Source organism: Lycium barbarum, chromosome 1 (genome assembly GCF_019175385.1).
Source record: "Lycium barbarum isolate Lr01 chromosome 1, ASM1917538v2, whole genome shotgun sequence".
In the NCBI taxonomy this organism is placed as follows: Eukaryota; Viridiplantae; Streptophyta; class Magnoliopsida; order Solanales; family Solanaceae; genus Lycium; species Lycium barbarum.
In genome coordinates, this window is record NC_083337.1 from 160,305,440 (window position 1) to 160,445,574 (window position 140,135).

Below are 140,135 nucleotides of genomic sequence, written 5' to 3' on the forward strand. Positions count from 1 at the left end.
ATATACAAACAGGTACAAGTTTCCTTGAAGACTAACAAAAAATGGTATCTAGAGTGGAAGAAGCAATGAAGATAAGGCAACAGGAGGTGAAAAATTACCAAGTACAGAAGCAGCTGATGCAATGCAACAAAGGAAAAATGAACAAGTTCAAGAGGAGCAGTTCCAATGTTGGAGACGATGGTGCTTCTTCTGCTATTCTCTGGCTTGCTTGTATTGCTTGTGCCTCCTCCCCTCACCTGTAGAATTAATATAGATTATCACCTTGTTAACCAAATATTAACTATATGCAGCCATTAGTTATTATCCTCTCTGTTCCATTTTAATGACACTCTTTCTTTTTTAAATTTTCCGGTCTGCTGAATGTATGTTCCTTTTAGTCATATAATATATAGAACATACACACTTTTGGATAAGTTGTTGCTAGCTCTTTGGATAGGGGCAGATTCAAAATTTGAACATTATTTCAGGTACTGAAACAAATTAGTGCCAAAAAGGAGTTAACTAGCAAATTAGACTAACATAGGAAGCATTAGTGACTCAATTGCAGGAAGGAAGAGTTCTATTTCTGAAGAAGTTTTATTTTGGACTTGTCGCACTGCCTCATGTGTTAGAGCCCGTTTGGATTGGCTTATAAGTTGCTTATAAGCAACTTATAAGCTGTTTTCAGTTTTTTTGAGTGTTTGACTGGTCAGCTTAAAGTCATTTTGTGTTTAAAATAAGCTCAAAAAAATAATTGGGTCCATTTGACTTAACTTATCTAAAGCAGCTTATAAGTTGAAAACAGCTTATAAGCCAAAAAAAATAAAGTTAGACTACCCAACTTATTTTTTTTAGCTTATAAGCTGCAAACAGCTTATAGACATAAGCCCATCCAAACAGGCTCTTAGTCTCTTTCCAGTTTCCTCAATAAATTCTACTTTTACTGTTTCTTTACCTCTTGTCGCAGAGTCTCCAAAGGCACAAGCATGAAAAAAAGGAAGAAACTTAAGAAGTGAAGCGCATATAAATTTTGGAAGACATTAAATTATATGCATTGACAATGTATTTACACAATCAGGTTAATAACAACTAAAATTCTGTGATAATTATTGATTGGCAATCTAATAAAAATAATATCTAATCTTTTTTTCAAATGTTAAATTAAATTACACTAATAATAGGAAAAAAAATATATATATCGTCACTGCAATAATTTAAAATCATTCGAAAAATGGAAATTGCAGAAACACGACAAATAACAGAGGCAGCAGAAAGCAAGGGTACAATTTGTAGAACAATCTGCTCATTGGATCATGCAGTATGGTCGATCTCTTGTTACACACATCAACATATGGGTTTATCCTATTTAACAACTCCAACAATTAAGTGCATCAGCATTACACTCGGTCATTATTTATTTTTTATTGAACAACTGAACAAGTTGATATTGCTTGCTTCACGACCACAGAAACGAAACTTAAAATTTTAAATGCTCCTGTTATTGGCGGAATTTAACATTTTCTCATAGATTCAAATATATGGAAGGATGGAGATGGATTTAAATGAAGCCATATGAATATATGGCTATGATTCTATAGCCGACCTCAGCTAAATTACGATTGAGGCATAGTTATTGTTATGGCTATTCACGAAGTCTTTTAGATGACAAAAGTTTTTAAATGCTAGAGATAAATTATGGACAATATTAATAATAACAAATACAATAGTCATAAGAATTCAAAATCCAAGTCTCTTTGAAACATAGATTCTTGAATCATGGGCAATAAGCAAAAGAAAGTATCTCAGGATCATTTTCAAACAGGGGCATGTCCTCTTCCAACAAATTAACAGATGCCTCAATGCCATCTCCATCTTTAGTTCCCATTAATATCACCAAATTCTTGAAAGATCTAATTGGACTGCAAACCCATTCAGGCTTACCCCATCCAAAATCCACTTCATACACTGGAAATCTACACCAACTTGTAAAATTACATACTTCTAAATCCCCCTTCGAAAAATCTCTCACTGTTGTTTCTACTGAATCACCATCCAATCTTGATTTTTGTTGCTCAGACTCTTCAAAAATATTATCGGGTGCATCAGCATTTTTGGAGGGTCCACGCAAGACGTTCATATTTTTTCGTCCCTTGATAACATTATCCACATAATCTGCATTGATATCCCTAATTGATTTGTTCAGTTTTTCCACCAGTATTGTCATGTTAATGTTACTATTGTCCCCTGCATTTTGCTCTGTTTGTAGCACTGCAGGGGCTATTGCAACTGTCCAGTAATTTCCAAAAGTGTGATTTGGCACTGGTGGTTCCATCCTTTGCCTTATGTTCACTGCATGAACTGCCACACATATTTTCGCGCATTTTGGCTTCGATCTATAAAGGGAGAGGACACGTCTCCATATGAGAGCTGAAACGGCTTCAACTCGAGTTGGAAACTTGGAATTTTCGTCTAATGAACCAATAATTCCTTTTGATGCTTTAATTTTCAGGGCTAGTATAGAAGATGAATCGAAAATAAATCTTTTTGTGACGATTGTTTTGTTAGTTATTCCAGTGTCATGAGAATAACGGGGTATTTCTCTAGGAGGGAAATTTTTTGCTGAATCAAAAATTGGAGGAGGGACAATGTTAGTATTTTCACTATTGGTATTTAAAGATTTGGAAGCCCATGAATTCAAGAAAGCAACTACTGAAGTTCCATCAGCAATCTTGTGCGAAACGCACACACCTATGGCAAAGCCACCACACCTGAAGAGAAGATACAAAAAAAAAATGTTTAGGAAGCACGCTTTTAATTAGCACTTAATTATATTAGGTCTCAGCTCACCCTCTTACATTATGGGCTTATGGCGGCCTCATGATTCCTTTTTAATGGGTAAAACACGTGGAAATATTTTTGTCATGACCTCTTTGTTTTAATATACCATATCAAAGTGCAACCATCTCATGTAAATGTTTAATATACTAGAGAGACTACACTTTTAATTAATGTACTTAATCATTGTTACTATGTCTCAACATATCAAAGTACAGAAAAAATAAGGTTTTCTCCTTTCTCCCAAACTTGATCGGCCGTAGCTAGAGAACGCAAGGGATTCATTCAAACTCATTCTGTCAAAAAATTATACTGCATATACAAAGTCAAAATTATGTTTATGTATATACTATTATTGATGTTACTTCTTGGTTTCTACGTGTGTTTACTTATTTACATTTTAGATTATCGTAGCTAAAATCCCGATTCCACCATTGTCTATAAAGATTTTGGTCTAGTCCCTCTATGTTTTTTACTTTGTTAGAAAAAAAGAATAAAATAGAAACCAGACCTGAATAAATTGGCTTGAGCAGCTACAAGCACTTCCCTCTCATCTCCTTTTTGCTTCAGCTGCTTACCCCAATTGCCAGTGGGCTCAAAGGGCAGCAACTGATTCAATAACTTCACATTTGAAGTTCCAATGATTTGGGAAATATTACAATTAACTCTAGCTTCAACGAACTCTGCCCCCTCATCACTGCACTCAACAACAGAATAGTCATCTCTGAGTGTGCCAGCCAATGGATAGTACTCGCTTAGGCACTCAGCTAGGGATTTCTTCAGCATGCATAGCTTTTGATCTCTGGTAATAATATTTGTAGTACTAGTAAGGTAGAAAAGTAGAACAGGGATGTAAATAGGAGGTGAATTTTGGTCAATAGAAGAGAGAATGTAGTTTCTAAGGTGATTAGGTGTTGGACACAATGGTTTGATTGTTTCCCTACATACAACTTCAACATTAGTACTTACCATAACCATTGTGGCTTATTAGCTAATTTTATTGCTATAAACTAGAAAGTATGTTTCTATGAGAGAATTTGGTGTTGAGTCTTGAAATTCACGAGCTCATGTATATAGTACATAGGGACTGCAAGAGAAAATACCACAATAATGTCAATTCAAATTCATGATCATGTCAAACTGAGTAATCTATATGTATACAAACTTTGACTTATTTATTTGGCTATTAGAGATTCTTGTCACTTTTTTCGTCTAGTAGTTTTGATAAGCTATTGCAGCGAAGCGGCAAGTACAGCATTGCTTAAAAAAGTTGGACTGCTTAGTATATTTCTCTAGCCTCTCTTTTTTATTTTTTTATTTTAGAAAAGCTCCAGCCTTTCTTGATTCTTAGCTAGTAGTAATAATATATATTTACTTTTGGATTTCGAATAAATCTTATTAGAGAATCTTTAGACTAAGCAGCTTTGCCATTGTCGGGTAGGAGATATTCTTTTCGGGGCTGGAATCACTAGTGAAAGATCAGTATAGGAGATGCATGCTTCAAATGCAAAAGATAAAGATTAAGGAATATTTTCATCATTTAAATAAGAATAAAATCACTACCAAGATGCATGGTCCAAATGCAAAACATAAATTGAGGAAGTTTTTTAAAAAATCATTACATAGTGGTGTCATGGAAGGAGAAGGGCAAATGGGAAAATGAGAATGGAACCGACTTCTATTGTGTAAGAGACTCTCACTGATACTACTAAACTATAAGTCTTGATGTTAAAAAATATTTTCCAACATTCAAATAAATGTGGATTAAGATAATGAAGATTAGGGCTACAAATTGGAGCATGTTGCGTTGTTGCCGGCCTTGACTAAATTGAATTATTATATTGTAATTAGCAAATAAACTGATTCCTGAGCTCAATGCTAGCTAATTACTCCTAGCTGTTAAACGTGAGGGTTTTGTTTGCTATTTTGAATAACTTGAGGAATCATTTTTGACATTTAGAAAAAGTTCTAAGGTCTAGTAACGATTCTGCTCACTTTCATTTCCACCTCCACAGAACCACAGCTTTCTCTCTCAAACACGCACTCTTTGGTCTACGCGCCACCGACGCGCCGTCGGATCGTCGCCGGCAACCGTCCTTCTCCAATTTCTCGATATTTATTTGTTCGTTCCTCCTTCCAGAAGTGGATCTAAATTTTAATGTGGAATATTACTTAAATTGATAAAATTAAAAGCTTTTCGACTATATTTTGTTAATTTCTTCTAAAGTAGGCTATTTTTATGCAGACCGTTGCTTCTGGGACTGCAAGTGATTTTGAAATATTTGAGAGCAGCTTCTGCTTAAGGTATGCATCTGAACTTCTGAAGCATTAGGGGACTATTGGCGATTATTTCTCAAATACGATATGATATGTTTTCCCTGTTTTTTTAATCTCTTCATAGAGAAATATGTTAGTATGAGTAATGAATGAGTACTTTTATGTAAATTCAGTATACCAGATGAGTTGATAGATCTTAGAAGAAAAGAGTACTATTAAAATTGGACCCTCAAATCAAATTTCTCGAAATGTAAATAATGTTAAAACATACTATTGACAGCATGCATTTTCGATAGACATGAAGATGTAATAAATCAGTGGTTTGGGAGTTAGGAATATCTTGGACTTCCTGTAAATGACAGAAATTTGAAGTTTTCTTTTTATATGAAGAGTAATGCATTGAAGTAGCATTGAAAGGGAAGCTGATGTTTTAGATCGTTCCATGTTGTGAGCTGATCGATTAACTTCTCTAGGCCTTAAAGGTTTAGAGCAATTGACCCTTCCAATGTTATCACAGCTAAAACAAATGAAATGTCACGGAAGGGGGGGAAGAATCAGTGAAATTCATTAGTTTTCGGTTAGAGATAGACAAATCAGCTTAAATGGATGTTTTGTTAATCGATTGACTTCTCTAGGCATTAGAGGTTTACAGCAATTGACGCTTCCAATGTTCTCACTATGCAATGTCACGAAAAAGGGGGAAGAATCAGTGAATTTTAGTTTAGCTGCTTAGGAAATAGACAAAAGTAGCTTAAATGGGGTAAAGTTTTAGCTCATTTCATTAGTGAACTGTAAATACCGAGATTATTAATGAAATTAGCTAGTAGGCAGCATTCCTATTAGCCTATTAAACTTTTGAAAAAAGAATTGGAAAAGAAAATAGAGCCCCTTTGTCTTTAATCGATCTTTAATTGAGACTCAAGAGGTCTCTTTGCCTCTTCCTCCGACAGAAAGCATTACTCAGAAAGTGCAGTCATTTGGCAAGAAAGCATGTGTATAGCCGTATTCATATGGAAAATGCATCCTCTCTATCCTTTCCTCCTATTCCTCAACAGAGATGAATACCACAATCGTCCGACGAAACCATTGGCATGGTGGGAAGATAGTGATATACTTGGTGGAAGGGATGAAGTTGCTGGTGGGACTTGGCTGGCTTGTACTCGCTCCGGAAGAGTTGCTTTCCTTACTAATGTTCGTGAAATCAAATCAAATTCAGATGCCAAGAGTAGAGGAGACCTTCCTGTTCGATACTTGAAGAGTGATAAGAGTCCTCGTGATTTTTCAGAGCAACTTTTGAGAGAAGCGGGTGAATATAATGGGTTTAACTTGATAGTTGCTGATCTTTGTTCAATGACCATGGTTTATATAACCAACCGACCAAAAGACAGTGGTATGTCCGTGACTGAGGTTTCACCCGGTATTCATGTTTTATCAAACGCAACACTAGACTCTCCATGGCCTAAGTGTCAACGGCTGGAATGCAGTTTCAAGCAATTATTAGATGAATCTGGCGAATCTGAAATTCCAATAGGCCAGGCAGCTGAAAGAATAATGAGAGACTTGGCTAAAGAAGATAGCAACCTGCCAGGCATATACTCCCCTGAGTGGGAGTACCAGTTGAGCTCCATATTCGTTGACATTGAAACGTCCATGGGGCGTTATGGCACAAGAAGCACTTCTTCACTGGCAGTGAGAAGTTCTAGTGAGGCAACTTTTTATGAAATGTATCTTGAGAAGGATGTATGGAAGGAGCAGCAAATGACCTTTGTGATTGAGAAGATGATAGAAGGTGTTGTTTCTACATCCTAAGACGTTCTTCAAACATGAACTACCAAGATCCAGACAAGCCAATGTTTGTGATCTTTCCCATGGATAAAGCGCAGAGTTATCTTCCTCTCCTAAATCTGCATAATCAAATAATATTTCAATTGTACTACTGTTGAATAATCATTCATTTATCTTGCTCCAGAACCTCCTTGCACAATCCACTATGGATGATGGCATGATGCGGTGGTTCTGCTTATTAAGAGTATCCTATTAGTGTATATCTAAATCTTAGCTGCTGTCATTAGAATAAGTGTTGCAGCTAGTGTTGTAATATGAATGTACTAGTAAATGTGCACTTACCAAGCACTGATACTGATTTACTAAAGGCATGATTAAAAAAAAAAATACTCCAAATACCAAAAGAAATGCTACTTCTGGATTCATCAGACATAATGGAATATGAGCTCCATTTTCTGAAGCTAAGAAGCACAGAGATAAAGTGATTGACAAAATTATTGTTTCTGGATATTGTTGGAAATAAATTTGGCTTCATAAACTTGATAAAATATTATAATATTTGGCTTCATAAATTTGATGATGTTTTGAGGGGAAGGAAGAGAACATTTTGTTGCTGAAGAATAGAGATGTATCCAAGGTTAAAAAATTTGGTGTAATGCTGAACTTTCTAATGATGCTTGATTTAATGCTGGATTTTCTGGAATCCTTACAGCTTTAGAGGATTCCTATCTAGCTTTGCTCTACGTTGTCTCAGTATCAGCTTGGTACTAAGTTTATATTAATAACTTTACTTATCAAAAAAAAAAAAAAAAAAAAGGGCTCGCTTCTGCAGAGTGCTTGCATGAAGGGTAAAATATTTTAGTTGTTAATGGTTGATTGAAACTCATAGAATCTGTTTTCCCTGTTCGTTTATTAGATTAAATGTCAAATGATGTGGAAGATCCTAAAGGTGGAGATGCCAGAACGTCTTTGGATGCTTCTTCACCGTCTCCTAGTCACCAATCAAGTTGGTATAGTGGCTTACTTGAGCAGGCATCGGTTTATGGTATAGCTGCAGGGTACTGTCTTTCAGCATCGTTGCTCTCCATCATTAACAAGTGGGCCATAATGAAATTTCCTTACCCCGGAGCTCTAACTGCATTGCAGTACTTCACAAGTGCAGCTGGAGTTCTCATGTGCGGATGGCTCAAGCTTATAGAACACGATAAACTTGATCTTCTAACAATGTGGCGATTCCTACCTGCAGCAATTATATTCTACTTATCTCTTTTCACGAACAGTGAGCTTCTCCTCCATGCCAATGTTGATACTTTTATTGTCTTCAGATCAGCAGTCCCCATCTTTGTTGCAATAGGAGAGACACTCTACCTGCACCAGCCGTGGCCCGCAATGAAAACCTGGTTGTCACTTGGTACAATATTTGCTGGTAGCGTGCTCTATGTCAGTACAGATTATCAGTTCACGCTTACAGCTTACAGCTGGGCAGTGGCCTATTTAGTGAGCATGTCTATTGATTTTGTTTACATCAAGCACGTGGTTATGACGATTGGTCTAAACACATGGGGTCTTGTGCTGTACAACAATCTTGAGGCTTTGCTGCTTTTTCCTATAGAGCTGCTTATCATGGGTGAATTAAAGAAGATTAAGCATGAAATTGAGGACGAGGCTGATTGGCACAGCTTTCAAGTGGTGTTACCAGTAGCCCTCTCATGTTTGTTTGGTTTAGCCATCTCTTTCTTTGGATTTTCTTGCCGTAGAGCAATCTCTGCCACGGGATTTACTGTTCTTGGCATAGTTAATAAACTTTTGACAGTGGTGATAAATCTAGTTATATGGGATAAACATTCCAAACTTATTGGAACAGTGGGGCTGTTGATCTGCATGTCTGGTGGCGTTATGTACCAGCAGTCTACAAGTAACAAGCCCAAGGCTGTGAAAGATGTAAATCCACAAGAAGCTGATGAGGAGGAGCAACAGAAGCTGATTGAAATGCAGAGCAGTGACAATCAGAAGCAAGGTACAGAATCCGGAGATGGGAAACAGTAACTCATTCTTGGATTTTCTTTCTTCATTCTTGTGTTGAATATTCAATTTTACGCTTCAAGGAAACCATCCTCTTAATTTAAGTGCCAGATGGGGTAACTTCCAGATCATTGTAATAGGAAGCAGCTTTTGCGAATGGAAAAGCAATTGTAGAGATGTGATTTGTTGTTTGTTTTCACGGCTACAAACTCAACAGCCTACCCCAACTGACCAAAACTGCATACTGCGTCTATTCAACATAGTTTACATTCCTCTTCAAACAACTGAGTTACTTTCGTCATTCCAAAGGTGGGAGATGGCAGATGAATATTTGAACTATTCTAATATGCCGACACATTTTCGTCCGTAAGACATGTTTGGAAGGGACCAAGGACTGCTCTTCTAACTAATGTGTCCTCGTTAAGATAAACTCCATCACAATGTTCTAGATAGGAAAATACAGCAAGAGAGGAAGTTGGGACCAGGGTGGAGGGAGTTATCTCGCTATTATGTTCAAATCGGGCAACTTTGTGTAAGCTGCTGTATCTTTTTGTCATATTATTTTTTGTCCTTTGTATATCCTTGGGACTTACTCTAGGAAATGAATTGGAAAAATGGTATTTCAATCAAGCAGCATGGGGAGAAAGTTCACTTTGCTATAAGCAAGTCTTACACAACTAGTGTGGATTGTGTGAAACACATTGTAAAATTTTTCAAAAGAACAGAGAGAATGTGTGCAAGTAAAATGTAGAGTACCTTGAGAACTACAATGAATTAACGACCAACATAACAATTATAAATTTTATTCTGTAACTTGACACCAATTTGGAAAAATCAAAATCCAGTAGTGAACCTCTCTATAAACAGGCCAACCATGCCGAAAATGATACAATTACACAGCTTGTATTTTTTTCAGTATAGATGCCGAATAAGTGATATTATTCTCCATCTCTTACAGTTAAGCTCAAACCTCCAAAACTTCAATGAAGAATCATATAACGCTAAGGTATTATTCCACCAACCAAGGTTCTTGAACTGGTGCCCATGCACTTAATTCACCTTCTTTAAACCAAAGAGCTGCACAAAGGAAAATAAAAACACCAATTAAATGAGAATCAAGGCTAACTTATTTTTATCTAGAAGAACAAACTAAACTACTCCGCTAAAGACTTCAGTTTCATTTGTGAGAGAACGAATTTCCAAGAACTACCACTCACTACTCACTATATGTAAGTCGACAAATCGAATTAGAGGGCAAAACAACTTGTCAGCCATCTTACTGAATACACATCCTAGTTGTAGGTGGTCTTTTACTTCTAGCCACCACAAATCATAAAACTACAAGCATGTAAGATATGAACAAGCAAGTGTATGCCTGCATGCACATATTTTTAGAAACCTTTTTCTCATTTGCTGTTTAAAAGCCGAAATTCTGAGGCAAAGCATAGGCCTCGAGATGTGACATAATTCTTCGAATTCTACTTTTACTATGAAACCTTATCAGAAAAGATGATTAGCTTTTACTTTAAAATTATAGAACTAGACCATAAAAGGAGCAACAAGTACAACGTCATCATGCACTTAACTTCATGTTGGGTCTTTCCTCGGACTTCTTATCTACTAATAGATTCAGTTGTCAGCACTCGAGAAAGTATGAAAAAGAAAAAAGTGAACAGGCACAAAAAGAGGAGTGACGATGGTGAGAGAGACTGAAGCAGTGAATTGGAGGACCTAATTACTGAAACTTCTTTTCCTCCATATACACAATTGCAGAGTGAATACGCATGAAATCAATAAATCGACAATTCCTCAATGGCTAAATCACTATGGTGCAAAAAATGAACATTAGTTTTTTCTTATTGGAGAAAAACCAATCTGGCGAAGGCACTCAAAGCAAGACCCTCAACCTTGAGGTAGGATGCCCGAGGGTGAAGGTTGTACTGTGCCATTATCTTCTTTAGACCATAATATAAGCTCATTTTTTGTTCAATTAAAGATATATTCGACAGCAGTAAAATTTCTAAACCTTATTATTAGGTGGCTATCCGCACAATTTGATATCATATCAGAGTCCTTTGTGAGTAAAATTTTAGATCTTTCCTTTGCTTAATTATCAAATAGAAGACTCTAGAGGATCATTTTAATGACTTTTTGCTGTAATTTGAAGTACGTTGTTGGTGCTAACTTTATAAATATTACCTTATTTATCAAAAAAAAATATATCAAAGAGGTCTTTGCTTTCTCTCATGATATTAAAACTGAAGTCACCACTGTTCAATCTGTAAGATTTTGCTATAAGTCCAATTCATGTTGAACTAACAGCTCAAAGCAGGTGACCACATTTAGTGACATGTGGGGGAAGCCACATTAAGTTAATTCTACATGCTACTCAATACTTGTGCCAAACTAGGGAAAAACTTACCTATTTCACGCTTGCCATTGTCGGGGCTATCACTTCCATGTACCACATTTCTGCACATAGATTGCCATCAAAATATTCTTAATTAAACAACATTAAAAGCTTCATAAAAAATTAAACAACATTAAAAGCTTCTATCCATGACTTGGTACTTGCTGAACATAAACAAATAAACAACATAATAAATATCTATGGCTCTACCTTCCAGTTTGAACAGCAAGGTCTCCTCTAATTGTGCCTGGCTCAGCATTCAGAGGATTAGTTGCTCCTATTAGCTTACGTGCTGAAGCAACAACACCAACACCCTCCCAAGCCTTGCCAAAAATAAATACAATTTAAAAGATTGGGAAAATAAAAATATTGTTAGGAGACAATATACAGTCTAAAACTCTTGCAATTTTCAGATTGCTGAGGTAGTTGATTGGTTTGACTTAGTGAATGAAAGCAACAATCTAAATGAAAAGAAATTCTACCATACAGACAACAGGACCAGATGTAATGTAGTCAATCAGCTTGGGGAAGAACGGCTTGGACTGTAGGTCCTTGTAATGCTCCTGTAACAATTGAAAACTTCTAAGCAACTTTACCCAACAGCACAATTAATAGGGATGAATTGACTTAGCAATTTCAACTCTCTTTTGGTTGATAAAGCAAAGATAATCATAGTACTGTTCAAGAAAATACAAAAGAATTCTCAATAGTGTAAACGGAAGCAATTGGATCGTAAGAAGCTACCTTAGCACCCAACCCCAGCCTTAAAGATTTCTTCTGGCAAGTAAACTGCCACTCCTTAATCATTACAGAATTACTTGTTTTTCCTATTATTTTCATGTCTTGCGGTCCAAACAACATACAATTTTGAAATTCCAACTTTATAATTCCAATCTTCATGTCGAGGTGCGCGCAAGCTGGCCCCGACACCACGGTTATCAAAAAAAAAAAAAATCCAATCTTCATATATTACAAATATAATTTATGGTGTCAACTGGAACTAAGCATTCACTTGCAGTTTTAGAAAGTGTAAATTGTGAATTAAATGAACCTCAATAGATAAGATGAAAACTTTGGGACATGTAAAAGGAAACATCGCCTTTATTTTTAACTAGAGGTTTCGGGTTCGAGCCTGGGAATGGAGTTGCCTTTGGTAAGGAGCGCTAGCTCGCAAAGTGGGACTTTCTGGAGTGAATAAGGCTTAGTCGGACTCCAAAGGTACTGGATACCTGGCGCAAAACCAAATAAAACCCGTGGAGAGGGATTATTGACACCCAAGTAAAGGTCAAGAAGTCAAACCTCTGCCAATTCTTTGGGGCACTGGAAAAGCTTTAATCCAGTAAGCTTAAATCCTTTCCTCTCAAATCTGGATATAATTTCTCCAACCTATAACAATATTAAGGTAACATATTTTCAACATTCAAAAGCAATTCAAAAACATAAAGTTAAGTTTTTCCAATAATCCGAACTCAAAGAAAGAAGAATATAGTGAAGCGTACAAGGACTCTTTGAACACCATCGGGCTTGATCATGATATAAGTCTGCTCCACTTCTTCCTGAACACAAAATCCCAAAATAAAACAAAAAACATCAAACAATCAACAAACCTTACAACAACAACAACATACTCAGTGTAATCCCACAAGTGGTGTCAGGGAGGGTAGGATATACGTAGACCTTACCTCTATACCCATTTGGAAAATTTAACAAAATTACACTTTTTTGTTGCACCAAGTTGTCAATTTACGGGCACATTTCTATAGGGGCAGAAGAAAAAGGAAGTGGGCGGCAAAAATCTTTAATGGGTAGTCAATAATCATAGTTGTTATTGCATCTATGTAGTGAGAGTAAGAGGATAAAAAGAATTTAGTGTACCATGGAAGCAACCAAATGGGGTAGGAAAATACGTCTACGGACATTCCTTTTGGGGGCATATGATGTGAAAAGATGAAATGCTGATTGCAATGCGGCTAAGGGGCTATGCTTCTGGACTGCTTTTGGGGTAAACCTGAAAGAGGAGAAAATGGTGGTTTTGGAAGAGAGTGAAGAAGAAACACAAGGAGCAATGGTGAGACACTCCATTTCTGCTCTTCCTCTTCAATTACCTCTAAGTCTACTCTCTCTTTCCCTTATCTACTTTTGGTTTTTCAGCTTTTTTTTGAGTGTTTGGCTAGCCAGCTTAATGTCATTTTGTGTTTAAAATAAGCTCAAAAAAATAATTAGGCTCATTTAATTTAGGTTATCTAAAGCAGTTTATAAGCTAAAAAGCCAAAAAAAAATATAAGTTAGACTACCCCCAACTTAATTCTTTTAGCAACAGCTTATAGGTATAAGCCCATCCAAACAGGCTCATACTTGTTTGCGCACAAAAATGGTACACCTTCGCTGTGTGACAATTAAAGTAATTTCTTTTTTTATATTTTAATAAATATTACTCCCGCCATCGCAGAGATTGTTTTAGTTTGAATTGACGCAGAGATTAATAAAGAATACTTTTAAAGCAAGTTTTAAATATTTTTGCGGCATTGAATCAATTTGATAAATTTAAATTGTTTCTAAATATAAGGAAAAAAAAAACGAAAAAGGGTCAAATATACCCCTGGACTATCGGATAAGGGCCAAATATACCCCTTGTTATATTTTGGGTCTAAATATACCCCTACCGTTATACTTGGGTACAAATTTATCCCATCGTTAAAGTTCGATCAAAGTGGACATGTGGCATTGACATTTTGATGAGGTGGAAGCCACGTGGCATGCCACCTCATGCCCTCAATCCACATCTTCACTGCCACTGCCATTGTCACTACCCCCTCGAACTATCTTCACCGTCTCTGCCAGTGCTACCACCCATCTCAGCCATGCAACAACAACCGTCGCCGCTGCTATGAACCCATCCAATCGTCTGGGATGTGGAGCTCAGTGCCAACCATACCGAAAGGGCAATCCCAGAGCAAGTTGACATTGATCTCAGTTAAACATAGACTATTCCTGCTCTTTCACATATTTATGCATTGGTAGAGTATTGGATGGGTTAACTACCATTTCTACCCTTGCTGATTTCGACATCAGACATTAATCAACTAATTCTTTGTTCTTCTCAAAAAAGAATTAATGGGTTAAGTTCAGGATTCATACACAAATGAATTTGTTTCATGCCCTATTTTCAAAATTATTTTGGTTAGGCTTGTAAAGTTTTTCGGTTTTGAAAATGAAAATATCAAAGTTCAATACGTTTTGTGATGGTATCAGGAGTTTGCTACTCAAATGTTTCATAGTATGTTACAATCCACCAGAAAGCAACGTCAAAGATCAAAGCTTGATTCATAGGTTTGCTAGTTATTAATAAGTTTTTTTTTATAGTAATTCATAATTATGGGTGTTCCAGGCTTGATATGCCATTTCTATCAACAAGTTGTTGTGCCATTCTCCGTGCTGCATATGTAATCCTTTTCTTTAGGTTTCAGTAGCATGTACAACTGCGGCAGCGACTATGGTCATTGTATGGCGGAGATGGGTGGTAGCACCAGCGAAGCTGGTGAAGATAGTTTGAAGGGCATAATGACAGTGGTAGTGAAGATATGGGTTGGGGGTGTGAGGTGACATGTCACATGACGTCCACCACACCAAAATGTCAATATTACATGTCCACTTTGGTCAACTTATCGGTGGAGGGCTATATTTGGACCCAAAGTATAATGAGGGATATATTAGGCCCTTTTCCGATAGTACAGGGATATATTTGACCCTTTTCCGTATAAAAAATGGGTAATGCTAAATGGGCAGAATCATATAGGCAGAAAATGGATAGAAAAGTTAAAAAGTTTATATTGTCCTTGTTGTTTGCTCCAATTACTCCTATTTCCCTCCAAAAAAGTCATAATTACTATCTTCCCAATACATTAGATATTTAAATTAAATTTATACTTACAAAAACTTTAGGATTAAACTATATAAATTGAATTTGAATAAATATTAAATTCAAAGAAAATTCTTACTTGTAAGAATTTCTAACAGAAATGTTGAATTTTATTTTTAGTTAATTTAATTAAAAATGAACCACCATCAAAATATTTTTTTATTTTAAAATTTATTACTAATTCAAACTATGATAATTTAATTTATTATGTTATAAATATATATAATACATATCATATATCTATATTTTAAACTAACTCTTCTACATTTTACATACTCATCATGTGTACATTCTAAAAGTACGCAATTAACTTATAACTCACAATTTTGCATATACTTTCTTATATATTTTAAATTTGTATAATTGGCTCTCTTGCATTATGATATATGATGCTATACTTTAAAAGTAAATAATTGACTCCCTTAATATACACGTTTGCATTATGAATACACACACACATACTTAAAATACTAGATGATTTACCATCTCATGTTTGAAGTTTTATTTTCTTATATTAAGAATTATGTTAATTGACTTAAATAAATACTAATTTAATTAAAAATAGTATATTCAAATTGTATTATTCTTAACCTTATATTACATCTATGGCCGATTTTAATTACCATTTCTATTCTACATTATCCTATCTACCTTTTAATAATCTAATAAATTGATATACATATATATATATATATGTATGCAATTTTATTAGCATGTTCTTTTATGTTATCGGACTTAATATTTCATTATATTTTTTATTTAATTATATGTGTTTTTATTTTAATGCATATTAAATTAATTAAAAATACAATTTTTGTGGGATTTTTATTAAGTACTGAAATTCAAATGTGATAAATCACTTTACATAAATGAAAAAGATCAGTCTACATAAGATAATGTTAAGTAATAAATAAATGATTTAAATCAATCGATAATATACAATAACATAACGTTGGATGATTTGGTCAAATATATTGTTACTACATTATCGCACAGGACATTAACTACTATATAACAACAAGTTTGTATGCATAGTTTAGCTATGTGAGTGAGTAAATGTGAGTAAGTAATTAATTTGTTGTTATAATTAAATCGAAACAAGTAATTATACATGTTAACAAATGTATTACTTTGTGTCATAGTTCTATCACAAAAAACAAAAAACAACAACAACAAAAGTATTATAGTCTTAATTCTTTAAAAACAAAAATCTAAGTCTTATAGTTGATCATCAGATGATTGCATTCGACAGATTAACCAAGTTAAATCTTTGGTTAGCATTCAACAAACACAATGAAATTATACACGTATTTAAATCTACTGTCTTAGGCTATATTTCTAGCACGAAATTAGTTTCTACACATATAACTCTTTTTATGATGTATAGGTAGTCGACCAAGACCTATTTCTTCTATTTTTTAAGGAACAACCGACATTTAATACAATTGTTAATTAATGAAATGTAAGAAAAACTATTTTTTTAAAATAAAAAAATCATTAGTTTCACATTTTTAGACGAATGTGCGTGATTTAAAAATTAAATATATTTAAGACTTTAGTTGCAAAATTTAATTTAACTCGTTATATTATCCTTTAATGATGTACATTTAAATTGTTTAAAAAGAATTGACACGAGTCAAACTTGAACCCAGACTCGAACTCGTGAACAGTCAATCGCAAGGTTGGACTACTTACCGCTGGGCTGAAATAGCTTCAATGCTTCATATGTCAAGTGAGATTAATTAAATTGTATTTATACATTTGAATAATCAGAGCGGTATACTAACAGGATTAAGTTTATAAAAAATGGTTTAAATCAATCGATAATATAGGACAACATATGACATTGGACGATTTACACAAGTGTATATGAAAAAATTAATGATTATTATAACTACATTATCGCACGAGACGTTAGCTACTACACCTCAATAAGTTCGTGTGTAGAAGTTAGCCACGTACGTGAATAATGTGGGTAAGTAGTGAATTTGTTGTTATAATTCAATCAAACAGTGCAATTATACATGTTATCAAATGTGTTATCTTGAGTCCTAGTTCTACCACAAAAAGTTAGTATTATAGTCTAAATTCTTTATTTTTCTAATTTCTATAGTTAACTTTGCTGACCATCAGATGACTGCATTCGACAGATCAAGCAAGTTAAATTATTTGTTAGCGTTGAACTAAAAGCATTCAAATTTGCTATCGTAGGCTATAGTTCTACCATAAAATAATTTTCTACATACATAACTCTTATGTATAGGTAGTAAACCAAAATTTGTTTCTTTCATTTTTTAAGAACCTAAATTTAATACAATTTTTAATTAATGGAATTAGAAAAAAATATAAAAAGATATTAATTTTACATATTTAGACAAATTTATTGATTTTAAAAGTAAATATGTTTAAAACATTAATTACAAAATTTTGTTTAATTTGTTATATTATTCTTTACCGATATATGTTCAAACTGATAAAGGACAAAATTTTGTGACACGGACCAAACTTGAAATCAACCGATAATATATAACAACATAGGACATTGCATGATCTACAAAAGTGTATGTGGAAAAAAATATGATTTAGCTAAATATATTGTAACTACATTATTGCACGAGGCACTAGCTACTATACGACACCAAGTTCGTGTGTAGGAGTTAGCTACATGAGTGAGAAAATGTGGGTAAGTAATGAAGTTGTTATAATTCAACCAAAATAATGCGATTGTGCATTTTATCAAATGTATTATCTTGTGTCGTAGTTCTATCAGCAAAAAAGTTAGTTTTATAATCTTAATTCTTTATTTTTTGTTCCTATTGTAGTTGACTCAGTTGCTCATCAGATGATTGCATGCGTCAAATCAACCACGTCAAATTTCTTATTAGCATTCAACAAAAATAATGTACTTATACAAGTAATTAGATATAGCATCTTGTGCTGCATTTATATCACAAAATTATTTTCTACATATCGAAGCAACACATATATAACTCTTATTATAGTATAGGTAGTAAGTCAAATCTTATTTCTTTAATTTTCTTAGAAGAAACGAAAAAATATTAGTTAACGGAATGTGAGAAAAATATATAAAAAAATATAAATTTCACAATTTTTAGACAAATTTATCAGATTTTAAAAATTAAATATGAATAAAATCGTAGTTATAAAATTTAATTTAACCTATTATATTATTCTTTTATGATGTATGTTTAGCCAAGTCAATTTTTTTAAGCATTTAACAAAAGCAATTTAATTATAGAAGTAATCAAATGTGTTATCTTATGCTATAGTTTTGTCGCAAAATTATTTTCTCCATATATAATTCTTATTACAAATAGATAGTAAACCAAATCTTATATCTTTCATTTTCTTAGAAAAAATCACAATTTAATATAATTATTAATTGGTGGATTGTGAGAAAAATATCAAAGCTTAATTCTTAAATATTTAGACAAACTTATCCGATTTAAAAAAATTAAATATGTTTAAACATACATCATTGAAGGTAATATAAAATGTTATTAAATATAGAAAAATATCTAAACACACAATCAAGCTAGGATGGTGTGGAAGATACTGGGAGCAAAGGACACAATGAACCAGCGCTCAACATGACAGGTAACAGAAGCTTCATCAGACAAATTTGTGGGGTCCAGTCCCCTATCCCATATTTTTAGGAAGGAAGATTTTCTTCCTTTGTCAAAATGTACATGAAATCACATTGGCAGCTATTTTTGAAATGGGATAATCAGCTATTGAATGTGATCACAGTGAACACCTTGACTTGCTACATTCAAGTAATGTCACTGATGACATCAATAGGTCCATTTCATCCTTATAAATAGGGAAGCTTTCTATCATTTGTAATACACCAGAAAGAGAAAAAATTATAGAGAGCAAGGTATTCCATAGACTGTAAGAAAATAGTCTGTGAAGAAAATTAGAGTGTGAGGGATATTGTAGTGAGGTGGGAAAAAGAAAAGAATGTTTGTTATTTCTTTTTGAGTGTGTAGTGGTCTTTGGAGTATTTATACTCGTGACTACACAGTGTAAAATTCCTTACTATAGTGATATCAGCTGCTCTTCTTGGCCGTGATTTTTCCCTTATTCAGAAGGGTTTCCACGTAAAATCTTGGTGTTGTTATTGCTGTAATTTTATTCTTGCTGATTTAATCATAACTTAGTGTTCCGCGTTTATCACTAATACCGGGAATATTATTTTTGCAAGTCTATTTTATTCTTAACAAGTGGTATCAGAGCCAAGGTTCTGTCTGAGGATGATCTGTGGTTGCAGCATAGTCTGAACTTCCACATCAGAAAAGAATTACTTTAGGCTCTTGATAAATAGTATTTGTATTTGTGATAAATGATGGAAGCCAACACTAGTAGAATGGTTATTTCGAGTGGCGTAAATTATGCCATTTGGAAGGGCAAAATGGAAGATTTGCTCTATGTCAAGAATTTTCATCAACCTGTCTTCGCCACTAAAAAGCCTGATAATAAAACAGATGAAGAGTGGAATTTGTTAATAGGCAGGTTTGCGGCTTTATTAGACAGTGGGTTGACGATAATGTGTTGAACCATATTTATGGAGAGACGTATACTCGGACCCTATGGGAGTATCTTAAAAGTTTGTATGCTTGAAAAACTGGAAACAACAAGATGTTTTTGATAAAGCAGATGTTAGGTTTAAAATACCACGATGGTTCCGCAATGACAGATCATCTGAATATTTTTCAGGGGATCATGAACCTATTATGGGCATTAATTTTGATGAAGAAATTCAAGGCTTGTTTCTACTTGGTTCCCTACCAGATTCTTAGGAAATTATTAGAAGTTCATTATCAAATTCTGCTCCGGATGGTGTGATCTCTATGGATCTTACTAAGAGCAGTCTTTTAAATGAAGAGATGAGAAGAAAATCTCAAGGTTCCTCCTCATCAGATGTCTTGGTGACTGACACTAGGGGGAGAGGCAAGAATCGTGGTTCTCAAAATAGAAGCAAATCCAAAAGCATACTTAAAGATATTGAGTGCTATCATTGCGGGAAAAAAGGGCACACGAAGAAGTTCTGCCGGATTTTGAAAAAGGAGAATAGAGATAAGGAGGAAAAGAAAGAAGATGGAAATCGTGTAGCCACCGTCACTACAGAAGATCTTGTTACTGTCCTTGATTTGAATTTGATAAATATTGCCTGTGATTAGTCAATCTGGGTTGTGGACAGTGGTGCCGCATCTCATGTGACATCAAGGAAGGAATTTTTCTCATCCTATACTCCGGGTGACTTTGGAACTTTGAGTATGGGTAATGAGACTGTATCTAGGGTGGCTGGTGTTGGAACGATTTGTCTGGAAACTAGTATTAGAACTAAACTAGTTTTAAACAATTTAAAGCATGCACCCGATGTTCGTTTGCACTTGATCTCTGTTGGTGTTTTGAATGATGAGGGATATGTCAGTACCAATGGTGCTGGAAAGTGGAAGCTTACTAAAGTTTCCATGATTGTGGCTCGTGGCAAAACGCGTCGTGGTCTATATTGGACTACGGCCTCTACCTGTGTTGATATGGTGAATGCAGTTGAGAGCAATAACTCTTCAATATTATGGCATAAGAGGCTTAGCCATATTAGCTAGAAAGGACTAAATGTTCTGGCCAAAAAGAAATTATTGTCAAATTTCGAAAGTGCTAAATTAGAAAAGTGTGAGCACTGCTTGGCTGGAAAACAGAATAGAGTTTCTTTCAAGTCTCATACTCCTTCAATAAAGACAGAGTTCTTGACTTGGTGCATTCAGATTTGTGTGGTCCAATTAAGACAAGGATTTTGGGTGGTGCACTTTAATTTGCTACTTTTATTGATGATTGCTCAAGGAAACTTTGGGTCTACGTCTTGAATACTAAAGACCAAGTGTTGGGTGTCTTTAAGCAGTTTCAGGCTTCAGTTGAAAGAGAAACTGGAAAGAAGCTGAAGTGTACTCGTGCTGATAACGGTGGTGAATATTGTGGACCGTTTGACGAATACTGCAAGCAACAGGGTATCAGACATCAGAAGACTCCTCAGCTTAATGGTTTAGCAGAGAGGATGAATAGGACCTTGATGGAAAGAGTCAGATGTTTGCTCTCTGAAGCAAAGTTGCTGAATTCCTTTTGGGGTAAGGCTTTGTTGACCGTCGCACGTGTTATTAATCTATCCTCTGCGGTTGCTTTGCAAAGTGATGTTCCAAACAGAGTTTGGTATGGCAAGGATGTTTCCTATGACCATTTGAAAGTGTTTGGTTGTAAAGCTTTTGTACATGTACCTAAAGATGAGACGTCAAAATTAACTTCCAAGACAAAGCAGTGCATCTTCATTGGTTATGACCTTGATGAGTTTGGTTACAGGCTATATGATCCAATTGAGAAGAAGGTCGTGAGAAGCTGTGATGTTATCTTCGTGGAGGATCAAACTATTGAAGATATTAACAAAGCGGAGAAGATAAAATCTTCAAGTTCTGAAGGTTTAGTTAATCTTGATCAAGTCCCTCATACAAATGTTGATGACGTTGGTGGGCTCGATGATGATGGTGTTGCCCAGAATCATGTTCCAGATCAGCATGTTGATGATGATAACGATGCTGCTATTGATGAGGTAGATGCTCCTACTCATGAAGTCGTAGATGAGTCAGATATTTCACTTAGAAGGTCTACTAGACAACATGTTCCTTCTTCCCGTTATTCACCCAATGAGTATGTATTACTCATTGATGGGGGGAGAACTTGAATGTTATGGGGAGGCCATGGAAGATGAGCACAAGGATCAATGGATTGAAGCCATGCAAGATGAGATGAAATCTCTGCATAAGAATTATACTTATGAGTTGGTGAAATTGCCTAAGGGCATAAGAGCTTTGAAGAACAAGTGGGTGTTCAAAGTTACAGCCGAAGAACACAGCTTGAAGCCCAGATACAAAGTTAGATTGGTTGTTAAGGGATTTGGTCAAAGGAAAGGTATTGACTTTGACGAAATATTTTCTCTTGTAGTGAAAATGTCCTCCATTCAGACAGTTCTTGGTTTGAATGCTAGTCTTGATTTGGAGATTGAGCAGATGGATGTGAAGACTGCTTTTCTTCACGGTGACTTAGAAGAGGAGGTTTATATGGAACAACCCGAGGGCTTCAAGGCAAAAGGTAAAGAAAATCTTGTATGCAAACTTAAGAAGAGTCTATATGGATTGAAGCAATCTCCCAGACAGTGGTACAAGAAGTTTGAATCTGTTATGGGGGAGCAAGGCTACAAGAAGACTTCTTCAGATCACTGTGTGTTTGTACAACGATTCTCTGATGATGACTTTATCATCCTTCTGCTATATGCGGATGATATGTTGATTATAGGCAGGAATGCTTCCAAGATTGATGAGTTGAAGAAACAATTGAGTAAGTCTTTTGCAATGAAAGACTTGGGTCATGCTAAGCAGATTTTGGGCATGAGAATTACTTGTTCGAGAGACGAAAGGAAGCTTTACTTGTCACAGAAAAAGTACATAGAACGTGTACTAGAGCGCTTCAATATGAAGAATGCTAAGTGGGTTAGCACACCTCTTCCTGGTCATCTGAAATTGAGCAAGAAGATGTGTCCTGCAACAATGGAGGAAAAAGAGAGAATGGCCAAGATCCCTTATTCCTCTACCGTCGGAAGTGTGATATATGCAATGGTATGCACTCGACCAGATATTTCTCATGCAGTCGGTATTGTTAGCAGATTTCTCGAAAATACAGGGAAAGAGCATTAGGAAGTTGTGAAGTGGATACTCAGGTATCTAAGAGGAAGCTTAGATGAATGCTTGTGTTTTGGAGGATCAAATCCAATCTTGAAGGGCTATACAGATTCTGATATGGCAGGTGACCTTGATAACAGAAAATCCACTACTGGATATTTGTTTACTTTTTCAGGGGGAGCTATATCATGGCAGTCAAAGTTGCAGAAGTGTGTTGCACTGTCTACAACTGAAGCGGAGTATATTGTGGCTACTGAAGCTGGCAAGGAGATGATATGGCTTAAGAGATTTCTTCAAGAACTTGGATTGCAGCAAATGGAGTATGTTGTCTATTGCGACAGTTAGAGTGAAATAGACATGAGTAAGAATTCTATGTACCATGCGAAAACAAAACACGTCGATGTCAAATATCATTGGATTCGTGAGCAATTGGAGAGCGAATTGTTCCAAGTCAAGAAGGTTCAGAGGAATGAAAATCTTGCAGATATGCTGACCAAGGTGGTATCGAGAGACAAGTTCGAACTGTGCAAAGAACTTGTCGGCATGCACTCAAACTAGAAGCTAGTGTACCCTCATTCAGGTGAATGGAACCGGAGGGGGAGATTTGTGGGGTCCAGCCCCCTATCCCATATTTTAAGGAAGGAAGATTATCTTTCTTTGACAAAATGTACATGAAATCACATTGGCAGCTATTTTTGAAATGGGATAATCGGCTATTGAATGTGTTCACAGTGAACACCTTGACTTGCTACATTCAAGTAATGTCACTGATGACATCAATAGGTCTATTTCATCCTTATAAATAGGGAAACTTTCTGTCATTTGTAATACACCAGAAAAGAGAAAAAATTATAGAGAGCAAGGTATTCCATAGACTGTAAGAAAATAATTTGTGAAGAAAATTAGAGTGTGAGGGATATTGTAGTGAGGTGGGAAAAAGAAAAGAGTGTTTGTTATTTCTTTTTGAGTGAGTGGTGATCTTTGGAGTATTTATACTCGTGGCTACACAGTGTAAAAACACAATGTAAAATTCCTTACTATAGTGATATCAGCTGCTCCTCTTGGCCGTGGTTTTTCCCTTATTTAGAAGGGTTTCCACGTAAAATCTTGGTGTCATTATTGCTGCAATATTATTCTTGCTGATTTAATCATAACTTAGTGTTCCGCGTTTATCACTAATACCGGGTATATTATTTTGTGGGTCTATTTTATTCCCAACAAAACTTACTTGCAATTGGTAGGTGATTATCCAAAGATGGTCTGGAGATGCCTAACGTTTCAGAATGAAGTCAGACCTAAAGTTGTGTTCACAATGTGGTTGCAATGCCATGGTAAATTATTAACTGTTGACCGATTAGCTAAATGGGGAGTTGGTGTTGACTTGATACTTAGTGCATTATGTGTAAAAGCAGTGAGGAAAGGACCATTTGTTCTATGAATGCAGATTCTCTTTAGAGCTGTGGGATAAACTCATGAAGTGGATGCAGATACAGGCTAATTCAAGCACAACCCGGACCCAATTCTTTACTTGGATTGTTCACCACTCGAAAGGGAAATCAAAGCTGGCAAGAATGATGAAGATGGTCTATGCAGAGTGTATACATGCGGTATGGAAGGAAAGGAACAATCAAATTTTTGAAGGGGTTACAAGGGATAGATTATAGCTAGAGAAATTGCATATGTTTGTGATGTTAGAGCCACTGGTGTTTTGCGGGTTATGGTACAAAAGTTACAATTTTAAACCATAAGATAGGTAGCAGGAATAAGAGGAATAGAGATTGTTTATTTTCTGATATAGCTGGTTGTGTTTAGCTAAGCTGCATTTTTGTGAAGACTCTACTTGGTGATTAATGGAAAGTTTAATTATCAAAAAAAAAATCAAAAATAGCCTTTCATTGTTTTTCTACATTTACAGGTTTTTGTATAAAATTAGTAATAAGGTGCATATGCTTTAACACATTTTTTATTCTACATCAAGTACAAGTTATTTTCTACATTTAACACAAGTAATCAAGCTAGCCTTCATTATTTTCTCCTTTCAGAAAAAAACTTATACGACAGTCAAATTTTTTAGTTAAGAGTTTTTTTTTTTAAATTGTAGGTATGAATAAGAAAAATAATTGTCAATGTTTTGGAAAGACAACTCATTAAATGTATGTCAGTAGAGAGAGAAAGTTTTACTGCATTTGAAACATAAGTAAAAAGTGGGAAGTGCCCATAATACCGTTATAACTCAGGTGAAATGTCTTAAATGTCCCCATTTTGCTCACAAATTATTTTCCTAAAAAACGTGTCAAATTTTTTGGGATAAAATAATAAGGAAAGTAACATAATTTTTTTGGGACGGAGAGATTAAATAATTACAGTTATCTTGTTTTTTTCCCTTTTTTTTGAGGGGGGGGGGGGGGGGGGGGAATAACCATGGTATTATCCTAATACTGATGACTTCACATAATTCAAGGGCTATTTTGACCATTTTCCTTTATACAAAACGCTCACACGTTAAAAACTCGCATCGATAGCCAATAAACGCAAGTTTAGCTCATTTCATAACAACAATTGACCCAAATATTAACAAGTAGATTATTTTACAAAGTTTAGAAGAAATTTATAATTAATTGTTACTAATTTCTTTAAAAAATTTACGTAAAACCAACTAAAATGCTAGATTATGGATGTTTCCTGGTGTCCATGTTTTCCTAAAAAATCAGTATAGATTGAATCTTAATTGTAATCGATGATTAGTTTTCTTTTGAATCGTATATTTTAATATGAATCTATAATATATCGAATAACTAAGATGAGTTTTAAACTTATTAAAAGACTCAAAAAATATTGAATAATATATTACGTATATATTAAGTTTAAAAATATCAATACACTATAATTTTTATTTTGGGGCTTATGTGGATTTTGAGTGAAAATTTCACGGATATCCTAGTTGGAAGCTGCAATTTAATTTATATTCATTTTGTTAGAATTTTAATACGTCTAGTCATTTCAAACATTGACGGCTCATGTCTAAAGTTACATATCTTGGAATTCGGGCATTTCGGCCAGAAGTTTATACAAAAATGACTAAATTTCTATTATATATCCACGAACTTCACTTAAAAATGCCTAAACTTTCGACAAAAGATACTGAAGTTCAGGCAAAAAAAGATCCAATTCAGCCACATATGTTTGAAATTCAGTCAAAATAGGATGCTTCAGACACAACTGTTTGAAGTGGTTCGAAATGCTAAAATTTTGGCAAAAGTGGATGAACTTGATACACACCACATTTTAAGTGGTTTGAAATAAGTAGATTTACAAATTTTAAGAACTTTAAGTAGGACTTAAATGGTGGTCTCAATCGATTGAACATGAACTTTTGTCCGATTTAGATGTAAATAGCTGCGATTCACACTTAAGACTATAGTATATTACTACAACAACATACCCAGTATAATCCACAAGTGGAAACTATAATATATTACTATTGAAACTAAATTGATTTCAACATTTAGTAGCAAGCCACCAAAGTATGCTTTTCTTAAGTTTTTCTTTCTATCTTTGTTACTTGACTTAAATATCATGTCTATACCTTACTTTTTGGGAAAATAACACTCTATGGCATCTTGGGTAAAATATTTACCCGAAATGGCCATAGTTTTTTTCCTTACATTTTTAAGCCTTCACCCCACTTTTAAAAAAAAGTTATTAACCGAGATAGCCAACCCCCCCCCCCCCCCCCTCCATATCAAACTCCAAGATGCTATTTTTCCTTCAAAATCTCTTTCTAATGTTGGTGTTTTTTTAAGGGTAAAGTGTATACAAAACACATACACTATGTTACACTTTTAACACTGTATAAACATTGTATAACACTGCATAACACTGTAGAAGTGTGTATAAACACCTCTTATACGTTATTATACATTTTTATACAAGGTTTATACATTGTCTACAGTAGGTGTATAAAGTTGTATAAAGTTGTACATTGTTGTATAATGCTGTATATACAAGCTGCGGCCATAATTTGTTGGGTCATAGGTTTGTAATTTAAAAATATGGCTACCCAGATGTAATTTTGTGTGCTAAATTGTACATTACTGAAATTTCCCCTTATTTTTTCCCAAAAAAATCTAGTGATATACATTAACAACAATAACAACATGCCCAATGTAATCTCACAAATAGGGTTTCGGGAGAGTAGGATGTATGTAAACCTTACCCTTATCTTTGTAGGGCGTAGAGAGGTTGTTTTCGAAATATCATGCCACACCCTCAGCTCAAAAGAAAAGAAATTGAAGCATATTTGCAAGAAAAAAAATATAACAATACAATAGCAAGGTACAAAACAACTAAAACAAGACCACATGATAGGCTATAAAGCAAAAAATAACAATAGCAAAGTGGCAAGATGGACACAGCTAAAGAAGCAACATGTAACAATCAAAACGAAATAGAAGATACTATGCAAGTACTATATATGAATGTTGCTGAGGAGGAAAGGGGAAGTGAAGACTAGCCCCTATCTCCTTCCGATAAAGTGCTATAGTGCTCGGCTGGGGGCTACCTACTAACCTTCTACTCTAATTTTTGACCTCCAGACCTTTATATTTAGTTTCAATGTCCTCAGTAAGCCGGAGGTGTGCCATGTCCTGCCGAATCAACCCCCCCTCCCCCCAGTTCTTCTTCGGCCTACCTCTATTTCTCCTAACATCCACTATAACGGACCTCCCTCACCTCCTCACTAGTGCATCTGCACACCTCCTCCTCACGCCCAAACCATCTTAGCCTCACTTCCCTTATCTTGTCCTCCACAGAGGCCACTCGCACCTTGCCCCCAATAGCTTCATTCCTAATAATATCTCTCCTAGTATACCAACACATCCACCTGAGCATCCTCATCTCTGCCACCTTCACCTTGTGAACAAGCCTAGGTGACACATTCTTATCACCTAGGACACCAAAAGCAAGATTCCATTTCATCCACCTCACTCCAATACGGTGCGCGACATCCTCGTCAATTTTTTTGCTACCTTGTATTATAGACCTAATCTAGTGATATACATAATTTATTCAAATTTTATGTCTTTTGAACTATAGTTTTCTCGATCAATAACTCCATAATTAATTGAATCGTACTGATATTGATGAGAAATTAAAATAAGGGAAAACGGTCAAAATTACTCCTCCATTTTGTGAAAAGGGCTAAATATCCTCCTTTATGAATTTGGATAAAAATACCCCTCCCATCATTAAAGTTTTCAAATATGTCCTTGTCTTAATGGAAATCCCCAAATTTCCCCAAAAAAAAATCCGATTTCATTTTTTAAACCCGACCCAACTAAATAAAAACCCATACGATCATAGAGCCAACGATTTGATTTTTTCGTTCTGATTGGCTTGACATGAATCAAGAAACGAAAACCACAATTTAAATATCTCAAATTATTCATTGATTTGATACACGAAGTTGTACTTATGGCTTATTTTCTAGTATGAATTTAGCGATCCAAGTATATTCTAGACAGGTTTAAAAAATAAAATCGGGTTATATTTTTGGGAATTGCTGTTAAGACAGGGATATATTTGAAAACTTTAATGACGGAAAGAGTATTTTTAATCCAAATTCATAACATAGGATATTTTTAGCCATTTTTCCCAAAGTAAAAGGACATTTTCACCCTTTTCCCTTAAAATAATTAAGATGATTTCAAAAAGGATATAAAATGGGACGGAGGGAGTAGTATGCAAAAGTCGTCTTCTTAAAATTTCAATATGGGATAGATCTTGACCGTTTAATTTTGTTATAAGAACGAATAATCCTCCCAAGATTACACGTCTACCCATCTTTTTTGTGTTATTTTGCCCTCTCTCTCTCAATATTTGGCGTTCATGCATGGAATTCCTCCAACTATAACACACAAACAAAGTGAAAGAGAAAAAGAGAGAGGAAAAAGGAAAGAGTCTTTAGCTTTCAGTTATGGTCATTTGTTTCTTTCTTTAGTCTCAAAACAATTTTGGCTTGTTCTATGGCTACTTCAGTAGCACCCCTCTGTTCAAAGTTTGATTTTTCTTCTTTTAGGTTGCTTTTTTTCATTTTGAATTCTTGAAATACTGAACATTTAATCAAAAGGGTAATAGAGATTACATCCTTTCGAGCTAAGGATCTTTCAGAAACTGCTTCTTTGCCCCATAAAAAATAAAAGTAAGGTCTGAGTACATCCTACTCTCTTCAGATCCACTTGTAAAATACACTGAGTATGTTATTGTTGTTAAAATGATTTCAAAAAGTCTAATTTAATTATATCTAGTAAAATAACTCAAAAAGTTAATAAGATATAAATTTTTAAAAATAACCTACCTAATCAAAGCATTAACACTTTGATAGGATGATTATTACTATAATCGCATTAGAGATTCTGTGAATAACTAATTATTGAATTTGAAGCCGAAATTAAAAATTAAAAAGTCATAAATTTTTTGTTCACACTTTACACCCAACAACGTCCACCGGTCTACCCCTTTAAAAAATAATAAAATATCATTACAAACACTTTAAACTAAACTACAACAAGAACCGAAAAACAATAAAATATCATTACTACCAACACTTAACTAAACAAAACTACAACAACAACCGAAAAACCCAAACTATTCCTCTCTATCACTCTCTCACTCTTTCTCTACTGGTGCTCTCAAGAAAATGGTATCAACAAGACGAAGTGCTGGATCTCTATCATCAAATGTAAACAAGAAATCATCATCGCCGTCCGATGATAAACCTTCTTCTTCTAAACGTCAAAAGGTTCACACAAAAATCTCCACTTCATTCCTTTTTTTTTTTTTGTTCGATGAGTCAGTTGATTCTTTTTTTTCTTTTGATTATTTTAGGTAGATGATGATAATGTGGATTCATTGGAAAAATCGAAACCACCAACGGAGAATCCGAAAGAGTTGTCTTCCACTGAAGGCAAGACTGGCGGAAAAGTTGACGGTGCACCTGAAGTATCAGTTGTGAAACCTGTCACAGAAGGCAAGCGTTTTTTTTTTTTTTTTTTAAACTTTATTTACCCTTTTCCTTTTCTTGCAAGCTTACTGCTACTGGTGTAATTTGATCATATCCAAAAACATATAAGAGAGATATCTGACAGCTTCCTTAATCAAAGAACTGAAGTTTAAAAAACATGAATCATACGATCACACTTAACATGTGTGCCAATTGAAAACTCTGTTTATCAGCCTCTACATCAAACCCGTTTGTCCATGAGAATTATTTACCTTTTTTCGGATTTTTTTTGTTTTTTTTTTCACTTTATGGTGTTTGGCTATAAAAATTCCAAAAGAATTTGAAAAACAACCAAAACCTTGTTTTTCACTTTTTTCATTTTCTGTTTTGGACCATTACTTTTGTTTTTCTATTTTCAAATTTTACCTTAAAAGTTTTTATGTTGCTCAATTTTTACCCTAAAAGTTCATACAACTTTTTTCACTGGTCAGAGACAACTTATGTTGCTCAGTTGCTGTCCACTCCAACAACATACAACATCATGTGCTAAAAAAACTATAAAAAAAAAAGAAGCATTTGAGAATTTGGTAACAAAATCATTTAGAGATGCTATATTTTCTGTGTACACCAGTAACCTGTTGCAGCCTTTTGATGAAAAGAAACCATTAGTTTTGAGCACTCCATAATCTGATCTCGAGTATAGCTGTTATATTTCTCGCACTGATTATGTTTATTAATTGTGTTTGGGTGATTTTGTTAATTTTTAGAAATTAGGGGTATAAATCATATTTCATGTTTTTTTTTAATAAAAAGTACATTTGAACGACCAAATATTATTTTCAAAAATTATGGCCAAACACAACTCCAGCTTCAAAAATTCCAAAACAAAAATGGATTTTTTTTCCTATGGCCAAACGCCTACTTAATCATTCATGCAACTATAAAAGGGTCATACGTGACTCGTATGTTCTGACATAATAGATAGCGGATTCAAACTGACGTAGAAGACGTTTATTTCTTATGAACAACGCAGTTGAAACACAAGAGAAAGAGGCAAAACTGGTGGTTTTAGAAGAAAGTGAAGAAGAAACACGAGGAGCTATGGTGAGACACTTCATTTCTGCTCTTCCTTTTGGATTACCTGTAACTAATTAATGTCTTGCCCCTATCTAGTTTTGGACTTGCCTTTAATGCGTCGTTTGGTATGGTGTTAGTGTATATTCTACTCAGTATATTCTATCAAATGAAAATATTATAAGAAGTTGATTATAACAAAATATTAATTAGAATATTTGCATCTATAAGGCTAAAGAAAAAAATTTAAAAAATATAATTTTAAGGTCTCAAATAAAGATTTCGCTTTAGGCCTCCTAATTCGTCAAGACAGCCCCGTGTATTAACACTTGTATTAGTTATACATAAGTTGAAGAAATGTACCAAACCAGGGATTAGTAATACACAAAGCTAATGCATACTTATTTTCTCTAATACCTACCAAACTACCCCTTGGTCTGCACACTACATAAATATACTAAATAAATGATGTTACTCGGAGTGTGATGACGGTAGTGAAATAATTTTTTCGATAAATATTACTCCATTCGTCAAAAAATATTGTCATGTTTCTGATTACAAGGGTCAAACTGACTAATGTTCTGCTTGGATTCGCACATAAACTTTTTAATTTTTTTAAATAAAAATTACATATTTAGAAACTATATAAAAAGTAGTACAAGTCACGATAGTTAATAATTAAAAAAAATATTTAGAAGGTATTTGAAAAAATTATGACCACACAAAATGTTTTTTGACTGTCCAAATAGTAACTATGACAACTTTTTTGGTACAGAGAGAGTAATAATTAGTTATGATTATTCTGTTTTTTTTTATAAATGTGTATCCTAGTATGGATAATTTCACATAATTCAAGGGCTATTTTGACCATTTTCCTTTATATAAAACGCTCACGTGTTGAAAACTCGCATGGATAGCAAACAAAGGCAAATTTACTCCATTTCATAACAACGATTTGGCCCTAACTATTGTACTAACAAATAACATTCTAGATCATTTTGCAAAGTTTAAAGGCAATTTATAATTAATTTTAATTTCTTTCAAAAGTTCAAAACCAGCTAAAGTGCTAGATTATGAATGTTTAGGGGTGTCAATGATTATTTTTAAGAATCGATATGGATTGACTCTTAACTTTAATCGATTATTAGTTTTCTTCGAAATTGTATATTTCAATATGAATTTATACACCGAATAACTAAGATTAGTTTTAAATTCTATAAAAGATTCAAACCATATATTGAATACTATATAAGTTTAAAACAGTGCATTATAATTTTGACTTTGGGGTTTATGACTTTACGTGGAACAAGTTGTATCTTATTTGGACACTAATATTTACTTTGTATTCATTCTGTTAGAATTTTTACATGTCTAGTCATAAGACCGAGGTTCAGACATTTCTGCAAGAAGTTTAAGTGAAAATGATTAAACTGCCTCAACTTTAGGCAAAAAACAACGAAAAAAAATCATCAAATTTAGCCATATATGATTGAAATTCAGGATTGTTTTTTTAGCTTCAAGCAAAAATAACTTAAGTTCAGGCAAAAATCATTGGAGCCACATATGGCTGTAATTCGGGCTAAAAATGGATGAACTTCAGATCTGTACAATATATTTGAAGTGGTTTGAAATGGGGAGATTTGCAAACTTTTACGCAATGGCAAGTACTCCCTTCGTTCACTTTTAATTGTCCACTATACTATAAATAAATTTTTACTTTCACTTGTCCACTTTAGCATATCAAGAGAAAAGACAATTTTTTTTTCTTGTTTTAACTATTATTAATTACTCATTTTGAAATAACTTTTCGAGTTTATTAAGACTATATGTACCAATTACTATGAGTATTATAGTGAAATACATACTTCATTTAATAATTTTACCGTGCAAAGTCAATAGAAGATAAGTAAAAGTGTATGACTTAAGTGGTGGGCCCATAATCAATGACATATGAACCTTTTTCCCATTTATATGTATATAGCCACAATTAATTAGTACTCAAGATTATAGTAATAAAATACCTCAAAAAGTTAATACGATGTAAATTTTTAAAAATAACCTACCTAATCAAAACATTGACACTTTTATAGTATGCTTATTACTGTAATCGAATTCAAAAATAAAGCTTCATAAATTATATGCTATTTTTACCTGAAAAGGAAGCATTAGAGATTCTGTGAGTTGAAATGAAAATTTAAGTCATAAATTCTTGGTTTACATTATTCTCGCACATCCAACAGCGCCTACCGCTCTACCCCTTCAAAAAACAGTAAAATATCATTACTACCAACACTATAAAAGTAAACAAAACTACAAGTCTACAACAACAACTGAAAAACCTAAACTATTCATCTCTCTCATGCTTACTCTCTACTGGTGGTCTTAAAAAAATGAGAGTAACAAGATGAAGTGCTGGATTTCTACCGTCGAATGTAAACAAGAAATATGATTATAAACCTTCTTCTTCTTCTAAATGTCAAAAGGTTCGTAAAAAATTTCCACTTCGTTTGATATTTATTTTTTTGGTTCGGTAAGTCAGTTGATTCTTTTTTTCTTTTGATTGTTTTAGGTAGATAATGATAAAGTGGAGTCAACGGAAAAATCGACACCGTTAATGGAGAAACCAAAAGAGCTAATTGACGGAAAAGTTGACGGTGCACCTGAAGTATCAGTTGTGACACCTGTCACAGAAGGCAAGCGTTTTTATTACAATTTTATTTATTTATCTTTTTTATTTTCTTGTAAGTTCACTGTTTTTTTTCTACTGCTAGTGTACTTTGATAAGTTGATCATATCAAATGCGGGTTAAATTTCATATATGTTCTCGTAACTATTACATTTTTTTCATATCAAAGTCACTTAATTATGTTTTTCTAACACAAATATCACAAAACTTTGAGCCTACTAACACAAAAACAATAAAATATCATTATACTAAAACTAAACTAAACAACAAGAAGAAGGCAAGCGTTTTTATTACTACTTTATTTATTTATCTTTTTCATTTTCTTGAGAAGTTTATTGTTACTAGTGTAATTTGATCATATCCAAGAACAAATAAGAGAGATATCTAACAACTTCCTTAATCAAAGAACTGAATTTTAAACAAAGTTGAATGATAACGATCACACTTAACACGTGTGCCAATTGAAAACTCTGTTTATTTATCTTTTTAATTTTCTTGAGAAGTTCACTATTACTAGTGTAATTTGATCATATCCAAGAACATATTAGAGAGATATCTGACAACTTCCTTAATCAAAGAACTGAAGTTCAAACAAAATTGAATGATAACGATCACACTTAAAATGTGCGCCAATTGATAACTCTGTTTAGTTATTTTTTTCATTTTCTTGAGAAGTTTATTGTTACTAGTGTACTTTGATCATATTCAAGAAGATATATAAGAGAGATTAATAACTTTCTTAATTAAAGAACTGAAGTTCAAACCGAATTCAATGATAACGATCACTCTTAACATGTGTGCCAATTAAAAACTCTATTTATTTATCCTTTTCATTTCTTGAGAAGTTCATTGTTACTCGTGTAATTTGATCATATCCAAGAACAGATATAAGAGAGATATCTAACAACTTCCTTAATTAAAGAACTAAAGTTCAAACAAAATTCAATGATAATGGTCACACTTAACATGTGTGCCAATTTAAAACTCTGTTTATTTATCTTTTTCATTTTCTTGAGAAGTTCACTGTTACTAGTGTAATTAATCATATCTCGAAAGTTTAACCCATCTCATCTACTCTCTGCAAGATTGTAATTTTGCTAAATAATTTTTTTATCCAATCTATCTGTTGATTTTTTTTTTATTTGGTTTTAACTACAAATCCTATGTATTTTTCTACGAGGTAGCAGTTGGTTTCATTAGGGGTGGGCATAAATACCGAAAACCAAAAAACCGAACCGAACTGAATGAATTCGGTTTTTCGGCTTTCGGTGTTTCGGTTAGGTTCCGGTTTTTTTAAATAGCAAATTTGGTGTTCGGTTTCGGATTTTCGATTTAACCGAAGTTTTTTTTTTTTTTTTTTTGAAAAATTACTACATGAATACAATCTTTTTGGGGAAAAACACATAGTAGACAATAATATTATAATATTTACATACTCTTAGCAACTAAATGTTATTAAACATTACATGGCAGATTAAGTGTTTTATAGTAAATCAAATTGTTGTATATAAGGAAACCCTTCAGACGTGAATAACTCCAATACCTATTTGTTGTTCATAGTATAATTGCTTTTATACAATTTCATACTTCCTCCTTATTCTGCAAGATTTTTTTCCAGTGTTTTTTCTTACCTTTTCTGCTTCCTCCTTATTCTCAACTTCTTTCATTGTTCCATAAAAAATAAAATCTCAGTTTTCATTTAACACTACAGGATATTGAACACAAGTATAATAATAATTTGAGTGTTAATTTTTATTATATATAGTATAATAAAAATGTTATACATAGAATAATATTCATATAATTTATTTCACCTATTTTAATAAATTAGATATAACTCACATAATTTGATTGTACACTATATAAATTTTTATATACCTTGTATGATTTTATTATACGTTGTATAATACATTATATTTTGTATATAGAAGATATTATCTTGTATGTGTGGATGATCACTATGGTTAGATTCTAAACTCATCAAACCTTCAAACATTTAGTCTAGCGTAAACCTCTGTAACTCGAAGTAATCAAGAAGGAAAAATGGAAATAAATGGAGAGATGTGTAATTGCTAAAAAAAACTGAATTAGAAAAAACCGAAATCGAACCGAATCGAACTTCAAAAACCGAACCGAACTAATTCGGTGCGATGTTCGGTGTCCACTTTCAAAAAACCGAAATCAAAAAACCGAACCGAAAAATCGAACGCCCACCCCTAGGTTTCATCACCCTCCTAAATAAATATTCATCAAGTTTTATTACAGATTGAAAGTCCATCTTTAGCAAATTGCAATAAGTTGCTTTATGCTTGGGGTCTAGTAATGGATTCGTTAGGACGACTTGAAAGAAAAGAAGAGGGGCTGGGTTATTGTGACTTGTGAGTGAAATAATATTGTCCATTGGATTTAGCTACTGCCACGTGTCAAAAAATCAAGAGGGGTACTGGCGAAACACAACAGAAAGAGGCACAATTGTATTAATATTATTCTATAAAAAGCCAGACAGACACATAAGACACGCTCAACACAACTATCGCACCCGAATAATCTGACATACATAGCCAAAGAGGGAAACCTCGTCCTCTTTTTAGTGAAAAAGATAAATGAAGTTGTAAAAACGAAGAGGCAATTGGTGCCTACTGGTGTACTTAAATAATATCCAAATTGCGCATCTCATTCAGTTTTCTTTTCATTGTCTGTTATTTTAGGAGCGGCGCCTGTTATAGTAGATAAACCTGGGAGTTTGTCTCCTTCGAGGAAACATAATCAAGGTTCTGAAAAGAACAGGCCATGGTGCAGGCTTATATCAGAGTATCCACAGGTTTTCTACTAGTATTTATTTTTATTTACTATTTGCTGTTGAATTCTGTTTTATCGGGCTGATATCTAATAGAATGTGAATATACTGCAGACCCAAACAGTACAGGTTTCTGCGGAAATTTTCTTGGTTGGTTCGAACAAATACGGTTCATATAATATAAACAATCAAGCAACTAGTGAAATCCTGTGTTCGATAAGGCTTACACAGGTATTTCTCTAATTTGGAATACCTTGAGTTTCCTCACTATTTAATGTTGCTTTGTTCAACTGTTAAAGTCTGTGTGCAGTAATTCAAAGACTTCGGCGTCTAGTAGTGAAAATTTTAGTATGAAGATGCTTTTGGGAAAAAAAAGAAAGAAGATTCTTTTGTACACTACATTGTTTCCAATTCTGATGCATGGATCTTTTCTTGGTCAGAAATATCTGTACGATCTTCGAAAATTCTCTTTGGGTACTGCAATATTCCCTGGAACCTCTTCAGGCATTAGGAGTAAACTGTCTTTAGGCGCTTCCTGAGAGGTTCCCGTAGCAAGTTTTGAATATGAACATGTGAAGGAAATTAGTTGTCATTGTTTGATTACTTTCTCTGATGAACTTCATATTGTATATACAATATTATTACTCATTGTTTGTTGAAATGATCAGTACAAAAGAAACTGGGTGCCTGTGCTTGAGACCAAGGGAAGCAAAGGACCTGTGCAAGTTAATGGAAACACCATTAGGAGGGATTCTAGTTGCTTTCTCCATTCAGGCGATCAGATTGTCTTTGGTCAAGAGGGAATTTATGCTTATGTATCCTTTACATGAAGTTGTAGCAACTATTGTGATTTCATTTATATCTGCTCAACCCTTATTGTTTTTGTGATTCTTTTACTATTTCTCATCTTTATGATTGCATATCCTTGACGGTGTTCTATATAGATATTTCAGCTACTGTCATATGAGTCTACATCTAAGTCGGCTTCAGATGTTAGGACCAGTGACAGAAAATTGTTGGATACCGGAAGACGGCCAGGAAATGAGCTGCCTCCTTCCCCTGTTATTCATGAAGACGAGCTTGACGGCCTCAAATTAGATTCAGCAGCAAATGTTGGCAGTAGCAATGCTGCTGATGTTGGATTGATTAGCGAGATCCTCCCTCTTGATGTAAACCTGGACTCTGGACTAAAGGCAGGCAACGTAAAGTCACTGGCTGAATTATTTCTTTTGGCCTTCTTGATATGAGCTCACAGACTGATCCATGGCATAACGAAAGAAAGTACTTATTGACAGATGTTGGAGGAAAGACGGTGGACTAGCAAATCAATGCCTGCTTCAACATCAGGGATGCCTTCAAGATCTGCTGTATTTAAGGAAGCAATTCATGCTGCAATCATTGATGGACAAGATGTAGAAGTTTCATTTAATGACTTCCCTTATTACTTAAGGTATGCCCCATGACCACATAGCATAATCCAATTACTATGGTATATCTGGAGTTCTACTTAGTTTCCTTTAATTTTTTTAGTCAGTTTTTGCTTGTGAGATTTTTGATCTTTTGGGCATTTCCTGCTTGTTACTTGATGTTTCTTATATATATCACTTGAGAATGTGAAAGGCCTTTAATCCTTGTCCAACGGAGTACTTCTATGTTTGTATCAAAGTCAATCTTGGTTCTTGTTTCTATATGATATTTACGTAATTCTCAAAAAAGCAAAGAGACTGGTTTTAAGGTACTTATTTTTTCTATACTTCGAAAAGCTGGAAGGTAGTGGTATAAAAATTGGAAGGAGCCAATTATTATGTCTATATCTGTGATTTGCAGTGAGAACACAAAAAATGTGCTGATTGCCGCTTCATATATACACCTAAAGCATAGAGAGCAAGTTAAATATACCTCTGAGCTTCCTGCTCTCAACTCAAGAATTTTGCTTTCTGGTCCTGCAGGTTTGCTGCTTATTTTGTCTTGATATTATTTCATTTCTCTTACTGGAGTGCTTGGTAGATATTAATCTAAGGGTACTGACCAGTCATGCTTTTAGGATCTGAAATATATCAGGAGAAGCTGGTGAAGGCACTTGCTCATTATTATGGAGCTAAATTGCTTATCTTTGATAGCCATGATTTTTGGGGTGTAAGATCCAATTACTCATTATGTTTTGAGGAACATTGCAAGTTACACCTTAATTACTTTTTCTTTTCTGCTGTTCTTGATGTCCCTTGAAATACCACTAGTAGCCACCTAGCATTTAAGTAGGGGTGGCAAAATTAGCCCAATCTATTTGACCCGCCTAATCCGCCCAGGTTTTAATGGGTTTGGGCTAGAGTGTGTTCGAAGATAGGTTGATTTGGGCTATAGCCCAAGTTGACCCATCACAAATCATCAGCCCAAGCTGATCCATCAACTGCCCTCTGTTCAGGAGTGCAAAAGCTACAAAATACGATTAACTCTTTCTTTTAATTTTTTGTATTTTTATTTTAATTTCTTTAATTATTTATTATATTAGTTTTTTTTAATTTAAATTTTTGTAATAATTTTTATATTTTAAATTTTTTTAATAATTTTTTGTATTAAATTTTAATTTTAACAAAAAAATTAATTGAATTTTTTTATATTTTTAGTTTCTCAAAATGTTTGAAACGTGGGTTAAGTTGAGCTGATTGGGTTATGACCCATCATCGGGGAGGGTTGGGTATTGGTTGGTTCAACCGATCTTGACCTGCCCAAATTCAACCCAAACGACCCATTTGCCACCCCTGGATTTAAGACCTTGGTGCGCACTTCTGTAAAAGTGCTCTTTGGTTGTTACTAAAGGGGGTAATTTGCGGGGTCTTTTGAGCTTTAAAGGGGCTATAGGCATATTGATGGATGTAGGGGGGTAGCATGCACCTTGTGAAAGCTTCTTTTCTTGTTTTGGGTGGTTTGGTTGGGGGGGAAGGACTGGGGCATGATTTTGGATGTCATCTTATTTCTAGGAGTTGGGGTTCTTTTCATTCTTTTTTTTTTTTTTTGTTTCTAATTAAATTTATCATCATAAGCCAAATTTCTTTTCAATTAAATCTAGAAATCATTGGACTATTAAAATCCTTCATGTCAGTTCTTGGACTTTCTTATTCTCTTGGTCATGTGCTGCTCTTGCATTTTTACTGATGTGGTCACATACAATCATGGATATATTTCCATATCATTCAGAGGCTACCTGTGAAGGAAGCTGGGCCAATGAAAGAGGGATATAGTGCACATAAAATCTCAAGCAGGTTGAACCAAATTCCTGGAGAAGCTGACTGGACCAAAGGCACTGAGCCATCATCTAGCCAAACAGCTAATACTGACTCTTTTGCTGATCCTTTGTGTTTGGAGGCACAACCAAAGTCAAGGAATGATAGTATATCCTCTGTAGCGGGGACAGTCTTTAGGACAGGTATTGACTGTCCTTTGGTTAGTCCAGTATTTTTCAATATTAAGGAATTAATTTTTCTTCCCAGATAATTTTGCTAATAACTGATGTTTAGGTGATAGAGTCATGTTTCTTGGCTCTGCTTCTGGTGCTGCACTATACTCGACTCCCATCAGGTAAAATTCTAAAGTCATTTTTCTAGAAACCTCAATACCAACTCTTTTGTACTCAAAATGATCTTTATCTTCTTATATTTGAACAAATTTCTGATGTTATTTTGTGATGGTCTGTTTGTCAACTTTTCCCTTGCAGATTTGGTCTTTCCCGTTTCTCATAAATGAAAATAATCATTCTTGATGCGTATCTCTTAATGTCATCAATGAAACTACTTTATCCAAAAGAAGAAAAAGAATTATTCTTTATGCATATGCAAGTAACTATATGATTTTACGATAAATGTGTTCCTCTACCTTTTGGTACACTTCTTGTATACTGGCATTTATGCCCTTTGTTAATGAAATTTATTACCTTGTAAAAAAAAAAAAAAAGAGGAAAAAAGAAAAAGAAATGGAGTATTTTCGTATCATCCCCTCTCGGGGGGGGGGGGGGGGGAGATGTAAAAGTTGGCTTGTATTACATAATTAGTGTGAGATATTTAGAGAGATGAGGAGAAGATTAAGGGAATACGTGAATACTGTCACTCTGTGTAATATATATAGGCTATATCTGCGTGATGTGGGACACTACTACATCAAGTAATGCTATTCACTCAACTATCTAAGACTCCTCAAATTGGTTTATACATGTCGTATGTACCAAGCTTGTTTTTATGTATTTAGTTTGGACCGGCAAAGAACTTGGCGGATATTGATAACTGTAGGATCAGAACAACAGCATGAGCAAAGCCCTAGAGCACGCAGCCTTGTCGGACTCTCAATGTGCTCTCACATGCCCCTATGAACTTAAACTTTTCTGGCGAGTCAGAGTGCGAACTCATATGTGTTGCATGGATTTGGTTAGAGAGGTTGGGGGCTCTTTTTTGTGGCCGTCTCTTGGTCCTGTAGGTGTTAGCTCATGAAGGTCCTTTGCAGTTCCAATGGTTAATTTCATTTTGCTATGTAACATAGAGAAAAAAAATTCTCCTGAGTTCTGTTGAATATCAAACAAACACCTGCAACTGGGTTTCTTGGCTGGACAGCAAAGAACCTCAGTGATGAGTTTTGATGTTGTTGGAATTTTCTCCATTTAAAAAGAAGTTGTTGGTCTTCTCGACAAGCCAGATGAGAAATCATTTTTGTTCATGCAGTTATTTATGGTTCTATGATTCTTTCTAGCATTTAGAAAGAGGTTACCTTATGCTACCTTAAAGCTTACTATGGGTGAATGAGGGTCTTAAATTTTTCTTGAAATAGGAATTCTGTGCGCCAGGTGAGATCACGTGTATTTCCTAATTCGAGATGACATGACATGCCAAAAGATGGGGAGGAGAGGAGTTGAAGAGAATTACCCTTGGTCTATCCTTGTAGATTCTGGGAAACCAGAGAGTGACATATGACCACTGAAATCCAAGTGAAAATGGATGGTGAAGCCTTTTATTGGAACAGTGTCTTAGGCTCTTTGTGGACCTAATAGTTTTCTCTCATTTTACTGTCTTTGTTTCATGTTTGTTTGAATCATATATTTACTTCATAGTTACCTCCTAGACTTCTGTTGTGTAGTATTTGTTGTTTTTCTCATGTATTCTGAGTTCTGACATAGGAGATAATATTATTTGTTGCTTCCTTCTTTATTTGTTTAATTTATAAAGTTAGGACATAATCTTTACTTTTCTGCATTTTCTAGATAGGAGTTTTTTTTTTTTAATATTTTTTTTAAGAATTATTCTTTATCTCCTGTACTACGTGTTGTCCTGCAACTGCCAATTAATAAGTTTTAGTACAATCTGAGGCTGTCAATTTTAACCTTATCCGTCTTGTTCCAATGTTCCAGGGGACCAACATTTGGGATTAGCGGGAAGGTTGTATTGTCTTTTGAAGATAATCCATTGGCAAAAGTTGGTGTAAGATTTGATAAACGTATCCCTTATGGCGTTAACTTAGGTGGTCTTTGTGATGATGCTCATGGATTCTTCTGCAATGGTATTTTGGAAATGCCATTTAACTATTTTCCTTTAGTTTATTAAGTTAACAACATTCCTAAGTACTGCAGTCTTAGTTTATTTTTAATGCCTTTTATCATCTCTTCCTCTCAGTCAGTGAACTGCTGCCCCTAGAAGCCACTGGTGTGGATGATCTGGACAAGTTACTCGCTAACACATTGTTTGAGGTGTGATTTCTTCTCTGAATATGAATAAGTTCGATTGAAAACTAATAGTGCTATGTGGAATTTCTGTTCCTTTCTTTTTCTATTTGGGGGTAAACTTTACTCTTTACATTTGATTCTGCCTTTTCAGGTTGTATTCAATGAAAGCAGAAATTCCCCATTCATTTTGTTCATGAAAGATGCTGAGAAATCTATGGCAGGAAATTCAGAATTATATTCAGCATTTAAAAGTCGGCTGGAGAAGCTTCCTGATAATGTAGTTATTATTGGTTCTCATGCTCATACAGATAATCATAAGGAGAAGGTACTTTTGCATTTGAGATGATAATGCCCTAGAATAGATGCATGTAATTATATCTTTTCCTGTTATAATGTGTATACAGTGTACCTTATAAAAAAAATGTGAATACAGTGTATTAAGAGGCCTGTTATGGAAATTTCTTGGCTGTAGTACTTATCAAGGAAAAAAAAAAATCTTGGCTGTAGTAGTTATCGCTGCCAAAACTTTGTGACACCAAGGCTTGATCAGGAGAATGAGAGGTGATTCTTATTACAGCAAATAGTTTAGAGACCATCTTCGAAGCACAAAAGAGACATTAGTCTAGCTATATATATATCAATGCGCACATGCACATGCAGCTATACACACTCTCTCTCTCTCTCTCTCTCTTTCATATACATATATACACACAGTACAATATACACACACACTCTCTCTCTCTCTCACACACACACACACACACACACACTCTTTCATACACACACACACACAACAACAACATACCCAGTTTAATCCCACAAGTGGGGTCTGGGGAGGGTAGAGTATACGCAGACCTTACCCCTAACTTGGTAGGTAGAGAGGCTGATTCTGATAGACCCTCGGCTCAAGTAAAGCAGAAATACGGGAATATGGAAACATAAGCAGCAACAACGTCAGGATAATAAGAAAATGAAAGTAGAAGTGACACCAAGCGGTAATAGAAAACTACGAATAAGAAATACGAGAAATTAAAATAAAAATGGCGAAAATAATACTGATCCTACTGGAAAGGAAAATAAGACTCATCCTACTGCTAGCCTTCTATCCTAATCCTCGATCTCCACACCCTTCTATCTAAGCTCATGTCCTCGGTAAGCTGAAGACTTGCCATGTCCTGCCGAATCACCTCACTGTAATACTGCTTTGGCCTACCTCTACTTCTCTTTCAGCCCTCCATTGACAGCCTCTCACATCTCCTCATCGGGGCGTCTGTGTTTCTCCGCTGGAAATGTCCGAAAAATCTCAGTCTTGCCTCCCGCATCTTGTCTGCCACGGAGGCTACTCCCACCTTGTCCCGAATATCTTCATTTATGACCATATCCCTCCTAGTAAGCCCACACATGCATGTATATGTATGTGTGTGTGTATACCTTTAAATGTTTTTTGCATTACACGCTTTTTGTCATTAAAGCACATTCTTCGGTTGTGCTTTGCGCTTGGAACCCAATCATGTTTGCTAATACTACTTGAAAGATTGGAGATAATCATGACTTTATTTTACCTAATAATTTCCTCGTGGTTTCGAAAAGAAGAAAGGTTATGGATACCATGACCGATCACCATCGATAAAGAAGAATCTTTGTAAATCACTTCGTGTCACTGGGGCCTTCAAGCATCCGAGATACGCCGGGATTGAAAATGAATAGCGTTCCTATCGAAAATGACGACTCCTTTAGAAAAATAAACTTATTCAAGTTCTTTTTCACAAAGAAGTCCCACTCCGACCGCCCTCTTTTTCGCCTACCTCTACCTCTCCTTCAGCCCTACATCGACAACCTCTCACATCTCCTTACCGGGGCGTCTTGTGTCTCGCTGGACATGTCCGAAAAATCTCAGTTTCGCCTCCCGCATCTTGTCTGCCACGGAGGCTACTCCCATCTTGTCTCGAATATCTTCATTTATGACCATATCTCTCCTAATAAGCCCACACATGCATGTATATGTATGTGTGTGTGTATACCTTTAAATTATTTTTTGCATTACACACTTTTTGTCATTAAACATGTTTGCTAATACTACTTGAAAGATTAGAGATAATCATGACTTTATTTTACCTAATAATTTCCTCGTGGTTTCGAAAAGAAGAAAGGTTATGGATACCATAACCGATCACCATCGACAAAGAAGAATCTTTCACTTCGTGTCACTGGAGCCTTCAAACATCCGAAATATGCCGGGATTGAAAATGACATAGGGTTCCTATCGAAAATGGCAACTCCTTTAGAAAAATAAACTTATTCAAGTTCTTTTTCACAAAGAAGTCCCACTGCGACCGCCCTCTTTTTCACCTACCTCTACCTCTCCTTCAGCCCTCCATCGACAACCTCTCACATCTCCTCACCGGGGCGTCTGTGTCTCCGCTAGACATGTCCGAAAAATCTCAGTCTCGCCTCCCGCATCTTGTTTGCCACGGAAGCTACTCCCACCTTATCCCGAATATCTTCATTTATGACCATATCCCTCCTAGTAAGCCCACACATGTATATAAATACGTATATGTATGTGTGTATTTATACCTTTAAATTCTTTTTTGCATTACACGCTTTTTGTCATTAAAGCACATTCTTCAGTTGTGCTTCGCGCTTGGAACCCAATCATGTTTGCTAATACTACTTGAAAGATTAGAGATATTCATGATTTCATTTTACCTAATAATTTCCTCGTGGTTTTGAAAAGAAGAAAGGTTATGGATACCATGACCGATCACCATCGATAAAGCAGAATCTTTCTAAATCACGTCGTGTCACTGGGGCCTTCAAGCATCCGAAATATGCTGGGATTGAAAATGGCCTTTTTCACCTACCTCTACCTCTCCTTCAGCCCTCCATCGACAACCTCTCACATCTCCTCACCGGGGCGTCTGTGTCTCCGCTAGACATGTCCGAAAAATCTCAGTCTCGCCTCCCGCATCTTGTTTGCCACGGAAGCTACTCCCACCTTATCCCGAATATCTTCATTTATGACCATATCCCTCCTAGTAAGCCCACACATGTATATAAATACGTATATGTATGTGTGTATTTATACCTTTAAATTCTTTTTTGCATTACACGCTTTTTGTCATTAAAGCACATTCTTCAGTTGTGCTTCGCGCTTGGAACCCAATCATGTTTGCTAATACTACTTGAAAGATTAGAGATATTCATGATTTCATTTTACCTAATAATTTCCTCGTGGTTTTGAAAAGAAGAAAGGTTATGGATACCATGACCGATCACCATCGATAAAGCAGAATCTTTCTAAATCACGTCGTGTCACTGGGGCCTTCAAGCATCCGAAATATGCTGGGATTGAAAATGGCACAGCGTTCCTATAGAAAATGACGACTCCTTCAGAAAAAAAAACTTACTCAAGTTCTTTTTTGCAAAGAAGTCCTGCTCCGACCGCCCTCTTGATTTTGGCTCAATATGTTAGACCATTAATCTAGTTCATTCCCGGACAACACAGTTATCCAAAAACAAAAAACAACTAATCTAGTTCATTAGTTTCTCAGTGTTTCAAAAAGCTGCTCCCAGTAGATATTTTGGAGATTGGATGATTTAGGAAGAGTTGGATGGATTAAGTTTGTCATTTGCCTTAATATGTAAAATAAGTACCTCCTCTTGATATTTGCTCTCGTTGGCTATCTTAAAGCGAGCTTAAGCCTTGAAGCTTGATGAAGTCGAGGGTAAGATAAAGATCTGTGCTTCCGTTTTACAACATAGGAGAGAGGGGCCTCATTCCTAAAAAGCCTTTCCGATTGCCTCCGCCCCTGGTGTGCTTCGAATAGCTTAGTTGGTGTTTAGCGTAGGCACCAAGATGCTAAGGCATCCATCTCTTCCCCTAGGGTTTTATCTTTAAGATCACAATACTAGACCATAAATATAGTCGGCAAAGTCATGCATTAATTGTTAAGAAAACGTTATAACTGAACTTTCAGTGATGAGGAATAAGAAATTAGAAATCTAGTATAAAATTTGCCACGGAAAACTTAAAATTACATCTTTCCATATAAATCAGAAATTTGAAATGAACTTTGAATTTGATTGGCGTCAATGTTGCTTCATATATAGGCTTAATCATAGTTTCCATTTTTATCCAAATAATTATGGTTTATGTCTAACGTCTATTGATACCTTTCTATTTTTATTTCGTCATTAGCGTTATTCTTCACTAAAGCCTAGTCTGTAATTGCATCATGCACTTAATACAACAGTAATATGGTTTTTTCTTGCGCCTTTCGCTTTTGACTACTCTGAGTTTGTCCAAACTGACCCCATAGCAAACCATATTTTGTAATTTTTCTCAATCTTCCACTGTGGGGTTAATATGTTTGGAGAGTTTTCTGACTGTTCTTATATTTCTATGTCCGAAACTGGAGTTAAGGCTCCTGAACACCATCCTCCTTCCTTTTCTCAATGCTGCAGTAATGAATTTTCATCATCTCCCTTCGTCGGAGTTGAACCTCCATAGCCATTTTGCAAAAAGACTATTATTGTGTAGTTTCACGTCTCCTACTCCCAATTCTCCATTGCTGACTGGTTTAATCACATTTTCCTATTTTACTTGGTGATACTTAAAGTCTTCCTTTACCACCCCAATGGAAGTCTTGCTCAATGTTGGCTGGTTTGTATCGATCCTGGGTCCTTTATAAGCATAGGTAGTGGCTGATAATCCTGCTCAAAATATTGTGTATCAGTGCTGTCCTGCCTGCTGAAAATACTGCCTCTTCTATCAATCATGTCCCACACCAAGATTGAAATACTTACCATTCTCAAAAAAGAAAAAAGAAGAAAAATCCCACTACAAGATCGGCTTATGACTTGTTTCAAGAGGTACCCTAGGTAAGTCGTCAAAGAAAGAGCCAATCTTGTACCCAAGAGATTTTTTTTTTTTAAAATAACCATGGTGTCCGGGCCGGCTTGCACACACCTAGACTAATTCCTCAGGATACATGCCACCTCCCTGCAGCAACAGGTACCAGGTAACTCTGTCCACCAAGGCTAGAACAAATGGGAAGAAATCGCGTGGTGTTTTGTCTCTATTGGGAATTGAACCTGAGATCTGATGGTGCTCAATTCACTTCATTGACCACTAGGCCACACCCTTGGGTGCTCTTGTAACCAAGAGTATTAATTAGCAATTGTAGTCATTACCTCTCCTGTTGTTTACTAAGTTGATGTGCAAACCTATGCTGCTTGAAAATGTAGCAGAATCATCCTCAATTTAGTTTAAGAAGTCTTTCCTCTAATACCAAACTGTAACAAGTTTTTTTTCCCCAATAAGGAGCAAGAATACCAAACTGTAATTATAAGTGGTGTTATAAAGTGATCCAAATCATATATCTCTTTCTCTACTCCTCCTGAGAGATAGAAAGAGACGGATTGGGGGAGAGTAAGAGTGTTCATTAACTCTTTGCTAAAGTATTAAGTCATCCTTTCAATTGCTTGACAATAATTCCATTTTAGTCTTTGCAGTTACATCCTGGAGGATCTCTGTTCACCAAATTCTGCAGCAATCAAACTGCTTGGCTTGATCTGGCGTTGGTATGAACTCAATTTTTTAATCAGTTCTTTTAATAATTTTCAATTAATTGTGAAAATATCTTGTAAATGAGGATGTTGAATTATCATTCTCAAAAAAAATGAGGATGTCGAATTATCATTCTCAAAAAATGAGGATGTCGAATTATAAACAATGGGAAAAGAACCCTTCGTTACGTTTAGGCCTGTCTTCGTTTTCTTCTTCTTTTCTATTTTTTGGTCCTTTTGGGCATTGGGAAGGGGGAAATTAATTTGAGAAGCACACAATGTCTTCTATATTAAGCTAAGGCCTTTGGATATGAATAACTACCTTGTTCGATTTGAAAACTAGGCTTATTTTTGAAAAACAATCTAAAAGGATTCTCAGAAACCATCAACATGATCTTGTTTTCCAAAAACAGCTTTGATAAATATTGCAAACATTATTTTATTAAACCAAACCACAAAATTATCCTAATGCTACCTAAGATCCTTTTGCTTCTGGTCGTGAATTAAGCCTTTATGCGTCCTCATCTTTTTTGAAATAAGTTTGCTAATTCTTCGTTGTCTTTCAGTTCCTTTCCTCTTCATTTTTGGTGCTTTTTTCGCTTCACCAATTTTAGTATTGTTTACTCGGATCCTGCACTGTTCCCTTTCCCCCTGCTGAATTTTCCCTTGGGCTGTATTACACTTGAATAAACACTGCCATGTCGTAACTTGATTGTCTTTTTTAACTTTCGGTGGCTTATAGTACTGAATTTTGATGACTTCAGGATAGTCTTGGGAAGACGCATGACAAGGGGAAGGAGGCTTCAAAGACAGCTAAATATCTGACAAAACTTTTCCCAAATAAAGTGGCTATTTACGTGCCACAGGTCTGTTGTTTAAATTTTATAGAATTTTTGTAAGATCTTATTCTTGCTTCATCAAATTACTGAGTGGCTTTGAGTATTGCAGGCTGAAGCACTTTTATCTAATTGGAAGCAACAATTGGATCAACATGCTGATACCCTCAAAATGAAAGGAAATTTAAATAGCTTACAAACAGTAAGGCTTTCTGACCTTTAAAGTTATGAGTGACCAATCTTTTACCTCTTCATCTGATGATGTTCTTGTCGCTCATCCTTGGTCGTAGTTTTAACCCCACATTTGTGATGCCCCTCAGATGTTTATTGACTTCTCTTGCATTATGAAGTGTACAATTGAGATAGAAGATTTGAAATGAACACTTCTTTTGATTCAACTGCCAAATCTTAACATACCTAGGTGTCGGTTAAGAGATCTTAGGAGCTATAAACTTAGATTAATGTCAGATTTTTTAAAAGTTTTATTTCAAAAATATCGAGTGACATGAATAATCAATGATGATGTTCCATATAGCTGCCTGCCAAGTTACTTTGGATTTAGGTGTAATTGTTATAAATTTTGTATGAACCATAATCACAAACGGCCAGGAAAAAAAAGAGGAAATGAAAAAGGGTAGATATCTGAATTATTTGCTTTTAGGGTAATTGTTATTAGATACCTTCCTATTTCACACTGGTTTTACATCACTCTTCTATTTCAGTTCCTATGTTGCTTCCATATGTCAGAAACTAGAGGGTAGATATCTGAATTATTTGCTTTTAGGCACCACAATCTCGTCTAACCTTCACATTTATTCTGCATATCGAGGTTAAATTGCAATGGGCAATTCAGTCTTACTTTCGCTTATCCTAAAAGCCTGTTCTCAAGAGCAAACTTTTTTTTTTTTCCTTTTCTTAGAATGGTAACATTTTCATATATCAACAGCACCAAGGGTAATGCTGAAGAAACCGCTGTACATATTCCAAAAACTAAAGAAACAAAAAACCAACTACTAAACATGCCCTGTCATCTTACAATAATAATATACTGTCTGGTATGGAATCATCATTTATAACTCTCTTTGCACCAAAAATGTGAAAGGAGTATGCAGTTCACTTTTATCTTCTGAATGGAACTGCTTTTCCTCAAAACACCTAGCATTCCCCTCCTTCCAGGCTCCCACCAGATGCAAGATGGAATCAAATTCTGCCATTCTTCTGCCTGACACTGCATCCCACATTATTCCAACACCTCAACAGATCTGCTGTTGATTGTGGCAGTCCAACCATGCTAAGAAACAAATGCCAGAGCTGCACAGTTATTTTGCAATGCAAAAATTAGTGACTATTGCTCTATGTTGCTTTATGATACAAGTAGCACCTAGAACTCAGTTGATATTCCCTTGTAATTCTCATTAGTTCTCCTGGGTTAAGAAAGATTGCCTTGCCACCAGCCAGGCAAAACAAACAACTTTAAATGGAGCCTTGACTTTCCAAATATGTTTCCAAGGCGAGTTGGACCCTACCTGACTGTCCCATGTATAAACAGTAAGCTGACCTTACTGTCAAAATCTTCTTACTGTAGCCTTTCCATGTTATTAATCTTCACTGTTTGAGCAACTCTCTGTCAATTTCTCAGTCGTTAGCCTCATGAAACTAACTCAATACATCTGCTATTTAGTCCTGTTTTCCCCAAAAATGTTGTCAATCAATGAATTTCCAACATTCTAAGACTAGGGTTGGTGCTCCCGGATATTCTTTTTATTTGTTATTGTGTGAACAATTGGTTTTGATTTGCTTGTCCGTATTTGACTCTTTTCCCTTGTTTTCCTTGTTTTCTTTTGAGCCGAGGGTCTTTCGGAAATTGAGTGCTTGATTCTGAAGTCAATAGGTTAATCATATGACGTCTGTCTTTAACTACTTATTCTATATGATGGTTGCTCTTATATAGGTTCTGAGTCGGATTGGATTAAAATGTAATGGACTCGAGACATTGTCCATCAAAGACCGAAATTTCTCTGTTGAAAGTAAGCTGCTTCTTTCAGTGTTTTCCTTTTCTCCTTTGTTTTCCTTTTTCTTCCCGTAGTTGTGGGGATGGGGGTAGAGGGTGCGTTGGCTACTGTGGATTCTCACTATTATATCGTCACTATGTCGTTTAGATCCTTCAAAATCCTACCACATCTGTGTCGATCCGATACAATTTGGGCGTGGGAGTAGGATAGATTTGGTCAACCTAACTTGAGTGCTTTGACTATACCAATGGCTAAGAACTGTAGGTTGACCGGATATTTGCTTTGATTTTGGGATTTTAGGATTTTATTTATGTGTGTGTGTGTATTCACATAAAGACATAAAGTATTAGAATACTTTGCTATTATAGGAGATAACTTGTGAAAAAGTATACTTTGCTTATAGGAGATAAGTTTTAACCAAGAATTTAATCACTTATATTAATTGTCAAAAAAATGTACTTCTGTATTTGTCGCAATATATATTTATTGGTTGTATCTTTATACTCGTACCCATACTCCTATCCATATCCCCGAATCCTAAGATTTAGGTGTTGAATCCGACTTCTAGATCAATTTCAGCAACAAAAATATCATTTCTATCCTTCATCCCAAAAAAGAAACAGATAATTAGGTCATCCAGATATTTTTTTGTAAAAAGAGCTGAATTTATCATTGTTTTTGGGTGCTTAAAGGCGCAGAGAAGGTTGTTGGATGGGCGGTGAGCCATCACTTGATGCAGAACACTCAAGCAGATCTTGACATGAGGCCTGTTTTATCTCCTGTGAGGTAATAGATAGAAGCAGTTGATATTCTCCTATCCATGGTTTGTTTGACTGTAATAATTGTTGAGGTTAATTATTGCGGGAATCTTTTCCGATTTAACAGCATTCAGTATGGTTTGGAACTATTACAAGCTATGCAAAATGACACCAAGAGCTTGAAGAAGTCACTTAAGGTGATTACGATATCCCTTATCTGATGCTTTGCTAAATTTGTCATTCATAAGAAGCTCCTTAGTTTGATATGGCAGATATTGACTCACGAACAAATTTGTGTCCAACCCAGGATGCCACGACAGAAAATGAATTTGAGAAGAGTCTTCTGGCTGATATTATCCCCCCCGGTGATATTGGGGTGACATTTGATGATATTGGTGCACTTGAAAATGTCAAGGATACACTAAAAGAGTTGGTCATGCTTCCCTTACAAAGACCTGAACTTTTCTGCAAGAGTCAACTAACCAAGGTTTACAGCTACATTTTATCCATATTTTGGTTGTCTAATTGTATTAGCTTGATAAAAGCTGGAAGTACTTGACCTTTTGTTCAAGGATCTACCTCTTAGGCAAGAGATTGCTATGTTTTTATCCATTTGTTTTCCCACTAAAATGTTTAAAATAAAGCCAGACTATGACCTTGTAGTATTGTTGTGATATCCGTATTTTGTAGGAAAACAGAGTATTATCAAACTATCATATTACTTTCACGTTGGTTCTTTAAGGATTGGATTAAGTTTGACCAAATTATTTTCACAGTTTACTTGAAGATAAAGACAGTCACTTTATATTTCTTGCTCTTTGCTTTGCTTCTTGAGTTCCTTGGTACTTGAAGTTTATTTTAGAATTGCTTGTTTACTCAGTCCAGTCACCCTTTGCGTGGTCATATCAATATGGTACATGTCAAATGTTATCGTTGATTCAATGAGATCCCCAAAGAAGGAGGTTGAAATTCTCCAACTACAAAAAACATTATGGCTGGATGTCAAAATTTCCTTGTAATATGTCTCTCCTTTTCTGCGTTTAATTTTCTTCTCAATGTCATGTGGGCGGTTTGATAGGAAGTTTGTACTTGATGAGAAAAGTTACCTCAACTGTTGTCTCTCCTTTTTTGGACTTGAATTTTCAAGCATCATCTAGAGACTTGTGGTTAATTAAGAAAATTATCGCTCTTGAATGTCATGCGCAGCCCTGTAAGGGAATACTTTTGTTTGGTCCTCCTGGAACTGGGAAAACCATGCTGGCAAAGGCTGTTGCCACTGAAGCGGGTGCAAATTTTATCAATATCTCAATGTCAAGTATCACTTCAAAGGTTTGTTCCCTTGGTGCTTATTTGTTCTCTATTGAGTTATTGGATGATATTGTTGATCGTAGCTTCTTCGCATTATAACAGCCTTAATCTTCTTATTTTACCATGCTGCAGTGGGTTGGTGAGGCTGAGAAATACGTAAAAGCTGTCTTCTCGCTGGCTAGTAAAATTGCTCCCAGTGTTGTTTTTATTGATGAAGTATGCTTCCTTAAACATTAGCATATTGTTTCCTGCTTTAATTTTTCTATCCTTCTGCTGATCTCTCTTGTCTCCTGTTTCTTTATGCGGCCTTCCCAAGGTTGATAGTATGCTGGGAAGAAGGGAAAATCCAGGAGAGCATGAGGCGATGCGCAAACTGAAAAATGAATTCATGGTGAATTGGGATGGGTTGCTCACAAAGGATACTGAACGGGTTTTGGTACTCGCAGCAACAAACAGGCCATATGACCTTGATGAGGCTGTTATAAGGCGACTGCCGCGCAGGTAAAACAGGAACGACTAATTTGCAGATATTATTGAAGTTTTTTTTTCTTTTTTTTTTTAATACTTGCTTAATGCCCTTTATATGTTTATCTGTACAGGTTGATGGTCAGTTTACCAGATGCTCCGAACAGAGCAAAAATTCTCAAAGTGATACTCGCAAAAGAAGACTTGGGTCAGGATGTTGATCTGGATTCTGTTGCAAGTATGACAGATGGATATTCCGGAAGTGACCTGAAGGTGACTTTGCTATTCATGTTTGCTTGGATAAATGACTAGTTTTGTGAAGTTTGAAGCCGCTGTATTTTCTAATTTAACTCCTTTATTATGTAGAATCTCTGTGTAGCAGCTGCATATCGACCCATCAGAGATATCCTAGAAAAGGAAAAAAAGGTACAATTTTTCTATTGTTTGATGTTTGTTCATTGATTGCTTAACTGAGGCAGAAAACAACATTTTCCAATAGATGTTCTCGGTGGTTCTTTTATGTATGTCACTCCACTTTCTATAGATAATTTTTCATGGGCTTTAGAGGATCGTTTTGAAGCATCTTAACTCAACAATCAGAGATTCTGATGTGGTTCTGCCAACAAGTAAGGGTCTGGGGTTGATGTGTACATTGCGTTTAAAGTTTAAATCGTTGGTGCCTTTGGTCCTGGATTTGGTGGAATCTTGCTTTCTTCTCAAAATTGTGGAGTTTAAATCTTACAACCTGGGTTTGAGAAAGAAAAAAACAGTCTAGTGCTCTAAGCATCCCACGTTCACCGGGGTCCGGGAAAGGGCGCACCCCAATGTGGCATGATGTAGGGAGCCTACACTGATGCAAGCATCAGTGGCTGATTTCATGGCTCGTAAAAAACTTGAGTTTGAGGGCCAGCTCATCCCTTTCTCTTTTCTCCCTCCCCTGACGTAACAAAAAATTATCTAATGACCTAGAAGGAAGAGAGTATAGATTCCTCACTGGCTAATTTGGCTATTCTGTTCATCTGATTTGAGTTGTGTGTATATATGTGTGTGTGTCTCCTAGTACTGGGTATGTTGTTGTTGTTGTTTCCTTAGTAGATTCGCTAAAACAGTTATCTAATGCTAAGAGTTGAATATAGGAACATGCTGCAGCTAGTGCAGATGGTAGACCACCTCCAGCACCATACAGCAGTGCAGACTTACGACCACTGAATATGGAGGACTTTAGATGTTCTCATCAGCAGGTGAGTTCAAATTTTTTGGCTGTCTTTTCAAACTTTCTAATTATTTAACTGCATAAGCATGCTGACGATTGGTGTCCATTTGGCTGTTCTTATAGGTTTGCGCAAGTGTTTCATCTGAATCCGGAAATATGACTGAGCTTCTTCAGTGGAATGATTTGTATGGAGAAGGGGGCTCTAGAAAGAAGCAGTCCTTAAGTTACATCATGTAAAGGCCGTCTATATGTGTAAATGGTTGTCTTTCCTCCGACTTTGCTCGTTTGTAAAATGAGTATATAGGTCTCTTATAGACTGAGTTTTGACATGTTACAATGGGGAGTAAGCTTATAAAAAATAGACAGTTTATCTGCCTTCGTTTTGCTTTCGCCCTTGCTCACTAACTGCAGAGGGTGTTCAGTTCCTGTCTTTAAATTTAGTTTAGATGTCTACCTTCCCAAAAATATTAACTAGATGTCTAGGTTTTTTAGATGCCGTTGCAATTGTTGCCATTATTCATTATGGTTATCGGATCAAATAATATCCAAGCATCTGATTTGAACTTGTTTTAGTTGCTCTAGGTTTGCTTGGTGATGCTCCTACCGGAAACATTTGAACCGTGAACTCCATATTGTTGCAAGTCAATGATGTGTTGGAGTTGCATTCAGAGTATTGCATTTACTGTTAAAAAAAAATTCTTCTATAAATGCCTTATACTTGTTGCTTTGGGAAAAATAAAACTTAATTTCTTAAACGTTAAAAAGGAAAAGAAAATCTGTTACTTTTCCACGGAGCGTTATTGGCTATTACGGGAATTTCAGCAGTTTAAAAAATCAGTAAGCTTCGTCAACGATGGTTGGATGATGCTGATCAAATGATTGAGAAACTAAGCCACCATATTCTGCCCTAGATAATTAAGCATACTATGACTGTTTGCTGTCAATTTTTCTTGTTATTAGAAGCATTGGCGGAACTAGCATTTTCATTAAGGGGGGTCAAAAATATAAATAAGTAAATACATGTAGAAGCTAAGGGGTTTAACATCTACTATATAAACATAAAAATAATTTTAACTTTGTATATACAATGTTCGCCAAAGGGAGTTTGGATGAACTCCTCAACCCTACCTAGCTCTGCCCTTGACGAGAAGTCTGAGCAATTGTATCCTGAAGACATATCATGCGCTTCATCTAATTGAAGTTCATAATATTAGCGTATGTAAGATGCATATACACAATATAGTCATATAGACATGTCTGAAAGGGAAGTTAAAGCAAGGAAGTACGACCAGTAGCACTTAACCAAGAGTACAAGTATCTCGTTAGATAGTTAGATCACAAGTTCGTGAACTAACTCTGGTATTTAAGTAATAAAGGGTAGAGGAGCAAGTCTATCATTCTCGAGTTTCGACTATTGCGGTTGGCTCAAAAGGTCTGCTCCAGATGAATTTCTCGATCATAAAAAAAAAAATATATATTCAGATTTCGAGGCATGTAACTTATACTTGGTTAGGTATTAAGGCTTGTAACTGATAATACTAATAGTAGAATTTGATGGATAAGGGTTTGAATGGCATTTTAGTGATAAGTTTACGCACTAAAAATGTTTTCAATGTTGGTTTCACATATTAATTAAAATAAGATACGAAAAAACAAGATATTGAAGACAACTACCGACGATAAAAAATTTCAAACGATATATGATGCAAGTCATTATCCAACTTGGTGTTAGATATTTCCTTTAGTACACTTTTTTATTCTACTATAAGATAAATTATCAACGAAAAACTCTTATATTATTATTGCATGCAAACAATACACATGCAAAGGGTTGTTGAAAAAGAAAGTGATAAAGCTTCGAAAATTTGGACAAAAAAAAAAAAAAGAAAGTCAAAAAGATGGAGATGACAAGTGTGAGGGGTAGTTTAGACATTTCATCTAACGTCACTGGGCTTTGACCACCAATCGCTATCCCTTTCTCCGTGTTAAGTAACAACTCTCTCAAGTCTCAACCATATTTCATTTGTAACCATATTTCAATTTCCCCCAAATTCAGAGAAACCCTAATTTCATTTCTTCTTTGAGATCAGATCAGATCCAAAAATGGACGCTCTTGATACTGTTTTCGATCCTCTTAGAGATTTCGCTAAAGACAGTGTTAGGCTTGTCAAAAGGTGTCACAAACCTGATCGCAAAGGTAGTTTTTTTTTTTCTTTGTGTGTTTTTCGATGTGTAGATCTAGGGTTTATTGTTTTTTTTTTTGTTAGTAACTGTGAAATATTACCATAGAACAATCAAAATTTACAAGTAATGAGCACCTGAGTAAATCAACCATTTTCTAGGAAGGTTGCTAATTGTTGTTTAACTTGAATGTTTGTGGTACAGAATTCACCAAGGTTGCAACCCGTACGGCGATCGGTTTTGTTGTGATGGGATTTGTTGGATTTTTCGTCAAGTTGATTTTCATTCCTATCAACAACATCATCGTTGGTGCTTCTTAATTGGTAATTTTCGACCTGTATCTTATATCATGGTGAAAATTTGTTTATGGCTAATTGTTTATATATGATTGGTTATTGGATGTCTTAATTTTTGTGGGATCTCGAGACTTGCTTGGTTAATTGCTGGTTATATGTTGTAGTATAGTGTGGAGAATCTTACATTGTAATATCATATGGAATTAGAGTTGTGCTATGTGTTAATGTAGGGATAAGATATATGTACATGCAAATTTCTATTTATACGGAAACATATTTACAAATCGTACTCGGGTTCAATTATGTTAGGATATGTCCACAGCAGCTTGCATATAATTATTAAAGTGCTGGACGGAGTTGAGTCGAAAGAGCAAAATTTAGGACTTTTAGCCTTTAAAAGGAGGTGGCCCATGTTTTACCGTAGTTTTGTAAGGAATATTGGTGTTTCTACACATAATTGGAGTTTGGGTTCTGTGTGGCAGGTCCAAGTTGATAATTTTATCTTACAAGGAATCTGTTATAGATATTGAAAAGTTGGTTCATCAATGTTAATAGAATTTTGAGATAGAAACAGTTTTTCCAATAATATCAGCATTTCATAATGTTGTGTGTTTTCCTTAATTTTCACTAGTTAAGACAAACACTATTTAGCTCACATAAAATCAAGAGAAGGGATAAGAAATATGATTCCTCGAAGTTGATTGTTTGATTGATATATATATATATATATATATATATATATATCTTTTACCTGTAAAAAAGCTCAAGATATAATTACGTACATATTTTCCCGGTGGATTCAGATTGGTAATAACACCATCCTTGATGTGAGTAGACGTTACTTTTTGTCCCTCTTTTCTTGTTAATGTTCTGTTTTGTCTGTGGGCATTCTTGTTTTCACTTTAATTCTCTTGGTGCCAATTCCAAACAGACTCCAGCTCCTGAAAGAGAAACGAAAAAATAAACAAACTCTTGTCCTATGTTGCTCGGACTCTCGAAAATGCTGCCAAATCTGTGTCGGATCCTCCAAAAGAAATACCGCCGGATGCGTGTTGGATCCTCCATAAGGAGTGCATTTTGGAGGATCCGACACAGGTTTGGCAGCATTTTGGAGAGTCCGAGCAACATAGCTCTTGTCCTTCCCTCCTTTGTTTTCTCTGTTCAGATTTTATCAGGAATTGGTAATCGTAATAGTGGTCACTACCCAGTGTAATCCCACAATAGTGGGGTCTGGGGAGGGTAAGATGTACGCAGCCTTACCCCTACCTGGGTAGGGAGGCTGTTTCCGATTGACCCTCGGCAACCCTCCTCCTTTATCCGGGCTTGGGACCGGTAATCGTAATAGTGCCATCAAGAAAAGATATATAATCACATGAAGAAAAGAAATAAAAGGAGAAGTTGAGTAGTAATATAAGTGAATAACATTACCATTCTCAAAAAAAATATCAGCGTAAGTGAGTATGGATTATAGCATGGTGTCTTTGCTGTTTCTCCAATTTCATGTTTTTTCAAGTTTATCACATCTAAATGTTCTTATAAAGCCGATCTTGCTGATTTGGGATTGAGACTAAGTTGATTGATATATATGAATATTTTATGAGACTTCTGTCTCCCATACCTGCATGACGGGTAGACACAATAGGATAAATAGAATAAGAGGCTTGACCTAGAGCTCCTCTTTCGCCCCGGAAAAAACCGATGTTCATTTGGCATGAGTAGTCTACGAGTCCTTACTTGATATCTGCGTTAACTGCCCTATTGCTGGTGAATCATTTCATACTTGTTGTCTGCTCTTTAACCTTGCTAAGTGTTTTATGATATTGATCCTTTATCTTTTTGTTGACTTGCTGATGGTGTATGAAATATGTTGAGTTTCTGATACTTCGCTTTTTTCTAGAGTTCCTTTTCAATTCCCTTGCCAGTAATACTACCAGTTAATATATTGTTGATATATGTAATGATCCTCTGCAACGGAGATACTGAACTCTATATGTGAAACTGCAGGAATTGCGAAGGAGAAATATGCAACTGGAGATGTAGAGCAAGAGATAAAAAGTGTTGCAAAATTTTAGTTTCATATTGTAATCCGTAGCAGTTGGTATACCATGTAGTCTTATTTCTGAACCGTCTAGTTTAATGGGACTTTGTCATCCGAATTGGCTCCCTCAGCTCCCAATTCCCTTACCCAACCGGTTTTCGAATTTTGTACACTTTCCTGTTGATCAAGACATCCATTTTCTTCATTTTACCTGTTGTCCTCCTTTAAGCCTTGATAAATACAGTTCTGAGCGATGCTTAAATGTGACTGAAACAGTGAGGGTGAAACCGTTCCTTAGGTTTATGGGAGAGAGATACCTGATTTGCAGGAAGAAATTATTAAATGAGTTTGTAAAGGATGGTGGGGGAAAGGGGATAGTTAATTTTCTTGATCGTTTATGCTTACAGGAAAATGACACTCCTGTCTTCTAAATACTGCTCCTGCGGAGTGACGCGACTAAGAAAAGACTATGTTTATTAATCTACCAACCGCTTTGTATATTTAAATGCTTTGAACGGGTTGATCCAATCATGTCAGGAAAGATGTTTTATCCATCTTGGTCCCAATCAGGGCCAATACTAGGTCGAATTAGGCTGCAGTGGAAAGACATTCCTGAGAATAAGGGCTCTGAACTTTAGGAAAAATGGAGAAGACAAAGTTCGAAATCAGGTTTCTTCCCGATAATATGGTTTTGGCGGGGGTGTGATTATCTCTTTCCTATAGAGAGACAGCTAACTTCGTAGCAGAGAAACCAAATTCCATTTTAGGTGTGAAGATGATAACGAACTCTTTAAAAATCAAATTCGATGGTATATCCAAAGAAAGAAAAGAAGTGTTAAAACCTTAATGTTTTTATTAGGGGTGTCAAATGGGCGGATCGGGCTGAAATTCGCTCAATAAAAATGGGCTGAGGTAATAAATGAATTGGGCTAATATTGGCTCAAAAGTTATTTAGACTGAATTGGGTTGAGCTGAAATGGACTAAAAATGGGCTGGGTCATGAGCCGCTCAATTTGACCCAATTTTTGTGAAGGGTCTATTTTCTAGAAAAATATTTTTTTGGAAAATATTTTCTAGAAATACATTTTTGGCGAAAATTATTTTCCTAAAAATTATTTTTACGGTTTTTTCGTGGAAAATATTTTTTAAGAAAATAATTTTCATGGTAAATATTTTTCGAGAATAATATTTTTCGTGAAAAATATTTCCCTTCATATTGAACACACCACAAACTTATAAGATACATGATACGAGAAAAGTGTATATATTAAACAAATAAATTAAATCTCAAGCAATAAACCCAAATTTAAGTAATCTTAAAAATGAGTTAGTATTGGGCTAAGTTGAAGATTACTTTAAAATGAGCTATGTTGAGTTGAGCTGAAATCAACCCAATATAAAATTATTTTGAACCCAACCTGTAAAAATTTGAACGGATCATCACCTTTTGGGCCAAATTTGACAGCCTTGAAGCAACATATTTTGGGACTTGGGAACATCGCTCAAGTACACTATTAAAGTTGACAAATGGTGTTCAAGGATTATATGAAGGCGCATTTGTTAATATCCTGCCTTCTAAAGTATTGCAGCTTAAATTATACAGGCTTCTCATTTTTGTTTTGGAAAAAGGCCAAAATTATCCCTGAACTTTAGGAAATAGTTCATTCATACCCTTCGTTATACTTTAGGGCCAATTATACCCAAAATTATTTCAAAATTATTTTCCCCTCAAATAATTTTTTACCCACTAAAATAACCCAATCCAACCCGAATTTTTTTTTCCAGCCAAACTGATACGAACCCAACCCATTACCCCTTGGCTGGAAAAAAAATCGGGTTGAGTTGAGTTATTTAAGTGGGTATTTGAGGGGAAATTTTGAAGGGTTGGAATGATGCCACGTGACATCTGCTAGACATAAGTATATAATTGACCCCATAGGATAACGATAAAGGATATAACTGGCCCTAAAGTATAACGAAAGGTATGAATGAACTATTTCCCAAAGTTAAAGGGGTAATTTTGACCCTTTTCCGTTTTTGTTTTGACGTTTTAGCAGCAACATAAAAGTAAATAATGTTGATGAATTGGAGCGTATGACATGCACAATCTCCAATATACCTAGACCGTCTTCTATATTCCATGTTTTCCACAGATTATGAACAGTCTAGCTGTACCTACCGTCTTTTTTGGGGGATCAATATTAGCAATGCAGTTCATCCAAGGATAAACTTAGACTCTCCTGCACCTACCTACTATGAGTGGCCATCATTGGGGGCCGCAAATAAGTCGTATGAACTTACTGATTAGAAAGAACAAAAACTTTGACATATGTAGGCATATCACCAGCTTTTGCTATCTTCACGAAAATAAGAAAACTGCAGACACTATTCAAGAACTAAAAGTTCCGAAAGAAACAAAGTAATTAGGAACCAATACAGCTACATGTGAACGCAGCTATATCAGCATATGGCACTGGACAAAACAAAGAGTCAAGTTTTATACAGACAAAAAGATTCAAGTCATTACAGTTAAAACCGGTATGCATGGCTAGCAATAAGGTGAATTCACATTTGAGAGAAGAAACTACATTTCCCTTATGTAACCATTAGTTGCACTTGTGCTGTTAAGCCTCCACATCAGCAGCAAACGAGATCTTTTAACTGCAGGAAAGGAACACGGAGAAATTTAGTACTAAGGTTTAATGGTTGAACAATATGGATAAGAGCGTCTTTAGATCCTGAAGTTGGAATCTTATTAAGAAACCATAAATGATGAATACCCAAGACATTAAATTTGTTGCTATCCCAATAAATTCAAATCATATTGAGAAACTACATCTACAACGGAGAGAATTGTGGGAACTGAAAGCCAATTCTGCGACCACATCAACCTTGGTGTTCACCTGCAGGTACCCCTTAAAGTGTAGGCAACATGTCATTAAAACTAAAAGATGCCACCATGAAATGAAACTAAGTTATGCCAAGAATAAATGAAGTCATTTGATTTATGAATAAGAGTTATACAACAACAACATACCCAGTATAATCCCACAAAATAGTATACGCAGACCTTGCCCCTACCTCATGGAGGTAGAGTGGTTGTTACCGAAAGACCTTCGGCTCAAGTATCACAAATCAAAGTAGTTATGGAAATGGAAATGCGGCAGTGAAGAAGACAAGGCAACTAATAAGGAACGCAGGACAGAGCATTCAGATAAGAGAATAGTAACAGCAGCAAAATAGTGCAATAACCAACACACATTAGACAACAGACGGTAACAGACATCAAAAGCAAGAAACTACATGAATAAGGCTAATATCACGACACACACGGTGCACCAGACTACCACCAGGCCTAACCCTGCCAAAAAAAAAACACTAGACAACGCTCAACTTCCTACTAACCTTTTACCTCAATATACGACCTCCATTCCCTCCTATCTAAGGTCATGTCCTCGAAAAGCTGAAGCTACGCCATATCCTATCTAATCATCTCCCCCCAATATTTCTTCAGCCTACCTTTCCTCGTACCAATATCCAACCTCTCACACCTAAGTGGGGCATCTAGGCCTCTTCTCTTCACATGCCCATTATGTCCCGGATATCCCCATTAATCAAATTAGAGGCAAGGTGTGGATACATGGAAAAATGACCAGTTTTTTTTTTTTTTTTTTGAAAACAAAAAAAAAAAAGACCAGTTTTGGTAAAAAGCAAATGTATTCAACCACGGATTACCAAAGACAGAAGAATAGAAGCTGTTATATTTCACGAAGAAAAGTATATTGGCTCAAGTTTAATAACGGAGTTTTTAAATTCTAGTTTAATAAAGGTGTTTTCAATTGAACACTAGTGTGATTCGAAATTTGGACTGATAGGAAAAGGAGGGAATAGACAATTTTAGATTTGGATCCCCAGTTCATCAAATCTAATCTTAATCTAAAATAGATTCTAGGAAATCTACACTTTCTATTGACCGTCCAAAGTTTCTGAACTTTCCAAATCCATGTGAAAATGACCAAGTCCCAAGTAAAAACTTACAAGTCATGGGCCTAACTAAACAAGAGATATACAAGAAAGACCTGCTCTAGATCTTCATGGTGATCTTTTTACTTATACATTGGTTAATCTTTTTAACCTCCTTTTTCTCAGAACAAAAAATAGATAGTTACTTACAAATCTTAACAAAATAAGCTTAACTTGCTTTGAGAAACTGTTTTGTTTCTAACCTTCACTGTCAAAAAATATCAAAAGAATTATTCCTTGGCCAGCTTTTCACTTCCTCGTGTCATTATTACTTATCACAGCACGTGTAATCTCTTTTCTTGGTGTGTAAACAACGACTAAACGATTTGATCATAAATTAGAACTGGACATAAGGTCGTTGTTGAAGGTAATTAATGTGATGCATCTAAGCCTGAGAAGTTAGAACATTTAATAATTTCTCAAATGGTGATATCAACATGGTCTACATGCATATTGACTGTTACAAAATGTTACAAGTGAGCCTTCATTTAAGCGAAATTGGCTAATCCGAGTAAATGGTAGGGCTGTAAGCAATAACACAAATTCAAAATACCTTCAGTCTGAACAGAAAAAAAGATCAATTGTCGATCTTAACAATCAGACCACAGCCTGTCCAATCTGGACCAGTTTTCAAAGATGATCTATAATAATCATACTTGCTGCCTTTTAAAATTTTAGATTTAAGTTTTTTCTGGCTTTAGTTAAGAGAGCAGCTGATTTTGAAAGGGAATGCAAATTCAGATTTTAAACACCCTTAAATTATCCAAAACAGGGGTGAGTTTTTCTTTTTTGTTCCACTTTCCTTTGAAATGCTAGGATCCTACTGACAGGTTTTGAGGAAATAGGGATGGCCCACATCCTAGAAGAAAAGTTGTTGATCAGCAAATATTGTCTGTTAATACAAGTATGGTTCTTCTGATTTCTCATTTTGCATATACATTTATAAAAAAGGACATTTACAACCTTTCATCACCTGAACTTCTCAAACAAAACCACATTGAACTCTCTTAGGTCCTAAAATTTGGTTTTAAAATCTTCTATTATAAAAGTTAGGAAGCCTCTAATGAGATTTACTGAACTAACTTTAATGCCATTTAACCTTATGGCCATGTGTTCAATATGCATTAACAACTTAACCGACTATTACATCCTTGCAAACAACCACATAAAGGGCTGTGAGAGAAGTACAAAGGTTTATTATACTCTTTCAACTCAGACCAGTCAATCAGATATTAGTTTTTCAGAATTATGAGACCTTGATGGAGGTAGGCATAGCACGGACAAGACAGATCACTGTTGAACACTATTCCCAACCAGAAGATAACGACAAAAGGAAAAGGAAAAATAGTTGTACATGGAAAATATCGAACATGTAAATCTCGTGCTTCATCAATTTGATTGGAAGAACATCTGTCACGCATGCAATTTGGTTCCAGAAAACATTTACCGCAAACCAGATGTCTTCATCATGACAATCAATCATGACTGTTTTACATAGCCAAGAGTATCAAAGGAAATGTGTGAGATAATATCTGTTAATCTTAATACGGATAGTACAATTTATGTCTTTTACTTACGAAGTTACCTACAATTAATATGTCAAATCATTTCCCAAAATATGCAAAGAAAAAGCACATGATTAAGGAAGCTATGGGTAACTATTTAAACATCTACCACCACATCACAAGCACAACAACAACTAGAGATTGCATGAATTTCATCAGACAGTCGCTTGAATTTGGTACTGATTGCCCTAAATTTATTCTTTCTGAAAATAAAAGAAAGCAACAACAACTGCACTCAATCCCAAACGAATTGTGTTCAGCATCATTTTAAGAAAAACAACTAGTTGGGTTCAGCTCTATATCCATTCCGCTTCGTTTGGGCTAATTTCACTCCAATATTTAGTACTTCCAGTTTGAATAAGAAAAACTAATATCCCAGACTAATACTCATGAAGAAGCAAAGTAAAGGAAGATTACCACCTTTCAGGATACAAAATAAAGCATTTTCATTTCCCAAACTTCCAATGGATAATTTTCACTTTTTTTTCCAGATTTTTATACCAGAAAACTGTTTAAACATAGAATTGTTACAATTTTCTAGAATTCAACTTCAGTTAGAATCCGGAATTTTCAGGAATTCGAAAACTCCAAAAAGTTTGTTTTCACAAATTCCACTCCAAATCACTCACAAAAATTCAAAAACAATTCCAATTTTTATTCATATCCAAACACAACTCCAATTTCCCAAAAAAAAAAAAAAACTGAAAAACTCCATACAGTTGTTTTCACAATTACCACTCCAAATCACTCATAAAAATTCAAAAACAATTCCAATTTTTATTCATATCCAAACACAACTCCAATTTCCAAATTATACCATTTTCAACTTAACACACAAATACTACTACTACTCCAATTTTTAATGTCCAAACAAACAAACACCCACTTATGTTTCAAACCCTAACTTATCCAGATCTGAAGGTAGTAACAAACAACATAAACACAAAATGACAAACTTACCCTTGACCATCAAGGTTACCCTGCTGTCCACTGTTACCACCACCACTAGCATATGAATTATCCTCTGTGGTCTGCCATACAGATTGCCACGCCTGTGACGGCGCATACATTGACGGATCTACCCCTGGCACCACACCTGCAGGCCTACCCATCATCATCCCACCTGGTGGGCCCAATGGTGGATAATAATACGGCACACCACTAGCAGTATTTGGGCCTACCATTCCAGGCCCAAGCCCAACAACACCAACACCAACACCTTCATCCTTAATCTCATCCCTAGGTACAATATCAACAAGAAAATCGAATATATCAGTACGAGTAATCGCAGCAGCGATATCGTTCTTCTGTAAAGTTCGACGTTTGTTTTCCTCAGCGTGTAACCAAGAGCGAATCGTGAGTTCGAGAATGAAAAGCTCACATGCTTTAGCGAAGAGAATTGGTGCTTCAGCAGAAATCATACGTACATCTTCATCAGCTTTCATGATTTTTTTTATACGGGCTAAAGGGAGTTGGTGGTTCTTGAAATCGTTGACTTGTTCGATTTCTTGACGTTGGTAATTCCAGAACATGTGGAGTTGTTGTTGTTGTTGTTGAAGGAGATGGTGAAATGGTGTTTGCGGTGGGTATGTGGCGGTTTGTGCGGCGGCGGGGTCAGTCGGAGATTGGTTGTGAGGGTTGTTGTTGCTGTTGTTGTTGTTATCCATGGTGTTTTTTTTTTTTTTAGCGGAAAATGGAAGCTATCTCTGTGTAGAGAAAATGGGGAGGTGTGATAGTGCTGTGTTGTAAGCTGTAACGTTTTATACAGTTATATACTGTATTTGTTTTTTCTATAGATTAAAATGTATTAAACTATTTAATTTTAAATTTTTATTTTGTCTTATCAAACTAAAGTCCAAGCATAGCTTTAATATTTTATACTTTTTCTGGTCACAATTGATGTATGACACTTTTTAACTTTCTGGAATGTTCTAAACTATTTCCGTTTTAAAATAAGTGTTAGCTTTAGTTTAAAAATTTGTCTCAAGATATTTTAATTTATGTGATATAGTTTGATTAGGCATGAGTTTAAAAAAGAAATGAGGGCTTTGGAAACTTGTGATTTAAAATAATTCATAGATATTTGTATAGCTGTGAATTATTTCATTAAGTTAAAAGAAAAATGTTTTGAGTTAGATTTTTTCTAAATATAAAAAAAATCATTTTTTTTTTTACAAACTAAAAAGAAAAGTTTATCACATAACTTGGACAGAGCATAGTAGTTTTTAAATAATTTTTAAATATGTAAATTTTATTTCAAAAAAACTTTAAATTCAATGCTCGTACTTACTAATTTAAAATTTGAACGATGCCACATAAAGGGACTTGAGATTTATAAATATAGTTACATTTATTTCTATAAAATTTTATAACAATGTAGAATTATTTGAAATTACAATTTTTTGTTTGCTTTCTCAAACTAAAATCTAAGCATTACTTTAATATTTTATACTTTTTTCTAATCACATTTTATGTATGACACTTTTTTCTTTTTAGAAATATTCTAAATATCTAATTACCACTTTATTTTCATACAACTTTTAGAAATTTCAAATTTTAAAATTCTACCCTATCTTAGATACCTAGAAAATATTATATACAAGTTTTGCGTTTTATAAAAAATAAAAAAATAAAAAAAAGTCATATATAGAGAGAGAATAAAACATTGGAGCATGAACATCTTAAATGTTGTGTGTTCATATAACTTAGAAGCATCATATATGAAAAGTATGTGTGCACAAAGGTGTTACTGATATTTGCATTATGCTTAAAAGGAGCAGAGCTATAAGTTTAAAGTGCAAACATGTGAATGGAACTGTTTATTTCGTTGTTAGTATTAGAAATCTATTGTTAAGAGACAAGTTATGTAGGAATTATAATGCGTATGTTATTTTTTATCGCGTGATCGGTTCTTTGTACTAGAAATGAGATACAACACTATATAGATTTATTTATTAAACTAATAAAATTGGAAGTGTAATTGATGAATTCGACTACTAGTAAGAATGAATTCACAGGGCACGCTCAACTACCTACTAACCTTCCATCTTAATTTGTGTCCTCCATAACGTTTTATCTAAGATCATGTCTTCGGTAAGCTGGACCTACACCATATCTTGTCTAATAACCTCTCTTCAATACTTCTCCGGTCTACCTCTACCTCTCGTGAAACTGTCTATAGCCAACCTCTCACACCTCCTCACGGAAACACCCTTGCATCTCTTCTGTACATGTCCAAATTATCTCAGTCTCACTGCTGGCATCTTATCCTCCACTGAGGCCACTCTCACCTTGACTCGAATCTTCATAACTAATTATATTTCTCCTAGTATGCCCACACATTCACCACGACATTTTTATTTCTTCAACTTTCATCTTTTGAATATGAGCGTTCTTGACTGGCTAACACTTCGCCCCATACAACAATACTGGTCTAATCACCGCTCTGTGAAATTTGGCTTTTAAGTTTTTTGTGGCACTTTAACAGTTATAGTGAAACATTGTTACAGGATAGCATCATTGTAATAGTACTCCCTCAGTTTCAATTTGTTTGAACTTATTTTTTTTTTAATTCATGTCAAAATGAATGATCCTTTTCCTAATTTGAAAACAAATTCACTTTAAGAATGATTTACAGCCACACAAATTTTCAAGGCTTATTTTAAATCATAAATTTCAAAAGTCTTCCCTCTTTCTTAAATGTCGTGCCCAGGTTACAGAATAATATGTCCTATCTACTACTCCGTCTTTGCAATTTTCAGAGAAGCAAAAAGGTACACTGTGGGTCCACACGCTACGATTAATGTTTATTGGCTTATCATTCGCGTCTTTTTGCTTAGTTGTCGTTGCTCGAAGAGGCCATAATCACTATCTTGGCCAATCAGAAGGCGACACGTTAACAGGACTTTTAATTTCGAGCCCATACTGCACTATCTTGGCCAATAAGAAGGCGACACGTTAATATGACTTTTAATTTTAAAATTGAAATAACACATCACTGACAGCAACCTCGGTACTTTTGAATAAAATAGTACTCCAACTAGTCATGTCGTTTCAATTTGTTAGATATTTTTGCTTGACGAATTAGGATAATTTATTCAGATTTTGGAAAACCATACAAAAAGCTAAAATAAGTTGTACTTCGTAAAGTGATGAAAAATATATTTTTAAAAAACTGATTAAGTTCACTTAGTTTGAATTTGAAAAACAAAAAGTATCAAACGTTTTAGGAAAGCAGAAATACTAAATACTATACTTTAGTACTCCTATTACTTTGGTGTAAAAGGGAAAATATACAAGAATCCAATCTCGAGCTTGTATTAGGGAGAGATGATTAGACGAGAAATGACGCAATTACAGCTTATCTAGGACATGACTTTAGGTAAGAAGTTGCACATGACAGATATTAGAGTAGAAAGTTAGTAGGTAGTAAAGCGTTGTCACGCTTTTCCTTCCTTAATAGTAGTCGTAGTATTTCTCATGTAATTTCTTATCATTTGATTTTGTTATTATCTACCGTCTTTTGTTATTTGCTTAACTATTTTGTTGTAGTTACTATTTTTTTCTTTTTTTGACCTGTTTTGTTTTTGCTTTGTCATGATGTTACACCCCGTAATTTCTGTACGTCGAGATTTGTAAGGTAGTAGCTACTCAATTGCAAACATCGGAGTTATTGTCGAGAAGATACAAGATTATAGGTGCTCGTGTTACGATTATAAGAGTCCGAGTTCGCGTAATAGGTTATAGGAGGATTGGAAAACCAGTGAATTAAGGAGATTAAGCTTCCGAGGCTTTGAAGGAAAGTTGGGCTGGCAGACCAGGAAAATGGCCTGCGCGAACACGCAGGGAGTGGCGCGAACGCGCAGAAGGCCAAGGGCCAACACAGCGCGAATGCGCTGAACAAAATTTGATGCCCAGATTCGGGATGAAGGTTATATTATAAGAATGTAATAATAACCTATATGTGACATTTGGAGACTATATGGGGTGAATTGGTTCATATGGCACTTGATGAAAAGCCCTCGTTGCTGCAAGCTAAGTGGGGCCCACACACCGAAGTTTTATAAAGGACATATGAAGAGACATGAGTAGTACATGGAAAGTTGAACAAGTCCTAAGAAGGACCCTTAAGCCAAATATGAGCATAAGCCCTCCAAAAGGGCGATTTAAGGAAACGTTTTCGGATGATCTGACTTGGAGGGGACAAAACGATATTATAAGTTTGTAATTTGGAAAAACACAAATAATGAAAGTTGTAGATAATTGAATTAGATTTCCAACCATATGTCGTGGGCCATCACACGATATCGGGATCAAGAGTTATGACTTTTTTACTGAACGAAGGTGCAGTCAGAAAAAATAAGCCAGCGCGAACGCGCTGAAGGAAAAATAAGTCGGTCCAGGCAGAACCTGGACCGCTATTTAAAGGGGGAGACCCCCTCATTTTCGTCCCAAACACACCAAGAACCCCTCAAATATTCCAGAAAATTCCCCAACTTTCCACCACCAACGTTTTAGCCCAAAACCAGGTATAATTTCCAAATTCCGGTCTAGACGGCGTATAGTTGCAACTACAAAATTATGTATTAGTGCGATGTGGCTTAAGCTCAAGGTGGAGGAGTAAAGATATAGCATTCTTATCGAAATAAAGGTATGAATCTCTTGCTATTAACGTTAATCTTAGTTTATTTACGGAGAAGGAGCTGTAAGATTGTTATAAAATGATTTTGTCATGGAAATATGGAACAAACACCATATGGGGTGTTTATGAAGTATTTTGGAGTTGGAAATATTATGGTTAATGTTGGTATTGTTGTTGGTTGTTGAATTGAGAATTCGGGCTAGGCATATAAACAGGGGAGATGCTGCCTGATTTTCGACAGAATATAGAATAATTTGGTTTGAAACTTGGAATAAGTGTACGATGAAGAGGCTAACGTTAGTATAAATCCTCTTAAATGTAGACTTACGAGCTCAGACACATAAGTGTAGCTAGTAAGAGGTCGAACAGGTATGTTAAGGCTCGCCCCTTTCTTTCAAAGGCATGATTCCGATGATTATAATTCCATAAATGTTTTCATAGCCTCCTTACTTCCAAAAGTTAGATGTTTATGATTCCAAGGCATGATTTCTTTTCCTGATGACCCGTAAATGTTTTCCAAAATGTCTGTATTTTTCCAAAACAGAGGTTTATGATTTTGTAAACTCTTATGACAACAATGATAAACATGTTTTTATCATGATGACAATGACGCCAAAGGTGATAATAGTTTTCTATGATGACTATGATGAGAATGATTTCATGTTTAAAGGTTCCAAGCTATGATTTCAATGACGATATTGAGCTATCTTTTGACTCCCTTAATTTATTCATCGTTGTTAGTCTCGCCTTATAATAATTGTTCCTTCAAGGTGAGACATGACGATCATGATTATTCCATAATGTAATCGGAGGTTACCGACCTTACGTTACTCCGATAGAGACATAACTTTCTTTGGGCTCTCCTGCATGCTGCTTATATGATATATGTATATGTACATGGGGAATATGGGAAAAGGGGTGAGCGTTATATACACGTAACCACCTGATCAGTTGGCGTAACCTATCATCCCGGACGCGGGATGCCTGGACGCGGGCTATATGGGTTGAATGGAGCGGAGCCGACGCCTCGGCAATATGAAATGTTCTGTTTTCTGTATACATGAACAAGAAATGTTTTTCAAAGAAAAAATTACTATGGATATATGTATATATGTATATATGTGGATCGGGTTGCACGTTCCGCAGCACTAAGCATGCATGGTACCCGCCAAAAAGGCACTCATATGTACAGGTTACTCTTTTATCTTACGATATGCTCTATACTTCCTTTGTGTTAGTATTCATGCTATATATTCCTCATATGTTATTATTCATGCCTTACATCCTCGGTACATTACTCGTACTGACGGCCCTTCCTGTGGACGCTGCGTTCATGCCCGTAGGACCAGGTAGCCAGACGGACGATTCGCAGCAATAGGACCTCTCCTCAGCGACGAGCAGTACGCTCCGTTGATCCGGATCTGCAGTCCTTCGGCATACTATTCTGTTGTGTACGCATACGGGTATGGCAGGGCTTTGTCCTGTCCTTTCTACAGTCTGTTATCCATAGTGGTCTGTAGACAGTGATAAGTAGTCGTGTTGTTATGCAGCCTCGTCGGCATGTATTTTTGTTGTACAGTATATATATGTGGCGGCCAAATCGGCTCACGCTGTTATTCTCATTGTTTATGTTTATATGTATGTGTTGGCCGTGGATTCCCGATACGGTGTCGTTTATGTTGATTGTTCGGGAGACAGTATAGTACAGTTACAGATTGTATATGGGCCCAGGACAGTCAGTGAGAAGTAAATGCAAGCACAGGGGTGCTTGGCCAGTAGTGGTCGGGCACTTGTTACGGCCCATCGGTTTGGGTCGTGACACATGAGCCGAGTGTCTATAGGAAACAGTCTCTCTACCTCCCTATATAGGGATATGGTCTGCGTACACTCTACCCTCTCCAGATCCCACTTATGCTATTATACTAAATATGTTGTAATCCCAATCTCGAGTCTTAACCTTATCTTTGAATTTGGTTTTTGTTTAGTTTTTCTCTAATTATGTTTTTTTAATATTAATATTCCAAGAAAATAATCTCACATAAAAGCTGTATGCTTAGATAAGCTTTAACATTTTACTTTTTGATATATTTTGTGTAAAACTCACTTTTTCCTTGTTTGTATTCCACTATTTTGAGTGGATTTTCCGGAAAAGAAAATTTGTAAACACAGATGCATTTACCATTTCTTTCTACTTATGCAGAATCATAATGTTAAAAACATTAACGTCTAAAGATTTCTGCTAGCACGTTTTAGATGTGTAGTCGATATGTCCGAGTGGTTAAGGAGACAGACTTGAAATCTGTTGGGCTTCGCCCGCGCAGGTTCGAACCCTGCTGTCGACGCTTTTGCAAATTCCCCCTTTCTCCTACCTTTTTCTTTTTCTATGGGCTTTGTTTGTATTATTTGCTCCCTCTCCATTCTCTACTCGATCGATTCTCATGGCTACAAGCCTCCTACGCAAATTCACGGCAGGAAGCTGCATCCTCTGTCTTCCAAAACATTGAGCAAATGTCAATTCATCTGTCCTGATCCGAATTGGTTAGGGGCTTCAGCCGTGACTTTGGTTTGCTTGTTTGCTTATGTACTTTAGATTCAATTTCTTGTAGTTTCATACTTCATTTAGAGAGTCATTGCAATTTTATTTTGAGTTGAAATCAATGGAATACTCTTTTGCTTATGAAATGATCCTTGAGATAAGAATTGTTACAATATCCCACTGAATGACAACGAAGAATAACAGAGTCAGGTGCGGTCACAGCCTTTTAGCGGACATCACTTAACTGTAATTGCCATCCGAACTCAACGTTGTGAATATACATACTCAACTAAAAGTCTATGCTGTTCATGGTATTAAGAGCCATTGGCTTGTAATCCTAGATCCCGTCTGAACAGAAACCACAGCCTTAAACCATTGAAAACTATAATAGCACCAAAAAAATATCCGGCAAATATTACACACAAATTCAATAGCTTAGCTTGGCTTGATTTTTGCAGAATAACATTAGAGCAATAGTTATCTAACGTAGTTGTGCATCTTCTTGTGCAAATGATGCAAAAGCACCTTGTCAAACCACCAATTGCAAAGGATGGAAACAGATATTAAAGGGTCTTGCCTTGCAGATAGTTGGAAATGTGTTCGGAGAGAGAGACCGAGCAGGAAGGAGCAGTGCATTCCATATGTTCGGAAATGTGTTCGGAGATAGAGACACTCTTGGCACTAAAATTTTGCGTACTGTTGCCAGTTCACTTTTGAAGACAACTTGAAATGAAATTATTGGGCGCAATTTACATCACTATAAACCAAAAACTACAAATCTGGATAGCAGGCAAAAGGAAAAAGTAAAACGGTTCCAATATAGAGCAACCATCCAATTCTATAGCACCAATACTCATTGAAATCCAATCCACTCATTGAGCTTAAATGAGTTGATGTGCTACTCCCATTCTTCAGTCTATCAAGTGGTAACCTTCTTTCGAACAATTAGTTACTGGATCTCCGTAAGAACGCCAATACGCCTAAACCCGCAACTAATGCAGCACCAGCTGCTACAGAGCTGTAGGCTGAGGCCCAAGCAGATTCAGTATGAGCATAATCCAAACTACCGCCGGTTGTTCCTGAATAGTCTAAATGCAATTTTAGCCCCTGTTCAGGTTGATTTTTGTCATCAGGCCTCATTTCGTAATCAAGCAAAACAAAATTAATAACTAGTCATAAGTAAATCTTCTTTCCTGTTACTAGGGTTTATGTTCATTCACATTAACTAAATCATGCGTCAAAACCCACGGCCAGAGGAAAGCTAATCATACCTTCCAACCCGCAGATCCTGCATGGTCAACAGCTGCTGTAAGATCACTATCTGATGCCAGTACAACTTTGTCATGATCCTCATCTTCGTACTGCAAAAGAGTAATTGTTCTTGAATATAATAGTCAACTTGCTCAAACAGGGAAAACCAAGGCGAGGAGAATCATTCAAATGTACAAGGAAATTTTAGTGCATTCCAACCAGAATCTGAGGAAGATTGTTTCGGTCAATGTCATCCCCCACTCTTTGAATTATTGCAGCTATTAGATCTGTCATGTTCCGAATATCTGAAATATAAAAATATTATGGCCATCATGGGAGTCATAATTATCATAATTGTTGAATACTGAAGGAGAACAAAGCACAGACATCATATCAATTTCCTAGAGTTGGTTTCAAGAGGCAAAATAAACAAACAAGTGTAAAATTTTCCCAATAATGGGTAAACCACAGAGTTCAATGTCTCTCTAATAATAATAAAAATTAGCAAACAACAGACACTGCTGAATATACAATGCCTGATGAGGAAATTCAAGAGCACCAACACAAAGAACAAAAGAGAAACACAAGTGATATGGAAACAATTGAAAGGACAGAACTTCCATAAATATGATGGGAGTAAGGAGCCCAGGGAAAAGTATGACAGTTTGGAAGGTAAGTCTCAGGATGCCTGAAAGAGACAAAATAGAGGTGCACATTTTTTGTTTTGTTCACGCATATCAATGGTACTGCATGATTCAGCATCCTGAATGGATATAGAAACAAATGGGCCAATGGAAACAAGAATTTCTAGGTACTGTACTAGGTACAAGGTCATATAGGATTATTAAATCAAGTAAAGATCTTAAACAAAGAGCATAAATCACCCGCATACAAGAAGTATACCAAAAAGTAGAAAATCTTACAAAAAGATATGATTTTCTATGAACAACCAATTTTCTATACCTACAGGGACCTCATGGTAGGCTTGTCAACCGGTTCCAACCGGAACCGGACCGGGAACCGGTTAGGAAACCGGCCGGTTCCGGTTAACCGGTTTTAAAGTCCAAACCGGAACCGGTCCGGTTTGGATTGGTTAAAATATTTTTTTTTTTGTTTTTTGTATTATATATATATATTATAGTATTTATTTGTATATTGTAGGTATATTTACATATGTTATACAACTTTATAATTAAAGTGTAAATATTTACTGACTAACAGCCTAACAGCAAGTCAGCAATACAGAATAGTGCTTTTCGTACACATATATATGTATAACTTACATATACTTATATATATGTATAACTTAATATATATACTATATGTACTTATATATATGTACTATATACTCTATATACTTATATATATGTATATTTATATACATATCTACTATATATACAATATATACTTAATATATATACTATATATATTTATATAATATATATACTTATATATGTGTATAACTTAATATATATAGTATATATACTATATATACTTATATATATGTACTATATACTATATATACTTATATTCCTAACTTAATAAAAGTAAAAATATGAACACAAGTAAATAGAAGAAAGCTCAATGAGCTATATATTTTATTCATTCTTGGATAACATTTATTTGCAAGTTGTATTTTTTTTTAACTTGCAAATAATACATGAGTTATACAAAAATAGTAGAATAATAAAATTATTGAAAGTTGAAACTATAATAAGACTTTGTGGCTAATTATTGCAAAGTAACTATAATTGAGAGATTGAGATTTGAGAGAAAGATGAAGAAGAGTGAATTGAAATGAAAATGAAGAAGGGTTTATATAGGGGTGGGGGAGGGGTTAAAGTGTTAAAAAAAAAAATTTGGGGGCCAAAAATTAAGAAAATGACCGTTTGGCAACGGCCATTTTTGCAAATGGACCGTTGCCAACGGTCCATTACCGAGGCCCAACGGCTCTTTCCTTTTTTTTTTTTTTTTTTTTAAATTTTAACCGGTTCCGGTTAAAAAAAATTTGGAACCGGACCGGTAAACTAATATCCGGTTAACCGGAACCGGTTCCGGTTCCGGTTTAACCGGTCCGGTTACCGGTTAAAACCGGTTACAATGAACCGGTTGACACCTTTACCTCATGGATGCACCAAAAGGAAACAAGGGATTAAAGGCTATTCCTTAGGTGGACATAAAAAGATACACAAGGTCATATGTGATAACATTAACAAGTGCCTAATTTCTTTTGTTAACTAAAAACATACTGTATTATTTAAACATACCACAGTTGAATCTGTGCATCCTCCCCTTTTTGTCTTGAATCTTGAATGAAAAACTATTTGGCTGGCTAGATGAAGGATAGGGAATAGATCTTCCTGTTTCTGTCCCTTCGGAAGCCAATTTCAAGGAATTTTCACTGAAATGTCAAATAAAAAATGTGAGAGATAATACAACAAAAGGAAGAGAAATTATGAGTTCACAGATAGGAGATTAAGGGCTTAACCTCCGCGTCTCATCGTCATCATCCGGAGTCAATGCCAGGGCTGAATCCCAAAATCTTTGCATCATAGAGTTTGCAGCTTCATTATTTACTCCAGCAGTATTTCCCACCTGGTTAGTGAGTAACAGTTAATAAATTTCCACAATCTTTGCGAAAAAAGAGGACTTAACAAATTAGATCTAGAAACTAAGATTAAAATACTATGCGACAAAAATTTTCAACATCCCACAAGATTGTTTGCTACTTTTAACAATAATGACATCATAGAATAGCTTGAATTTGACATGATATTAATAGTTGAAAAGGTGCCAATATCTAACCCTCATGTTAAGTTTCTAATCAATTAATGAAAGAAGAAGTGTTGTCAAAAAATCACAGATGTAAATAAATTGAGCAGCTTCCAACTAAACGTGAATATGACAACTTACAAATTAACCAATTAATATTTAAATGTCAGTATGATATACAAAGACTCAGGAACATAAACATACTTGCCAGGAAACACATTGTAAGAAAGCACAAACAGCAGCACGGCTAAAGGATTGGTTGAAATATTCACTGATCCAAAATTAAGAAAAAGTTGAATACTAATACTAGAAGTGGAGGTCATAATCAAATGCAAGAATCTTTGGAACATCATCCAGCAGATTGCTTTTGCGGATTGCGACCAAAGTTAATTCTAATATGCAACAATATATAGATAAACCTCCTTCAGTATTCTGTTCACGCATTCAACAAAGTTGGAATTTCTTTTACATTGGTAAACTGACAGCATGTTTTACTTTCGGTAACGAGTCAGTCTTAACAAAGTGGTCCGCAGGATTTCAACTGAAAGATCCAAACAAGAGTTTATATGTCTTTGAATATACATGCGTACATGGCAAACTCATCAAAGTAGTCAAGACTTGAATGAGGTAATTACATACAAGGCCTTATTCAGAAGGTGATTTGACCACCAAAATGATAGCCCAAAAGATAATACTCCCTCCGTTCACTTTTACTTTTCCTCTGTTCCAAAAATAAATTTTCACTTTTACTTGTCCACTTTCGCATATCAAGAGAAAAATAATTTATTTTTCCTGTTTTAGCCTTAGCATTAATTACTCATTCCAAATCCATTATGACTATACACCAATTAATACGGATATCATGGTAAATTATGCACTTCATTTATTATTTCTCAAGGGGTGTGCAAAGTCCATAGTGGACAAGTAAAAGTGAACAGAGGGAGTAGTTGCTTATGGTGAGTTGAGAAGGGAAAAATTGACATGTTCATGTGTACTGCCTTACCGTGGCTACAGCTGCATGAGTGATATGAAGCACATCAAGAACAGAAACAACAGCTCCCTCTGCCACAAAGAAGAAGTACAAATTTAAAGAAATCTGGAAAAAGAAGATAACCGGACTCGAAGTGTAACTGGAGGTGAATGGTACCTTTATCAACAACAGGAAGGTGTAAAAATTTCCCGTCATGCATTGTATGTAAAGCATCAACAATAGGCATATCTATTGAAGCACATTCTGGATTGGGGGTCATTACCTGGATGTTAGATGCAAAACAAAATGAAAGTTATAGAGATCAGATAACTTGTCTCTCAAATTCAAGAAAAGAAGGGAAACAATAAAGAATGAAAAATTCTAAGTTAATTTAAAGAACTAATATTTTTTTAAACCTTTACTTTGATAATAAACAGAGAGCTATCGCAAAAAAAAGGTATCCCCTCAGTTACCAAGAGAGATAGACAGAGAGAGAGAGAGAGATTACCCTCTCGACGAGAGTGGACTCAGGGGAAAGATCTTGTGCTATGACTCGCATCAATAAGTCTTTTGAACTGCAGAGTCCATGACAATCTTCTCATGAGATGATGAATATGCCATTACACTATAGCTCAGAATCGATAAATGTAAACATGTGGGTACAAGGGGAAAATTACTAACGTTAAAATCCCTCGTGGTTTGTTGTCAACTGTTACGATTGCAGAGCTTGTTCGACATTCGAGCATCTTTTTGGCTGTGGCTAATACAGTATCATTTGGTTCAACTGTAACAACCCTAGAAACACCACACATACACAACAGATAGTGAGTCGCCTGCAGATTACTTAGAAAGTTAAACTATTGTAAAAAATGAAGGTATTACCTACTTTGAATTTTCAGAAATGATGGTAGACAGTGAAGGCCTGAACATTTTCTCTCGAAGTGCTTCTATAAATGTATTGGAACTTGCTAAAAACAAAAACAAAAAAATGGGAAGGTTAATATATGTACTTCAAGACCAATAAAAACATCATCCAATCACATGAACTTGACAAACACAGCCAGTAGATAGACACTCCTACACTATATGCAATAGTAACAACACAGAATTCTAAACTAACCAGAACCAGATGTCCCCCAGTGTTTTTCAACTCCCTCAACAGCAGCTGCAATGGCCTTTCCTTTCTCAGCTGCCCTTTCGAGGCGAGCAATCGCATCATAAAGGCATTTTGCTATATCAAGCAAAGCAATGACCTCTCCTTTTTCTACAACTGGCAAATGTCTAAATTTTCCTGTTGTCAGGACATACATAAGATGTTGGAAAGGCGTTCAAAAAAGTTAACAGCTTGAATTATTTCAGATAAACCAACCTAGCACCATTTTCTGCAAAGCTTCCACAGCAAGTGTGTCAGAAAGCACAAAAACGGGATTTTTCGTCATAATCTTTGAAACTGGTGTTTCCTGTATATTAACTTCTGGAGCAATAACCCTTGTTGCTATATCCTTCAATTTGCCCAAAGGAAATAAAAGAAAAGGATGCATGAAGAATTAGTTAACGATATCACCTTAGTGAGTAAAGAAAAAGCATCAGTGAAATAGGCATTACAGACTTCTATTTACTAAATTTTTAACAGCATTTTTGCACGATTCAAGTCAAACCTTATCTGTCAGGATACCACACAGCAACGCATTTGAATCAGTCAACAACAAAGCATCAAGTCTACGAGCAGCCATCCTGCGGCAAGCTTCATATATACTTGTAGTATCAGGTACTGTTAGGGCTTTTGACAGCCGCAATCTCTTCACTGTGCGCTCTCCAGTCAGTCCGCTGTTACAAATTCGTGAGGAAAAACTACCAAAACTCAAAATAAGCATAATGATGATTTTAAGTCAGAGTTACTTATGATCCCAACTCGAAACCTGAACATGTTTTTTAAATATTGGTTATCCTCACCAGCAAAAGAATCTCTTAGCTATGCTTTATCACTAAATCAAATTTCACGGCATGTGTCAAGAACATAACAAACAACCAAAGCAGTAAATTGCTGTTCAATCTCCAGCAGTTCCATCAGAGACCCAAAAAAGCCCAACCAACCTAAAGGGGAGTGAATTTAAACAAAAAACTGAACAAACAAGAACCTCAAGGAAGCCTGCACACTGTAGCCAATTGAACCACTCAAAATGAACAACAGGATCATTTTAAGTATTGGACATGGGTGTATAGCCAACAAGCATTTCTGTGCTTATTAGAAAAGCTATATATATAGGTGAATCAAGACAAATAATCAAATAGAATGACTTCCAAGGTAGCATTTGTAAGCTGCAACTCATCTATAGATGAATGCAGCATACAATAAGCACTTTCATTATGCAGTTTTTCAACTTCAGATAAGACTTCGGCACCTCAGTGAGAATAACAATCATTGAGCTGCAGTTCCAACTATAACACCATTTCTCCACATTGCCCAACATTCTAACTATACAATATAAGCTTTTTTCTTATCCCTCATCTAGCTATAAATATGAAGCAAATAAATCATTGATATCCCCCAACCCAAGCACATATCCATCTCCAATGCTCAAGTTGGGGAACAAAAAGCAGTGGAAGCATCAAGTAAAGCTTAATTGCACATTGTAATCATTTCACACCAGTAGCAAAACAAAATCTAACACTATAATATGTGATGGCCACAAATGTATGACACCGCCAGCTCCCCCAAATTCACAAGCTCAAAGTCCAACGATGTACCTAAATGAAAAGGCATCCATATCACTATGAACTTGGGTGATTGGAACCAATATAATTCACAACTAAAAAGAGTGTTTTGAGTTCAATCCTCCCTGACGAAACAGAGCTTAAGATACTCCTAACTCTATAGAAACCTTCGCTATAGAGTTTCTAGAAACAGAACTTACACTCCCTCCATTCATTTTTACTTGTCCATGTTTGATGGCACACGCCTTAAGGAGCAATATATAAAATGACATTTTTACTCTTTTTTTGGTTGATAAACGTGGTGTCCGTGTCAGCTTGCGCGCACCTCGACTAATTCTACGAGATACCTGCCACCTCCCACCAACAAGCAACAAGTACCAGATAACTCTGCCTACCAAGGCTAGAAAATATGGAAAGAAATCACCCACTGTTTTGTCTCTGCCAGGATTTGAACTTGACACCTCATGGCGCTCAACTCACTTCATTGACCACACCATTAGATGCAAATGACAATTTTACTATATCATCTCCTAATTATTACTTGAAATCAATGGCACATACTTTAACAGGTGTGCAGCCACTAACAATTCATTGAAGTTTCCAACCCAATAATCAATAGTAATGGTAAAGCAGGCATGAAATGTTAAATTATCTCTTGATTTTCCAAAATAGACAAGTAAAAGTGAACATCTATTTCTAGTATACTCAATAAGGGACAAGCAAAAATGGACGGACGGAGTAATATCCAAATTAGTGTTATTTCAATATAAGAATAAAGGCGTACATGGAACGAGACACCGAAATAGACTTGCGGTGAGCAGAATCAGGTTGTCCTGCTCCATTTTCTTTCTTCTTAGAGCTCGTCAACGATATGCTTCTCCTCGATGATGATCCTCCTCCTTGACTCGTCGGCATCAAATTATCCAAATAAAAAAAAAAACTTAAAATTGAGATTTTAAATTGAAGAACAAATAATCACGTAATGGATAAATTATCAACGGTCAGCTAATGGCAACTACGGTGGATTTTCCGGCGAATGGCGGCGAGGAGATGGAGGGAAACGCTACGGAATGGGAGAGGATTAGCGTGTTTGAGCTGAGAATTGAATTGAATTGAATTGAATAATCTGTTAGAAAACGCCGTGATCTGGTAGGGCCTTGGCCAATAAGATTGTTCCACGTCAACCAATGACTAGGATTCCAATTTCACTGGAGCAGATTAGGAGTTGAATACAGACACTGAAATTCAATTTTTGGATTTTACTGCTACTCCTTGGAGTCCTCAACTTTCCTTGTTCTTCCTCTTTCGTGTTTAATGTAAATATTCTCCCAATTTCATTTTGTAAAACATTACTAGAGTGAATCCCCTAATATTGAAGGATGGGGAAACGATAATTCCCTATCCAATATTTTTCTAGTGATAACCTTTTATTTTTAATAAGGATTTTTTTCTTTTCTTTTTAAAATTAAATACAAAAATATATATCTCTTATTATTGTCTCATTCACCTATTTCGCTGAAAATAATGTATAACAACTACTTGAAAAAATTTGTTAATAAAATTCAAGGTACGTGTCATTCATTTTATTTTTTTCTGGGACAAGAGGGTCAAGATCTTAATTATTATACAGTCTAGTATTAGTACCAGCGCGATGCGCAGACTATATTAAAAGACACTAATCATGTTGAATTGCGATGTCGCTTGTTTGAGTACGATATATCATATTGTTTTAACAAAATGTCAAGTATCATCTAATTTTTCTATATAATACAGTCAAATTAACGATATTTCTGTGAAATTAAAGGAAATAAATTAATCTTTTTAACTGTTATTTGAGTTGATCTTTAGATTTAATTCATAATGAATATATATACACATTTCTCTAACCCTTTTCTCATTCAGTTTTTCTTACTATGATAATTTAACTATTTTTTTTTTCATTTAGTATCTTACATTTAATCAAAATAATATCATATGTGATATTAGTCGTAATTTTGAATTCGTCCAAAATATAAATAGAAACTTTTTCTTGTTACTTGTAGTAAAATATATTGGTAAATTTAATAATTACTATTTAACACTATTTTACATAAGCAATTAAATTATCTTCTCTTTTGTTTCCAATCCACCAAATTTTGTGTTTTAATTTTAATTGTTGATATATATATATATACGAAATTCAAAACTTGGACATATAAAAAATATAGGTAAGATTTAACAAAGATTAAATCTCATTTTCAATGGCTAGTTTAGTGACTTTTTATTATTTTTTTGGAATTAATTACTTATTCTCACCAGAAAATATTGGATAGGCGGGTTATCGTTCTCATTCAATATGTGAGGGGGGTATCGTTTCCAACCTTTAAATGTTAGGAGGGTAAAGTGGGATTTTATTTACAGAGCCAAATAAATTTTTCATTAATTCCAATTATTTTCTATAATGTTAATAATAAAAATAGTACTAAAATTTATAGTCTTTATGTACTCTTTAATATCAATTTCCTATGTTAAAAAGTTGAGAGGAAGGAAATTAGAAAATTTAATACTTGAATCCCTTCATTCTTTTTTAAACAGAGAAAGTAACAATTATTGTTCAATAAGATGTTGATTATCTCAGACAACGTTGCTGAAGGCGTGTAGGGTGCACTATTCTGTGGTAGGGAGGACCTGACATACAATTGGTAGCCTAAATAAATATAAAATACACGTAATTCCATAGAAAGATATTGTTTTATGAAATTTTTGTACTAGAAACAATGGTATCTCCGATTACAGTGTTAATTATGTACCCAATAACTTAAATTTACATAGAATGATTTACTGGAAAGCATAGACTTATGTATGATTTTGTATTGCAAATCTCTCCCTCTCTTTAGCAGTTCCAAGACCTAAATTTAATACGAAGCTACTCGCGAATCGATTCTTTCTCTCACTCACTAATTAGCCCCCTTTCAACTTTTTCTTCCTATGTAGGACAATTTTGCTTTTCCTTCTAAGACACGTTCTTTATAATGTAACGGAGGCTTTTCGACTAAAGTTTGAGCAAAAGTAACTTGCTATTTGTATTGGTTTATTGAGCAACACAAGAAACATCCCCCCCCCCCCCCCCCCCCCAAACCAAAATAAAACCAAATATGCATTTTTAGCCTAAGAAAATTCACTATATGTTATTATAGGAATGATTGTAACTTACATGCGTCCAGAAAAAACTGGGGTAACGGGCATCTAGGTGATGACATTAGATGATTAGAAACGATCGTGTTCTACAAATCAATTTTATAAAACTCAATCATAGAATGTGACTTACGTAGGTAATCATTCATGTAGAAAACGATAATCCATGGTGCGGAAAGGGTGATTCCCGAACTTAGAGGCAAAGTTTGTAGTTATAAGAAGCCAGAGGGGCCACTTGAAAAGAAAAATAAATGATGATGAAGAAGAGAGAACAAAACAAACAACGTGATGACCTTCGAATAAGTTCTCTTTTCAGGCTGCTCTCCATGCGACTCTTTCCAATTGACAAATTGAAGCATTCTTCATAGACAATTTATACACTTTTCGGGCAAATCATCCCAACCACTACAAGAATATCTCATTAATTTAATCGAAAGGAAAAACATTAGTTTTAGAAGTATCTAAATTGAAAAGATTTCAAATTATTGGAATGATCCGATTTAAGAGTGTCAAACAAATAAGCGGGAGGAAGTATTTTCTAGTAGGGTATGCTCTTTATATTTTATTTTAGATGATAGTAATATTTTATTGTAACTTATCTATCTAAGTAGCTTGGTAAGTATCATTTCTAGTTCCTTGTTATAATGATATAAAACTTGAGGTATGTCAGTTAATAGGAGGTAAAGCAACTCGTTGATTTCAACCCGACACTTAAATAATGTAAGGTGAAATTTTAACAACTATACTGTAACTCAAATATTTTATTCATTTTGTGCGCAACAATTATAAATAAATTTATTACATGGGAAATTCATGATTTGAATTTTATGAGTTCATATATACTACTGAACTCATTGTCATTAATTATTTGAGTTAATTATTGGGTTCGAGAATAATATTTGGACTTATTTAATAAAATTCTTAATACATATATAAAAGATTTGGGTCAAAGTTACTGAATTAGACCAAATTTGTGACTTCTAGTATGCATCCGCCGTAAAGAAGGATCACAAAGGAAGATGCTTTGCCCTTCATCCCAAGGCTTAGGCACGCTGTAGCTACTTCTCTTGAGGAACAAGCATAGAATTAATTTCCATGACCTTATATTCTGGACAAATGTTCAATTGAAACAATACTGTGCAATTTTCTTTACATTTCTCTGCAACATCAAATTGAGCCTCAAATTGACAAAAGGAGAAGAAGGATATTATATTGATCAAGAAAAATGTTAGATTGGGCACCAATTATCATAGGTTATATTCTGTTCGTACTTCTTTCGCCTGGACTCATATTTCAGCTGCCGGGAAATCAACGCCACGTTGAATTCAGCAGCTTCAGTACTAATGGCAAAGCCATTCTCCTTCACACCCTACTTTTTTTCGTCTTTTTTACCATTCTCATTTTAGCCTTTCGCATTCGTATTCGCTTTGGCTAGCAGCCAGGGTGGCCGAAGGAGATTTATCTGAACCAGGAAAATCACACTATATATACGTACAAAGTCAATTTTTTATTATTATTTATATATAGCAGATGTTGCATTTTTCTTGGTGAAAAATTCTATCTCCATCACTGCTGTTGGTAGCTGCTACTTCTTATGTTTGCTTTTTCTATCTTTTGTTTTAATGAATATTTCAGTTATTATGGGATTTATTGAATTTTTACCGTTTTTGTATGGTTTGCTTTTGATTTTTCATTCGTTTTGTATTAAGGTTGTCTACTCAAAGATGTATGTTTTGTGCACCTAAAGGGGTACACATTTTTTGATTTTTTATTTTTTATTTTGGAATCAGAGTCTTGTACCTTCAAGTTTGGTTTGATTTCTATAGATGTGTGGAATAAGATGATTTATGTATAATGTTATAGTGGACAATGCAAATTGAACACTTTTTGCTCGTTGAATATGGGAGTCAATATGAGTGGTTCAATTTCGTGATCGCTATATCTATAATTGAAAATTGCTGAAAAGGTGAATTGGATTTGTAATTATATTAAATTTTGGAACATTTTCGGAAGGTAAAACCTTATCGGTGTACGATATTTACAACAAATTATATAATTTCTTATAAATATGTGTTTATGCCGGAAAGTTTTACTACGAGGGATAAAGCATTCCTTTCAAACAACTTTATTTTAGAGCTCAAATCGGAAATCTCTGATTAAAAGTAAAATGATACATTATACTCTTTACTACCATCACGACCTTTAATAGTGGAAAAGTCTAGTTAAAACTGAATCTTGTACCTCTAGCTAAGAATTAAAATGAGGTGGTTCTCTAGATCTATTTTTCTCTATATAAAACTGAATTCGTTAATTTTTTTATTTAAGGATGTACGTATATGTGTGTGAAAATAGGAACACATATAATTTGTTGTATCCGTCATAAATTCAATTACCTTAAAATTTAGAATTACATGTGATGTAAGCTAGCAGCTTTACTGCCAAAGGCACCGCTCACTTATCTAAAAGTTTGTAGGTCTTAGTTTTAAATAAACTTTACCTAATAAGAAAGTTTGGTTAGATATGTTTTTATGTGATCGGAGTAATTTTTTGTTACTTGAAGAAACAATATTACGGTAAGTAGTAGTGTTAATTTGTGATAGTTTCATTTTAGTAATTCGTTTAAATAACTATTAATGACAATTTTTAAGAATCAAATATTTGATCTTTCAAAATATAATATAACAAACATAGCTTGTCTTGGACTACTTTCATTTGAGATCTTGTCAAATAGAATAATTCGATCTGTTCTATGTATTTATTGTTTAATGATGGTGGTGGTTATCTATTTAATCCAATTTTTCGAGGAATTACAAATGATTTATTCAGAGAAAATAAGCCAAATGAATGAAGAAATTTACAATTCAGTAGCTTTTGTTTCAATAGAAATACAAAAATATATTTTCTTTCTTGCCATAATTTCTTCTGGACTTTTGAATGGGTAGAAAGAATGTAATTATTTTATTTGATTTTTCAAAGAATGTAAATCTTCTATATATTTCAATGCAAATCATATTGGTTAATTATTACTCCTATTTGCACTTCCAGAAAAAGAAAAATAGGCTTTATCACAGAAATTTAATTTGTTAATTGGTCCATTTTTCTTTTTTAAAATCATTATGCAGACTTTTGGATTCTTAAAAGCATTTGATGATACTTTTGACTATAGTTAGATAGAAAGCATTAACCAACGAAGGTTGGGATGAGATGGATAGACATCTTCTACCCTTAATTAGAAGTCTCGAATTCAAACTCTAGATATGAAAAAAATTGTATTAGGGCGTGCTTCGCTTTAAATGGGTCTAGATTTTTGGATTCCTACATGGCGAATTCGAATTAATTGGTGGCCCATGTTGAAGGAGGAGGAGTTATTGATGACAATAAGAAATGGTGGCTAATTTCTTGCAAAATCAACTAATCACTTATAACCTTGCTTACTTTCATGGTATACTCAGTTGCAAAAATACTTACTATGTTGGAAGATCATTAGCTTACACTAACAGTATAATTCATTTGATTTTGCAATTTTGAATTTCAATATTTATATTGTGTTAAGTTTGTTCTTTCTGTCACCGTCTAACGAATTTCCCTTCGCTTTTTTGAATGTTTTTTTTGTAGATTTGTGAATGCTTTATTTCTAATACCCATTAAAAAATGAATTGAAATAAAGGCACAAGGACACCTAAAAAGGCAGTGAAAGAGTATTCTCTTTCGGAAAAGGAATAAGACGAACAAAGAATATGGTGTTTTTTAGTAGAATTTTATCAAGTGATTTGTGTCTATTTTCTATTTAAGAGTTTCAAAAGAGAGGTGCTTGTATATGTGTGTAGATTTGTCTTTCCAATGATGGACAATTGCTCTCTAATTTGATTTTCTTGTTGTGTGTGTGTGTGTGTTTTTTTTTTTTTTTTTTGTGTTTTCTTCTGAAAATTGTGAACGATTTTTAAATATGAAAATTGAAGTTTTTGCCTATAAAGTATTGGCTTTCATTGTGGAAAATGCACATATAATATATGTGTACGTCAGTGTATGCGGGGTGTGGGAGGGTTAATATTTGCAAACTCCCAAGTCAGAAGAAGAACAAATTTTAAAACTTAGTGGATTTTGTGATTTTATTTTCTCTTAGACTATCGAAGATAAAAAATAAAAAATTATCAACTTTTTACCAATTTTTTTTTAAAATTCTGAACTCAACTACTCAAATCTTCTTATTATTAAATGAATTTTATACTACAATATCCAAGGTAATGTATTGAAAACACATGACTAACATCTTATTAATCCTTGCTATTATAATAATAATAATAATAATACTATGTGATGTAAAAGAAGTTATATTTTTTAAGAATACTCTACTATAAAACAACAGGTATGAAAAAATAAAACATTAAATTGTTTGTATATGTGTACATACTAAAGGCCTCGGATTAAAATTTTGCTTTAGGACACTAATTTTATTAAGATTATAAAAGTAATTTTCATTCACTCACGACAAATTAACAAAAGTTATTTAGTCGATAAGCCTTGCGCTGCTAAACCTACAAAGCCAAAGAAAAGTCGCTGAGGATTTTGTTTTACTTACTTTTACACAAACTCTTAGCTTCCATTACTTCTTATTTGCATAGTCACAACAATGATGGGTCTGTGCCCACTTTTTATTTTTTATTTTTTTAATAATGTAACTCGACTTAAGTAATTCTCTTTTGTTTTAAGTTTCTATATTTTTTCCAGAAAATCCCTATTTATGTTCTTAATCAGCCCATGCAAATTTCTCAAAGCATATAATTAACTTCAAACAAATATAATTTATCTTCTATCACAGGGGTTACTCCTCCCCCAGCAGGCTGCTCATTTTTTTCTTCTTCTTTTTTGATGCATCAATTCATGTTTTTTTTTTTCAACCCCTTTTTTGTTAGCGATTATCCTAGATCTGAGGTACACTAAATTCAATATTCTAAATTTATCAAAGTCTATGATGCTAGATCTGAGTTTTTGTGCTAGTAAATCTTTTCTGAATCTAATTCAATTAGAGTTTATGCTTATTCATCTTCTAAAACAATAAAGCTTTGATTTTTTGCAATTAAAGCATTCTATTATGATCAAAATACTAACTACTGCCAGCTCCAAAAACGGGATTAAATTGTCTTACTTCGGGGTTTCAAAATCTCTAACGAGAACTTAAATATTTCACCCAAAAAAATATGGAACAACAAGCTTACCACAAGATTGATTGAGCTTCTTCACAAACTCAAAACCTAGAATTTTTGAAACAAGGCTTAACCTATCTTGATTCTTGGTGGCAACATTCCAAAATATATTCAAAGCATGAAAACTAAAAAAATATTGATGATATTTGGAGAGTAACTTATGTGGATTGAGGTCTCTAACAGGGGTTAGGAGAAGAACAAGAGGGGAGTCTTATAAAGGGTGAAAGAAAGTCTTTACCCTTTGATATAGAAAGCTAGTACCCTTTTTATTAAATGGGTCTAACAAAATGAGCTTTAAGATCCAAAAAATATGACAAGTCTATTTTAAAAAAAAAAAAAAAAAATTAAAATTTTAAACTCAAGAAAAATAATAAAAAGCATTTACTAAAAGAGCAAAATTATTTAAATGCCAATAATAAATTTAGAGTGTTACGAAAACTAGGCAAGCCTTCAAAATGAACACACAATTTTTGGAAGTCGATGGATTGATCCGTAGAGAAGTAAGAAGTGAGATTACACCCCGTACAAAGTGTAAACGAATCTACCAAAGAGCAGATTTTGGATTTGGTGCTGGAGCTGCATTTTTAGTGTTTTCCAGAGGTGGTGTTTAAGTTTTAGGGTTTTATAGTTTGTATTGGGGCATCTGATTTCTCGGTTTGATTGGGCCTCAAGGGTTTTATAGTATGTATTAGGGCATGTGATTTTTGCGTTTGATTGGGCCTCAAGGGTTTTATAGTATGTATTGGGCATCTAATTTTTTGCGTTTGATTGAGCCTCTTGATCAGAGGCATCTAATTTTTGGTAAGTCGAGGACTTTGATTATTGGTCTTGGGCCTTTGAAAATAAATGTCATGAACCAAATAAATAAATAAATAATACAAGAAACCAACTAAAAAAGGTGGAATAACAAGCTTACCACAAAATTGATTGAGCTTCTTCACAAACTCAAAACCTAAGATTTTCAAAACAAGACTTAACATATCTTGATTCTTGGTGGCAACATTCCAAAATATAAGATTAGCGTGTTTGAGCTGGGAATCAACATTGCTTGATAATTCACATACTTTAAATTTTAGAATCGCATATGATGTAAGCTAGCAGCCTTATTGCCAAAGGCACCACTCACTTCTCTAAAAGTTTGTTGGTTTTAGTTTTAAATAAACTCCACCTAATAAGAAAGTTAGGTTAAATATGTTTTTGTTTTATCGGAGTAATTCTTTTGTTATCTGAAGAAACTAGATTATAGTAAGTAAGTAGTATTAATTTGTGATAGTTTCCTTTTAATAATTCGTTTAAATAACTATTAGTGGCATTTTTAGATTCAAATATTTGATCTTTAAATATAATGAGGCAATTAACAACAAATGTGATAACATTGAGGCAAACCTTATCTATAAAAGTTACTATATCTTCTTGATCACCATCAATTGGAAAGTTGATAAAATTCTTTCCTTTTTCACATGTATTTTGCACATTTCTGTGCAAACTTTAATGTTTTCTTCAAAAAGTTAAGCCATAAAATCATTGTTTCTTTAAAAAATTAAGCCATGAAATAAATAATTTTTGGGGCATCAAGATTTTAAGGCCTAAAGCAAGTGCTATCCGTCTTTTTTTTTTTTTTTGGATGTATTGTCCACTGTTGCAGTAACATTGTTTTAAAGGAATTTTCAAGATTATTAGAAATGGAGTTAACGATGCAATAAAGTTTTGATACCACTTGATAACAATGCAGTAAGGCTCCGACATCACTTGATAACACAAAGGTTAGAAAATTCAAAAACTATTGTCAATATTAGCTCTCGTTCGGATAAACCATTTGGAAGTTTTTTGCAAATATATGTTTGTTTATAGAATTTATCTACTTTGAGAGATTTTGAAAATCAAATCTTCAAACCTAAAAAATAGCTTCAGATTTTTTTTTGGCCCAAATATGACCGTTGTGACTCGGAACTATTTTAACATTTCAAAATATGCCGCAAACTTTTGTATTTTATTAAAAGGTCTCCATTTATTTATGACCCGCAACTAATCCATATCTATCTTTTCTCTGATGGATTTTTGTGAATAATGGCAATTTGACTAATAATAGTTGTAGCGATTTTAGAACTAATTAGTAAACAAAATAGCTAGTTGTGCATGGACAAGATTTTTTTTTTTTGATTTAATAGGTCCTAATATTCCACTATAAATAGCTAGCTCATCACGTTTACAAATAATCCAATACTTGAAATTGCTTAGCAACATATACACACTATGGAATTGATAGTTATATCATTTCTAATTGTTCCTGCTACTACTTCTCTAGTACGTTGTGAGTACGATTACAATCATATGACATATGTGATTTAGTGGCCTCCCGTGTATTGTAGGTTCGCAGGATTAAATTGAAAGGCTATCATTAATAAGTTCAAGCGAAATTCTTCTTGCGCGCAAGAGAAGATTTTCAAAGAAAGTGAGTGACTCCTTGATAACTGCAGGAATGTTAGGATCAGATGATAAGGTTTACAAAATGAAAGATATAAGTGCGGTTCTCTAGAGAAAGGTGATATCCGCTAACCTATATATCTCTTGCATTTCAAAGAGTTGATAATTATTAATTCCACAGTGTATAAACATGATAAGACAAACCTGTACAAAAATTATGACTTTTGTTTATCACCTTCAATTAGAAAGTTGATAAATTTCTTTCCTTTTTCACACACATTGTGTACCATTTCTCAACAAACTTTAATGTTTTCTTTTAAAAAATTAAGGCACAAATCAACAATCTTTTAGGCATAAAAAATTTAAGGCCTAAAGCAAACACTATGGTGTAGTAACTTTTTTGTTAAAAGTAATTCTCAAGATCATTAAAAATGAAATCTTGATAAGACAACAGCAGTTTAAAAGCCCAGTAACATCATACTAAAGCATATTATGGGAGAAAAGTTAGGAATCTTATCAATGCACGCTTGATTACTGAAAAAATTGAGGGTGGGGTGAATTATTACTTATTAGGACAAAGATTGTATTTTTCTTCTTTTTGCTCCTTTACTGTGTGGTATCTAGTCAACTTTTTTCAGAGGTTTACTGGCCATATATTAAGGAAATAATTTTTAAAACATGTCCAGCATGTATTAAAGTAGTGTAAACATTAGATCTTGGAAATATTAGTGGAATAACATTTTTTTGTTGAAAATCCAAAGGACACAAGCTCAACCATCAAAGTAATTGCAAAAATCTCAGTACACTAAAAAGCATTGTCGTAACTCGTAAGAACAAAAGACAGTAGCCTCTTCAGAGAGAACTCACCCAATCTGTACTCCAACTACTTATTTGCAATAGTCGGGCCCTGCCATCTCACTTTGGCCCTGTAATTAACCTGATCCTGCAAAAGCAAGGCCACATATTGTAATGACAAGCTAAAAGAGGATTAACATGGTTTACCCAAATATCACATTTCAAATACACTCTATGACAGTTAATTTTCTCATAAATAATTTAACTAAACTTTGAACGCAAATTTTGGAATCCTTCCAACAATCCAACAATATTTTAAAAGCAGTCTTTAATGGATTCAAAACACTGTAAACGATGTACACATTTCACAATTGAAATCATCACAAGATTTTGAATACAAAAGCTATCATTGTAAACAGTTTCAATATAAAGAAAAAAAAAAGCGCAATGAAGTACACATCAAGCTTGAGTAGCTTACATCGATGTATTGTTGAAAACATAATCATTATGCTGGATCTTTACGCAATGAAGTACACTCCTGAAACCTTCCTAGCCTCATCGAGGATAGATTCCTAAACAATCATAGCAATCGGCAAGACTAAAAAGTTAACAAAACAACAATGGCAAGAACTTACCCTAGCCTCATCGAGGATAGACATACATATTTCTCCTGGTAAATAAACCTTGGGATGGTAGAAACCCTCGGGAAACATGCACATGAGTGGTTTGGTAGGATAGTCATCAAATTGCATGGTCATCGTATATCTAGCACCTTTCCAGTCAGTTTGTACCAGTTAAATATGCAGACAAATATTAGAACTTACCTTGACCTCATCGAGGATAGACAAATATTTGTATTAAGTTTCATAATTTTGACATTTCGCAATTTCATGGAGTCTAACACGGACAGCATACCATGGAATCTAACACTAAAGAGTATATCAGAATCATCTGATACTGTTCTATTCTGGTCAAAAAAGGCTGAAAGTAAATATGCATATAGTTCAATATGCTTCATCATTGGAATAAGCTATATTGAAGTTAATTAAAACTCAAAAAATTTAGATGCATATAGTGGAGTCTTACTTGCTTTATATTTTATCTAAGTTTGGCAAGCGCTAGACCTGCTTTTAAGGATCAAAAATTAATAAAACTTTTTCTAAGAAGATGATATAAAATATCATAAATACCAAGAGACTACTGAAAGGATGATGCCATTTAGTAACAGTGCAATAACACTCTGATACTACTTGATAATAAAAAGATTAGAAAATTCACAAACTGTGTTAAATATTAACATGAAAATTTTACACATGCAATAAAATAGGACCTCTAATTATCATTTTATAGATATTTTTAAATAAATACCCAACATAATCACAGTTTTTATGATATATCAAGAAAATATGCATCCTTGATTTTAGGCTCCAATAGATTTGAAAAGTGAAAATAGTGAATTTTGTGAGAAAAGGTAGAGAAAATAGTGTTAGGTTTCATAAAGCTCTTTCTTTGGAGCCAATAAAGAAGAAAACAATGGTGGATTTTGTTAGTCACGGGGACCGATAATTATTAAAAACAAATTGACAAATCTGTTAGGTTTTGGATAAAGGATCAAAATGAACACCTTTTGTCATACATTAAAGACTATTTCAATCACGTGAGATATATTTAGAATTAAAATAAAGCAGCACCTATACATTAAGGTCCATTTTGAATGTTTTCAAAAAAAGTAAGAGTTGAGAAAAAAATAAAAGGAACAAAAAGGATAACAACAGTAAAGAAGAGGATTACACCATAAAAGAAAGTATTTGAGCACCTAAAAGTTATAGCAACTCGGATATTTTTTTTTGACTTTATGAATAGTTCGAGTATATAAATTATATTCGGACAGATTCGAATAAATACTTTATGTTTAATAAACAATTATGTGGTTTTCCCTAAAAAAATCCTTTTATGATTCACATTACACTTAAAGTAAGTGCTAGACCACGGCATATACAGTCAGATCTGTCCCTTTCATTTCGTTTAGATTTTTAGCCACATATGGGCCGTGGAAAACGTCAGAAACAGGAATCGACAGTCCGGAAGCAAAGTCCATCTAATCGTCCACCTATTTTCCCCAGCAACCTTCAAATTATCAAAAATTGAAAACCCTAATTCAAAAATCAACAAACCTACCAAAAGGAAGTTCTAATTAAACACATACCAGCCCGTGCATAGTGATCACAGGAAGTTCCAACTGAGTAATTCTCCATTTCTTCAGTGGTGTAAAGAGGAAAAAAATTGGTCTCTTCTCATCGCAAAGACATATACACGAACACCAAATTTGCATTTCTTTTACTGTATACTCCACACTCTCAGCACAATTAGCAACAAAATCCTTAATGTTCTCACGAAATGGAAATCGACATTTCCGTTTCATAAAATTTGCGATGCCGTGTACTGATAATTTTGTTGTCTCCTCCCTCTTCCTCTTGATGCAAGCTTCAGTTTTTTTGTTTGATCGAAGTCTGTTAGACTTTCGGTTCGCGCGGAATTATTTCCTTTGAATTCAACCTCTTACATAATTTTTGAAACTCTTTATCTTTCCTTTTTATTCTCGCATATAGTCAATACTTTGATTTTCTTCTTGTATAATATTTTTATGTAGTTGTTAATTAATAAACAAATTTCAACAATATTTGCAGATTCTATTTCGAACTCACATTGAAAATTAGATATTTTGATCCCGTACACCGTATTGTGTCATATAAAGTAGAACGAAGACAATATTGTTTTATCCTCTACTGAATTTCTTAGTGATTTTACTAATTCAGGGGGGTCGACCCCCGACCCCCCTCTTAAAGGGTAGGTGTGTTACAACAAATTTGGGTTTGGATGTATTTCAGCCATTTTTCCTTAAACAATTAAGCTATGAAATGAATAATTTTTGGGGCGTCAAAATTTAAGACCTAAAACAAATGGTACCCTTTTTAAAAAATAATATTTTTTGATGTATTGTGCATTATTGCAGTAATATTGTTTTAAAGAAATTTTCAAAATTATTAGAAATGAAGTTCTAATAAGACTGCTCTGATATCACTTGATAACACAAAAGTTAGAAAATTTCATAAACTATTGTAAATATTAGCTCTCATTTGCACCCGCAGCTAATATTAGCTCTCATTTCAAATATCAGGTTCGTTTATAAAATTCTAATTTGGGAGATTTTGAAAACCAAAGCTTCAGACCTCTTTTTACCCCAAATATTACCATTGTGACTTGGGACTATTTTAACACTTCAAAATTTTATTTTATTAAAAGGTCCCCCCTCTATTGTTATACCCCAGAAAATTTCACGTTATTAAGGCTGCAGACGGCTTAATGTGAGCTCAAGGAGGAGAAAATATTACAAGTATAAAGGATGAAATTCTACTGTATTAGCATGAGGATAGCATGAGTATGATATTTGAAATTCGTACAATATGATTGGAATAATACGTTAAAAGATATATAACCCTCGTGACCGTAAGCTGAGGTAGGGCCACATGATGGGGTTTTTATAAAGGACATATTACAAGTTATATGGACAATATATGTGAAGTTAAACACAACTCAAGAAGGATCCTTGAGCCAAATCCAAGTGGAAGCCTCCAAAAAGATGTTTTTAAGTTACGTTTTCGGGTGATCTGACTACGGGAGGTCATAGCCCCATCATTATTTGGGAATTTGGGAAAACTACAAAAATGAAAGTTGTAGATAATTGAAATACCTTTCTAACATATGTTGTGGTCCTTCATGTGACATAGGGATAAAAAGTTTTAGACGTTTTACGACAGAAAGTTTAAGCTGGGTAGTGGGCTCGACCCAACCCGACTCAAGGTCGGTGGGAACCGACCCAAGAACCATATATAAGGGATAAATTCATACAAATTCATTCATTTACACATCAAGAAGTCCATAAACTTTTAGAGAGAGAGAGAGAGAGAGAGAGAGAGAGAGAGAGAGAGAGAGAGAGAGAGAGAGAGAGAGAGAGAGGAGAGTTGAACAAGTTCGAAGTCTCGAATCCCGAGGCTCGTGAAGGGTAAAGTATAGAACAAGTTGTTGCCATCGTTTTAAGCTAAACGTTGTACTTGGGGATGTTGGTTTCGTGGTGGATGATCATATAAGGTATGTTTAAGATGTTAATGATGTTCTTACCATGATCATTTTAACCATATTTAGCAAAACAATTTCTCAAGTGTCGCTTAGGTACAACCAAGGGGTACCAAAAGAATCTATGGTTCATAACAAAATTGGTCCGCTCTATCATCCCAATTCATTTAACACTTGTTTCTTCTCTATGCACACTCCTAAATATGTTGGTACCAACCAAGTCAAGAGATTTTTTTTTTTATATATATATATCCTTTTTTCAGGTGGACTGAACCCAAAACCAGGGTTGCGTATGCATCTTGTTGAAACAAGAATCACGTCAGACGCAATTTCAGAAACATAATGGACAATCTTGTTTTTGGATTTTCTCTTTTTTATATTTAAAAGAAAAGAAACTCTAAAAATGCAAAAGAAAATCTATTATTTTTAATGTTCGAAGGAATGAATCTAAAGGAGAAATAAAAGAAAATATTTTTGCTATCTTTCCAATGTTCAAATTTTCTGCAAAGAGTAACCCTAAAATAAATAAGGTAAAATGTTTTTGGATTTTCTGAACAAAAACTCCTTTGTTTTGAATTTTTGAATAAGGATCACCGAATCCGAGAAGGATTGCCTACGTCTCTCATCGAGGTGAGAATCAAGTGTGCGTAGTTCGTGAAGATAATGAACAATCTTGTTTTTGAATTTTCTCCTTTTGATCTTTAAAACAAAAGATACTCTAAAAATGCAAAAGAAAATATTTTATTTTATTTTGATTTTTTTTAAGAAATGAATCCTAGAGGAGAAATAAAAGAAAATATTTTTGTTATTTTTCTGATGTTCAAATTTTCTAGAAAGAGTAATCCAGAAAAAACAAGGTAAAATCATTATGGATTTTTTGAATAAAAACTCTTTTATTTTGAATTTTGAATAAGGATAGGGCTACCTACGTATGTCATCGAGGTGAGAATCAGGTGTGCGTAGTTCGTCCAAACATGCGAAAAGGACTCGACCATTTGAAAAACTCATCTTTTTGGGGCCGCTTCTCGTAAAGGCAAAATCACACATCATTTGGATTTTTGTTAAAAATGGGTACTTGATCAAAATTAGAGGACAACTCACTCTCTCTATCTCTCGTTAATTAATTCACTCTAACGTCGGTCAACAGTCAACAAGCCTTCCGTATAATGTTACAAATAGCACATAGGATGCACATGTTGGTCTGAATAGAGAGTACCTCTCCTAGACGAACCCGGTCCTTGTGACGAGCCCCGCTAAGTCAAATGGACGTGATGGGGGAAGAAAAAAAAGTGCAGCCTACTAAGGATAGTCATTGCATGTGACTTGTTCTATTTGGTTTAACATCCTAATGGAGTTGGTATCTAGACTAGTGGTGAAACGAGGGGACAACACGAGTCGGGAAGGGGTAGCTTCCGATAGCAGCACTTTCCGGCCTCACTGTTGGTCCTTCCTATCCTAAAACATGTGTAATTATAAAATCCTTCCCAGGAGCTTAACCGCATCTTTGGATCTCAAAGAAAGGTTCAGGAGCGTAAACCACATCTCTGAGTGCACAACGTGTGAAGTGTCTGCCAGAAAACTCAGATGGGTACTTGAGAGAAAAATAATTGATATTACAATTCAAACAATATCAAAGCGGTAAATGGGCGAACAAATAGCACATTAGCTATGCCAATAAACATTATATGTATCCAAAAATAAAGTAAAACCAAATATGAGTCAATATAAAAGCTCGAATTCTAGTTATCCCCAGCAGAGTCGCCATCTATCACACCCCTTTTTTTTTTTTTTTTTTTTTGTTAAAGTGTTTAAAAGGGTTTTTCCAATCGAAGTAACATTTTGAAAAGAGATTATTTATATATTCAGAGTCACCACTTGGAATTGAGTTTTGGTGTTCCAAGTCACATTATTGAATCCCTAATCAAAAGGAAGTTGACTCTTTAATTATTGGGTTTGCGAAAATAAAAGTTCGGGTAAGGAATTCTATTGACCGGGGGAAGGTGTCAGGCACCCCCTGAGTCCCGTGATTTTCGCACGGTCGCTTTTTCGACTTTTAATCGGCTTAAATTTATTTCTTGGATACGTTATGCTTAAGAGCTTAAAAAGCGCTTTCTAGTTTTACCACGGAATACTCTTTTATTTCTTGCGCCTTGAGGCATTTATGAGTTGTTTCCAATTTCCCTGCATCTGAAAAAAGCATCTAACATACTTGAATTCTATCCATTCCATTAAAGATCGACTTCAAATATAGTAATTAAATTTTATTAAAATGATTTATCGGTAGCAACGCTTTCCGAATACATCGTTGATTATCACTTAAATTAATTTAATAATTTTCTACCTCCTTTGGCTTAAGGACCCAAATTCGTCTCTTTTTGAGTAAATAATTTTGACAACAGGTTTTGAAGTTATTTGCAAAGCATCTCGCTCCCTCACAATTATTATTATTATTATTATTATTATTAGGCGTTTTGAATTAATTCGCAACCCGTCTCACATTTATTATTAAAAAGGATCTTGAACCTTTATTCGGACCCAACTCTTTCTAGTTTAACGATATGTTAATCCGAACTTTGTTATCACAACTCAAAGTAATAAATTAGTTGTAATCCAAATGTGAGTAAAACCCTGCGAAAGAAACAGAGAGCATGAATTCACAAAATGAGCAATTTAACTGAAAATGTCCACCAAATTTCTATACTATTTGTTTATTTAAATACTATTAAATTTTTGGATTCCTGCAAATAATGACTAGAACTAGAACCAGCACTTTTAATCGCAATAACTTCTCAAATAACAGATGTTTGTGAGATTGTCACTATTCATCCTAAAAACGAAATTGCTTAAGAATAAGCTTCTCCAATTTATAACTGACAAATATTTTAGCCGCACATCGTCATATATCAGGGAAGAACGATGAAACCATTGACCTCATTTAAAAGTGAAGAATAAACAGGAAATCAAACGAATATCATTCACACATAAACGAGAAATAACTCCATAAATGAAAGAACGGGCAAAGTTAGAATTGGACCTTGAATTACAAAGTTCATTCGGGATCAAATCAACACGGAAAAGTTCAAGCAAAAATCCAGCGGGAAAGTTGAACCTTGACAGGAACCTCGCTCGATACCCTATGGCTATGGTGTTTGGTGACTGTTTTCAGTCGATTGAGGTGGTGCGATGGAAAGGTGAAGAAGATTAAGTCTTTTTCTCTCAGTTTTCTTTTTCTGTTTATGCGTATTAGAATCTCTCCATGCTCTCGTGTGTTTTCTCTATTGTCTCTCTTTTTCTGTGTTGTGTGTGTATTTATATAGTTTGTGTTGTGCACTGTGTCGTGTATGTTTGTGCTGCATATTAAGAGAGACATGATGGACTCAGAGTTCTTATTGAGAGTTTTTAGGAGAATTGAGTCTAAGGGGTGGATTTTGTTTGAGAGTTTAAGGGGGGAAGTTAGGGGACATGCAGTTAATTAGGGGAATTTATTTAGGTTAGTTGAGATGCAGATCTTTTTTCTTTTGTTCTTTTTTTTGGGGGACTTTTCCTTATTTAGTATTTTTTTTTTGTCTAAAATTAACTAGTTTTAAAACATATAAGAAAAATGTTAAATAGCTAATCTATCTATATGTAATAAGAGAGGCAAAACAAGGATCGGATGACAAGTGTCATTACTAGAAAAATTCCAATTTTAAAATTAAAAAAAAAACAAATTATCAAACAAGTAATAAATAAAACCCACGTATGCATATTTTTTATCTTCAAAGACATCTTTTTGGTTACATGTACTCATAATAATTCTTAGTTATTTTTGATTTTTTATGTTACTTTTTAAATATTTGTTAATTTGACATTAATACAGTAATAAACATAAGAGTTATATTCCCCCATCTTATATCAAAATAAAAAAAAATAAGCAAGATAATAATAATAAAAATAATGCAGAAGTGTAACCATCACAAAAGCGAAATTAAAAAAAATGATGTGGTTAATTTTGCTAATGATGTGGTCGTGAAATGCGGCAATTCTAATTAGATTAGACGTGGAAGTTGGATGCAATTTTATCAACAGCAAAATCAAAAAGATAAACTTAATAAATTTAAACAAATAATAAATAAAACCCATGTGTGCATATTTTTTATCTTCAAAGACATCTTTTTGTTTACATGTACTCATAATAATTCTTAGTTATTTTTGATTTTATATGTTACTTTTTAAATATTTGTTAATTTGACATTAATACAGTAATAAACATAAGAGTTATATTCCCCCATCTTATATCAAAATAAAAAAAATAAGCATGATAATAATAATAAAAATAATGCAGAAGTGTAACCATCACAAAAGCGAAATTAAAAAAAAAATGATGTGGTTAATTTTGCTAATGATGTAGTCGTGAAATGCGGCAATTCTAATTAGATTAGACGTGGAAATTGGATGCAATTTTATCAACAGCAAAATCAAAAAGATAAACTTAATAAATTTAAATTGAAATTAGACGTGGAAGTTGGATGCAGTTATAACTTCTCCTCGTGGAGTTTTTTTGAATTTAAAGCCGATTAATTATTAATTAATTATTTTCAGATCCTGACCCGTTAGTGACCCGGATCCGCGTGTCTGACCCGCGACCCGTTTCTTCCCGGATTAATTTAAATTTCCCTTCGTTTTATTTTTAAAACGTATATTTTCTGAAAGGTTGCAAACCTTTCTGAAAAGCTGCAAACCTTTTCCCAACCAGTGCATTAATGGCTATAAATTCCAGTTAATATTCAGATTATGACTTACGAATTTTCTGAAGTTCTCTATTCTTCAACTCTTCTAAAAGTTTTCTTCTGTGTGATATACTGCCGTTGAGTGGTTCGCCGCTACCAGAATTTGGAGTACTACTATTCTGGTAAGATAATCGTTCTATCCTGGGAGGGGATATTCCATCAACCTCGAGTACTGTGAGGGAATAATTTCCTTAAGGACACACTTTGAACTAAGTGGGCTCGATTATATTCTGAAAACATTTTTTTTTATTTCCAATGTTGTTTCTGTTCATTTTCCAGTTTCTGTGTAATCTGGTTTTACTAAGTTTTTACAGATTGTGTTGTAAGTTTATTTAAACTCATACAGATTATTTTTCAAACAATCTTAAGGAAATTATATATAATATTATAATCTGTATTCTGTTTAAGGAGATAAAGAAGATTAAAACTTGTGTAGTTTTCTACTCCATATGAATGTTAGTATTCTGACTTGAAGATATAAAAACTTCGTTGGAATACCAAAGTTCATAATTATACTGCAATTTGAAGAAATAAAATCTTCATCGTTTAAGTTTGTGATTTAATTGTCATTCTGGTTTTATTAACTAAAACAGGTTGTCGATTTGACAGTGACAAAGAAATAATGGCAATTGAGACTGGAACTCCCTCTACGGCTGGAACTCCCTCTGCGAGTATTGCACCAGCGGTTACTCCTACAACCCGTACCGCTATGCCACTGGCTGAGAAACCAGCAAAGTTCACTGGTGCCAACTTTACAGGATGGCAGCAAAGAATGTTCTTTTGGCTTACCACCCTTGGTATGCAAAAGTTCACCAGTGAGGACCCTCCCGTGCCTGCCGCCGACATGCCTGACAACCAAAAGTTCATGGTTACTGAGGCTTGGAAACAGGCTGATTTTTTGTGCAAAGGTTACATTTTGAGTGCCTTAGAAGATGATTTGTACAACGTCTACAGTGCAGTAGAGACCTCCAAAGAACTATGGAGTGCACTTGAAAAGAAGTACAAAACCGAAGATGCTTGCTTGAAAAAGTTTGTGGCTGCCAAATTCCTAGACTACAAAATGGTGGATGGAAAAACCGTTGGAACCCAAGTTCAAGAGCTTCAACTTATCTTCCATGACCTTATTGCTGAAGGTATGGTAGTGAATGAAGCGTTCCAAGTGGCTGCAATGACTGAGAAGTTGCCACCCTCATGGAAAGATTTCAAGAATTATCTTAAGCACAAGAGAAAGGAAATGAAGTTGGAGGATCTTGTGATTCGTCTCAAGATCGAGGAAGATAACAAAACCGCTGAAAAGAGGTACCGTAAGAGTTCACCGATTGAAGGGGCAAACGTCGTTGAAGATGCTGCATGGAAAAAGTACCAGAAAAGGAAGAGGCCTTCTGGAAAGGAGAAGTATCCTAACAAGAAAAAGTTCAAGGGCAACTGTTATAATTGTGGTAAAGCAGGCCATAAATCTCCCGACTGTCGTGCCCCCAAGAAGGACAAAGAGAAAAACAAGGGTCAGGCAAACATGGTGGAAGATGTTGATGACCTGTGTGCAATGCTGTCTGAGTGCAACCTGGTTGGTAACCCAAAAGAGTGGTGGCTTGATTCTGGCGCCACTCGACATGTGTGTGCCGTTAAGGAAGCATTTGCAACCTACACTCCCGCTGGACCCGAAGAGGAGCTATACATGGGAAATACTGCAACAGCCAAAGTTGAAGGATATGGAAAGGTTCTGTTGAAGATGACATCTGGAAAGGTGTTGACTCTCAACAACGTCATGCACGTTCCGTCAATTAGGAAGAACCTAGTTTCAGCCGCACTACTCGTGAAAAATGGGTTTAAGTGCGTGCTGGTTAGTGATAAATTTGTAATTAGTAAGAATGACATGTTTGTAGGAAAGGGCTACCTCACCGAGGGCCTTTTCAAACTTAATGTAATGGTTGTTGCCAGTATTAATGGAAAATCAGCTTCTTCTTACTTATTGGAGTCAAATAAGTTATGGCATGTTCGTTTAGGACATGTCAATTACAAAACCTTGCGAAAAATGATTAATCTTGAAATATTGCCTAAATTTGAGTGTAATATATCTAAATGTCAAATATGTGTTTAATCAAAGTTTGTTAAGCATTCGTATAAGTCTGTTAAAAAGAATTCAAATCCTTTAGACTTAATCCACACTGACATATGTGATATGAATTCAATACCATTTCGCGGTGGGAAAAAATATTTCATAACTTTTATTGACGATTGCACTCGATATTGTTATGTTTATTTGCTAAACAGTAAGGATGAAGCAATAGAAGCATTTAAGCAATATAAGAATGAGGTCGAAAATTAATTGAATAAAAAGATAAAAATGATTAGAAGTGATAGGGGTGGAGAATACGAATCTCCTTTTGCAGAGATATGTTTAGAATATGGAATTATTCATCAAACCACTGCCCCCTACACACCACAATCCAATGGAGTTGCGGAAAGAAAAAATCGGACATTGAAAGAAATGATGAATGCTTTACTAATAAGTTCCGGTTTGCCGCAAAGCTTGTGGGGGGAAGCTATCCTTACAGCTAACCGAATACTCAACAGAGTGCCCCACAGCAAAACACAATCTATTCCATATGAACTATGGAAAAGAAGAAAACCCAACTTGAAATATTTCAAAGTGTGGGGGTGTTTAGCAAAGGTACAAGTTCCTTTACCTAAAAGGGTAAAAATCGGACCAAAAACTGTGGATTGTGTTTTTATTCGCTATGCTACAAATAGCAAAGCTTGTCGGTTTTTGGTTGACAAATCCGACAATCCCGAAATTCATGTTAATACGATAATTGAATCAGATAATGCTGAATTCTTTGAAAATATTTATCCGTATAAAATTGAATGTGAGTCGTCAAGTGAAAGATCTAAACAACCGCGGGAAGAACCAAAGGAAAGTACACCAAGTGAAAAGGATCCAAGGCGTAGCAAACGTCAAAGGACATTTACTTCCTTTGGACTAGATTTTGTGACATTCTTGCTTGAAGATGAGCCTCAAACATTTAAAGCAGCGATGTCTTCTTCTGATTCAGCATTTTGGAAAGAGGCAATCAATAGTGAGATTCAATTAATCTTAGTTAACCACACATGGGAAGTGGTTGATCTTCCTCTTGGAAATAAGACTTTAGGTTCTAAATGGATTTTTAAAAGGAAAATGAAAGCTGATGGCTCTATTGACAAATATAAGGCAAGACTTGTGGTCAAAGGTTATAGACAAAAAGAAGGCCTTGATTATTCTGACACTTACTCGCCTGTAACAAGAATAACGTCCATTCGGGTGTTAGTGGCTCTGGCAGCCGTGTATGGTCTTGAAATTCACCAAATGGATGTTAAAACAGCTTTCTTAAATGGTGATTTGGAGGAAGAAATTTACATAGAATAACCCGATTCCTGGTAAAGAAAAGAAAGTGTGCAAACTTGTAAAGTCGCTTTATGGACTTAAACAAGCACCCAAACAATGGCATGCTAAATTTGACCAAACCATGTTGGCAAATGGCTTTAAAATCAATGAGTGTGATAAATGTGTTTACATTAAAACCACTCCAAGCCACGAAGTCATTGTTTGTTTGTATGTCGATGACATGCTGATAATGAGCAAAGATATGGCAGATATAAATGCTACAAAACGCATGCTGGCTAGCAAATTTGACATGAAAGACTGAGGAGTTGCTGATGTAATCCTAGGAATCAGAATTCATAGAACTCCACAAGGTATAGCATTATCACAGTCTCACTACTTAGAGAAAGTACTTAACAAGTTCAAGTACTTGGATTTCAAGATTGCCAGAACTTCAATTGATGTGAGTTACGCACTTCAAAAGAATGAAGGTGAAAGTAAATCACAAGGGGACTATGCGAGAGTGCTGGGAAGTCTGATGTATATCATGAATTGTACACGACCAGATATAGCATGTGCTATTAGCAAACTGAGTCGGTTTACAAGTAATCCCAATCACACACATTGGATGGCAATGAAACGAGTTTTGGGGTATCTGAAACATACTCAAGACTATGCTTTGCATTATAATAAATATCCCAAAGTGATTGAGGGATATAGTGATGCAAATTGGATCATTGGATCGTCTGAAGTGAAATCCACGAGTGGATATGTTTTCACAATTGGGAGTGGAGCAGTGTCTTGGAAATCATCCAAACAGACTTGCATCGCCCGTTCCACTATGAAATCTGAATTCATAGCTTTAGACAAGGCCGATGAAGAAACTGAATGGCTCCGGAATTTCTTAGAAGATATTCCATTCTGGCCCAAACCTTTGGCTCCTATATGTATACATTGTGACAGTCAAGCAGCAATAGGTAGGGCAGGGAGCGTAATGTATAACGGAAAATCTCATCACATACGACGGAGACACAATACCGTTAGACAACTCCTCTCTAGTGGCGTTATCACGATTGACTATGTAAAGTCAAGAGATAACGTAGCAGATCCACTTACAAAAGGCTTATCTAGAGAGGGAGTTAGTATATCATCAATGGGAATGGGGTTAAGGTCGAGGACAAGTCATCATAGCGATAACTCTACCTAGCAGACTGGAGATCCCAAGAGCTAGGTTCAAGGATATCAAACAAAGTTATGACTGACGGTTCAACATTGTCAAATAGCTCAACCCATTCTCGGATGAAGACAATGTTTAGAAATAAGGATAAAACTTCATGGCTTGTTAATGAGTTAATAAAGCATTAAGGTTTTTTAATGATTATCTAAATCTGGCAGTATATGACCAGATAATGTGGCTATAGGACCACATGATTAGAAATCACCTATGTGAGTGTTAAGTGTAAGCCGCTTTAAAGGGGAATGACAGTGAAGGCCCATTCTCTATGCACTCATGAAACCAGGCGGTGTTCATGGCTGAAACGAACACAACCGTGAGAACCATAAACGGTTGAGGGTTGATTGTGTGACTTGTGTTGTCTAGGTATACAACCAAGTTCAACGGTTCAAAGATATCAAATCTACCTATTGATTGAGTATGTCCGATATAAGTTCACTACGAAAAGTTCAAAGGGAAACCTACTTATCCAGATGCAGTCAATCTTCGCTTGTATATCACGCTTGTCCGCGCATTCTTTTATATTATGGCCATTCCCCATTCATGTGGGGGATTGTTGAGTTTTGATATTGGTGAATGGGAAATGATGGAATGGAAAGTGAAGGGAATGTAAAAGGTCCCCTTTGCTTTGGTTAAAGCATTTGTCCCACATAGGAAGAAGAGAGGAAAAGAGAGGTGTATATTTTACATTACACCTTCTCTAGTTGCTAAAAGGGTTGAGGGGGCAAGGACCCCTCGCGCCGTCGTCGCTCCTCGCGCGGTCGTCGCTCGCTCGGCTCGGCTTCGGCTTCGGATTTGGATTTGGATTTGGATTTGGTCAAATGATCTGATTGATTGATAATCTTTTTGGACCAAAATTCCTTTAATTTTAATTTAATTAATTATTTCCATATCCTGACCCGTTAGTGACCCAGATCCGCGCGTATGACCCACAACTCGTTTCTTCCCGGATTAATTTAAATTTCCCTCCATTTTATTTTTAAAACGTATATTTTCTAAAAGGTTGCAAACCTTTCTGAAAAGCTGCAAACCTTTTCCCAACCAATGCATTAATGGCTATAAATTCCAGTTAATATTCAAATTATGACTTACGAATTTTCTGAAGTTCTCTATTCTTCTACTCTTCTAAAAGTTTTCTTTTGTGTGATATACTGCCGTTGAGTGGTTCGCCGCTATCGGAATTTGGAGTACTACTATTCTGGTAAGATAATCGCTCTATCCTGGGAGGGGATATTCCATCAACCTCGAGTACTGTGAGGGAATAATTTCCTTAAGGACACACTTTGAACTAAGTGGACTCGATTATATTCTGAAAACATTTTTTTTTATTTCGAACGCTGTGTCTGTTCATTTTCCAGTTTCTGTGTAATCTGGTTTTACTAAGTTTTTACAGATTGTGTCGTAAGTTTATTTAAACTCATACAGATTATTTTGCAAACAATACAACTATAGCACGTACCAGATCGCGAGCATCCGGACACCTCATTCAAGGTTGAATTCTCCAAGATAAGAAGGTAGCGAACAATTGTTTTAAGAATTATTCAAACAACCATTAGTTTTAACGTTCCGTTTGGTTTATATTGTGGCTCTGTTTTTGCTTTTTGGGAGGAAAAATCTAACTAATATTCATGTAGTTTTGTTTTGACAGGACTGATAGAGACAACATCAATACCATATGTAGGAGTTGATATAGAAGAACAAGCTTGGATGAGAAGGTTGAAGTTTTGTTCGCCGATCAAGCTTATGGACAGTCTTTTTAGTATCGTTCGTTCATCCCGATTAGATAACTTCACCTTGTGTACTTTTTGGTCTTTTAGTATAACAACATCAGTTGTGCTAATATTCCTTTATACTCTCACCAGGTCATCTCAACCACTCCCTGATCAGGTTAAGAGAAAATACTCAAAATACCTCCAACGTTTGACCAAAATCCTAACTACACATCTAACTTTTGCGTTGGTCTTATTACTCCCGGACAATTTTTTTCAGTATTAAAATGCCCCTTTTTTGCTGATGTGGACAAGAGCGTGACTACACCGCTCAGTGACGCGTTATAGCCTTTAAAAAAAGCATCTGACGTGTTTTAAAATGACAATTGGACTGCCACATAGATAAATTTAAATTCCCTCCATTTTTAGGCTACTTCATCTTCTTCTTCACTCTATTTTAATACCCATCTCCATTTTTTTTTATCAAAATAATACCCATTATAAATTCATAAAACATAAAAAATAATACCCATCCCCTGAAAAAGTACTATATAGCAAATTAATACCACTAATTTCAAGACCCAAATTCCTCACAAATCTTAGCAGATCTTTGAAGTCTCTTGCTTTTAGGCTTTGTCTTCACATAGATAAATTTAGAGCTAGGATAGTGATTATTCTTATAATCACTGTTTTCCCAAATCAAATTAAAAAAAAAAAAAATCTGAAGAAAAAAAAAACGAAAAATCTGGAAAAAAAACAAGGTTGAAAATCTAATCTTGTTAAAGAAAATCTGATTAGAAGTTGCTTGTTTGGAGTTGCTACTTGTTGCTTGGTTGGAGTTGTTTAAGCACTAATTCTTTGAGTTGATTTGGGGAGAAAATTAAACTCCATTGCTAGGAATTTGGAGAAAGCGATGAAGAACACCAAGTGAGTTTCTTTAAATTCTTGATTGTTTGATCAAATTAATGGATGAACTTTGTTCTACTTGGTGTTAGGAAGCTTCCTTTCACATTTGGGTTTGTTTGGATCGGATTTGAGGAAGTTGGTGTGATTTTTTTTTTTAACTCCTAATGAAGATGAAGATGATGATGTTGTTGATGAAGATGATGGAGAATTGGGCATGGGTTTTCGGATTCTCATACTAAAAATGGAGTATGAAAAATTGAGAGTTGTTTTTTTTTTTGAAAAAGAAGAGTAGATGGATGGAGGAAGGGGGGAAATTAATAAAAAAATGAGGGGAAATTAAAGATGTGACAGGTGACCCAGGCGCGTGTGGACAAGCGCCTGTTAATAATTGGGGGTTGTCATATTGGACTGTCACATCAGCAAAAAAGGAGCATTTTGATACTGAAAAAATTTATTCAGAAGGGTAATAGGACCAACGCAAAGGTTAGGTGTGTAGTTGGGATTTTGATCAAACGTTAGGGGTATTTTGAGTATTTTCTCTTAGGGTAATGAGCATTTCTCAAGTTATGGAATAATTCATTCGGGTGCAGGAGATTTCCAATATGATTGCACAATATGCCTTGAATTGAGCTTATCATAGCCAACCAAATTTATATGGTAAGTTGAGTATTATTCACCTGTATAATATTTAGATCAAAAGGTATAGTAATGGAGTAGTAATTATTTTGGAGAACAGTGAGGTCTCAATATTCAATTACTATATGCAAAGCTGTGTTATGTAGTACACATATCTAACCAAAAAAGTATTGCGGTGTTACAGAACGAGGTGCAGATCTATTGACTTACTTGAAACAATTGCTTGATAATAGTTAAGGACTATATTTTAACGGATATATTATTTCCAGTTGGAGAGCCAGAGAAGTTATATGTCCAAGCATAATCAAGAGTCAAGACTCAGGTACTGCTGTAAAGAAGCAAACACTTCCTCCGCATCTTTACCATTTTATGACATTTGCATAGATTTAAGATCTCATTAGCGAACTATTAATCCACGGCTCTCTAAGAATAATTTCCTTGCTCGTTAGGATAAAACTTTAATAGTAATCCACTAAACCAGGTTAATATCTTCTTCATTCTTTTTTGCTTTTGCCAGCCATTTTTCATCGTTTAACTCGGTGTTCGTCGATCATTTCTATAGTTTCTTTATATTTTTTGCTTCGACTTTGATTAGTAATGTAATACTATGTATTTTACTCATTCTGTTCTACTTAACGTATTCTCTTTCTTTCAAACTTTTTGCTGTTTGCATATTCAAAATGTAGCTTTGTACTTTTTGATAATACATGTCTGATTCCGTACTTAATTTGTATGCAGAATCTACATAATTTACTTGCCATTTAGATTTGGTTGTAATTGCTTGTGCTTATGTTGGTTTCATGCCGTCTTAGTGATTTAAAAGACAGTTTTGATTGCAGGAATAATCTCAACATTTGCAGTGATGAGGAGTGATGAAAGAGATGTAAATCTTGATTTTGATGAGATATTGAGGGAAAATTGTTGAATATATTTTTGGTTCTATATCAAAACGTCTGAAGTAATTGCAATCGTGATATGATATTAAGTATCAATTTTAATATTCAGTATAAAATTTCTATTTAAGTATACATCAGTGATGACGTTAAATTTAGTATTTTTAATAGTTATATTTAATAATTCATAAATTTATTGATTTTAAATGTATTATTATATCAAACAATAAGATAATAATATTTTATAATTAATTTCTTTTGATATAGGCCGCGTATCGCGCGGGTACGGATACTAGTCAATATACTAAAATCACTAGCTTATTTATTAAAACTTATATTAGAGGAAAACATAGTTTTTGTAAATTTTCTTTTCTTTTTCGACAAATGAAAACAAGACTTATCCTAAAATGTGACTCTATTTTTATAGTTTTATTTTTTTTTTAAATAAAACTTACTAAAAATGATATAAAACTAAAATATTTAATGACGACCTAAAAGAAATATTTAAACGCTAAAAAAGATGTAAAAACTTAATTTCCTTGCAAAATTAGGTGTTCACAAGATCTAGATCTGTCCCTTTCAAACTTTTAGCCACTTTTTTTTTTTTTAATCTTTGGCTTTTAACCTCACTTTCCCCATTTCTTTCCTCTGTTAAAAGCAACGAGCTTATTACTCTGAGGAACAATGACGAACTAGGGCCCAACGTTGATAGCGTTAGTGCTGTTCGTATTGTTAACTCTGGGCCTATTAATATTATTCCAGCTTTCTGACCGTGGAAAAGTTAACAGATTTTTATACAACTCATGCGAGTTGCTTGTTAAATTTATACATAAAAGAGTATTTTAATTACGTGGTATTTATGAAAGACTAAAATAGTCCAACCCCAAACATTAAGGGTCATTTTGGTCGCTATTACCATTACTGATTATTACTATTACTAGACGGCGTATGCCTGTGCGCAACACTTTAAATTATAGTATATCTATGTGTATGTAGTTATATTTGGATAGTGATAATATATGTATATTTTATATTGCTAATAAACATACATAAGTTTGCGTTGTTTTTATGCATATATATATATATATATTATGTTCAAAACACGATTCATATAACATTATAGTTTGTGCTCCGTATTAATGTTTGTTACGAATACAAAATTTGCAAAAATTTATTAATACTTTTTAAAAGAGAAAACTTGTTTAAAAGGAAACTATTTTTCTCTCTTTGAGACAAAACAATAGCAATATTTAAGTATCAGTTGATACTTTGAATTTTAATTCGATTATTTTAAAGGTGTAAAATATTCTATTGTTAATGTATGTAAATTGGACCTAAACAATGCTTATTATTTTTTATCAAATTTTGATTTGGATAATTGTAATTCAAATTATTAAATTAATTTTACATGTTTAAAATGAAACAAAGTAGAAATTTGATTTTCTATTTAAATGAAGAACTACTATTTTTTAATTTTTGGTGAATATTCTTGGTTTAGCTCATTTTGCTTGTCATGTTATATTTTGCAAGGTTTTTTAAGGAAACGTCAATTAGAATTATAATTTGACTAATTTACCTTATTTATTATTTGATCTCCGTTTAATATTATTTTTCTTTTACGACATTAATCTCTTTTTACATTTATTAGAGTAAGAATAAAAATGAAAAAGTAATTAAATTTTCTATTATTTTAAAATATAAATATTTTAAGTATACACAAATGTTATTTGTTTATTAAGTGGAATTATGTGAGCCTGATAAAATAGTGAAAAGTAAAAGGAGTGTAAAAGTGACACATGACCAAACATAATTAATATCTGTCACTTGAGATGAATTATGTGAGCATGATAAAATAGTGAAAAGTAAAAGGAGTGTAAAAGTGACACATGGCCAAACATAATTAATATCTGCCTCTGTTGTGATACAATTTTTATGAACAGGGGCAAAATTGAAAAAATACGAATATATTTAATACTAAGCTACAGTAAGGTTCGACTTTTAACTAATGAAAATGACAAGTGCTTTGACCAAATTGCCCTTGATTAATGATCCACTTCTTCAACTCATATTTTTATATAGTTTAATTTTAAAAAAGGGAATTTGTCTATTACAAATTAAAAACTGGAAAAATGGAAGACATTGCACGAATTGTGCTTCAAATGGGCTGGTATTTAATTTTTGTAAAATTAATTAAGAATGGACGACGAAAGAATGGAGGAACAATGACGAACTAGGGCCCAACGTTGATAGCGTTAGTGCTGTTCGTATTGTTAACTCTGGGCCTATTAATATTATTCCAGCTTTCTGACCGTGGAAAAGTTAACAGATTTTTATACAACTCATGCGAGTTGCTTGTTAAATTTATACATAGAAGAGTATTTTAATTACGTGGTATTTATGAAAGATTAAAATAGTCCAACCCCAAACATTAAGGGTCATTTTGGTCGCTATTACCATTAGTGATTAGTACTATTATTTTACAACAAGAACTTGGACCAAGAAATAAAAATGTAAAGCTAATCTAGAATGCAAAAATTAAATTAAAGAATAAAAGTTAAAAGATTGATAACAAAAAGTGACTGCTAGACCCGTCATGTACAGTCAGATCTGTCTCTTTCATTTCTTTTAAGAATTAAATAATATATTTTATTATAATATTTATATTAATTGATATATAATTGTATTGGAATTTGAAAGACGACTTGGACTGAGTAATAAATGATAAGAGTAAAATAGAGAAAATAAATTTTTATCTCTTAACATGCGAAAGTGACGAAAGTGAATAAGTAAAACTGAAAATCTATTTTTGAAACGATGAATGAAATACCTTTTAGCCACTTTTTTCTGGATCTTTGCCTTTTTAACCTCACTTTTCCCCATTTCTTTTCTCTATTCAAAGCAACAAGCTAATTAATCTGAGGACTATCAATGGCAGATTGGGGCCCAGTGTTGATAGCGGTGGTGTTGTTCGTTTTGTTGACTCCAGGCCTATTATGTCAAATTCCTGGCCGTGGAAAAGTGGTTGAATTTGGAAACATGCAAACTAGCGGTGCTTCCATTTTGGTCCATACTGTAATTTATTTTGGGCTCATCACTATTTTCCTCCTTGCTGTTGGCGTCCATGTCTACATCGATTAAAGTAATTTTTACTTTTTACTTGTTGTAAGTTGTAATAAACTCTCTTCAGATTATTGTTTTTCCATTTTCGATTTACTAATATTTTATCAGATTGTATCAATTGGGTTAACTGTTATACTTTAAATGAAGTATGCACTAGTTCTCTAATTTTACCTTCACTCGGTGCATCAGTATTAGAATCTGCAAATATCTGGTAAAATATAGCATGTCATTAATTTAATTATGTAATTCGCTGAATTTTCTTTAATTCCTGTGTCTGAAAAATTAGACTATATATGAAGGAGAATGACTTGTGTTATAATTTATAGCCGTAGGTTATTTTCCTAGTGGATTTTTATTTTCATTTTGTCTCTGCTTGATATTACCTCTGCCCATACAAAATCTCCAAAGCATAACTATGGTGGATACAACAACAACGTCATACCCAATGTAATCCCACAAGTGGGGAGCATAACTATGGTGGATCTCCTGAATATTTGAGATAGAAGAGTTATTGATTGATTGTCGCCGCTTATTGTTTTATATGGCTTAATTGACACTTCATTGTTGTTTAATGGTCAAGCCATTCCATTTGGGTATTCCCGCTCCTCCTTGCTATTCGCTTTTCCTTTTTCCCCTTGTTTGAATCTTCGATCTTATCATATACATCTAGTATCCTGCTCTTACCTAGTAGAGAATGGGCATGATTGTCCCCTTCCATGTTCTACCATCCAACAGACGGGCTATTTTGAGTTCTAGAGATAGGTTGGTAGATAGGAGCAGCCACATCTGATTCTAATTGTACTTTCAAGTTCACGTGTCATACTGACTCTAGAAAACAAGGTTAATTTTTGAATGGTGAATCAACCATTTCCATATGTTTATGTTTTCTTCGAGGATGAAATGAAGACAAGCTGAGGACGGACTGAAAAAAAGTAACGAAACCTACAATGGCTACTGACTTCTCTTTCACTCTCATAAAGCATGTTATGTCTGAATACTAGCAGCTAGTCTCCCATGATGCCTTTCGTATGGGGTTTCCCGTGAGATACCCGTGTGTTACTTATCCTATTTGTCCAAGGGCCTTTGGGCACCATAAGGTAATGTATCACATCTTCTTTAAGTTGAACCACTCTCACTTCTAGAGTGAATGACTTAATTCGCTATGGTCTCTCTCACACACACAGCTTTGAAAATTGCAATGACGATACTAATTCGAGTTTCTAGTAGATTCTGAGAAAGCACTCCCTTCTCCCAGATCCACCATTCATCATCAGCAGAATCTCCTCTGCAGGTTGCTGACATAGTTGCTCAGGCAATAAGGGAATCTATGGATCGAGTGAAGTGGGACTATAGAAAGCAAAGTAGACCACTGCTCTTGGTCAGTGAGCCCCAAAGGTGGTGCTGATGCCTATGCGGTGCCAAATGTAGCCCTTCATATTAGCAGTTCTAGTTTGTAGACTCAGTTGACCTAGAACACAAGCTTTACCAGCCAACGGGTTTGACCTTTGAGACTCTTTTCTCATACTCTGTGTTCGTCGTTTAAGGCGTATTCCTGTTAGCTCGGTGTGATGGGAGTTTTAGCTATATTTCTATTAACTAGTAAAAAATTAATGTCAGAAATTAGCTTATTGTGCTGTGTCTACTCTGTATCATGTATCTTAGCTGATCGAATGCTGTTCTCCTGGCAAGTTCTTTACCGCTGTATAATTCGGGCATAAGCAACTCATGCTGTTATTGTTGCTCGGAGAGGGGGGTTGGGAGTGCTGGTGGGGGTTAACTAAATAATTCGCATCCGATTCTCAAAGTCACGTTCTTATTTACTGTTGGTAAAACTTCTAGAAATGTACAACCCCAGTAATAAGGACGTGCTTCTTATTTTGCCCTCGGTATGTAAAGTAAGATTCAAGGACAATGAGTCAATGACCACACTAGTAATAATATAATAATTCGAAAGAAAGAAACAACAACACTATAATAGTGGTTAGATTAAATGTCTAAGTCTAACCAAGGCTTTTGAAATTCACATCAGCTAGATTCTAGTGCTTGATGAAGGGCTTTAAAGGATCTTCTTAATGCATACTTGAATAACAAAGAAAGTACCTTTGGTTGCTGTTGATTTTGAGGTCACCAAATTTCACTCTCTTGTCAAAAAAAAAAAAAAAAAGGGGGGGGGGGGGGGGGTGTAAAGGGAAGAAGAAAAAGAAAGAAACTTCTGTTCTTTGATTTGGTCAATTTCTTCTGGTGGCCAACTTAGAATTTCAATACAGCAGTCACATATTGCCATTTTTTGGCTGCTCCTATCCAGATTTCTAGCCGCCACCGCTTTGGGAATTACAGTAAATGACAGTTCAATATGCTGTATCATTTGGCAGGGCTGCTAGTAAACACATTGGTAGAAGGTTACTTAACTATATATTGGTGCATACAGTCTGTTACGTTCCTGCACAACTGAGCCGGAATGCATTATCGGCCAGCATCCTAAATGAGTAGTTTTATGGAGGGTTTTCATATCCATCTCCTAATTCTTGTGGAAAGTTCATTAGTGGAGACAATGTATTTGATATGGCAGAAATATTTTCTGAAAATGTTTTTCGAAAATATAAGTCATCTTCTGGTATTTGGCTGTCAAGATTTTTTAATTTTTTTCAAGGAACACATCTTTCACCAAATGGAAGAAAATGACTTCCTTCACTCTGAAAGCCATCTTTAACTCTGAAAAATGCTCAACTTTGTATGTAGATTCAAGAGGAGCTGTATGTAGCTTCACCAATATGTAAAACCATATGATAATAGCAGAATTACTTGTGAATTGCCTCCCACAGAGGTAAAGGTAAGGTCTGCGTACACCCTACCCTCCTCAGACCCACTTGTGGGATCTTTTTATTTTAATGTGAACTGGTTATGATGCATACTGATTGTTAGCTGGAAATGAAATGGAACAAATTTTTAATCTGAGGTTTTCCTTGATCAACTATACATAAAATTTCAAGAAGTGCTGAAATGATTTTTAGCCTTTCGTAGGGGTGTACATGGACCGGGTTGGTTCGGATTTTCTAAACACCAAACCAAACCAATTGCGTCGGGTTTTTAAATTTATACACCAAACCAAACCAATAAAATTCAGGTTTAAAAACCTCGGGTTTTTCGGATTTTTTTTTCGGAATAGTCTTGATACAAAACATATAACTTTTACTTCAAATATATTTTTAGTCCTAGTAAGATACAACTATATAATTAAGGTGTTTCTTAAGAAAATAACACAAAATGTGAGAAGAGTGATGACATTGTATTAAAATATTCAACAAAAGCTAATAAAATCGGTTAAAATAAATATTGTTAATTAACAAGCCATAAAGAAAATGACCATAATCTAGAAATACTAAGTCATGCTAAAATAAGTAAGGCTAATAAGTATTAATTACATGACAGAAAAAAAATTTAAGTTATGTATTTTCACTCTCTAAATCAATTATGCAAAACTAAAGAATAGAGAGTCCGGAGCCTAAAGGGTATAAAAATACACGGTATTTACCAAAAGGGGATGACCAAAAATTAATATATCAAAAAAAAAAATTTCGTCTGTCAGACAAGTCAACGAAAAACAAAAAAAAATAAAACTTTAATTGTATAACGTGGATCAAATATAAATTGTATAACGTGGATTAGTCCACGTTATACAAGTTATATTTTTTTCCCAACGTTTTACAAAATAGGAGTCCGGAACCAAAATGTCCGAAGTGTTTTTTCCATACTTTGACAACGATTAGTCGTGTGTCAAGACTCCGAAACGTCAATATTTTATCTAGAACCTGATATTTTTTTCTACGTACAATAATGTAGGCCCAATACATCAAGGATACGTAGACGTTCGGATAGTCATTTTAGGGGTTGAAAAGGTGCCCGAAGTAAGTTTTGTTTGAAAAAACTTAGTGATTTTTTCATACTTTGACCAACGATTAGTCGTGTGTCAAGACTCCGAAAGTTCAATATTTTATATAGAACATGATATTTTTTTCTGCGTACAATAATGTAGGCTCAATACATCAAGGATACGTAGACGTTCGGATCGTCATTTTAGGGGTTGAAAAGGTGCCCGAAGTAAGTTTTATTTGAAAATTAGTTGTAAAGTGGTCAAACTTTAGATGGTCATAACTTTGCGCTCAGACGTCCGTTTTACGCGTTTTTTTTTTGAACTTGCGTATTTTTTCGAGATCTACGCGGACAAACCTCCTAAGGCCGAGCCGATTTTTAAAAAAACACCTTTTATCCCATTCAATTTCAATATTCCCCCAAATTGGCGTGAAATTTTCAGTTTTATTTACTTATAATATGATGATACGCAATAGATTTCAACGTAAAAATTCCGGGGTAATGCAGCTGTAAATGTCAATTTCACTTTTGTGGTTTCAATTTTTGAAAATAAAGCTGACTAATTTTCTCGACATATAAAGTTGACTAAAATAACCTTACAGTCAAACACTAAGTTTTTTCAAACAAAACTTACTTCGGGTTCAGGAGCGCGAACTACAACTAGAAGGAGGAATGAAGTGTAGTACGTGCAAGCAAACAAGTCATAAAAAGAATCACTGCCCCGACAAAAATCAGTAGTTGTTGTTGCTTGTTGGTTTTTATGTTTTTTCTTAAGTTGTACGATCGTTGTTTCCTTATGTAATCTTTCAAGAATATATAACATGTCTTGTACCGTTTAACAGTTAGTATGTAATTTAACATTTACTACTCAGTTAATGTGTAACGTTTATTTAACTTATATTTTATTTTTTATTTCTGTTCGCATATATAACACATTTAATTATTGCATGTGTTAAAATATTTATTTGAGTTAATCATGCTTTAAAAATTAAAAAAATCAATATTTTTTTTTATTAAAAACATAACCAAATATGATTTAAATCTAGGCAACGTCTTACCAAGTATTTGTAAAACGGGAAAAAAAATATATATTGTATAACGTGGACTGATCCACATTATACAATATAAATTGTATAACGTGGATCAATCCACGTTATACAATTAATTTTTTTTTTTTCGTTGACTTGTCTGACAGACGAATTTTTTTTTTGGGGTATATCATGGATCAACCCACGATATACCCCTTTTGGTATATAAATTTTTGGTCATCCCCTTTTGGTAAATATCGTGTATTTTTATACCCTTTAGGCTCCGGATTCAAAGAACAGATATCCAACATCATTGTCATTCCTAGTGGTAAATTTAATTTCTTTTGTTAGCATTAGTGTTGAGTTGGTTTTGGTTTGGACTTTATTTGAGTTACTAACATTCGTAGGATATAAAACTTATTGACATTCAAAATTCTAAGTTTAAGCTTGAATAATATGATAATAGATAAAGAACTACAAAAAAATTTAAGAAATATTTATAAATTATATTACAAATAAATATGTTTATGTATAAAATATTTTTAAATTTGAATACATGTAATGTCGAGTTGGTTTAGTTCGGTTTGACTTTTTTTAGTTAAAACTAAACCAAACCAATCATGGTCGGTTTTTTTTTTTTCAACACCAAACCAAGTCAAACCAAACCACTAGTCGGGTTTTTTTTCTCAGTTTGACTCGATTTATCGGTTTGGAGCCGTTTATCGGTTTACTTTGTACACCCCTAACCTTTCGCTTAAACAAATGTATTCGTTCAAGTTCGGTCTTCCTTTTTAATTTCAAGGAAATTATCTCCTATAATCAGTTACGTTTTAAGTAGAAAAAAGTTAATCCTATAAATATGTGTGTTTTAGTTCTGTAAAAAGGAATTATAAAACTAAAACAACATTTGTAATAAATCATAAAACCGATTTTTATTTTGAGCCATATTTGACTGCATCTTTTATTTTTGAGAAAGGTAACAGCAAATTTTTTTTCCGACTCCTTTCTACTAATATCAATACTATATACTGTATATAACTTCTACAACTAATGGAAATTCAAATGTGCTTTACTATTGAGATTTATTGTGATAATTTTCTCTATTGAGAATTATCATTACTTTAACATTGTTTTCCACACCACTATATAACATATTAGAAAGTATCATTTTTAATTTTGTGTGTGCTCAAATTTCGTCATATAAAAGTGAACAATGAAGATTAATTGGAAAGAGGGAGTAAAAATTTTGTCTGGAAACAGGCATTATATGGGCCTAGCTAGTAGGTACGATAGAATAATACAAAAATGAATAAGAGTCGACATGATCTCAAAAGCTATCCTTTTCAGGCAATTTCTAATTTTTCTTTCAGTCGGATCACGGATGTGAGTGCAAACGTTGATGGGGTTAGGTATGCATGTATGCCTTTTTTTGTGTCAAAGGACAAGAGACAATCATTAACTTCTTGATGTCATTTGTATTGCCCCAATTTAATCAGCCAAGGGGGAATTCAGAGGAGTACTCCTAACCAGAAAATGAATTCCAATAATTCTGTTCAAAATAATCCGTGCAATGTAATAATTATGATGTGCTAATGAGTCACTTGGTTTAAGAACGAGCTATATATAGTGAAATTATAATGAGCGAATCATAATAGTAGGATTAAATAATAACGAAATTATTTAGTGAATCTACTTTTTCCCGTAGATATTTAGTTCTCCTCAGGTTAATAATAAAATATATGAATATAATATAAAACATATGTTGCTATAGAAAACAAAGAATGTAGTTTCAATTTTAATTTTGGTCTTTTTAAAGGATTTTGAGAAAAGAGATTTGGAGAAGGACATCTTTGTCATTTAATTCTATTATTTCGGGATTGACAAATCTTGAAATTATTATTCCACATTTGGCGTGATTTAAAAAAAATATCACAATAATAATCTGAAATCACTTATACATATTGGAATAAAAAATTTCAATTAAATATAAAATAATTTATTTCGAAATTATTATCTTTATTTCACCAATCAGACGACCCCTAATAGAAGTTAGCAAGTAGTCCGTCGTGCTCAATATTGTGGTGGAATAGTCGTGGAATGATCAAAATTGTTTCACCCCTAAGTACACTTACTAGAGTTCAAGTCACGAAAAATGAAAAAACAAAATAGTTAAAAGACGCTTTACCTTCCCACCTATTTGACGTGAATTTTAATGGCATGTGGCACACCATTACAGGTTTAGCACGGGCACTAGTAAACGACGATATCCAATGTAATCTTTGTTTTTTCCTTTTCGTATTCCAATTTGATCTTTGTCGATTATTATATATATCACTTAATTCTACTTTTTGAAATGCACTGCAATTTGCACAAGCAATAAAAACTCAATCTTCTCTCAAAATAAGCTCTAAGCGGTGCGAATCTGGATATAATCGGATTTTAATGCGGGTACCAAACACCGGGTGAGAAAAAAAAAAAACTCAATCGCTATACCTTAATATATTTTTATACTACGTGTTAAAAATAACATTATACTTAATTGTTCCAAGCTTTTAAAGTTGAACAACTCTATGCAAAGATGACGAATCACTTGGAGTATGAAACTATTGCACTTCGTTATTTTTGGGAATAAATCAGGTCATTATTTTGCCATTTCAGACAAATAATTAAGTTCAAATTGAAGGAATTTTACAATTTGTTACCATACGAGATACTGCTTGGATAATTCCTCGGAATTTTTGCTATGTGATATATAGATAAATAATATGCAAATCTATATATATATATATATATATATATATATATATATATATATATATATATATATAATAAAACTAGACATAGACAAGGTGATGTGACACCTATCTATGGTCTAGAAAATTATTTATCTTTTTTCTTCTGTTTCTGAGCTTTTCCCCTTCATTTATCTATTTTATTTCTTGTAATAGATTTCCTGAAAAATAATATCCTTTCCCATTAACTCTTATCATAAATTGGTCTCATTTAATTTGTTCCTAATTAATTTCGAATTACTATTGATTTACAAGAAGAGGTGTGAGGTTACACGATGACTACTTATATGACAATTCATATACTTAACATTGATTCATTTGTTTTGCAGTTACTCAAATTCCACCCTCTTTCTGATCATCAAGCAATTCTTTCTCTTCGACAGATCCTTTGGCTGCCCTTTCCCCCCCTCATTTGTTCTTTATCTTTTGTAAGTTTGTTTGGCTTATAATGTTGTTACTTGAATGTGTAAACTTTGATGGATTTGGAGATAAATTTCATGTGGAAGGTTCAACTCGTGAGAGAGAAGAAAAGAAGTGTCACACCCCATTTTAACCGGAGTTAAATTGGGAGTATGACGTATTGGAGATTCCTGTTTTTCGTTTGTTGTTAAGGAGTCGCCACCTAATTATTTATGGTGAATTAGGACACCTAAAGTTTATTAAAGTTATGTTTAAAGTTAACTCTGATTAAGGTCTGGGAAACTTAAGATTCTAGGTAAGGGTTCAATTAGTCTAAAGGGAAGGTATTAGACACCCTTTAAGACCCATTAACAATGGTAAACCGACCGGACTTATAATTAATTAGACTAAGGATAAATATAGTATTATAAATGTTAGGGAAAATAACTTATAAATACATAGCTAAAATTTTAAAGTAAAAGGTAATAATGTTATTAGAGATAAGACTTGTAAAAATAATAATTTGTATAAAAGAAGAGTTTAGTTATGAACTGAAAGAACACGTGATATGCAGCGTTTTAAAACATAATTGAAAATAACTCTAGGAGGCCTTAACTAATTTTGTTTTAAGAGTACGGACAAGATGGAATCTTCCTTCTCCCTTTTTTATCATGTTTATTAACTATAGCTAAAAATGTATGTGTTTGATTTAAACCTGAGAAATTGTTTATAAAATGTATCCGAGTTCATATTTTTGTATATCAGTATACCTTAAGATTCCCAATAAGTAGGAATATAATAATAATAAAAAAAAAACGTGTTCATGGCTTTATACTCTTGAAGATCAATTGTCATGATATAGATAAATATTATAAGTACTATAGATAAATTAATATAAAAGAAGAAAATGGTATTATGGAATTAACTATTAGTTCTTCCTACCCATTTACTAAAACAACTAACCCGACTAAATTCCCTAAGGTTCGCCTAATCTAAACAAATAAAACAAGTAAAATGTTAGTCATATATTTACAAATTAAATGCACAAAGAAAAATAAAAAGTAAAATGATTTAAATGGGCTCGGCCCACTTTCTGTTTGCTGCCACTGTTATGGTTGTGCTGATATGGTGGTGATCATGTTGGGCTTTAAGCCCAACACCGAATGCGGCAGGTGATGAGTCCTGAATTAGGACTCCATTTTTCTCCGATGTGTACATGTAAAGAAAGGAGAAATAGAGATTAGCACTCATATAGGCACAAGTTGATTGAGACTGTAAATTTTAAATTAAACTGTCAGCCCAACATAAACTCAAACAACACGCCTGCTCGGCTACTTTAAGAGACAAGGGCAGAGGCAAATGTCAGTTTGAAAGATTTTAAAACTGAAACAAAGATTACATATTTATACACTCAATTTCCTTGTTAGGAACTAAAGAACAAAAGATCAGAAGATGGAAATATGAAGTTAAATCATGCATAACTTTGGTTCTGCCATATAGGAATAATCATTACTTAGCGTCCATGATCAAATGTAAACATATAACTTCAAAAGAATTATGCACAAATAGAAGTAGAGAGTAACAAGGTGAAACAGGGTGCAACTACTGAGTGTTATAGAAACCTAACATTCTATCAGCCACAGATTCAGATTTAGATCATTCTATTTCAGAAAACTAACACAATCACTACTGGAATGGAATTTAAAAATAGAAAGGGAAGAGGCAGAAATAGAAGTACTAAGCATTTCTACAACATATTATCAAACTCGAAAGCACTGGATAGTCATTCCTCCAGCAAGAACATTTGAAAACCATCTTGAAACTAAACAAAATGGGACTAACGCGGCTAAACCCGACAACAATATCATGCTTGGACAGGGAGCATTTCGACATTTAAAGCATATGATTCACAACCAATTTATATTAGCCAACTAACATAAACTATAGCTGAACTCTGCTAGCAATTATACCAAACAATGTACCCTCTTAAAACACATTCATTAATCTCATCACAACTTAATCATCAACCAATCCCCACATCGAATAAACAGAAACTGAACCAGATTGTGAAGGCAAGAAAAGAACAGGGCAGATTTTAGCATTGTGCTAGATTCTACTTCTTCTATATGTTTTTTTTAACTGATCGAGTATGAGGGGAGGATTACAGCCTCATAGTCTGAAATAATGTATTTATGTGAAACTAGGACTGGGCAGTACCAAATTAGCTAGCAAACAACGTCAACATGTCATATAACCATAACCCCAAACAGATTGCATTCGTGTCAAGTTATATAACTTGAACAAATAGAGTAAAAAAGGGAAGTGATACTAAATTGCATCATATTGAAGAAACTGAATTAGTCCGCTACTTGTATAAGAACTTGAATTGCAGGGGAAATGCTTTAGGATAACATGAAAGTATAAGGTTTTCCATGTTAAACCTTTTTTATTCAGAAATATTTATCCGAAAGACGCATATTTCAATAGATAAAATAAACACAACTTATTAGAGTAGAACATAGCAGTGATTCATCCTAAAGATTGTCTAAACCAGCATTTCCCACAATTTAAACTCTAAAGGAAACAACTGAACGAGAGATATTAGAACAGATATGAAATATGGACTTAACTAACTGAACTGTCAATAACTCTTGTTAAAACATAAGACAAATCCTAGTGATTCAGGCCAAACAAGACTTACATCGACTGCTTTAGTATTATTAAACCAGGATGAAAGATGAACAAAGCCTAACAATGATCATAGGCAGGGGAAAACTGATATTGAATCAAGCGGGCAAGTCTAGAGCATTCTAATGTATTGAAGTATAAACAAACAAGAGAAATGGATTCATGCTTTGCATACCTGTTGCACTAACAGTTAAAACTAACTCCTGAACTCATAAAAAGAAACTCAGTCATGCTAAACTGTTACTAGATCATCAACAAGCCAATCGGAATTATAATTCGAACAAAAAAACATGAAAATGTGAGGGAGCGTTCATGTTCATTGCTAAGACAGATTTCAGAAAAAAAAAAAAGGGCAGGGATCTTTCACAAGGTTTTGTCCTATAATATTATAAGTTCAAATGAATATTCTCTTAATCCCTTAAGTAAACTACAGTTAGATAAACAACAAATTACCATCGAACATTATAATCCAATCACTTTATAGAGGATGCAACAAACCAAGAATTAAATAAAAATGACCACTGATGGGCATACTCTAACCAGCAGATTAGCTTCAACATAGATCCCTAATAATCTTATTTGACTCGAACAAATAGCAATCGAGCCAAATATGCTCATTTGACCAACATCATATGAATTAGCATTTTACCACATACTTAACTAATCGATAAATACATCGCAAACAGACGTGCTAATCTACTGATAGTAACAACAGGAAAAATATCCTACTTCTACAAACTTAACTGAAATGTAAACAAAACAACAACATAACCAAACATAAACCAAATAGAATAACTAAATGAGGGAAAGTTACCTTTGCTGGGTGCAGTGAAGTGGGGCGTCGACGGCGTCGAATCTACTCTCTCGTTATGAATAAACCCGAACACGACGAACGATCCGAACCTCAAATCGAAACAGACCAGAAAGTTTTTTATATCAGACGAAGCTCACGAATAGATTAAAATTGTTTATCAAAAATGTATGTAATTTGTGGGTAAATTACGGACAGAAGAAATCCCCCAATAGAAACAGAAACAGTACACTCTTTCTTTGGAAAGAAATTGGTTTATTTCATAGCGAATTCAAATGCTAGTAATGACTCCCAAAAAAAAGATCCCCGAGTTTCCATGTACTCGAATTCGAAAGATAACAGAGCAAACAGCATAAAATGTTTGGTATTTCAATTGATGTCAAGAAACCATGGGATTTTTCGGGTCCCTCTCCGATCTTGTTTTTGTTTTGTTTGAGTTGATTTGGTTTTTGCTCCGAAAATCCAAGCTATTTTTTTCAGGTCCCCTCCCCTCTATCAGATTTTGCTCCTCTCCTTTATAGAGTGAGGAAAGAGAGGAGGGGAGCGTAGGTGATGATGAAAGAGGGAAGCAGGGGCGGCGGTGAGTGGAGAGTGGGGTAGCGACGGTGATGATAAAAAGGAAAAAGAAAGAGAGGTAGGGTAGAAAGGAGGGAGGCGGCTGAAGTGGAGGCGATGATGATGAAAAAGGGAAAGAGAGGAGCGTGTGTCGGTTGTGGGTGGAGAGTGGGGTCGTCGGCGAGGTGGGGACGAGGAGCGTGGGATGGAGGGTAGCGGCGGAAAGAGGAGGAAGAGACAGAGGGAGAGGTGAGGGTAAAGAGAGAGAGAGAGGTGAGGCGGAAAGAAAAGAAAAAGAAAGAGAAAGAAAAGAGGGATTAGGTTTAAGGGGTGGGAATTGGACCGGGTCGGGTAAAATTCATTTGGGCTGGACCGGGTAAGATGTGGGCTGGTCTGGGTAGAAAAAATATGGGTTGGGTATTAAAATGTGGGGTTGTTTAATTGGGTAGGGAAATGATATTATATTTGTATTTTGGGCCATTAATTTGGCTGAAAAATATTGGTCCTTCCTCCGCTATTTAATTATTTTTGGGATTCTAACTGGTATAATATATATTATGTGATTAATAATTAATATGTAGAAGAAAATAAAGATTTTGCAAAAATGTTGTCTTGTAATTAATTTAACGATTCCAAACTCGAAAAATGAAACGATGACGAGCATTTAAAATTTGTGATAAAGTAATACTTGTAATGTTGAAAAAATAAAAGTAGCAAAAAATAATAGCGGTGAAAATAAAGTATTTAGCTTATCAGTAAATTTAGAAACCCGGGTAAATTAAATAGGAAAGGGACAAAATTGGGTGTCAACAAGAAGGATTCTTATTCCATGATCAATAGATTTACAGAATGAATTATGCAATGTTAACTACTCCTATTTATGTACTAGCTACTACACAACTACAATGTGATTTTAACTTATCTTCTAATCTATCTAACCGACTCAATGACAGCTGTTTATAGCTCACATGCATGCAGTAGCCACTAACTTGTTGTAACTAACTCTATACACGTAGGCAACTAACTAGCTAGGATGTATGCATGTGTTGATCATCATGGACTGCAGCTTGATCGGCTGCAATATGGACTTGATCATTATCATCATGAGTTGATCATCATGGAACTCCTACACACTTCTCAATCTACTTAACATCCCCCCTCAAGCTAGGAGTAATGAAGATGTTCTTCATTCCTAGCTTGGAAACAAGGTAAGAGTGCTGAATGTGAGTGAGATCTTTGGTGAGTAATCTGCTGGTTGCTCTTTAGTAGGTAAGTACAGTGCTTGATGAGGCCAAGTTGGATTTTTTCACGAATAAAATGACAATCAATGTCAATGTGTTTGGTGCGTTCGTGGAACACTGGATTTGCAGCAATCTGCATTGCAGATTTATTGTCACTGCAATGACACTCCTAACTCCTTGAACAACCCAACTAGCCACACCATTTCAGCTATTGTAGAAGCCAAGCTGCGATACTCAGCTTTAGTTGAGCTACGAGATACAATGTTTTGTTTCTTGGATTTCCAAGAGATCAATGAATTTCCATGAGTCACAAGATAGCCAGTGATGGACTTTCTAGTATTAGCACAAGAACCCCAATCAGCATCACAATATCCTGTCAAGTGATCTGAGCCAACTGAAGACATAAGAATTCCTAAACCAGGTGAGTGTTTGATATACTTAACCACTCTAATAGCAGCCTCCATATGAGATCTTTTAGGAGCATGCATGAACTAACTCAGTGTCTGCACAGCAAAAGCAATACCAGGTCTGGTGATTGTCAAGTAGAGAAGTCTTCCAACTAATTGCTGATAGATAACAGGATCAGCTAGCAGCATGTCAGTGGGATCACACACATCAGGAAAATGTAGATCAAATTCTGCACTTGTTACCTTTTGATTCAACTCAATAGGAGCACCAACAGGTTTGGTGCCAGAAATCCCAATGTTAGCTATCAATTCCAAAGAGTACTTTCTCTGGTGCATGAGTATTCCTGCACTATTTCTGGCAAACTCAATGCCCAAAAAATATCTAAGTTCCCCCAGGTCTTTGATCTTAAAGTTATCCTGCAGATTTTGCTTAGTATGCAAGATAAGTTAAGGATCATTCCCAGTGATGAGGAGATCATCAACATACATAAGGGCAACAACTAAACTGGACCCTTAAGGCTTAGTAAATAGTGAATAGTCTGAGTGACTCTAATTGAAACCAGAATCAACTAATGCTGATGAAAGTTTGATGTTCCATTGTCTGCTGGCCTGCTTAAGTCCATATAGTGACTTAAGCAGCCTACAAACTTGTCCCTTTCCAGTTGGATGAGTGAAACCCTGAGGAATGATCATATAAACCTCTTCATTGAGGTCACCTTATAAGAAAGCATTAAACACATCCATTTGGTGGATAATCCACCCTCGAGCAGCTACCAAAGAGATCACCACCCTAACAGTCACCATCTTCACAACAGGTGAGAAAGTTTCTTGGTAATCCCATCCCTCCTTTTAGTTGTATCCTTTGGCCACCAATCTGGCCTTGAACCTCTCAACCTCACTAGTGGCAGTATACTGGATCTTGTAAACCCATTTTCACCCTATGGCTTTCTTTCCCACAGGCAAAATTGTGATTGTCCAAGTGTGATTATCTTCCAAGGGTTTGATCTCTTTCTGCATAGCCTCAATCCATCTTTTATCCTTGATAGCTTCCTGGTAAGTGGCTGGTTCTTATTCAACTGACAACTTTGTGACAAAACTTTTGTAGGATGTTGAGATGTTGTCATAGTCTAACACCTCACTAATGGAGTATAGGCATTTGCTAGGTGCTCCACCTTTTTGGACTATGTAATCAGTGTGCCAAATTGGTGGTTTGACCTGCCTGCCTGATTTGATCCTAGTATCTTGTGAACCTTGTGAGTGTCCAACATCTAAGGAAGTATCAGGATGAGAAATAGAGTCATTTCTTGGAGCATCTATAGAAGCATGAGCATCACTGCATGCTCCATCTGATTGATCAGGATCATGGCAAGTGGTACTATCATCAGTGCTTGCAGCTGTGGTGTGAATTTCAAGAGTTCCTGGTGGCATATGTGATGTTGGTGCTGCATCAGTGCTCTCCAAGGTGGTTGGGTCTGCATTATGGATTATAGTATCTGCTGCATCAGAGTTAACAACATGAGTGGCATGTTCACCATTATCAGTAGGATCAGTGTGAAGCAGCTCCTCAGTATCATGTAGATACAGAAAATCATCATCTACTTCTGAGGGGCAATCATCTAACTTAAAGGGGTAAACAAATTCATGGAAAACAACATCCCTGCTAACAAACAAATCATTAGATTCCATATCATACAGTTTGTATACCTTCTGAGTGACAGCATACCCAAGCAACACCGTTTTTCTTGCCTTAGGTGCAAACTCATCTCCTTTGAGCAAGTTGGTGGCAAAACATAGGGACCCTATGACTCTGAGGTGTGCTAGAGATGGTTGCTTGCCATGTAGAATCTCAAAAGGACTCTTGTTATTCAACACAGATAAGGGAATTCTATTTATGACATAGACTGTTGTTTCCACACACTCACCCCAAAATTTGATAGGCAAATGACCTTGAAATTTAATTGCTCTTGCAGTCTCTAGAATATGCCTATGCTTTCTCTCCACAACACCATTTTGTTGTGGAGTGTATGGACAAGATTTTTGATGAATGATCCCATGCAGCTTAAACAATTCATTGCAGCTTGTATTAATGAATTCTCCTCTATTATCTGATCTAACGACTTTGATCATTTTGTTAAACTGAGTCTGAATCATTGACAAAAATTATTTAAGAACCACAATTACATCAGATTTCAACACAAGTAAGTAAATCCATGTCCATCTAGAACAGTCATCAACTATTGTAAGAAAATACTTCATTCCATCATGAGTGGGCACCTTGTAAGGCCCCCAGACATCCATGTGAACTAAATCAAAGATATCCTGAGCTTTACTGCTACTAGTGGGGAAGGAAATTCTAGTTTGCCTAGCTAGAGGACAAACAGTACACTGTTGGATGTGAAAACTATTACATTTACTGAATTCCTTTATTCTTCTAAGTACTCCCATTGGGATGTGCCCCATTCATTGACTTGACTAAATCAGCACATGCTTTCTCATGCTTCTGTACTGATCTCTACACATACAGGTCTCCTTCAAGTTCACCAATCCCCTTCACCTTCCCAGAGAAGAGGTCATGAAACACACAACATGTTGGAAAAAATGACACACTACAATTTAGTTCTCTTGTCAGTTTGGCTACAAACAACAGATTAAATCTGAAAGTTGGCACACAAAGTACATCCTTAATCATATCACCTTCACCTAGTTGACAATTTCCAACATGAGAGACTTGGGCTGAGTCTCTTGTTGGCAATTGAACATTTCCTGTGTTTCCTACCATTGATTCATCTTGTAAGTATTTTTTGTTACCTATAATATGATTTGTTACTCCAGAATCCACAATCCATTTTAAGATAATGTTATGCAAAGAAGTACCTGCCATGTTAGCACTACCACTAGCAGATATTGTATTGTTGTGCAACACATGCATGATTTGTTTGAGTTGCTCCCGTGTGGCTCCCTTCAGAATCTGAGAAATCTGATCAGGTGTGAATATGTCTCCTCCAATTGCTGCATTCACCTTCTTCTTAGATTTGGAATCATCAGGATATCCATACAGCCTGTAGCAAGTAGCTCTAGTGTGTCCTGTATTGTTGCAAAAATCACATTTCATTAGTTTGAAACATCCTTCCCTTGTGTGACCTTTCGTGTGACAGTGGTCACAGTACAAGCTATTATAGTTCTTCTTCTGAAAAGAATTTTGTCGACCAGTGTTCCTTGATGTGAATAGAGCAGTCGATTCAGATTTTTCATGAACCATCCCAGCGATTCCTCTTTGACTTTCATCTCTAACAATCATTGCATAAGCTTGGTTGACATTAGGTAACTTGCTTTTCATCAGTACCTGTCCCCTTGACTGAGAATAATTGTCATTCAAGCCCATCAGAAATTGCAACATTCTTTGATAGTGCAGTTGTTCTACATACTTCTTATCACTTGGAGGAGGTAAAATTGAATCATACTCATCCCACAAGTTCTTAAGTTTGGTGTAGTAATTTGAAACTGTTGAAACTCCTTGTGTTAGTGTGAAGATTCCTCTATGCAATTGATATAGCCTTGATCCATCAACTTTGTCAAATCGCTCCTTTAGATCAATCCAAATAGTGTGTGCATTTGCTGAAAACAGAAGTCCACTCAACAGCTCCTTGCTTACATTGCTAGTCAGCCATGAAGTGACAATGCCATTACATCGATCCCATATTTTCTGCAGTTCTCCCTCATAATTTTCTCTTGGAATAGATCCATCTACAAATCCTATTGTATTCCTTCCTAACAACACTAGCTCTATAGATTGACTCCATAGACTGTAATTTTCCATTCATGTTAACTGAATTCCAATCGAAACAGCTCTAGCTAAATCTGATGCACTCAAATATAGAGGATGATGATGATCTATCTTTGTTGATTCTGTTATTCCATTTCTCACATTATTATCTGTCACTTCCGCAGTTTCTTCTCCCAAAACCATTTTGCGATTACAAAACTGAACTTCTTCGAATTTTCTTCTTCAAATCCTGAGAAAATTCCTCAGTTCAGTCTACAACTGCTCTAATACCATGTAAACGTTGATGGATTTGGAGATAAATTTCATGTGGAAGGTTCAACTCGTGAGAGAGAAGAAAAGAAGGATTCTTATTCCATGATTAATAGATTTACAGAATGAATTATGCGATATTAACTACTCCTATTTATATACTAGCTACTACACAACTACAATGTGATTTTAACTTATCTTCTAATCTATCTAACTGACTCAATGACAGCTGTTTACAGCTCACATGCAACATGTTAGGATTTGAATCCCAAATCTGACCTTTGTAAGCAGGTTCCCAGGAAAGATTGGAGGGTCACAGCTGGACCACTTAAATACCAACCTCCTTAGACAGAACCTACTTACGTCGTGATGTAAGCGAAGAATAAATAGCACACACAGATTTATAGTGGTTCACCCTCAATGTGAGAGCTACGTCCACGTTGCTGCTGCAGATCTTATTAAAGAAGAAATATTACAAGTGTTTACAACACTCAACCTCACAACCCCAATCCCAATTACACTCAAGAATTTTTACTAAAAATTCTCTCAAAGACTTCTCTTACTTAAGCCTTTCACTAAGAGTATTTCTCTTAGATTTTTCTCTCTCTATGGGATATGTTGTCTTCTTCAATTTTTGGTGTATATAGCAAATGAGAAAGCTTCCCTATTTATAGGGATGAGATGAACCTATTGATGTCATTAGTGACTCAAGCAAGCACTTGACAATTTGCCAAATACAAAGATTATGCTTTCTTCCTCAAAACAACGGAGATGTTTTCTTCCTTAAAATGAGGGAGATGTTTTCTTCCTCAAAATAAGGGAATGGACCCAACAAATCTCCCACTTGAAGGCTAATTTTAATTTGTCTTCACACTTTGATCGATGCAGTAGCTCTTTCCTAGTTTCATACTTCGTGCAGACCAACTGAAGCTGAACATAGCTTCAGTTTGTCTATCGTCACTGCCTTTGTCAGCATGTCTGCTAGATTCTGACTCCCTGCGATCTTCTCAAGCACTAACGCTCCATCTTCCAAAGCTGATCTAATGAAATGGTACCGGAGTTGTATGTGCTTCGTTCGAGCATGGTAGACCGGGTTCTTTGCCAAATGAATGGCACTTTGGCTATCACAATATAGCACACTTCCCTCGTGGTCTTGATCCAATTCCCGCAGAAAAGATTGTAGCCACATCATTTCCTTTGTGGCCTCCGTCACAGCAACGTACTCAGCCTCACAACTAGAGAAAGCTACTATCTTTTGCAACTTGGAAACCCAAGAGATTGCAGTACCTCCGAAGGTGTAAACATACCCGGATGTGCTCTTTCTGCTATCAACATCACCATCGTTGTCAGCATCAACATACCCTTGTAATCCTGTTTCTGATTTTCGGAAATACAGAGCTGAACTCGAGTTGCCTTTTAGATATCTGAATATCCACTTCACAGCCTCCCAGTGTTGCTTTCTCGGATTGCTCATAAATCGGCTGACAACTCCCACTGCATGTACAATGTCTGGCCTTGTACATATCATTGCATACATAAGACTACCGATTGCAGAAGCATAAGGTATCTTGTCCATCTGTTTCTTCTCATCCTCGGTTGTCGACGACTGATCCTTTGACAACTGAAAGCGTCCAGCCAAGGGAGTGCTGACTGGCTTGGCATCATGCATGTTGAACCTTTTGATAACTTTCCTCACATATTCTTCTTGTGAGAGTTTGATGCCTTCTTTCTGTTGAAATCCCTTTGCAACCAGCCTTGCTTTATAACGCTTGCTTCCATTGGGTTCTTCCTTTATCCGATAAACCCATTTGTTTTGCAATGCCCTCTTATCTTTTGGCAACTCGGCTAAATCCCATGTATGATTTGCCGATAGTGAATCCATCTCATCCTTCATTGCCAGCTCCCACTTAGTCGATTCATCGACTTGCATTGCTTCTTCATAACATTTCAGCTCCCCTCTATCAGTGAGTAGAATGTAGTTGAGGGATGGAGAGTACCTGTGAATCGACTTCCTGATCCTGGATGATCTACGCAGTTCTGTGATTGGCATCTGTTTATTTGTTTCAGAATTAACACTTTCATCAGCACCTTCTCGGATTGTTTGTTCCTCTACCTCGGCTGTACCTAGCTGCGGCTCAGGTGTCGGGAAGTCCCTTAAATCGACTATTTCCCATTCCTTGTCCTGACATTCTGAATTTTTTTGCAGCTTGTCTTTGTACAGTACCTCTTCGTTGAAGACAACATTCCTGCTTCGGATGATCTTCCGATTTTGTTCATCCCAAAATCGGTAACTAAGCTCGGTGTCACCATAGCCAATAAAGTAACACTTCTTTGATTTTGATCAAGCTTGATTCTAGCCGTATCATTATTATGAACATATGATGAGCAGCCGAACACTTTCAGAAATGAAAGATTTACCTTTTTGCCACTCCAGACTTCTTCTGGAATTCTGAAATCCAAGGGAACTGACAGTCCTCGGTTAATTAAGAAGGCCGCGGTATTGACTGCATCTTCCCAGAATGTCTTGGGCAGTCCAGAGTGTATTCTCATACTCCGAGCACGCTCATTCAACGTTCGGTTCATTCTTTCGGCTATTCCATTTTGTTGCGGCGTTCCAAGAATAGTATTCATCATCTTGATCCCATTATCGGCACAGTACCGTTTGAAATCACCATCAATGTATTCTCCGCCGTTGTCGGACCTCAAACACTTCAACTTGAGGTTTGTTTCATTCTCAACCATGGCTTTCCATCTTTTGAATACACTAAACACATCGGATTTATTTTTCATAAAGTAAACCCATACCTTCCTGGTTGAATCATCAATGAAGGTCACGTAGTAGTGTGATCCTCCAAGAGAGGGGACAGTGGTAGGTCCCCATACGTTTGTGTGCACCAATTCCATCTTCTCGACCTTCAACTCCCTACCTGCATTTGAGAAGCTTACTCGCTTTTGTTTTCCGAGAATGCAGCTCTCACACGTATGAAGGTCCACCGTCTTCAGCTCCGGAATTAATCCATTTGTCACTAACAGCTTCATCCCCTTCTGGCTGATATGTCCCAGCCGACAATGCCACAAATCTGTCTTCTTTGTGTTGTCAACCACAGCAACAGTATCACGACAGCTAGTCGTCATGTAGAGAGTGCCAATCTTCTTTCCTCGGCCAACTACCATAGCACCTTTCGCCACCTTCCAAGACCCATTACCAAAGTTGAGATCATATCCCTCATCATCAAGCTGACCTACTGAGATCAGGTTTCGCATCAGCTTTGGAACATGTCTAACTTTTGTAATCTTCCACGAGGATCCATTTGACATCGTCAAATTAATGTCTCCCGTGCCAACAACGTCTAGCGGCTCTCCATTGGCTAAATAAACTTTGCCGAGATTCCCAGCCACGTAGTTTGTCATTATATCATGATGTGGGGTGGTATGAAAGGACGCTCCTGAGTCAAGCACCCAAGAGTCTATCGGGCTGTCAACCGATAGCAACAACGCATCGCCAATGTCTTCCGTAGCAGCGTTGATTCCAGCCCCCTTGTTGTCCTCCTTCTTAGGCGCCCTGCAGTTCTTCTTGAGGTGACCTGGTTTTCCACAGTTCCAACACTCAAGTGTTCGTCCTGGTCTGGATTGACCCCTGCCATTCCTTGACTTCGATCTGCCCCTATTTCGGTTGTAGTTTCTGTCATAATTTCTGCTTCTGTTTTCAACATTAAAAGCAGAACTCGTCGATGCCTCTCCAGAATCTGTCCTGCGCACCTCCTCAGCAAGGATACGATCCCTAACATCGTTGAACTTTAGTTTGTTACTGCCGACAGAATTACTAACCGCTGCTCTCATTGGCTCCCAGCTATTTGGTAGAGATGCCAACAAAATTAGAGCTTGCACTTCATCATCGAAATCAATTTTTACCGATGACAATTGATTTACAATGGTATTGAATTCATTTACGTGTGCAGCAACATGAGCATTTTCCATCATCTTTAGATGGAATAGTTTCTTCATGAGAAATACCTTATTATTTGCCGAAGGTTTCTCATACATGTCAGACAATACCTTCATCATATCTGCGGTGGTATTCTCCTTTGCACGTTGTGAGCAACGTTCTTCGACAGCGTCAGTCGAATGACTCCTAGAACTTGTCTGTCGAGGAGATCCCAATCTGCTTGCTTCATCTCCTCTGGTTTCGGACTCAGAGGTTCATGAAGCCTTCTGCCATATAAATAATCTTCAATTTGCATTCTCCAGAACGTAAAATCTGTACCATTGAATTTACCGATGCCGTGTGTCGTACCATCTTCGCCTCCCATCGTTTCTAAATCACAACACAACCTGTTGCTCTGATACCAGTTGTTAGGATTTAAATCCCAAATCCGACCTTTGTAAGCAGGTTCCCAGGAAAGATTGGAGGGTCACAGCTGGACCACTTAAATACCAACCTCCTTAGACTGAACCTACTTACGTCGTGATGTAAGCGAAGAATAAATAGCACACACAGATTTATAGTGGTTCACCCTCAATGTGAGAGCTACGTCCACATTGCTGCTGCAGATCTTATTAAAGAAGAAATATTACAAGTGTTTACAACACTCAACCTCACAACCCCAATCCCAATTACACTCAAGAATTTTTACTAAAAATTCTCTCAAAGACTTCTCTTACTTAAGCCTTTCACTAAGAGTATTTCTCTTAGATTTTTTTCTCTCTATGGGATGTGTTGTCTTCTTCAATTTTTGGTGTATATAGCAAATGAGAAAGCTTCCCTATTTATAGGGATGAGATGAACCTATTGATGTCATTAGTGACTCAAGCAAGCACTTGACAATTTGCCAAATACAAAGATTATGCTTTCTTCCTCAAAACAACAGAGATGTTTTCTTCCTTAAAATGAGGGAGATGTTTTCTTCCTCAAAATAAGGGAATGGACCCAACACAACAGCCACTAACTTGTTGTAACTAACTCTAACTAACTCTATACACGTAGGCAACTAACTAGCTAGGTATACGTATGCATGTGTTGATCATCATGGACTGCAGCTTGATCGGCTGCAATATGGACTTCATCATTATCATCATGAGTTGATCATCATGGAACTCCTACACACTTCTCAATCTGCTTAACAGAATGTTATTTTATTTAATTAATAATTCTTTTAATTTTCTTAATGTGTTAGTTTTTGTCTGATAATAGTCTATTTTTCTCTTCTATTTCTCTGATTCGGTGAGTGTATTTTCATTTATACTATTTCTGTTTTTTGGTAATTCATTGATTTGTTGTTTTTGACCAATAATTTATTATTTAATTGACATAATTATCTTCTTTTTTCATTTTCTTTTTGGGACCTGCAAATGGAGCTTTGTTTTGCAATCTCCAATGGGTATCATTTTCCTTGAAATTAAAGCAGATTTATTAAGGTATTATATAATTGCTATCGTTGATATCAATTGTCCTATATTTTGTTTGAAACAGTTATATACTTCTCATTTCCTCTATTTTGGAATGTATAAATATCATGAAATCTTTGAATTTTTCATGTATTTTACCGAAGCGTGTAAGTATATTTATTGGATAGTTGCTTAGGTAAGAACAATATCAATAATAGTAAGTGCATACGTTATTTCAAGATAATTTACATATTTTTAAGAGAATGGTGTATATTTTATCTTTTCTTAAACATGTTTTTTTTTTTTTCGTTTTTAAAGAAGATTTGATAGTAAAAATTAAGTAGTTATCTTATCACTTCATCTAAGCTCTATTTCTTATATATATATAACCTTACATCGATATAAATGGTAGTATATTAAAATGTGTGCAACAAAAAGAGAACAAAATTGCAAAATTTAACGGGCATAAAACTGCAAGTTGAACGGATAGTGAGGTTTCCAAAAGTAATTGGCAGGTTTTTCAACGGCGGTCATAGTCTGATAGTCTTTACTAAGAGTAAAATTATATTTACATTATGTTATTGATCTTTTTCCCTTTTCATTTTGTTAATGGCAAGTCATATATTACGACATTTTATGTTTTGAAATTTTATTTTCGTTATCTTGATATCAAATCAATGCTCTCGGAAGTGGGGTCTGAGGCTAACGATTCATATTCGAATGCATTTTATAACCGCGCAAATCGTGGATTTTTTCACTAGTATTATTATGTACGTAATATAATTACAAAAGTTGAAACTTGACTACCAAAACTGCTATAGATCATTAAGCTGGTCACCTATCTGGATCTTCCTAAAAATGTAATTTATCTTTTTTAGAGGTCTCGTTCGTCATTTGACTATTATTAGGTTGTAGAGAACAGAACCAGTGGCCTCCTCCATAAATGCAGTTCAACTAGACCAGTTGGTTAACACTACATTTGCGACTATAATAGTAATACTATTATATTATTTCAACCTATAATAGTAATATTTTAAGCAATTATGGATATATTTTAAAAAATGAAAAACTTGTGAAGGGGGGTCGTAATATTGTTCTAAACTGTGTTTTATAATATGATGTATTTATAGTGGTTTGTTATTTGTTTACTTCTTTAAATATTGATATCGTTTACAAGAAAAATATGTGTACGCTATTGATTGTAGGAAGGGGAGTTTCCACTTGATATATGCAAAATTTAATGAAAAAACGTAGTTTAAGTACACTATGTAATTAAACCATAATAATGACACAACGATGATGATGGCAAGGATTATAAAGCGCACACATTTATAAAAATGAAAATTAGGTTAGCGAGTTGACAAATGATTGAAAAGAAGTCTTTAGAAAATGGAATCCGAAAGAAACATAATTGAAGGGAAAGGGAGCTTAGCTGGTTTTGTGTTATTTGGATGTTTATCATCAACCACTACCGATATATGTCGTGGAAGACCATTAGCCAAACCATTAATACTAAAATTATTATCTATAAATAAATCCACCAACTTAACTACTTTTCTTTGTTAAATATATATACTACTCCGTCTTTTTTCTCCCTACAAAACTAGGGTTTCCTCATTATATTAACATGGTCATGGCAGCCAATAGCTCCAATATTCTTGGTTTTTTTCTTTTTTCTTTTAAATAAGGGATACAATACAAGAACTTCCCTGAGATCAACCATCCTACAATTACTTTTGCCCAGGCTTAACTTCATGTCCTGGTGGAACCCGATGCGTTAATGTTGTCGCATTCTCTATTCTTGGTCTTACTTAAATGATCCACGAAGAAAATAATATGCACAAAGGTATATATATACTCCTAGCTTCAAGTGTGTGTGTGTGTGTGTGTGTTCTTATTCATGAACCTTCATTCTTTTCTTATCTTTTTCTTGTTGTAGGACTTCCTAGCTTCAAGTGTGATGTTGGGATGGTTCAATCTAATCAAAATTTCCAACATTTTGGTCATTTAATTTGATTGAGCCGTGCCAATATCATATTGGCTTCGCTTATATATAAGCTTTAATACCCCGTCTTGAAAACTCTCACTGAGTTAGAGTATGATTTCAAATGTAAGACTCATATTGGGGAAATTCACAAATAATCACTTTTCAGCCTTTGTAATCGAATTAGTTACGGTCATGGAGTTTTAAATTTCATAGATGAAATTTCAAAACACATGTAAAATTTGAAATTCCGAAACAATGACTATATTTCAAAACAGGGTAAAAAAAATGGTCAATAAATATTCCAAATGTTTAAAGTCTTTCCATTTTCTCCAATCTCGACCTACTTTTATTAATGAGATATTTGAACGAATTTTTTTTTGGGGGGGGGGGGGGGCGTGGGGGTGTCGGGGGAGGGGGGTTTTGATTTGGCCAAAGTGGTTAACTTGTTCTCCTTGGATCATATCAAGATGGTATATTTTCTTGGTCGATAGGCTTTAATGGGATTGATCATAACTGTCAATTTATAATGTGTCATATTTTTCTTGGTATATTTCGAGAACCGGTCAAAAGTTTGGTGAATAAACACCATTTTCATGTTCTTTATGTATTGTCAAAAGTTTGGTGAATAAACAATTTTTCATGTTCTTTATGTATTCATATGTAGAATCGAATATTTTTATTCCAGACAGAATGTCATGATTTGGCATATGTTTTATTAGTAGGCGTTTGGACATGTGATTTCATGTCATGAAATGAAATTAGCGTTTGGACATGCGATTTCATGTCATGAAATGAAATCAACGTTTCGATCTGCGATTTCATCTCATGAGATGTCCAAACTCCCAGCATCAATAATTATCTTTGCACTGGCCAATTCTGACATCGCAATGCCTATTGTGTCTGCTTGGCCTTTCATAAGTGGAGACATAATAAAGCGTTCATAAAAACATTTGTTGTTTGGTGAATTTATCTATTTTAAATCGTTGATGATTCGAAAAAAAAAAAAGGTAAGCTTTTGCCCCATCCTTGTAGCTAGATCAAGAAAGAACCTTTGGGTCGAGATCCACAACGATGCATCACAACTATGGATTCCAATTATTCTATTTTTTCTTTCATTGAATATGATCTGCTACTCTTATTTCTTACTCGACCATTAACTTTTTGAGATTTCTCATGGATCTATCCCAAATTTAGGGTTAACCAAAAGAAAAATAGGTTAATTACATGAGTTTCAAACTGAAATTTGGATGAATAATCCATTTATTTAGTTTTATCTTTTTTCCCACCTTCCCAAATCATTCAAAAAGGCATGATTTGGGATTTCAAAATTTTTAAATGTAAAACTTGACCCATAAGTTTATATTTTGTAAAAAAAAGACCCATAGGTAGATATTTTTCACAATTACTCCCACCAACCATTTACCAACCTCATTAACCTCATACCATGTGGGAGGATTATATTAAAGAGTAGTTACATTACTATTCATGTTAGATTTTCCTTTTTATTGAACTAAAGTTTGTTCAATTGACGTTGTATTTTTTAGAAAAGCCTTCTAGTAGCGTATTAATTTTGTTATGAACTATGACTTGCTCATTTGGTAAGATTGTATAAGAATTGAAAAAGTTTTGATAGTTTTCACAACTTATGGGGTTTTTATGTCTATAAGAAAAAGACGCATAAGAAAAAATACAACTTAAAATTCAAATTGCATGTCCAAACATGATTTCATCTCATGATTTCAAATCATGTCCAAACGGCTCCCAGAGTTAAGAGATTCCTTACTCAAGAGCCTCTTTTATATTAAGGTAAAGAATAACATTAAAGCTCTATGAAATATACTACAACAACAACACATCCAGTGAATACAGAAAGTGGAGTTGAGGAGGGTAGAGTGTAAGCAGACCTTACCTTGAAAGATAGAAGCTGTTTACGAAAGACCCTCGGCTCAAGATAAAATTGATTTTCTCGTATCTTTGAATTTTCTTGCCAAATCTATCTTAAGAAGAAGTGAACTTGTGTGTAAGCTTTTCAACTTGTGTAAGTCGAGTATTTTTTTTTTTTTTTTGGGGAAGTTACATATTTGATCGGTCGGCAAGTAATTACTTTCGCTAGCCAAATATATAAAAAAGATATACACATATTCAGTCTAAAAAATGTATATTTTTATGTATGTTATACATTAATATACAAAAAAA

The 140,135-nt window shown here is 34.8% G+C and overlaps 9 protein-coding genes and 1 non-coding gene across 20 annotated transcripts; 6 read left to right on the forward strand and 4 right to left on the reverse strand.

The window, feature by feature from the left end:
* Nucleotides 1-1,753: 1,753 nt before the first annotated feature.
* LOC132617107 (stemmadenine O-acetyltransferase-like) lies at nucleotides 1,754-3,792 on the reverse strand. Its single transcript, XM_060332002.1, has 2 exons — nucleotides 3,326-3,792; nucleotides 1,754-2,747 (listed from the first exon to the last, which is right to left on the reverse strand). Exons 1-2 carry the CDS (start codon nucleotides 3,790-3,792, stop codon nucleotides 1,754-1,756), a joined length of 1,461 nt encoding a protein of 486 aa, XP_060187985.1.
* Nucleotides 3,793-4,855: 1,063 nt separating this feature from the next.
* On the forward strand, nucleotides 4,856-9,549 carry LOC132601838 (GDP-mannose transporter GONST3-like). Its single transcript, XM_060314898.1, has 3 exons — nucleotides 4,856-4,936; nucleotides 5,060-5,118; nucleotides 7,793-9,549. The coding sequence occupies exon 3, from the start codon at nucleotides 7,798-7,800 to the stop codon at nucleotides 8,920-8,922; it is 1,125 nt and encodes a 374-aa protein (XP_060170881.1). The 5' UTR covers nucleotides 4,856-4,936; nucleotides 5,060-5,118; nucleotides 7,793-7,797; the 3' UTR covers nucleotides 8,923-9,549.
* Nucleotides 4,862-7,448, forward strand: LOC132601844 (uncharacterized). Of its 2 annotated transcripts, none has more exons than XM_060314910.1 (3): nucleotides 4,862-4,936; nucleotides 5,060-5,118; nucleotides 6,015-7,448. In XM_060314910.1, exon 3 carries the CDS (start codon nucleotides 6,082-6,084, stop codon nucleotides 6,898-6,900), a length of 819 nt encoding a protein of 272 aa, XP_060170893.1. In that variant the 5' UTR covers nucleotides 4,862-4,936; nucleotides 5,060-5,118; nucleotides 6,015-6,081; the 3' UTR covers nucleotides 6,901-7,448. The 2 variants fall into 2 exon arrangements, with proteins under 2 accessions (XP_060170893.1, XP_060170888.1); XM_060314905.1 differs by having other exon boundaries at nucleotides 6,042-7,448.
* A 119-nt stretch (nucleotides 9,550-9,668) lies between the features above and the next one.
* Nucleotides 9,669-13,447, reverse strand: LOC132601856 (nucleoside diphosphate kinase 2, chloroplastic). 2 transcript variants are annotated; one of them, XM_060314917.1, is made up of 7 exons: nucleotides 13,184-13,447; nucleotides 12,808-12,864; nucleotides 12,608-12,694; nucleotides 11,791-11,871; nucleotides 11,519-11,631; nucleotides 11,321-11,370; nucleotides 9,669-9,975 (listed from the first exon to the last, which is right to left on the reverse strand). In XM_060314917.1, the coding sequence occupies exons 1-7, from the start codon at nucleotides 13,388-13,390 to the stop codon at nucleotides 9,908-9,910; spliced, it is 663 nt and encodes a 220-aa protein (XP_060170900.1). In that variant the 5' UTR covers nucleotides 13,391-13,447; the 3' UTR covers nucleotides 9,669-9,907. The 2 variants fall into 2 exon arrangements, with proteins under 2 accessions (XP_060170900.1, XP_060170904.1); XM_060314921.1 differs by lacking the exon at nucleotides 13,184-13,447 and adding an exon at nucleotides 12,991-13,146.
* A 16,103-nt stretch (nucleotides 13,448-29,550) lies between these two features.
* Nucleotides 29,551-54,777, forward strand: LOC132601868 (uncharacterized). 6 transcript variants are annotated; one of them, XM_060314931.1, is made up of 30 exons: nucleotides 29,551-29,777; nucleotides 29,864-30,005; nucleotides 31,012-31,082; nucleotides 33,622-33,745; nucleotides 36,447-36,559; nucleotides 36,650-36,766; nucleotides 37,204-37,350; nucleotides 37,480-37,737; nucleotides 37,831-37,985; nucleotides 38,363-38,484; nucleotides 38,568-38,671; nucleotides 39,731-39,959; nucleotides 40,051-40,111; nucleotides 41,925-42,073; nucleotides 42,187-42,260; nucleotides 42,388-42,561; nucleotides 47,754-47,822; nucleotides 48,572-48,673; nucleotides 48,756-48,845; nucleotides 50,595-50,670; nucleotides 51,348-51,441; nucleotides 51,541-51,610; nucleotides 51,721-51,900; nucleotides 52,620-52,742; nucleotides 52,854-52,937; nucleotides 53,038-53,222; nucleotides 53,321-53,459; nucleotides 53,553-53,612; nucleotides 54,323-54,427; nucleotides 54,523-54,777. In XM_060314931.1, the coding sequence occupies exons 1-30, from the start codon at nucleotides 29,676-29,678 to the stop codon at nucleotides 54,634-54,636; spliced, it is 3,633 nt and encodes a 1,210-aa protein (XP_060170914.1). In that variant the 5' UTR covers nucleotides 29,551-29,675; the 3' UTR covers nucleotides 54,637-54,777. The 6 variants fall into 6 exon arrangements, with proteins under 6 accessions (XP_060170914.1, XP_060170917.1, XP_060170910.1 ...); XM_060314934.1 differs by having other exon boundaries at nucleotides 37,480-37,728; nucleotides 47,745-47,822; XM_060314927.1 differs by having other exon boundaries at nucleotides 29,552-29,777; nucleotides 47,745-47,822.
* Nucleotides 54,778-56,407: 1,630 nt separating this feature from the next.
* On the forward strand, nucleotides 56,408-59,119 carry LOC132601902 (protein transport protein Sec61 subunit gamma-1-like). The gene is made up of 3 exons (XM_060314955.1): nucleotides 56,408-56,596; nucleotides 56,785-56,903; nucleotides 58,881-59,119. The coding sequence occupies exons 1-2, from the start codon at nucleotides 56,503-56,505 to the stop codon at nucleotides 56,898-56,900; spliced, it is 210 nt and encodes a 69-aa protein (XP_060170938.1). The 5' UTR covers nucleotides 56,408-56,502; the 3' UTR covers nucleotides 56,901-56,903; nucleotides 58,881-59,119.
* Nucleotides 59,120-61,394: 2,275 nt separating this feature from the next.
* Nucleotides 61,395-66,257, reverse strand: LOC132601912 (nuclear transcription factor Y subunit C-1-like). The gene is made up of 2 exons (XM_060314964.1): nucleotides 65,463-66,257; nucleotides 61,395-61,575 (listed from the first exon to the last, which is right to left on the reverse strand). Exons 1-2 carry the CDS (start codon nucleotides 66,167-66,169, stop codon nucleotides 61,572-61,574), a joined length of 711 nt encoding a protein of 236 aa, XP_060170947.1. The 5' UTR covers nucleotides 66,170-66,257; the 3' UTR covers nucleotides 61,395-61,571.
* A 6,146-nt stretch (nucleotides 66,258-72,403) lies between these two features.
* Nucleotides 72,404-72,485, forward strand: TRNAS-UGA (transfer RNA serine (anticodon UGA)). Its single transcript has one exon. It is a non-coding gene; the product is annotated as a tRNA-Ser (tRNA).
* An 810-nt stretch (nucleotides 72,486-73,295) lies between these two features.
* LOC132601920 (CBS domain-containing protein CBSCBSPB5-like) lies at nucleotides 73,296-81,740 on the reverse strand. Of its 4 annotated transcripts, none has more exons than XM_060314983.1 (15): nucleotides 81,407-81,553; nucleotides 81,172-81,286; nucleotides 79,331-79,499; nucleotides 79,042-79,174; nucleotides 78,793-78,963; nucleotides 78,559-78,640; nucleotides 78,354-78,467; nucleotides 78,181-78,247; nucleotides 77,850-77,955; nucleotides 77,706-77,764; nucleotides 76,419-76,525; nucleotides 76,198-76,331; nucleotides 74,150-74,235; nucleotides 73,951-74,040; nucleotides 73,296-73,786 (listed from the first exon to the last, which is right to left on the reverse strand). In XM_060314983.1, exons 3-15 carry the CDS (start codon nucleotides 79,403-79,405, stop codon nucleotides 73,625-73,627), a joined length of 1,386 nt encoding a protein of 461 aa, XP_060170966.1. In that variant the 5' UTR covers nucleotides 79,406-79,499; nucleotides 81,172-81,286; nucleotides 81,407-81,553; the 3' UTR covers nucleotides 73,296-73,624. The 4 variants fall into 4 exon arrangements, with proteins under 4 accessions (XP_060170966.1, XP_060170961.1, XP_060170952.1 ...); XM_060314978.1 differs by having other exon boundaries at nucleotides 79,331-79,523; XM_060314969.1 differs by having other exon boundaries at nucleotides 79,331-79,523; nucleotides 81,172-81,740.
* A 30,626-nt stretch (nucleotides 81,741-112,366) lies between these two features.
* On the forward strand, nucleotides 112,367-112,919 carry LOC132601939 (uncharacterized). Its single transcript, XM_060314988.1, has one exon. The coding sequence runs from the start codon at nucleotides 112,552-112,554 to the stop codon at nucleotides 112,759-112,761; it is 210 nt and encodes a 69-aa protein (XP_060170971.1). The 5' UTR covers nucleotides 112,367-112,551; the 3' UTR covers nucleotides 112,762-112,919.
* Nucleotides 112,920-140,135: the final 27,216 nt, after the last annotated feature.

What these genes read in the sequence shown, in the direction of transcription:
- LOC132601902 (XM_060314955.1), top strand. Translation starts at nt 56,503, where the DNA reads ATGGACGCTCTTGATACTGTTTTCGATCCTCTTAGAGATTTCGCTAAA. An exon ending in TCACAAACCTGATCGCAAAG is followed by an intron (nt 56,597 to 56,784) that starts GTAGTTTTTTTT and finishes TTTGTGGTACAG; the next exon opens with AATTCACCAAGGTTGCAACC.
- LOC132601939 (XM_060314988.1), top strand. Translation starts at nt 112,552, where the DNA reads ATGGCAGATTGGGGCCCAGTGTTGATAGCGGTGGTGTTGTTCGTTTTG.
- LOC132601856 (XM_060314917.1), bottom strand. Translation starts at nt 13,390, where the DNA reads ATGGAGTGTCTCACCATTGCTCCTTGTGTTTCTTCTTCACTCTCTTCC. An exon ending in ATGGTGTTCAAAGAGTCCTT is followed by an intron (nt 12,695 to 12,807) that starts GTACGCTTCACT and finishes ATATTGTTATAG; the next exon opens with GTTGGAGAAATTATATCCAG. An exon ending in CAATGGCAAGCGTGAAATAG is followed by an intron (nt 9,976 to 11,320) that starts GTAAGTTTTTCC and finishes TCCTTTGTGCAG; the next exon opens with CTCTTTGGTTTAAAGAAGGT.
- LOC132601920 (XM_060314969.1), bottom strand. Translation starts at nt 81,302, where the DNA reads ATGCCGACGAGTCAAGGAGGAGGATCATCATCGAGGAGAAGCATATCG. An exon ending in TTTGCAGAAAATGGTGCTAG is followed by an intron (nt 78,964 to 79,041) that starts GTTGGTTTATCT and finishes TCCTGACAACAG; the next exon opens with GAAAATTTAGACATTTGCCA. An exon ending in ACAATCTTCCTCAGATTCTG is followed by an intron (nt 74,041 to 74,149) that starts GTTGGAATGCAC and finishes ACTCTTTTGCAG; the next exon opens with TACGAAGATGAGGATCATGA.
- LOC132601912 (XM_060314964.1), bottom strand. Translation starts at nt 66,169, where the DNA reads ATGGATAACAACAACAACAGCAACAACAACCCTCACAACCAATCTCCG.
- LOC132601868 (XM_060314927.1), top strand. Translation starts at nt 29,676, where the DNA reads ATGGTATCAACAAGACGAAGTGCTGGATCTCTATCATCAAATGTAAAC. An exon ending in GCTTGAAGAAGTCACTTAAG is followed by an intron (nt 51,611 to 51,720) that starts GTGATTACGATA and finishes TGTCCAACCCAG; the next exon opens with GATGCCACGACAGAAAATGA. An exon ending in ATAAGGCGACTGCCGCGCAG is followed by an intron (nt 53,223 to 53,320) that starts GTAAAACAGGAA and finishes TTATCTGTACAG; the next exon opens with GTTGATGGTCAGTTTACCAG.
- LOC132617107 (XM_060332002.1), bottom strand. Translation starts at nt 3,792, where the DNA reads ATGGTTATGGTAAGTACTAATGTTGAAGTTGTATGTAGGGAAACAATC. An exon ending in GCTCAAGCCAATTTATTCAG is followed by an intron (nt 2,748 to 3,325) that starts GTCTGGTTTCTA and finishes TCTTCTCTTCAG; the next exon opens with GTGTGGTGGCTTTGCCATAG.
- LOC132601844 (XM_060314910.1), top strand. Translation starts at nt 6,082, where the DNA reads ATGTGTATAGCCGTATTCATATGGAAAATGCATCCTCTCTATCCTTTC.
- LOC132601838 (XM_060314898.1), top strand. Translation starts at nt 7,798, where the DNA reads ATGTCAAATGATGTGGAAGATCCTAAAGGTGGAGATGCCAGAACGTCT.